The sequence below is a fragment of the Cupressus sempervirens genome, chromosome 10, assembly GCF_028749045.1.
Source record: "Cupressus sempervirens isolate cs-2001-9-10 chromosome 10, ASM2874904v1, whole genome shotgun sequence".
Taxonomy (NCBI): Eukaryota; Viridiplantae; Streptophyta; class Pinopsida; order Cupressales; family Cupressaceae; genus Cupressus; species Cupressus sempervirens.
The window spans coordinates 820,330,633-820,474,811 of NC_143127.1; positions in this window are offsets into that span (position 1 = coordinate 820,330,633).

Sequence of the window (144,179 nt, forward strand, 5' to 3'; positions counted from 1 at the left end):
CTTTGGATTCTCTCATCTATAAGACATCTTGATCTTTAGCTTAGGTCCTTGAAACCTTCTTTGTAAGAAACAAAAGCTCTGATACCAATTGTTAGAGGATTTACAAATAGTTGTCAAGCCAGCTCTGTTAGGAGATTTAATTCACTACTACAGTGCTTAGAGAGTAATTATGACTTGACCTGATTGTTGATACAAACTTGTCTTTTTTGATTTCATATCTCAATTCTAGCTTGAATACTTGATCCTTCCTAATTGAATGTATCTTTGCATCCTAATAAGGATATTCTTCTATCCTTCCAATTTTTTTCCTCTAAACATATTCTTATCTTTCATGCATTCTCATTAGATATTTAATCCACAACTTGAACTTATACTTATATCATATGCATTGTCTAGTCGACTTGAATACACCTTAATACAATTAATATTCATCTTCTCAATCGGCTAGAACCAACAAACAAATCCATTATACTCAATATGCTAAAACAAGAAAATCCTTTGTTAGCCAACCCTACTCAGTAGACACTAACCAAAATAGATTTTCCTATGTTAACCAAGTAAACTTAGTTAATACTACATCTTCACAAACTTCTTTTGGTAATCGAGTGAGCTTAGTTAACACTGGATCCATGCCAACTTTCCTTTGTCTCCTGAGTGAACTTGGTAGACACTATCTTCTGAACTTGGATTATAGTGGAATGCTCGATAAACATAGATAACTGTCTTCATTGCTCGAGTGAGCTTAGTAGACATTGACTGATAAAGATATGAAATTTTTTACAACATCAAAGACAATACAAAATTGATCAATTATTTTCAACATCAACCAAATTCCATTGAACATCTATCGATTTGATGTAGGTTGTCACACTTTAAGTGTGAAATGCAAAGCATATTTCATATGATTCAGTATAAAAGGTACATAGTAACTTCAAAATTTTGTATCCTTTGACATTTGATGTTAAAGAGGGAGAGTTTGGTAGTATCAACAAGGGAGAGCTACAAGGGAGAGTTGAAAGGAAGAGTGAGGGAAAGTTTTTGTATCTCATTAGATGGAATCTATAGAAAAGAGGAAGAATTCAAGAATAATCTCATAGGGAGTTGGTATGGATGAGAATTAGAATTAATCTAAGGATATTATTTAATTGCTTATACTTTTATCAGTTTATGTTGACATGTGTTTCCATCAATGCCAAAGAGGGATTTTGTTGGAAATAATTCTCCAATTGTATGTTGTCATTGATGTTACACAAATGTCAATATTAACTAACTAAAGAAGAGTTTGCAATATTAACCTTGCATATCTTTGTATTTTCCAAGTATTTGGTTAAAGAAGAACTTTTAGTATTAATCGAGCAGTTGGTTAATGAAGGATATCCTACTTGCAGTATTAATCAAGTGGTCGAGCATCAAAAGACTTGTAGTATTAATCAAGTGTTCAATCTCAGTATTATCCGAGTGACAACAAAATGCAATAGTCTAATATTTAATTATTTGAGGTCTACTATTTGGATGATTATTGATTATTTTGAAGGGTATTCAAGTTGACTTGTCCTAGCTTAAGATATATAAGAAAGGTCAATTTCTGAAGATAGAATGTAGAAGTGGAATGTGAAGAAAAGATGGATATGTGAGTGAAGACAAAGTAGGAATGTGTGCAACTCATATAACTCAGAGGCAAAAGGGAATTTATAGTAGCATGCCAAGGCAATACCAGAGAAAAAAAAAAGATTTGACCCTAAGAACGAGTACAACATTTTCTTTTATATTGCTAGATAACTTCCATTGTAAGACAAAATTCAACCACTACAATCAAATCTATAAAGAATAATCACTACAAAACTATGAAGATCTTATCATAGCAAGAATCCATACACAAGAAGATCACTTCTTCACCAAACAAGGCTTTGAGAGGTCAGGAATGGTGGTCATTAACTTCTAACTAAATGGATGGATCAACAGGTGGTAGTAGAGTGTCTCTTTGTATTTATCAGACCGAGGGAACAATGAAAGTGGTTGCAAGAGATCAAAAAGATCGGGTTCATCATCAAGGAGCTATTTCCACTATCATTATTCTTGCCAAATTTAGCCATGTTATTTTTTCAACTGGATTTAACCATCAAGTCTTGCCATGTGGACCAAAAAATTCTTACCATTCTACCACTCTGTCAGCAATTCAACCTTATGCCTTGTGTTTGACCATTTGCAATTGCAACCTCGCCACCACCTTTCTTCAATAATAGTTATTTCTTACAAAAGTGCAACCATTAGGTTATCACTGGCTCGCAACCTACTCTTAACATTCTTCTTTAACCATTGTGACCTTTCAAAGGCTAAAATCTAACCATATCTACACCATCACCACCTTAACCTGAGTTTTCTTTCTAACCTTTGCAACAGAGTGAAACAAGGGGAATCACTCAACTGCAACTCAAACCGTAACCATTTCTTGACCTACTATGATCATGTGCTGGTTGTAGATTTAAAAGATCTAATGGTGCAAAATATATATTTGAAGCATTGAAGATCCACTCTTTCTACACCATCACAAATTAAACCATAGTGCGTTAACATAATTGTGCAATTAGGAGAAAATAAAGTAATCATGTGCCATCTTGACCCTAGTTAGCACTCAACAAACTATCACTATGCAAATCACATGGTCATGACTTAAAACATTCTAAGGCATAATATGAGATAGAGCCAATGCTAAATTTAAACCTTAGGTGACCATTAAGCAGATTATTATTTGAATTTGATTTTTGGTGGGAGGGCATTTTGGCTAACAACTCCTAATTTGGAAAGAGATATTAGGATGGATATTTTATTAAATCATTAGTAGATATAACACTTGTAGATGGATTGGCTTAAGTAGTAAAGATGAAATGAAAGAAAGGAAATTGAGTAATGTTATTCAATCATGACATTAGGGAACCTATTAGGACTTTAAATTTGTGATTAAATGAACTTGGAAAGAAAAATATGTAAAAAAAATTGTTCACCAAACGTCATATCAATTTTTTTTATCCTCTCAGGTTTCCCTGTTGAGGTATTAAAGGATATGTATTTACTATTGGTGGGATAGCAACGAGTTGCATTTCTTGGTTATAGAAGGTAAATGATTTACCTACTATAGAGGAAGAGCATGTTTCTACTACAGAGGTAGCTTAGGAGATGATACAACTTCAATTCTTCATGGAAGAGTTTGGGCACCCACAAATGGACAATGCTTTGTTTATAGAGAGCTAGAGTTCCATTCCTCTTGCAAATAATTATGCTTTACATTTAAAAATAAAGCACATATAGTTGTGGTATCATACCATTTAATCAATTTTGGATGACGGATAGTTAAAGATGGAAAAGATACATCTAAATAATAATCCAATAGATATGCTTACAAAGGTAGTGAAGAGGGAGAAGCTTAACTCCTCTTCAACTTTGATTAGTCTTCTAGACTAAACTAAATAAAAGAACCATAAAGTCTAGGATGGTTTTACATTCTAGTGGGAGCTACAAGTTTAGTGATACTATGATCAGTCTCAAAGGGGGAGGTTATTGTTATGGATTCTAATTAGTCTCCAAGTCGGAGATTTTTGTTATGTGGAGCCTAATCAGGCATAAAGGTTAAATTTTCCCCACTTTATTTGATGTGATTTCCCTACAAATTGTATTATGGGGGTTTCGGGGCAGTGCCCCTTCCAGGGTCCTAGAGAAGAGCCTCAAGTGCACTCTCTGTCACAGTACAGGGTGGGGTCAAGGGGCAATGCCCCCGCAAGGTTTTTCAAGGGTAACTCCCCTAAAAACTTAATTGAATTTATTATTGTAAAAGGTGTCGACAGCTATTTTTCTATTGGACGAATTATACTAGCCCTAATCTTGTAAGTGGTAAAAAGGCTTGTATAAAATGGATTAGGTTAGGGATTTCATAATGTATGATGAGATTGTAGCTTCTTGAGGTGGTATTAAGTTGTAAGAGATTACATATTTTAATCATGTTGTAATCATTAGATAATAAGAATATCGAATTTGTTGTTATTGGAAGTAGCTCAATGATTGGGTGAACCATGTTAAATCTTTGTGTCTTGTGTTCTCTTCTGTGTGGTTTTATATTTTCTAACATTAGTTATATTTACATGTAATTTTTATTTATTTTTCTTTAATCCTAACACTTTGTGTATTATTTCATAATATTAAGACAATTTTCATAATTTTACATCTTGTTATGTCTCACATTGGCCTATTTAACCAAAGGGTCTCTCATATTATACTATTCAATTCAATCAATTTGTTTAGTTGTATACATCATACTTCATTTCTAATGAGGGTACAATCCATTCATGTGATATTGATTTTCTCTTGTTATATTATTTTTCATTAGGCATATCTTGTGTGGCTATTTCCATAGCCATTGTTAGATTGTTTAGAATAACTAAGAGGGGGTGGGTGGTGAATCAATTACTCAATTTCCATAAGTACCACTTGAACAATCAAAAAATAAACATTATTTTTTCTACTTATCCTTCTGTAGCTTGGTCTATATTGTATACTGATAAACAAAATTGCTAGTAGTTCATTGTGCTAATATAACATACTTGTTGAATGTAAATAGGTAAATTTAAAACACCACAAAACATTCAACACAAGTTTGACACTAGGATTTAACGTGAAAACACAGTTTGGAAAAAATCACCAACAACATGTCACCACTTTTTCATCTTTTGAAGTGAGCTATGATAGGAGCAAACCCTATTAAAGGTTACAATACACATTTTTAAGTGTAACTTGGTTAGAGGATTTAATCGCCCTATTAGGAGTAGCTTTGTCAAAGGACTTTGATCATTCCATTAGAATGCCAACTTGTTAAAGGATTTACATAGAATATTAAGTCCTTCAATGACTGTTATGTCAATCTTTGATTAAAATTATTCCAATACAGATTTTTTACAATGATTAGAAAGGAAACAGTAGGGTTTGATCTATGTGATTACAACTCACTTTGTAGTTTCAGATCTTTGTTCAATTCATGTGTTGGTTCTCTCGTAAGAATTCCTTGTCACCTATGTCCTCAATTCACTTGGCAACCCTTAAAATAATCATCCTTCACTTCACATCAAACTCAAGCCTTCTTCTTAGATTCTCTTATCAACTTTGACATCTTTGTTTTCTCTTACTAGAAACATGCACAAATTCTTTGTTCTATCTCTTTGTGTCTCACACTTTACACTCTTGTGCATTCACCCTTGTACACCTCTTCTCCACCTATTAACACTTGTATTTTTCTTCTATACCTCCTAATATAAGTAATTTTGATCCTTTGTCATTTTAATGATCACCGTAGATCTTAGGGTTTGTGATTCAGTTTATCAGGTTCATTGCATTTGTTCATCTTCCTTCTTTTCTAGAAAATTCTCATCAAATTTTTTCATCAGGTATGATACCTAATCCTCTCCTTGAATTAAATGATCCAAATCATGAATCTTATCTTCAACACTATTTCCATATAGCAAGAAATCAACTGAGTTGGTTGGAAATCACGATTCCTCATATGCATTCAAAATACTATCATTTAGCCATTTCTAAATTCTGACACTCAGTCATCACTGAATTGCTCAGTTGTTGTAGAACTTCTAGCTTGGCATCAATTTGTTTTCTCAATCTATATTGATGTTCAACACTTAATTTTCTTGGCTCTCACTATGGCTTAGTTAACACTAGCATCACCCAGCATGAACTTCAAAGTTCCTTGATCTTTTACTCTCTTGCTCAGTCAAGTTTTACATAAGTGATATATCTGGACTTGTACTGTAAAGACATGAACATCAACATGATATAAACAATCACTTTATCTTGTCAAATTCTAACTAATCAAATGTCCATTTTAGCTTCCCTTTCATAACTCAACCTTTCCTCTAGGTGCTTTTGTTATGAGCAATCTCTCAAATTGTCTTCATCAATCAAATAGATATGATGTTTAGATCAAATAGAAACGTGTCTTGTCAATAGATTTGACATCAATGACAATACAACAATTGTTCTAATTGTAGTTTCCAACAAGCCACATCTTCTTACATGATCCTAAAGCTTTTGGAGTGTCATTACTTAGTCTTTCCTAAGAGGCTTTTGGCATAGTTTGGGGGATTTTTTTTTTTGTGAATTTCTATTGGAGCTCATAATTTGAGTATTCTTATTGATTGAACTCGATTATAGATTGATTCTAAAAATTGTAATTATTGAAATGGAAAACCCTTTTAAAAAAATAATTAGTGAAGTTTAAAGAAACTAAATTAATAAGTTTTAAATAATAAATTCATTTTAATAAGAAAATTTGTGAACACAATTGTTTGATTACCCACTGAGCCGGTGTTAGCCAACCATTTGATCTTCTATGTGGAATCCATTAGGGACCAATTATTCCTATTTTTCTGTAACACCTCAATTGGAGACACCTTTAGTTATCAACTACTTCAAGACAATCTTTCAATGTGGCTTATTTTTCATGTTTCTGAATTTGCATCAATGTAATATTTGTAATCACTTGTATGAGTTATGTTGTGAATGCTTTATTATAAAGTGATACAATATTCATATTAATTTTTCATTGCATGCTTCTTTGGATATAATAATTCTATGTTTGGTTGGCTAAGCTCTATATTGTAAGGCTTGGTAAATGTCTCTACTTGATATGAGAATGTATCTATTTTTAATTTTTTAACATCCAATTGACGCTTATCTGGGAATCCCCTTGATTTTAAAATTTATTATTGTTGAAATGTGAGATTCCTTAACATTTCTTTATTGATAATTTCTATGATAATGTTTTGACATTCTTGGTGTAGCATTGACTCTATTTCTTCCAAAAGGGAGGAATATTGTTTGACACCATTGGATCATCTCAAATAATTTGGAAATTATACATTGGGATGGGGGGTCACTTGACTTTCTTTGTTCTCTCTTATGGCGAGACCTTTTTCTCACATGGTGTTTTTTCTATCCCATTCTTCTTTGAGTAAATTTTGTATTTTCATAGATCTCTTTTTAATAGGAGTGTCCCATAGGTTTTTTTCCTTTTCTCTATTTGTGAATAATTCCATTACATTTGCATATGGGCATCTAAAGTCATTGGGGCCTATCTTGAATTGTTTACATGCATTCTCTCGAGTTTTAAACACACATGTACTATTAAGTTTACTTAGACACTACATAGGAATGTTCCTACTTTCGGTGGTATGATCACATTATCCCTTTTCCACCTTAAGTGAGACTTACACCTTTGGTGGACTTATCACATTATCACTTTTCCACCTTTAGTGGACATGTGACACTTTCACCATTTTACATATTAAGTGTGATCCACCTTTGGTGGATGTGTTACTATCACTTTTCTACCTTCAAAGGGTGACCCATCTTCAATGTACTTGTTAAAATATTATTTTTTCATTTAGATGGTTGATAAGTTATCACTTTATGTATCGTGTCATAAGATTAAGATACTTGGTATAATTTTATGCCTCCATATGTCTCACCTTGGCCTATACATAATGCAATGAAGATATTCTGCATTGATTTTTCAAGAAATTAGAAGAGCATTTCTAAAATACATGGAATTATGTTCTTCATATGTTTCATATGATTTGTATGATTAATGTGTAATGAATTTATCATATCCCCTTATTAGTTGAATTAAAAAAAAATTAAGCACTCCTATTGCTAAAGTTGTGTATATTAGTTCTATAAAAGAACTTTGTGTCTCCATTAAGTGTTACACATTATCTCTTATTCATTTCCCATACTTTGTCTGAGGACTCTTCTATAATATCTTATAGAAGACATTTTTTCGTCTTTTTTATTTTCTCTTTTTCATGTTCTTTTTACATAAACACCTAAGACTTCTTGACAGAAGAGAGTTGTCCTATGCAAAGATGGAAAAAAAATTTCAATCTAATGATACTTTTTAAAACTATTTAAATATTTATCATTGTCTATTGAATAAAAACCTATTGACTTTAACAAGATATCGAATACATCTATTCACTATTTAAAAATAATACAACACAAATAATTTATCTTATTAATTTTATTGAAAAAACATTTAAATATTTTCCACCCAAACTTCATAGACAATCACCACAACACCACTCTTAGCCAACCCTAATCCTAACCCTTCGCACGTTACTAATTATAATATGAATTTGAACCAACTCTCGCAAAAAGTCTCCTAACAATCGTCGAGGGAAAGAAGACCAGTCGCTTCCAACTTATTATCTCTTCCCAACCTGAGGCCCTTAAATTTGTTATAGAAAAATCCAATCATAAATAATGAATATATAATGAAGATATTTTATTTTTGTTCTATTCAGTCAATGAATAAGTAAATGGGAGCTTAAGGTTATTCTTTACGAAGAGATGCCCGGAATTTATTCTTGTTAAAGTCACTTTAATCATAGAAGGTGCATGCAAACCAAAATTCTCCATTAATTTTACTTTATAGAGATCTATAGAGTAATGCCTATCTTTCCAAATATGTCAACTCCAAACATTTCTTTATTAGTTCCTGCGAATGCAGGAAACTATCGGAATCGTTGAGGCCCCTTTTCTTGCATTTGACTTGGTCAACTGACCAATCATGATACATAATTAAATTTTCTTCAACATCCTTGTTATAGTTATTCATTATTATTTATTTTTTATAATTTAAAAAAATGCCTTCTCTGATTTTTCATTGGTTACAGTAGGCTCAAAAATTCAATTTCGTTATAAATATTGAGAATTTTCCAACGTTATATCAACCCGAAATTTTTTATCCGAACATTATACTTCATCGCCAATATTCTGGAAGCTTCACTTCATCTCTAATGCTTTGGAAGCTTCACAGATGAGGATGTCTAAAAATATCTGTTGCCCTGGATTGCATTTGGGCCTATATTCACCAGGCTCTGATGCCCTAAATTTGTTCCCATGTTGCTTTCCTCTACAAAGGCCCTGCCATTTTCGGGCATATTCAGCTTCAATCTGCTGGCTTCCAAGTAAGATGTAAAGTCAATTAGCTTTGAATTTATTTGTGTGCTAAATTTAGTGCATTCTCTAGCAATGAGTGAGAAAATACCTGCTGAAATCCTGTTTGGACTTCTTGTTAATGTATTTGCAAGACTTTATGCAGGGTATAACTCTTTGTATGTTTCTTAACACAGTTACCCCAATTGATTTCATTTGTAGATTTTTTTTTCAACTTGTAAAGCACAACAATGTGTGGTGTGCTATAGTTAGTTCAAAGATCCCATTTCATTGTTTTCCTCATATACTTCACCTAATTTTTTAGAGTAAACTGCAAAAGTCTTAAAGATGTTTTAATAATCTGTCTTTTCCTAATGTTTTGAACTTTGTGAAATGGTAAGAGATTTGTGGCTCCTAAAAAATTTGCTTGGTTTTTTCGAGGCTTGGCTTTCACCGCCTTAGTGTCACTATTTCTAATTTCCAATACTCCCTTTTATGCCATCTTGTTGGAAATCCATGGTTCTTGTCAAAAACCCTCAATGCCTTCTTGAACCCCTTGGCAGAGTTCATATCCTTCATTTTAAGGGCCACGAGGTTGAAAAATTTAGGAAAATCGGCTATCAAGGATTTATCTCAGGCATTTTATATTGTGTGTGAGCTTTTGATATGTGATCAAGCTCTATATGGTAATGTTCCATTGTATTTTGTGTGGCTAGTTGTTCTCTAGTGTTTGCAACTTTAAACTTCTCCTTTTGTTGGTGTTTAAATAACACTCTGATCTTTGGACCAGGGTTTCTGTTGTAATCCATCTTTTTGTTGTATTCAGTAATGCTTGATTTACAGATTGTGATTGTTGTCAGCTATGTCATTTCTTGCTTATATGTTGGTGACTTTCTTATTCATTCATTTCCTAACCTGCAATCTAGATCAGATGAATTCTATTATTTCCTAATATCTTTATTTCATTGCAATAGTAGTTTGTGTTCATTTTAATTGGTGGTGCCAGTGCTAGATTTAATTTTTCATTTGGTAGTTGCTATTTCTTTGCAAACTAGCTGGCATCAGTGAAGTGATGCATCTTATTAATTATTAATTGGTTTAGTGTGATGTCTCACATGCCCTATTTACTTGATTAACTTAATGAGACCAAGTCTCCTTGGCATTGTATTTGTTTTGGACAACATCTGGCATTTACCAAAATCAGAAACACTGAGAAGCTTAAAGAACAAGTTACATGATTTTTGTGGTCAAGGACTGATATTTTTAGTGTTGCACTGTAAATTTATTTTAGAATCAGCTACTTGAAAGTTTGTTATTCTACTATTTACTAGTTGTGTTTGATCTGTAACATGTATGAATATGAAATTGATCCTTTTAATTTTTGAAGGGTTAATGATGCAATGGAGTCTACAGAGATGACTGTTGTGCAATAAGATTTTAATCATTGCTTTTAGTAGTTTGGTTTCATTCTTTTGTTCAATCATTTATTTCACATTGGACTCCTTTCTGCCTACGTTCAATAGTTTGTAATCATCATTCAGGTGCATTACCCATCACTCAGAACTGACTGTGTATGTTTGCAAAACTACGTTTTGATATTGTACTACTAAAGTTTTGTAATTTGATGTAGGAATGGTTCCTATGTGCGTTTACATGGGCATTTGAGGACCTTCCAAAACAAGAAACATGTTAATGCTTTCTCTGTGAGGTGTGTAGTGAAAACTGATAAGTTTAATTCCTAAATGTATTTGGTTCAGAATGAATGCATTGACTAAAAAGAAATAGTCTTCATTAAATCCAGTTTTACAAGTGAGTTGTATGTGACAACTGTGCTCCACCTCTTCAAATAATATGCCCAAATTAAAAAGTACATCTTCTCTATACGGCCATAATGGCAGTCATGGTCAAATTTGAAATTCTTTTGAATTTTTAACAAATCCAAAAAATTCCTTTCAGTTTGCCCTAAAATTTGCAGCACAAGTTTTCAATTAGGAAACTATTTTTCGGAAAACATTTTCAACCTGATTATTTGGAGTGAAAAATTCAAGTTTCATTTGTAGCTGCTATCTGTTTCACAGGGTTCCACAGATTTGATTTATGCAATGTCAAATCTATTGAAGTTTTTGAGAAACCATAAATTCCTATTTTCGCTCTCTGCAACAAGATATTCATTCTGCCATTACAGGGGCTGGATAGTCATTTCCAGTGGTGCTGGTATATAATCTGCTTGACAAATTTTTTATTCAATCAATATTGTTAGAATTTATCGGTCTAGGTGTGCTAGTAAGTAGGCTAATTTCCTAGGAAAAAAGGTACAGGAACTTCTCAAATTCACGCTCTTGTTCTAGAGTGTAGATCGCATCAAACCATAATCATTTAGAAATACTCTAGTTTTCTGCACTATACACATTGACCTATGCCTGAATTTTTATTATGTCTATTTTTTAAGCTACTATTCAATATCTACATGTGTTTGCCTAAAGGTATGAACAAAAACAACTACTTGATTTCACTAGTCATGTCCTCAAGCTTCGCTTCCATAGGTTGTGCTCCACCAACCTCATCACAGTTCCCAACTACTAAAACAATATTTCTCCAAAACTGGAATCCACCCCTAAACTAAAAAGCCACAGACTGGGGTTAGTAAGTGTTTAAAAATAATAATAAAATGAGGGAAACAATACACAAAAATTACAAGGTATAACCGACATATGTACTTTTTGGAATTGGTGTCTCAGATCACAATCATTTCAAAAATCTTTTGAATATAAATTTCATAACAAATGTCACTATTCACAAAAGCCACCATAACAATAAGGAGCAAATATTAAATTGAAAAATTAAGATTTGTTTGGTATTTTAAGCATAAATCTTTAATTGGTCATCATAAATTAAATCTTTATTTGGTCATCATAAATTAGACAAAAAGAAGCCAAAATCTATCTATATCATATTTTTAATTAATTTTAAAATAAAATTAATAAAAATGAAATAAAAAAAATTTTAAAAAATATTAATAGAGTTTGTGGGCTTAGCTAGTAGTTGTGAGAAATTGATTAGATGTTTATATGTCCTTTTAACACTTGAGTTTTGAAAAATAATATATATATTAGAATTAACTTTTTAAAATTTGCATCATGATATACAAAATAAATTAGTTATAGATCTAATGTTCCAATCACTGTTACTAATATAGGTAATCGTAAGTATAAGTTGTTTAGATATTAATTTCACATAATTTATTGCAAGATATTTAATTGATTTAAGCATGATCTATTATTTTCATCTCTTCCTCCTATCTCTTAACCAACTCTCTCTCTCTCTCTCTCTCTCTCTCTCTCTCTCTCCTCTCATTCACACAACGTCTATATGATTTTATTCTTCTTCCCCCACCCTTCCAAGTTCACCTCTATTCTTACTCACTTCAAACTATCCAAACTTAACGTAGGTTTGGAGTCACAAGCTCAATAATGAAAAGGCAAAGCAAGGCCTTAGAAGGTAATCCCTTCTTATCCTCTAACTCTCTCTACTCCTCTTTCAACTCTCTCTCTATCTCTAACCCCTTTCATTTTTTACTTTTTGTAGGAACTATGACGCATTGTGTCTCTTGTTTAACAAGTAAATGGAAATTTAATCGTTACAAGTTGATGTGATAAAAATTAGAGTAGATATTCTAATATTATATATATAAATTATGATATTTAAAAGTTGTGATACAATGTCAATTAATTTTAGTCTGTTGACTTAGTCTATTGAGAATTAAATATTATTAATGAAAATGTTCCCATCAATTTTAGAAAATTAGACAATCTAAAAAATTAGATATAATATATTATAAATAAATAGTTATGCATTTGATTTTAGTCTAAGTCTTGTTCTTTCTTTAGTTCATTTTCTTTGGGTTTTTTTATTCCACTAGTTTGTTCTAAAATGAATTTAACCTTGTTATAAGTAAGGTCTTCATGATGAACTTGATGTTGACTTAAGTTGGTAAATACATTATTCTACTATATAATTTTAAAATAGACATATGCAAATGGATAAACTTATAGATAAAAATATAACTTTTTTGTAACATGTTTGATCAATATTAAATATTTTTTGAATAAAATATTTAGTCATCACAACATTTGCATTTAGGTCAAGTATAACCTAGTTTTTAAAACAAAAAATATTGAATCCTTTCAACTATGATAGCTTGAGGATGCAAATAAAGGCTTAAATATTTTTTAATCTATTGTTAGAACTTGCATATCATGAAGAGTCAGGTTCACTTATCCTAACCTTAGAGTTCTAAGCATGACTTGTCATGAGGAACTCTTTCATTCTATTAAACATGATGAAGTTATTATTTTGAAATTTGTTATTATTAATTCAAAATTTATTATATTTAAAAGATGCAAAAACTATTTTAAAAGAAGTTAATTTGATCTATTGCATTCAATTGACTTATATGATTGCATGGAGTAATGACAATTTAATAAAGGTCCTTAGGTTATTTAATTTAATCTCAATGTGTATTTACATTTAGAAGTTTAATTTGGCATTTTTTGTGCATTTATTATTTGCATTGACCTAAATGCTAACCATAGTTTATCAAGAGAAATTGATTATAAATCAAGGGTTTCATTAGGTTTGAACTCTCATACTAACATGTTATATAATTGTAATATATGAAAAAAAATATGGGGATAATTGTTGGGTGTAAAGGTTAATTAGTTGCATTGTTAATGGTGCAACCATGGTTTGAATATCCACTTAGCCCAAAGAAATGATATTAATGCTAGTTTGAGTCCACCTTTGTTGGGTTGGTGTTCTTGTCAACTACACACCCTTATGATGTTATAATGCTCGTAGGTTGAGTTTACCAAAAAATAGTTGTATGAGAAATATGTATAATAGACACAATATTTTTTTGAAGCCTAATTAGTTCAATTTCAATTGTTTAGGAAATGGTTAGTTGGTTCTTACGTTATTTTACTACAGTTTATCATTACGATTTAATTTCTACCATTCTTTAATCCTTTATTTAGGCCTATCATATTCACACATCATAAATATATATAAATGAAATTCAATATGAAAATGGATTCAAAAACAAATTACAACTAAGAAAGTTTCAACATTTTATGCAGTGCACACCATGACACTAACTAATGATAAGTGTGCATGAGAGGATGAATCAAAATTGCTTAGATCTATTGGATCTAACACACTTCATTTATGCTTGTAGGAAACAAACTAATAAACTTGGATGCATGCTTGAGGCAACTGTCAAGATGTCAAGACCAGGAGGATGAGATGATTAGTCATTCATAACAGGCAATGACTAGTAACTTATGAACCTCTTTCATACCTATTTCATTTTGTTCTACTATGTTCTTTATATTTACATAGAATAGGCAACCTTTAGTAGTAGAGGTTACTCTCACAACCTTGTGCGGGAGAATATTTGCATTTAGCATGTTCATTTCATTTCATCAATTATAAATATTAGTTATACATATCATTAATGATTAATACAAAGGACATTTTGGCTTTCCACTTTTGTGCATAATGAAACATGATTTGTAATAAATATGACTTGAATGTAGATATGTATAAAATATGTACCTTTATGAAAACTTTGCAATGTTTAGGACTAAATCTTCACATAAGTAAAAACTTAGTAACAATGGTCTTGTAAAAATCCTAGAAGATTTGAATTCCTAGGGCCTCCCTGTCAAATCAATATAATAGGTAATAGATATAATACCAAAATAAATGTATCAATATCCCAATATCTAATTTTTCCTTTGAATAGCTCACATCTTATTCTAACCACACATCAAAATCTTGCATCTTATCATAGCATCATTCACAAAGTTTGCATCTCATGTCTATATCTTGCATCTAAAAATTGCTCTCACTTTATATCCTTTCAAAATACTTATTCAAACGAGTATCTTCACAATCTTATCAAGTTCAATATTATATAGATTTGATTTCTCAAGGTTTTCTAGAGTCCTTTTTCCTTATCAACATTTCCTACATACTTATAGAATTTAAACAAATAAAATACAATTTATTTCCTTTCTCAACACATTCCTTGACATTTTGATACACACGTCAATAACCTTTACATCATTAGTTATATTTGCAGATACCTTGAGGAATTTCTCTATAATATACTCATGGTCTCCTTTTTTTTAGAAGAATCCTCTAGCAAAGTAAAATGAGCATCAAAATCATTAAGTACTATGTCCAAATTTTCTACAAGATCATTACCTTCAAAAAATTTGTATATGGGTAATGCCTTATGCAATCTACCTAGTGCTTTGTTTAAAATCCTTGTATATTTTTATGACTTTTTTAAAATACTCCTTCACTTGTTAAAAAAATTAATTGAATCTCCATTAAATCATCTTCATCATATGACTCTAGAGTACTATCCTTGTCTATAGTGGTTGTGGATATTCTCAAGTCACTTTCCAACAATGTCTCCATGCTTGATGAAGTTAGGTTATCAATTAAGCTTTCCTTCTTATTTACTACCACTACTTTACTAGATGCAATTTTATCATTGAGGTTAAGATCAATTCTAGTCTAGTCTAATGGTGTAATAGATATAATATCACCTTCATAAATTTTATCAACTATGATTAATGTATTTTTACCTTCATTTATCATATGCCTTACCTATGCTTTCGTAATTGCATCTTCCATCTCTTTTATCTCCTTCTCCTTCTCTTACTCTTCTTCATTACTAATTTAATTTTACTCATTTTTTTCTTCCATCATTATATCTCATCATTAGATACAAAATTATTCATGAACCTTTCCTTTTCTTGTCCATTTTCTTCTTGCAAATATCAAGAGTTATAGGTGCACCAGATACAAAGAAATATAATTTTTGAATACTACTAAAGAATTGGTTTACATCCTTTGATTCATTAGGAGGATTTATTGTTTATACCCTAGTTATCATTCCAACTATTATAGATGTAGACTTAGATGTTCCTTGGTAATCAATCTCTTTCAAGACTTATGTTATGGCTTTCTAGATGGGTTCTATAATTTCTTTATATTGTCCAACCATTATCTTTACAATTATCATTTTATTCCTCATTTTAGGTTTGGATATACCTAATATATCCTTCATTTCATCTACAATAACTAAAGTGCATAAGTCACAAAGATTTCTCTCTCTTATCCTTTGGTATTATTTTAAAGCTAACTATCTTGTAACATCTAACTTGTCACATACCACATTTTGTATACTACCCTTGATCTCTAACAAATTTCTTCTAAAGTCCAAAATGTATCTAACAAAAAATCCTCAAGTAACACTTGGTCATTTTCCTCATACCTTGCAAAATATTTTTCAAGCTAATTAATTTTCCCTTTATTTTCTATCCATGTTATGATCTTTCTGAAGTCTAGTTTCCATTTATTCCCCTCATCTTCTTGGCTAACCTTTGCAACCTTTATCTTATATTTTTCTTCTATCCCTACTTCACCCTTGGTTTTCTCTATTTTCTTTGATTAACTAAAATATTTAACTTTGTGACCTTAGCCTTCTTAGGACTAGATTCTTATGCTTTGGTCTTCTATCTACTTGCTCTTGCAGGTGTAGGTTTTACTATTTTGTTAGTCTTAACCAGAGGATGTTTCCTTATATACTTTCATGGAGCTTGGTGAGGTTTTGGTGCTACCTCTATCTCAATGATCTCAACAATCTATGTATCTTGCACCTCATGACCTTTCATACCTTTTGCAACATTTCTCTTTATATAGAATCCATACTTATACTACCAATTTGTGCCTTGGAAATAATGTTTATGCCCTTCATAATTATTGTCCACTATTGTTTGGAGATTATGTCCTTCTATGTGATCTCTTTTACAAACTTTTATACCTTTCATTTCCTTTAACCTTTGTAAATTTCTTCTATTATTTGGATAAATTTATTTTTATATGTGTCTCATCTCTCTACATTAGTATCTTTAGGTGATGCTAGCATAACTCAAGCACATTTCTTAGGCATTTCATGACTGACCTCATAACCTAATGGGTGTATCCAGATTTCTCTTGGTTCAATTGCTTTCATGCATGTGAAGTTTTTTTCAACCATAAAGCATATTGTCTCCACATAATTATCAACAAATTGCTTTAGAATTGTAACTATCTATTTTATTTCCTTTTTAAATCCATTTAATAGGGAAAATAAATTATTGGTTATGTTTCTTTTGTATTGCACATGATAATGTTATGTAATCAATGCAACTATTGGCACATTATCTGTCCATTAAAAAGGATGCATGTTGGGAAATTTGGGAATTATATGAAAGAATGTGTAAAGAACTAGTTATCCAAATATAAATGGTTGTGTCCTATCATGTTTTATCATTTTCAAATTCTCCAATAACTATTGCCTACGAATCTCACAAACAACAAAGTGCTCCTTTGCAACCACCATCGTATATGTTGTTTGTATGAGTCCAACTAAAACTAAATTGTACCTACTACTATAATACATCTTGTATCATAATATCTTTGAAATAATTCTTAAATTAGCTCTTCTTATGTCTAAAAGTCTCATGACACATTTTATCCCATATTTTCCTAGTATTTTCTCAACTTCTTTCTTTACCATCTTGGTCACAATTGGTATAATGCTAGAATTGTCCAATCTTATTACTAAGTGATTTAGCTCCTTTGTAATCATCACAAACTCTCCTCCAATCCAAAATAATTTTCATGAAACCTATTAAGGACTATCCTTATCCACTCTGGTTCATCAAACTCTTCATAATTCATGTATTGTGAAATGTTTAATTTTGTAGGTGTTTGAATTCATTGTTATGGGTTTTTTCATCATTATATATCTTTCTCAAATCTTCCCAAATGTCATCACTTCCAATTTATTCAAACTTTCAATTTATATAATTCATAGTTATTTCCAAATGTAATACCTATCAGGAGTTTTGTTAGGATTAACCATGGACATAAATAACAATTACATGCAAGTATGACCAATATTAGAAAATAGTAAATCGCACAAGAGGATACAAGACACCAAGATTTAATATGGTTCACCCAATTCCTAAGCTACATCCACCAAATAGTGAGGCCAATATTATTATTATCCAATGATTACAACCTAATTACAATCTATAATCCGTTACAGCTCAATACGGCCACAAGAAGCAATTATCGCATGACACCTTATGAAATCACTAACCCTAAGCCATTTTATACAATTATTTTTGTCACTTTAGGGTTAAAATTAGTTACAACATTTCATCCCAAAATTGCTGATAAAATAGCCCCATTTCTCATCAAGGAATTATTGAGTATGTATAATACTTCCCTGATCAATCACTACAAACTAACAAGTTTGTGAGAATTCACCCTCAAGATCATATTTTGTGGACTAAAATAGATATTTCTTAAATTGGTACTTGTGTCTTTCCTTTACATCATAAATCTATAGCTTCTCCATGTTTTCCAAGCTCAAAATTAGCTTCTAAATAGTTCAAATAAAAACCCATAGTTCATGTAAATACCTTTTAATATCATCTTGAAACCCTTTTTCACACTTCTCTACCTCCTTTTTCATGCTCTTTGTAGACTCTAGGATCTCAAGTAGTGAAGAATAAACTAATTTTTCACATTAAATCCTTTATAATCTCTCCTTTTATAATTATGTTAGGCTACAAATTATGAAGCATGATATCTTTTGTTACATAATTGAGAGGGAGGGTGAATCAGTTATCCTCGGGACCTTTTGAATAATTTACCAACTTATACCAACTTAAACTTATCAATAACTCAATTTGGTAAACACAATAAATTTAATCAACCAAATGTAGTAAATAATTTGTACTTTATATATGGAGTATTAACTTAATTAATTGAATTGTAGAATTAATGACAATTTTAACATGTAAAACCAAATGACATGTAAAACATTCATGCACACAATAACATTAGTATTTTTAATCTGGAAACTTGGTTAGGTTAAAAACCACTTTTGAATTGTCACCCAAAAATAATTCACTCTTCTAAAGTGAGATTGGTTAAGAGCCAACCCTGTCAAAGGTTACTATATGCAAAATTATGTGACAAAGCAAAAAAAAATTAAGAAACAACTAATATTAATCTAATTATACATACCAAGTGAAGGATTGCTAATAATGTAAGCTAAAAACATAACCTTTACCTCAAACTTACCAACTACAACATGCCTCCATTGTCCTCCTTTATTTGAGTTCGTATATTTGTGAGCTCTCATATTTGAATCAACTCCTTCCTTCAAGATGCTTTAAGGTGTTGGAGAATATGAAATCCAATGCAATTCTATGCCAAATGACCCTAAAATGCTCTATAAATTAAATAGAATGATGAATGTACATGGATGATCTAAGAATCTAATGAAGCTATGATACTTATAATTGTTAGAATTATTTTATAATAATTGGTGGGATGAATCAATTATCCTCAGGTCCAAATATACCAATTCAACTTTTAAACACTTCAAACAACTTAGATCTATTTATTAGTCCACTCAATCTTTATAGAAAATAATCAATAACATAAAATTATGGTCCACTATCCCAATAGTAATTGACTTGTAGAATATAAATAGTTAACAAAAAAACTCATTCACACAAGAAGGACACCATGATTTTATGTGGAAACCCAATTTGGGAAAAACCACTAGTAACATGCTACCAAATTTTCACTCTTTTGAAGTAAGCTCTATGAGGAGCCAACCCTATTAAAGGTTACAATACACACCATTAGGTGTGACCTTGTTAAAGGATTTAATCACCCTATTAGAGGTGGCCTAGTTAGAGGGCTTAAGAACATTCCATTAGAATGTCACCTTAATCACAAGATTTACAAATGACTTTTAGGTTGACCTTGATTAAAGGATTTCAACTGGTACAATAATTAGAAAGTAACAGTAGGTTGATCTAATAAACACAACTCACTTTGCAAATATAGATGATAATGTAACTCATATTTTGATCAACTAATTGGCCTTCATTACCATCTATGTTTCTGATCTTCTCAGAAACCTTTCAAGCAATCACACTTTACTTATTCATAACTCTTCACATCCTTTTGCTCAAATTCACCAATAAATAAACTCAAAAACCCACATCACCCTATTAGGTTACCCTTATGCCTCCTTAAATAGGTAGCTTTGATCTTTTTCTACTAAATCATCATCATAGATCTTAGGGTTAGGTTAGATTTATCAAATCCTTCCATCATTTTGTTCTCCTTCTCCCCTTCTAGATACTTCTCAAAACTTCTCTTTGAATCCATGCCTAGGAGAGTATAAACATTGTTTATCATGCATTAAATGCTCCAAATCATTCATTATTATCTTCAACACACTTTCATATTCCAACAATTCAATTATGACAGTTGGAAATCAAGATTTCCTCACAAACTATCAAATGTTGACACTCAATAATCATTGTATTTCTCGGCTCGATCATTATTGGATAACTCAGTCAATACTGACTGTTCTTCTCAGCACTCACTATTTTTGCTCAATCAAAATTTTTGATACTTAGTCATTATTGATGCTCAATTGACATTGTATTTTGCCCAACCTATACTATTACTAGGTCAACACTACCATCACTCAACTTCTACTTTAAGTTCTTTAATCTTTTACACTTTTTCTTGATTAAGCCTATGCATTTAGCCTTTTCTCTGACCATTTCTTTTAGGCTTCAATACAACTATCTTGCTCACTTAGTGTAATGATTAAATAACTCATTATCTTATCAATCTCTAACTGATCAAGTGTCCATTGTATTTCTACATAACTCAACCTTTCCACTACTTCTTCTAGTTATCTCTACTATTCAAATCATCTCCATCAATCATCTAGATATGGAACTCTACTCAGGTAGCAACTATCTCACCAATAAGGTTTGACATCAATGAAAACATAGCAATTCTTTCAACTATAGCTTCTAACAATCTCCATCTTTGGCATTGATGGAAACATTATCTTAAGTTACCATGCAACCCAAAAAGTAAATTGTATCAACTCCCTTTGTGTTTAGTATTAGTTCTTTATTAATATCCTTAGTTTCATTTTGATTCTCATTATGTTCCAACAATCTACTTGATTTCATCTTTTCAATTTCATTCTGATTCTCATCTCAAGTAGCTTTGATATGCAACAACATCTAGTGGCAACACCTCTAGATACTAATTGTAAAAGCAATTATAACTTCCTCTTACATATTAGAACATGAACTTCATATGCTCTCCTTCTTGAATAGATATCTTCTTGTAGATATCCATCATGATTACTACTCTCTATATGGTAATTATTTCTCTGATGCAGGAGAATCATGGGTGCAAGAGCAATCTTCACCCAAAAGAATTTCCTTTTATTTCTTAAAAAGGGTTGTCTCAATGAAGAGTTGCTGTCTATGAAATCTTTCTACTTAGCAAGTCAGTTATTCGAGCTCAAAATATCCTAATTTTAGAGGTGGATGTTCATCATGTATATATCATCCTACCAATTGAGGCTTAGTGTTATACCATGAGTATTTGTGGATTTATTGCATATTTTTGGTGTGGAAATTTTGGTGTGAATTCTTCAATCTCATTGTTGAATACCTTAGAGGCCCTGAATGGGCTCCAAAATGGGGTCGACTGGAGCTTGTGTAAGTTGTGCCTTGTAGATCACAAGTTGAGGATTCTAAAAAGTTATTATAATAGCAACTTAGAGAAATGACTAGAAAGTTATGGCCTTCTAAAGTTGAGCCAACCAAAATTTCCAAAATAAGTGTCAAAGGTGTATTGGGCTGACTCTATGTGTGATTTTAGAGTTAGTCGATCTCAAGGGTCAGATTTGATGTCTAGAAATTGTTGGCATTGAGGAAAGCCAACTCTGAAGATGCCCAAGATCACCTGCATGCGAGAACCTCTCAAAGAGAAGCCAAGGAGAGGAAGAGCATGGAGCAAGGGAAAAACCCTAAATGGACATGAGAGAGAAAATATGAAAACACAAGAAGAAATGTATTTACAATGAAAATGTGGTGTTGTGAAAATACAATGATAGAGCTAAAATATAAAGAGCTCATGGAAGCTTGTAGAACAAGCTGGAAGGTGGTAGAAGATAAGGATGACAACTCAGCACTCATCCACAAAAGGTGGAACATGCTAGAAGGGAACAAACTCCCGTGTTGTCAAATACTAACCACTACATGCATTAAATACAAAATATTAAATAAATGTATTAACCTAAATAAGCTTAAGTAAATAGAATAAATAATTAATAATTAATTATTTACCCTAACACCCCCCATTAAGTGCAACTTAGGGGAATGCCTTAAGCTCACAAAACATGCAAAATGGGTCCCGGCAATGAGGCCATTTTAGGTACCTGAGTACAATGCAACTAAATGCAACCTCTATAAAATGGGGAAAGAGAGAAAACCCTATGGGAAAAACTCTCCCCAAAAGGAGGTAACCTAGTGAAGAACTGAAGAAGCCTCCAACTAGGGAAATGTCCCTTAAAACAGGAATAAGGAGTGATCGTGAAGAAGCATCACTAAAGCATGAAGAAGCTACAAATCTATCAAACTATTGATCTGAAGAACCTCCATGGAAGAAGAAGGCACGAACTGAGCATGTCTATATGGTAGATGATCCATCTCACCAAAATGCATAGGTAGCCAGCCACTGCAATCGCCTTGTACATAGGATCGACCACTGAATACATATTTCATACTATCAAACCATTGAACCACATATGCATTAGAACAACAGCATAACCCCCCCTTAATGGAACAACATCATAACCCCCCCTTAATGCAGACAGGGTGAGATGACAGGCAACTGAGAAGGCGGGCCAAAGTCTCCTGCAAACGAACCAAGAACAACGAAAGAGGGAAAGAGGTACAGACACCTATAAAGACACGGTCACACTGAGTCTGCATGGGCTAATGTCATGGAAGGGACACTCGCTTTACAAAGGGAGAATGCCTAAATAGAAAACAACTATCCCCCCCATGGTGCTTTATGAAAATAGTGCATGTACAACTGACTCAAAACAACGTTCATGACCTCCGAAATACAAGAGTGCCACTGTATCTCAGTGTGATACATAAAAGTGCTTCAAAATGATAGCTACAATGATCAAAATTGAAAACAAGCTACAACAAAATAAAGTACAGCTAAAGTAAGAGAAACCATGCCAAGAAAATGATCCTCGGGCTTAAAACACTCAAGATATCCACTATATAGCAAAAATGCCAAAACTATGATAGAAAGAGCATGGGCCAAAAAACTCAAAAAAAGGACTATATTTCTAAAAAGTACACAAAACCAGCTTTCTAAAAATATAAAGTTTTCAAAAAATAAACATGGGACACAAAAGATATGTTTGTTGGAGTCAAAAATAGAACTTTAGAATTTGACTAAAAAAATAGGCAATAAAAAAGCATCAAAACCTAAAAATACCTACACCAAAGTCTTTGTCTTGGAACCAGCTTTCCAATACTTCTTTTGGATCAGAAAAATAACTCTGTATGCTCAAGTTATGGCCAAAAAATTGAAGGTAGGTCAAAAAGGACCTAGAAGGAGAGTGCAAGCAAGGATGATGACATCATGCTGACATCAAAAAATCACTGCAAAAAATTTGACGGCCACGTGGTTGTTGCTGCAAAAAAAGAGGCCACATTGGATGCCACATGGCAGTACAAAAGACATGGAAGTTTCCATGTGGCACCCGTGCCATGTGTCAGTTGGTGAGATGCTGGTTGTGCTGCAACTATTGACAGGGTGGCTGATGGACTTGACAGGTGGAGGACGAGCAGACAGGAGGAGCAGCATTGAGCAGATAAACATTGATGGAGCAGAGGACTTGGGAGGCATGGCTAGTTGAGTTTTGTGGGAGGGCGGCGCCAGGGTGGCCCGCGGGCGGCGGCCAGGCCACAGCAGCTCTACAGCGGTGCTACCAATGGCAGCAACTGGTGGGCTGCGCAGTGGTGGTCGCTAGGTGGCACGGCAGTGGCTGCCCGGTGGCCCTGTTGAAAAGATATTATTAAAATAAAAAAAAATTGCCGAGATCATCCGTATGACCATACGGAAGGGCCTGTGGGCAAAATTTTTTGCCTGCCGGAGCTCTGTCTCCAAAAATGAAAAGTTTTATATAAATCCTGGCTACAAATAGCCTTCTGGATCCAATGGTGATGTCTATTTGGCTCCAATGTGCTCCGAAAAATCATTGTTCCCATGATTTGAAGAAAAAATGCACAAACAAACTAGGGTTTGTGACTTCAAATCATGGCTTCAAAATTCTTTAACCAAGTAGTAGCAAGAAGGCTCTGATACCATGTTGGAGTTGAGGAAAGCCAACTTTGAAGACACCCAAGATTACTTGCATGTGAGAACCTATCAAAGAGAAGCCAAGGAGAGGAAGAGCATGGAGCAAGGGAAAAACCCTAAATGGACATGAGAGAGAAAATATGCAAACACAAGAAAAAATGTATTTACAATGAAAATGTGATGTTGTGAAAATACAATGAGGTAGCCCAAATATAAAGAGCTCATGGAAGCTTGTAGAACAAGTTGGAAGGTGGTAGAAGATAAGGATGACAACTCAGCACTCATCCACAAAAGGTGTAAAATGCTAGAAGGGAACAAACTCTCGTGTTGTCAACAACTAACCACTACATGCATTAAATACAAAATATTAAATAAATGCATTAACCTAAGTAATCTTAAGTAAATAGAATAAATAATTAATAGTTAATTATTTACTCTAACAGAAACTTCCTGGGTGGTGTAAAAATGCTTATTTAAGGAATTTATATGCATTATCTAGGACAACTCTGGGTGATGTTTCATAGCTCTGTGTTGCAAATTATTATAAGGAAGGCATCCATGTGTGTTTTTATATTGTATTTTGAAATTCTATATTTTGTTCTCTCAAATTGTTGTTATTTCTCTATTTATGTTATGTGTTTGTGGTATTAAGAGGAGAACCATTCATCATTCTCCCTCTTTGTTTCTTTACTCATGGTAATTAACCATAGATTCTCTCCCCCCTTTGTGTTTATGAATGGTAACTTACATTCTCTTCCTCTTTGACAACAATTCCAAAGACACTTCATCATTTGCATAATCTTTACCATGTACATATCTTCATGTAAGTATTCTAAATTAGATTCTCTACTCTATCATCTTAGTTATGATTAATTCAACTTCGTGTGCTTGTCCCTCCACTAATTTAGGTAGCTCCTAATCAATCAAGGAATCTTGTTGAGTGGTGAGGATGAACTTGATCAAAGGAAGAGTTTATTTCATAGAAGGTGCAAATGTGAAGATAAGTGTTGTGATTTGATCATTGATGGTAGAAGCACTGACAACCTAGTGTCAGAAAAAATGGTCACAAAGTTAAATCTCAAGAGGCAGAAACACCCACATCCATACCATATTTCCTGGGTATACGATGACCACATTAGGTGTAGGATGATGACAAGGTCATGGTCAATGAACAGTGCCTAGTGAAGTTCAAAATTGGAAGCTACTAGGATTAGGTTCTTTGTGATATCATACCTATGGACATATGTCATATGTTTTTGGTTAGGCGATGTTAGTTTAAAAAGCATGTTGTACATTATGGATGAGAAAATGCCTACACTCTGACAAGGGATGGAGTGAAACATAAGTTGAAACTGTTGAAGAAGAAAGAAGAAATGGCATGTATGTGTTCCCAAAATATATTTTGTTAATAGAAAGGATTTTCTCAAAGGTATGAAGTGTGAACATATGTATTTTTTGTATTCCCAAAAGATGGTAAAGAAGAAGTAGAGGAGGTACCTGAAGTAGTTGTAGATTTGTTGGAAGAGTTTCCTAGTATTATGTCAGATAATGTACCTAATGGATTGCCCCTAGTGAGGGAGATCAGTCACCAAATGGACTTGATCCCTGGAGCTAGTTTTCCAAATAAGGCAACACATAGAATGACACCATCAAAAAGTGAGGAGTTGAATAAACAAGTGCATGAGTTATTGCAAAAGGGGTTGATTTGAGAGAGCCTAAGTCCATGTGTTGTACCAAAAATATTAGCACCAAAGAAGAGTGGAGAAAGGAGGATGTGCATAGATTCATAGGCTATCAATAATATCACAATCAAGTATAGATTTGCATTGCCATAGATGGATGATATTATGGACTGCTTGAGCAAAGCTTTATATTTCACAAAGATAAATCCGAAGAGTGGGTACCATCAAATTTGCATAAGAGAAGGAGATGAGTACATGGAAGATTTCCTTCAAGACAAGGGAAGGATTGTATGAGTGGTTAGTCATGTCTTTTGGGCTAACCAATGCAACAAACACTTTCATGAGGCTCATGAATGAGGTACTAAAGGAGTTTCTAGTTAAATTTTTCATTTTTTACCTAGATGATATATTGATCTTTAGTAAGACATTGGAGGAGCATTTGATGCACATTCATTGGTGTTTGATAAGTTGAGGGAAGAAAATTTGTTGATAAATCTAAAGAAGTGTAGTTTTGAGAAGAAGAATTTGGTGTACTTGGGATTTATAGTTTTAGTAGAAGGTCTAAAAATGGACCTTGAGAAAGTGAAGGCTATCCTTGAATAGCCTACTCCAAGAAATGCAATAGAGGTAAGATCTTTCTATGGATTGGATAGTTTTAACAAAAAGTTTATCAAGGGTTTTAGCAACATTTGTGGATTCTTGATTCAAACAATGAGAGGGGATAAGAAATTATTAAGTGGAGACTATAGGAGCAAATAATAGTTTTAATTTGTTGAAACTAAAAGTTACAGAGCATCCTATTTTAGCACTTCCTAATTTTCACAAGGTATTTCAAGTAGATTGTTATGCTAGTGGTACTGTAGTAGGAGATGTTTTGAGCCAAGAAGGTAGACCTATTACTTATTTTAGTGAGAAGTTGAATGATGCCAAAATAAAATATTATGTTTATGACCAAGAATTTTATGCTATAGTTCAGGAATTAAAGAAGTGGAGACAATATCTTCTTCCTAAGGAGTTTTTTATATATACTGATCGTCAAGCTTTGCAATATTTGAATAGTCAAGGAAAAGTGAACCAAAGGCATTTAAAATGGATTGATTTTTTGCAAAGTTATACATTTTTTTTGAAATACAGGAGTGGGAAGTCTAACAGAGTTGTAGATGATCTTAGTAGAAGACAACTTTTGTTGATAGAGATGTAGATTGAGGTGGTTGGGTTTAAAGAACTCAAGAATTTTATCTAGAGGATCCCAATTTTGGTGAATCTTAAAAGGCTTGTACATAAACTATTACACTTGATAGGAAAAAGTGGTTTGATTTCATAATCCAAGATGGTATGTTGTTTAAAAGAAGTCAATTGTGCATTCCTAGAAGTTCCATGAGTGAACCTCATCAAGGAGAAGCATAGTGGAGGGTTGGCTAGACATTTTCATAGAGATAAGACCATTGCTTTGGAGGTTGAGAATTATTACTGGCCACAATTGTCGCAAGATGTGAAGAAGTTTGTACAAATTTGTAGAGTATGTCAAATGGAAAAAGGATTGAAGTAGAATATTGGGTTGTATCAGCCATTGCCTATACTAAAGAATTCATGGGAGGATGTTAGCATGGATTTTTGTCTTGGTTTACCAAAGACATAATGAGGGAATGATTCTATATTTGTGGTGGTTGACATATTTCTTAAAATGGCACATTGTATTCCCTACAAGAAGACTAGTGATGTTGTTCATGTGGCAGAGTTGTTTTTCAGAGAAGTGGTGAGACTACATGATCTTCCAAAGAGTATAGAATTTGATCAAGATACTAAGTTTGTTGGGCATTTTTGGTGAATGTTATGGAAGATATTGAAGATATATTTGAATCTTATTTCATCACATCATCCATAGATTGATGGACAAACTAAAGTTGTGAATTGGAGTTTGGGGAATTTGCTAAGATGCTTGGTTGGAGATAAACTAAAGGGTTGGCATCTAATTTTACCATAGGGAGAATTTGTATACAATAATTGTATCAATAGGAATACTTTTCACCATTCCATATTGTAGATGGGAGTATTCCTAGAAATGCTTCTCAATTGAGATAGTTGGATAAAGGAGAAATAAGTAGTGCTAAAGTGGAAGATTTTGCTAAACATTTGAAGAATATCCATGAAGAGGTGAAGAAGCGCATTACAAAGATGACTATGTAGTACAAATATAAAGAAAATGTGAAAAGGAGGTATAAGGAATTTGAGATCGAAGAAGAAGTCATGTTTCATTTGAGAAAGGAGTGTTTTCCAATGGGAACATGTAATAAGCTAAAAATGAAGAAGTTTGGACCATGCAGGATAATGAAAAGACATAGTTCTGGAAATACCTATGAAGTGGAGTTTCCAGATGAACCAAATATTCCACTAGTACTTAACATTTCAAATTTGATAGAGTATTATAAAGGAGGTGATGGAGATGAAGTTACAAAGGGTAGTGGAGTATTCTAGCAACTAGGTTGGCTACAAAGGAGACCGGGGAGATACTAGACAGTCATATTGGAAAAAGTACAAGGGGAAAAACTTATGAAGAGTACCTAGTTAAATAGAAATGGAGGCTAGTAGAAGATTCATCATAGCTAGAAAGGGAGGAGGTTAACCACATTGGTTTTCATTTGAACACCTAAGATGTAATAGGGTCACTTCTCAAATTATCCCAAGCATATGATGCAAGTGTATCCTGGGTGAAAGAGAAATCTTGCATCACCCAAAAATATTTCCTTTTCTTTGTCAAATAAGGGTTATCTTAGTGTAGAGTTTTTGTCTATGAAATCTCTCTACTTATTAATTCAATCATACGAGCTCAAAATGTCCTAATTTTAGAGGTGGATGTTCATCTTGGATATATTAGCCTACTAGTTGAGGCTCAGTGTCATATCATGAGTATTCATGGATTTATTTCTAATTTTGGTATAAAAACCTCTAGCTCATTATTGAAGATATTAGAGGCCTTGGATGGGCTCCAAAATGGGATCGACTCGAGCTTTTGCATGTTGGGCCCTATAGATCACAAACTAAGGATTCTAAAAAGTGGCTATGACAGCCAATCAAAGAAATAGTTGGAAAGCTATGGCCTTCCAAAGTTGGGCCTACCAAAATTTTCAAAATAAGTGTTAAAGGTATATCAGGTTGACTCTATATTTAATTTTAGAGTTAATCATTCTCAAGAGTTAGGGTTTGATGTCTAGAAACTTTTTGGGATGTGTAAAAAATGTCTATTTAAGGAATGCATGTCCATACATTGTATAGGACAACTCTAGATGATAATTCATACCTCTATGTTACAAATTATTGTAAGAAAGGAAAACAAGTGTATTTGCATATTGTATTTCAAAATTCTATAATTTTGTATTTGCAGAGATAATAAGAAGCCCATATTTTGTTCTTGCAAATTATTTTTATTTCTTTATTTTTGTTATGTATTTGTGGTATTAAAGGAAGCACCCTTCATCATTCTCCCTATTTGTTTCTTTAGTCATGGTAATTGAACATAGTTTCTCTTCCTCTTTGTGTCTATGAATGATAACTTACATTCTCTCCCTCTTTGACAACAATGTCAAAGACACTTCATCATTCTCATAAATCTTCACCATGTAGATATCTTCATATCAGTGTTCTAAATTAGATTCCCCTTCTATCATCTTGGTTATGACTGATTCAATTTCTTGCGCTTATATCTCCACTCCTTTAGATAGCTCATGCAATGTGACCTTCTACATCAACTGGTAAGTTATTTTGATCAACACATTTGATACAAAGATCCATCTGAGCTTAGGTAGCCTTAGCTAGGGGAATCACCCCTAATTTATCTCTTAGATACTCATGAGGATCCTTAAGTTATTTTGATCAACACATTTGATGCAGAGGTCCATCTAAATGTAGGCAGTATCGGTTAGGGGAATCACCCCTAATTTATCTCTTAGAGACTCATGAGAATCCTTAGGTAAAGCCTTAGTGAAAATATTAGCTATCTTCTCATTAGTGTTCATATGCTCCAATCTTACTTCTTTGTCTTGAAGTAGCTCCCTAAATTAATGATACTTGTTAGCAATATTCTTAGTCTTTGTGTGGATCACATGATTCTTTGATATGTTTATAACACTTGTGTTATCATAGTGGATAACAACTAGTTCAAAAATCTCTTCCTTCATCCCTTTCAACAATTTCTTGATCCACACAATATTTGAATAATTAACTATTGCTACAACATATTGAACTTCTTCTATAGATTGAGAAATATAGTTCTACTTCTTGCTTGTCCATGACACCAATATCTTTCCTAGAAAGAAAGTTCTGCTACTTGTACTCTTTTTTTCATCAATATTTCCTTCCCAATTGACATTTGTGTGCACTTTCAGTTCAAACTTGTCATTCTTCTTGTAATATCATCCATGATCCTTTATTCCTTTCAAATATCTCAATATCCTTTTCACTTCCATCATGTGATTCTCCTTAGGATTTGCAAAATATTTTGCAAAACAATCCCAACTGCTATTGCAATATTTGGATCCTCTGAACAACATATTGTAGATTCCCAATCATTGATTTGTACAATGTCTATTTCATATTATCATAATCATCATTCTTTAAGAGTCTATATTTAGTTCTAGTGCCTCTCGTGTTTGTAAAATTGTACCTTGTTATATTTTGATTCGAGAGATACTTGTACTCATGTTATTATTTTGCATTTGAGATGACCTGAGGTTAGATGTTATACTTTGATTTTTAGTATCACAGATGATATACTACTATGTTGTTCAGTTTATCATATTTGCATGATGCCATTTTGACATGATAGTAGGTTTGGTGATGATATCTGGTTATCTAGTATTTGGACATAGCTCTAATTATGTTATGTGGTGGGTTTAATGCTATGGTTATTTACTTCATTCTTTTTTCATTATGCTTTATGTGAACATGAGTGATGTAAATGGATAATTTTAGTATAATTGAATAAATGGTTAAATTAGGTATTTAGTGCATTTATTGCTTCAGCTATGTTATTATATGCAATTGCACTTGATCATGTGTTTTAGTGTGCAGGATTTATATCCCTGGGAGTAGCACATGGAGTTAGTGATTCAATTGTTTATATTTTACCAATGTCATCCCTGTATAGTTTATGTATCCTTATTTTATTATTTAAATTAAACCTTTCAGTGATTATTAAATCTAAACTCATTTACATTATGTGACCAGACCTATGAACGTGTCTATGCATTTAGAGGTTTGTATTGTTATAAAGGTTGTTTAGAAAATTCTATGATTTTGGATTTTCAAGCTTTATTTTAATTGATTTTTAATTTTTGACAACTTTTCCATAGATGAATTCCTATTACTAGGAATAGCCTATTTTCATTTGGGTTGATTTAGGATCTTACTAGTCCTTCTGGTTATTTGTCCTAATTGATTTATTATTCACTCGAAAAGTGAATAAGTATTGAAAAAGGAAATTAATTCCTCACTTCTCACTTTTGCAAATCACAAATTGGAGAGATTTTTCCAAAATCCTCTTCTGAAGGATCAGTTTTCTATTCATTGTGAGAGTTGTGGGTGTGGGATCCTTGTGAGCACAGTCTCATTGGATCCAGCTTGGGGATACCTTTCTTTGTTGTGATTTCTGGCAACTTCTATGGGTTATTTATTTTATTGGGTTGTTTCTTAATTCTGCCCCTTTTGTTGTTAGGTAGGGCACTCTTGTTTTCATTTTTCAACTCAGTTTCTACTTTTGTTTCTAGTAGTTGTTTATTAGGAGGCTGAGAACTAGTGTTCCCCTCCGTTTCTAATTTTTGGTTTTCCTTGGTTGGTCGGGTATGAACATTTTTGGTTTTGGATTTTGCACCGTTATGCTAGTCATTTTTGCATATAGTATCTAAACCCAATTTTTATTGAATTTTCATGGCTTTTGTGCCCTAAGACCAAATTAGTTTTATTTTTAAAGTTTTTTGGTTTTGGGGTTTTTACCTCAGTTTGAGTGCCACCCTATTTTATTGAGTTTTATTGGCATGATGTTGGGCGTGGACCTAGATCATCTGTTGGGATGCCAATTAGATCATTGTTGCATTGGGATGTGTGCCACATCCATCCTCCTGAGCTTGTATTCGATCAACTGATATTTTTCTTGTGTTCTCATCCATTCCTTGTATTATGATCTTTGTGATGGTGGTGTGCCACACACAAGCACGTTTTTGTACATTTGTTGGGTGACTTGTGAGGCCCAATCTTGTGTGGTACTTATGGGAGTTATGATCATTTGAGGTTGGGTTGGGAATATGCATGCCTATGGGCACTCATTGTTGGATGAGCATGGATAGGGTAGAGTAGCATATGGAGGGGGCTTCTATCTCATAGCATGGTGATCATTGTGTCCAGAGGGTTGGCAGAGGAAGTTTTAATCAAGTGATAACTAAACAAGACATTGGGTGGTAATGAAACTTAAGATAATGAAGAAAATTTATGCTAGAGCCTTCCATTGAGGATTTGAATCTACATGATCTAAGCTTGGGCTTTATGATTCCAAGAAACTCTCTATGATGTTAGCCCCTACATGGTAATCCATTGAGTGTCTGACTAGGACTTGCAGTACATGCATTGTCTCATGATCTTGGTTTCAGTCATCATTATTGTCTATCGTGAGTGTTAGCCATGGATTTTGTGTATTTGTGGTTGGATCATTATCTCCATCAGCATGGTAGGAGTGGACCTATTGGTTTTACGTGGTTGAGAGGTGTGACTACCTTCACTACTATTGGGGATAGGTGTACAAAGACGGTCTATTGTTCCAGTACAACCCTTTCTTGACATTTTCAATTGATATTTCAGGTTCTGGAGTATGTTTTATTGTGATTTATGCTTTCATTGGAATTCTTGGATATCATATTTAGATTATTTTAGTGTATTTATTGCATTCCCTTATTATGATGTTTAGCATATGATTAGATGATGTAATGTTCTTAGTTGGAGTATCTATTGCTTATTGGATTAGCATGTTAGATTTCTTGTTCTTATGATGTTATTACATTTTAGTAGTGACATCCTTATAAGACGGCTCCGACTATCTACTTGGCAGTTTGGGATGTTTTGCATGGAGGATGGCTAGGGCCTTCGAGGTTTCATGATACTATTATGGTCGGGATGAACCACGCATTTAGTTGTTGTTTCAGCTTATTGTGATGTTGCTTTTGTACACTATGATGTTGCTTTCAATACATTCTTTTACTTCTATGTTTTAGATAGTTAGATGTAGTTACCATCTTGTAGTTATAGTGTTTGAGTGTCTATGCCTTGATTTGTGGATCTAGTTCTCCCCGATGTGGAGGAAATTCATTTCCTAGCTTTTTACCTTAATATTTTCTAGCTTGTTGATTTGTATCCTCATGCAAAATTGTACTTTTTTGTGTGAGCATGAAAAATTTTGCATGGTGTGCTAAATTTCCTCATGTAGCTCAGTGTTTCCTCACATGAAACTCCACACTAGTTATGGGTGTTTTGGCTATTGGGCCAAGCATTTCCTCACGTGAAAGGTAGATCCTCACATTGTGTGTTGTACTTCCTCACATGAAGGAGTAATTCTTCACATGAAATTATATCATTTTTGTTTCCTTGAATGAAAAATAGAGGTATCTCCACTAGTTTTCAAGGAGTGCAATTTGGTATTTTAAGTACCCTTTTGGTTTTCTTAATTTTCCATGCTCTAATAGATATGTGATTCTTGGTTCTGTTGTCATCTTTGGTTTTCATTTCTTTGTTTAAGTGTGTCAATTTGGTAGTGGCATTTGGAGATTCATTGGTTGTTGGGATTGTGGTTAAGTCTTCCATTGTGATCTTTGTGATCCTTGTATGTTGAGTGTCATGTACATCGATACTTGTTTTAAAAAAAAATTATCTTGACTTGTATTGAATCCTTGTTCCAAGTATCTCTAAGTGGGATATTACATGAGTAGCCATAGGTGTGCTAATTAGTCTTGGGTCTTCCATCCCAAAGGTATTCAATATCTCTTTGATATACTTGGATTGAGTAATGTCAATACCTTTCTTCATTTAATATACTTGTAATCCAACAAAGAATTTGATCTCTCCAAACATAAACATCTCAAATTCCTTCTACATCTCATTAGAAAATGATTTTCATAATGTATCTTGTCCTCCAAATATGATATCATCAACAAATACTTCATCTAACAATATCCCTTTATCTCTTGCAGTCTTCAAGTATAGATTGTTGTTGTCATTAGCTCTTGTAAAACCAATCTTTACCAAATAATTGTGAAACCTTTCATACCATTCTCTAGGGGTTTTATTCAATATATATATTTATTTTTGTAGTTTACATACCAAGTTTCTTTTGCTTGGATCAACAAATCCTTCAGGTTATTCAATGTATACCTCTCCTTCCAATATTCCATTTAGAAATGTAGATTTGGCATCCATTTCATACACTTTAATCTTTTATAAGTAGAATATTCATGTAGAGTTCTAACTCCTTCCAATCTTTCAACTAGGGAAAATGTTTCTCCATACTCAATACCTTCTTCTTGTGAATATCCCTTGCATACCAATCTAGCTTTGTTCCTTGTGACTTCTCCTTTCTCATTTAGCTTATTCTTGAATTCCCACTTTGTTCCAATCACATTCTTGTCCTTTGGTCTAGGTATTAATGACCAGGTTTTGTTCTTCTCAATTTTCTCAATCTCTTCATTTATTGCTTGAATTGAGTCTTGATTACCCAAAGCATCTTTTACTTATTTTGGCTCAAACTCACATAATAAGCATGTTTAGATTTTCAACTTGTTTCTTATCATGAGTCATGAATCCTTATTCACAATTATTTGATCTGGTTTATGATGTCTTCTCACATATTTTGCTAGCATAGACTCTACTCTTCTTTTCTCTTATTGTTCTTCTTCAGGTTCATCTAGGAAATTGATCTCAGATTAGTTTTGTATCACTACTTCTTCCTCTAGCTGATCAAAAATAGCTTCTTGATGCTTGAAATCCTCTTTGTATATCTCGAAATCGTCCTACTAATACTCAACTTCTTTAGTCTATTGCTTGGCAGCCTATTATTGTAACTTGGGATTCATAGGTCATTTCTACTCAATAGCTGTGTTCTTTGGTTTAGGTAAAGTGAAGGGCTCTCCTTCATTGACATAAATAGATGTGTTGTAATCTTTAGGTTCCTTCTTACATTCAATTTCATTCTTTTCTACATATTCATCAACTCTCACATTTTCACTTTCCACAACTTTTTTAGTGTTAGAATTTAAACACTTATAAGCTTTACTTTTAGTGAAATATTTTAGGAATATCCCTTCATCACTTTTAGCATCAAGTTTTCCATTCCTATTTTCTTTTAGTATATAGCATTTTTTTCCAAAGACTTTAAAGTATTTCACATTAGGTGCATACTCATACCATAACACAAAAGGTGTAACATTTGTACCTTTCTTAACTTGTACTTGGTTCAAAGTATGAATTTATGTACTTACAAATTCTCTCAAGTACTTATGTGATACATTCTTCTTCTTCTTCAATGTTGTAGCACAATCCATGATTGTTCTATATCTCCTTTTAGGTATTCCATTCTGTGGAGGGGTATTGGGTGCTAATATCTACCTTTTGATTCCTCTATTATTACAGAATATATCAAATTCATTGGATATAAACTCACCTCCTTTGTCAAATCTTAGTCACTTTAGACTTTGACCTATCTCCTTTTCAACTCTTGTCAAATACAACTTAAACAATTGAAAAGCATAATATTTTTCTTTTAGAAATATCATAGTCATCATTCTAGAGTAGCCATCAACAAATAGAATGAAAAATTTATCACCACAATAGCTTTGCACTCAAATAGGACATAAAGGTCAATATGAACCAATTCTAAAATATCATTACATGAATAGGTCTTTCTCTTGAAGCTATACTTTGTCATTTTACCCAACTAACATTATTTACACATATCATTATCACTATTCACACACTTTCCTTTTCCTTTCTTATGAAGAATCAATTGAGATTTGAAAGAAGATTCAATAGTGGAGGAGTGAATTTATCAAAATTTAACAATTCAAAAATAGCAAATCTGCCTACTAGACCTTCCAAAGTTAGATTTTTACCAAGACTACATCTTAGTTCTTGTATTGTAGAAACTCTAATAGCATAAATAGGAAGTAGGATTCTCAGTAGCTTTCTAATCATAGTTTCATCATCAATCTTTCCATTGGATTCTCTTATATAATTCACCACCTCTTTTACTTGGCCATAGTATTGAGAAATAGTTTCACCTTCTATCATTCTCATTTCATCAAAATTACCTCTCGAGATTTTTTATTTGGCTCTCAAAACATTCTTATCTCAACCATAGATAGTTTTTAGTGTATCCAAAATCTACTTTGTAGTAGTGCATTCCTTTATGTTGAAAGTACAAATATAAGAGTTGATGAGAAATTTAGGATACAAGAAAGAATAGTTGCCTAAAATTTTGATGATGAGAATGTTGTTGTTACTAAACCAAGGAATGATGAAGTATTCTTTGAGACTAACAATAATTTGCAAAATGAAGGATAGCTAAGGTAGGAACAAAGTTTGGAACCTAGAATAGAGCTAAGAGTTGAGATAACAACTCCTACTTCTGGTAAGAATATGACAAGCAATCATCCACAAAAGTAGATCATCAGTAGCAAAGATAAAGATGTGATGATGAGAAGTAGAATCAATGAAGAACTGTGTCTAATATCTCAAGTAGAACCAAAGAAGGCAGATGAGGCATATAAAGATGACTATTGGAAGTAAGCTATGAAAGAAGAATTGGATCAGATAGTGAAGAATGAGATATGGGAATTGGTCCCCAGAGTAGCAGACAAGAATGTGATAGGAACAAAATGGGTATTCATGAACAAGATGAATGAACAAGGTGAAGTTGTAAGGAACAAAGCAAGATTAGTATCTAAAGGTTACTCACAGCAAGAAGGAATAGACTATGAAAAAACCTATGCTCCTATGGAAATAATAGAAACAGTAAGGTTATTCCTAGCCTATGTCACACATAAGAAATTCAAAGTGTATTAGATGGATGTCAAGTCAGCATTTCTGAATGGAGAAACTTGAGGAAGAGGTATACATAGAACATCCTAAAGGTTTTCTTTTAATAGATGACAAGGACATGGTATGTAGATTGAAGAAAGCATTGTATGGCTTAAAACAAGCACCCAAACATTGGTATGCAAGGTTGGACAAGCATTTGACAAAACTTAGATTTAATAAAGGTATGGTAGATAGTAATCTATACTAGAAAGAAAGAGATAATGGATTAATGATTTGGTAATATTTGTTGATCATATCATATTTGGAGGAGATGATGATGAAAGTGAAAAGTTTACAAAAGAAATAAAGAAGGAATTTGAAATGAGTATGATAGGAGAGATGAAATACTTCTTAGGATTATAGATTGTGCAGGATAAAGAAGGAATCTTTATTTATTAGACTAAGTATTTGAAAGATCTATTGAAAAGGTTTGGTTTGGAACATGTAAACTAGTTGGAACACCTATGATAATTGGACACAAGTTATCTACAAAGGATGAGACACCTACTATTGAGCAGAAGAAGTACAGATCTATGATTGGAGGATTACAATATCTAACTCACACAAGGTTAGACATAGCAAATGCAATTGGAATTGTTACAAGATTTCAAGTTGATCTCAGATAAGCACATTAAGTAGTAGTTAAAAAGATATTTAGATAGATAAAGGGAACACCAAAGTTCAAATTGTGGTATGACAAATCTAATGATTTCACTTTATATACTTATATTGATGTTGATTGGGCAGGTAGTATGGATGACATAAAGAGCATCAGTGGTGGAGCTTTCTTTCTTGGAGAAAGATTGGTTTCTTGGTTAAGCAACAGGTAGGATTGTACCTCATAGCATACAGTAGAAGTAGAAAGTTGTTTGGATGAAGCAGATATTGAAGGATATAAGGATAGAATTCAATGAACCTGTTGTCATACATTGTGATAACACAAGTACAGTGAATATGTCTAAGAATCTAGTGTTGCATTCTAAGACTAAGCACATTTCTATCAAATATCACATGTTGAGAGAGAAAGTTGTTAAAAAGGAAATCAAATTAGAGTATGTAAGAACCAAAGAGTAGATTGTATATATTTTCACCAAGCCTCTTCCCAAAGAGACTTTTGATTATTTGTGAGTTATGCTAGGGGTTATGCCCCTACCTACATCAAAGTAGATGATGCAAGAGTGCATCAGTCCAATGATACAAAGCACTATTATTTGTGTAGATTGAATGTTGATGCTTCCTATATGGGGGAGTATCTGTGATGGATAGATTCATCTAGGACTCTTGATAGATTTTGTTTTGAATAGCGTCTTTGGACACTTGAGCAAGTTAGAGATAGTTATTGCAGAGATAGATAGTTGTTGAAACCTTTGACATTGATGTCAATAGGGTAGAGATTATAGTATGAAAAATAGTTTGATATAAAGTACATTGAGGTATATCAATGGGGGAGAATAATTAATGAAGAGGATTTGAAAAGAAAGGTTGATTTGAAAAGAAAGAATAATAGTCTTTAATAGTTGGTATTCTTGGAACTAGATGTTTTTCATCTATGTTGTCATCAATTCCAAAGGGGGATATTGTTAGAAGCATGAATGCTAATGATACTTTTGTGGGTGAGTATTGAAGAAACATGATTGGATCATTATCATAATGATATGTTACATTCATGATTGTGTTTGTCATTGATGTCAAATTAGCATTTTTCTATGGTATGTGACACAAGAACAGCAGTAAAGGTCAAGTTGGTATGAATAGATTGTTGAGCATTTTCACTAAGAGAGGTTAAAGGGAGATACCACTAAGTGTCTAGTGTGTGTAGCTAACCTCAAAAGAATAAGATATTATGTCTAGAAGAAGTTATGTAAGTTTTGGTGAAGACTATTCTAAGATAGAGCTTACAGAAGCATTTTCTGGTAAACTTGTTATATCTCTTAGCAGAGTTGCTATTATCAAAAGAAAATTTAAAGGCATCTAGAAGACATGTTGGAGATGATGTGGTTAAACTCACTCATCATAATATTACATGTACAGAAAGTTATTCAAGTTACAAGGTGATAGATTAATGTTATCACTAAGTATAATTTGTTCCTAATGAGGTCTTATAATAATTAATTGAGAAGGTGTAATAGCCAACTCAAGGAATTATTTTATAGATTAAATATAAAGGAAGGACATTTTCCTTTTTATGTATGAATGGATGAATGATTGCAAGAAACAAAAAGAGTAGAATAGAAGAGAAACAAGTTGATATGCAAGGATAAGCAAAGTAGAGTGAAGTTGGAGAGAACTTTGTTGCTAAAGTTTCATTATGAGATCTGAGGTTTGATATATGGATCTAAGGTTCATGAACTAGTATATAAAGTCTGATAATGATTGGTCTGATTGATAGGATAGAGGAAAGAGGTTAAATCATAGTATGAACAAGTATTCTACAAGGAATAGTTGAGAGATCAGTTGGATAGTGATGTTTAGTGGTCTTGCTCCAGAAGTTGTTTAGACAGTGGGTCCTTCTGCCTTCTACAACTCCTAACAAGGTTGGCACAACTCCTAACAAGATTGGAATCTCCTAACAGGGATTTAAAGTCTCCTAATAGGGACTCTTATGTATTAAATGTGTTTATAGACTCCTAACAATGTACACCCTCTAAAAAGGAATATATATATTAGTATATCTTTGTGGGCATTATTACCACCGAGGTTTTCCCTCTAATCAAGGATTTCCCTAGCTAACAAATCTGGTGTAATTGTGTATGTGCATCTTGTTATGGTTGTTGTTTAGTTTGATTGGATGGTTAAGATTAATTAAGGTTGATATTTTTTTAATTGGATAACTGATTCAACAACACCCCCCCCCCCCCAAGTTATCTTGGTGGACTATTAATTCTAACAAGGCCTCCAAGATACGGCCTCAAAAATCCACTTCCAATGATAGCATTGATATTCATGTCACCTCCTACAGAAGGCATCAGTGACAACATTCTCCTTCCCTTTAATATAGTGAACATCAAAGTCCTATTCACACAAGAATTACATCCAGGGATATTGTTGTGCATTCAATTTTGGCTGAGTAAAGATATCTTGCAAGCTCCTATGATCACTATGAAACTTAAACCTATGTCCCAAAAGGAAATGTGTCCAATGAACTAGAGCATGCACTATAGCCATAAGTTCCAAATCATGAGTGGGGTATTTTATCTCATGGTCTTTGAGTTTTCTAGACTCATAAGAAATCACATGACCATCCTGCATCAACATCGCACCCACACCTTCCAACAAAGCATCTATGCAAACCATGAAAGTACCTATAAGATTAGGCACTTCAAGGATTGGTACACTAGTCAAACACTCCTTAAGAGTATTAAATGCTACCTCACACTAGTCTCACCAAACTTACTTCTTCCCTTTCCACTGAAGAGAAGTGATGGGATGGCCCACTCCTGAGAAATCCTTCATGAAGCGACAGTAATAACCTACCAATCCCATGAAACTATGCACTTCAAAGACATTAGTAGGTATTGACCAATCCATGATAGCTCAAATTTTCTCTGAATCCACCACAATACCATCACCATTGATGATATGCCCCAAATAATTTATGGTTTAGAGCCCCAAGATATCCAAACTTCCAGCACCTATCGATTGCTTAGAATAGGCCAAACATCCACTCATTTTTCTACAAGACAATTTGGGAATCTACTTGGTAGACCATTCCCACTACTTCCTAATCTATTTGGTTGCATGGACCAAAATAGGAACAAGAGTTTCAAAACTATGCTGAGACATTATGAGGATGTAATTCACTTCTTCTACTCCATTAACAACCCAGTGTTGCAACTCCACATGTGCACTTACCCACTTTCACTTGTTAAGCCATTTCACACCTACAAGAGGGCTACAAGGCTAAAAATCAATAAATGGTTTCCAAAGGCATAAACCAACTCCTCCAAGCCCACTAGTTCTATATGACCTTGGACACCTACCAAATGATATTCCAAAACATGAAAATCAAAACCTTTGGTTAAGCCCACTAACTTTTATTATAGCCACTTTAGGGACTAGGCCTAATTTGGCATTTTTATAAAGGAAGTGATCCTTTTACAAGATCCTAATAAAATACAGCACTTGTAACATGTCTAATATCATAAATGAACACCAAATCTCAGGTTTCGTGAGTATATTCCACCCCTAACTCTTTCCATGCACTTATTAGCACATTGAAGGACAGTCACATCTTAATGCCTATCCCAAGGGTTTAGCATTTTCTAACATGGCCTGCATTTCCACTGTATGAAACCAAAATATTATTAAATTAAATCCTCATACCTTTAAAATCACTAATTTTCAGATTTTTTCCACGGTGGAGTTGCAAGATATGAGCAATTTTGTAATGAAGCCCTAGGTACAGGCAGCAATGTTGCAACCTACACAAAAATATCAATAACTTGAGATTTATGATAGATAGAGACTTCAAACCACTTTCATTTGAAATATATCTCAGACCTCTATATAACCATAATACTCTTTCCTATAAATAATTCTACATAGTTCTATATAATGCCAAAAAAAAAAATCAATTTTATGTTGAAACGCAGTTTTTTATTGATCCCAAAACCCCTGCTAAACAACCACTTTGTCTCCTTGCCTATGGACATAATTACCTCATCCATATTATTTAAAACATCAGTTTTTCCAACCACAAATTGGTTCTTGAGTTTTTTTTGCACTTAGTGCAACAAACTTGTAATTTGACAAAAAGTTGCTAATTAAGCAAGTTGACAACTTTATGCAAAATGTTGTAAACTCCAAAAATGCCAACCAAGAATTGATTAGAGGAGTTTAGAAAAATGTTTAAAAAATAAAATAGAACCTCCTAAATCCTAGGATCCTATTCTTATTATGTAAATGCAAATAAATTTCCAATTTGACCCAAGTTAGAAGACAAGGCTTATAATGCACCTTGTGTCCCTTGGACTTACAAACTTGGACTTATTACAAATATGAAATGAAGAGTTAAAATATCTTATCCCTTGGATGAATTTCAATGTTCTCCTACACCATACTCTTGGGGTTGATTGATCTCAAGTCCCTTTGAGATGAGTTCTTGTAGACTTGTTCTGTGCTTCCTCATGTTTATCTCGTCCATCCAAACAACCTCTTCTTTGGGATATCCTACCCACCTCACCAAGTACTTTTTGTAGAGTTGTAGAAATTCTTCCTAATCTTCTTAATGATCTTTGCATCCAAGATCATCTCTAGTTCCTTCTTTGCATGTGAAGGAATAGCTACGATATCCTCATCAAACTCTTCCTTGTGTGTTTCCCTGTCTTCCTCTTCACCACCTTTGTAATGTGTGAGATCTACAATATTGAAGATTGGTGAGATGCTAAGGTGGGTTAGAAGTTCTACTTCATATGCATTTGTGCCCAACTTTCTCAACACCTTGCATGGACCAACCTTCTTCATGAACAATTTGGTGTGTTTCCCCTCTAGCAACCTTTCCTTCTTCAAGTAAACCCACACCAAATCATCAACCTTCAACTTTACATCTCTTTTACCCTTTTCTTTGGCCTCTTTGTACTTCACAGCACTCTTCTTTAATGTCATCTTTACCTAGTCATGAACATCCTTCATGTGATTAGCAAAGTGTTCTTCATGAGCACTAAATGGTACTTCTGGTAGAATGTCTTTGAGTTCCAATATGGCTTTAGGGCTATAACCATAAACAACTTGAAATGGACTTTCCCCATACTCCTATTTACTGAATCATTAAAAGAAAACTCAACTTGAGGTAGTATTTGATCCCATTTTTCACCATATTTCTTGGTAAGACACCTAAGCAAGTTTCCAAGTTATCTATTGACCACTTTAGCCTACCCATCCATTTTTGGATGGTAGGTAGAAAAAAAATTAAGATTTGTGCCTAATCTCCTCTACAATGTCCTCGAAAAGTGCCCAAGAAATTTCACATACCTATCAAAGATTATGGACTATGGTTATCCATGAAGCCTTACAATTTATTTAAAGAAAAGGTTAGCAATATAGGTAGCATCACTAATACTTTTACATGGAATTAAATGTGACATTTTGCTAAATCTATCAACTACCACATATATGCTATCAAAAGATTTTTGATTCTTGGGTAAGCCCATGACAAAATCCATGTTGTAACTAATCCATGGTCTACTAGGTATAGGAAGAGGTTGGTACAAACTGGCATTTGTTGAAGTTCCCTTGGCCTTCTATCATATGGTGCATGTTGCCACATACTTTCTTACATTAATTTGAACCTTAGGCCAATACTAGTACCTTCTTACCTATTCCAAAGTCTTTTCCAAGCCAAAATGTCCACTCATGTTGCTTGCATGTTTCTCCTTTATGATATTTTCCCTCATTGAACACTTAGGAATGCACAATTGGTGCCCCTTGAACAATAGACCATCTTGTATCAAAAAATTACATATTTGAGATGATAATACTCTGAAAAAATAGAACATACCTGATATATCTCATGGAAGTCTTCATCCTTCTCATACGTTCCTCTCAAGGAATCAATTCCTACACTTTGCAACTTGATTTCTTGCATTGCAAGGTTTCTTCTACTCAAAGTATCTGCTACTTTATTTGCTACTCCCTTCTTGTGTTTTATGGTTAAGGTGAATGCTTGAATAGACTCAACCCACTTCATGTTTTTATGACTTAACTTCTCTTGACTATTAAGAAAGCTAAGTTCCTAGTTATCAGTAAAAACCACAAATTCTCTAGGCAACAAGTAATGCCTCATTTTTTCAATGACTGAACCAATGTATACATTTCTAAATCATAGGAAGAATACCTTTTCTTGGATTCATTCAGTTTCTCACTGAAAAATGCAATAGGTCTGCCCTCTCGGCTTAGCACTGCTCCCACAACAACATTAGATGCATCACACTCTAAGGTAAATACCTTTTGAAAATCAGGGACTACAAGTACTAGTTTCTCTTCCACCTTCTTCTTTAGCATTTGACATGGTTCTTTAGGCTCTTTGGTCCATACAAACTTACACTTTTGACCACCCTTTATTATGTCTAGCATAGGAGTACAATATAGAGTGAAATTCTTTATGAACTTTCTATAAAAAGAAGCAAGTCCATGAAAAATTCTTACCCCAAACATATTTCTTAGAGAAGGCCAACTGAGTATGGCTACTACCTTATTAGGATCCATCTTTATTATCCCTCTTGAGATGATGAAATTGAGATACACAAGTTCCTCCTGCATGAAAACACTCTTCTCCAAGTTGATGAATAATCTCTCTTCTTGCAGCCTTCTGAACACCAAGTCAAGATGTTCTAAGTGTTCCTCATTTGTATTACTAAATACTAGTATATCATCAAGATAAACTATGACAGATTTCCCAAGATATTGTCCTAAGACCTCATTCATAAGTCTCATGAATGTACTTGGGGCATTTGACAGAAAAAATGGCATCACCCTCCACTCATACAAGCCTTCATTTGTTTTAAAGGCAGTCTTCCATTCATCCCCTACCCTTATCCTTATCTAGTGATACCCACTCTTCAAGTCTACCTTGGAAAAATACCTTGCTCCACTCAAGTGATCAAGCAAATCCTCTATCCTTAGCATAGGCAATCTATACCTTATAGTGATCATGTTTATGGCTCTAGATTTTATACACAATCTTCATGTCCCATCTTTCTTTGGAGCTAAGAGGGCTAGGACTACACATGGGCTTAAGCTCTTGGCCATTAACCCCTTTTCCAACAACTCTTCTATTGCAAAGCCATCTCCTTATTTTGTTGTGGAGTAAGCTTATAGGCAGCCTTGTTTGGCAAGGTTGCTCTAGGAATCAAATCTATGTTATGATTCACTTCTTTGACCAGTGAGATTATGCTTGGAATATCCAATGCCAAAATGTCTTCATATTGATTTAGCAGGTTTGCTACCTCCTTAGGACACACTCTCCTCTTTGGCTCTTCCTTCGTAGGTGCTTCCACCTCCTTCCTCTTGCTCTATGGCTTAGTCACCAACACAAAGGAAGGGGACATGTCCTTCTTAATATTCCTTAGGAACTCCTTCTCACCTAAAAACAAAAACTTTGAATCCTTTTGATCATCTACAACATCATAAATGGGTAAGAAAGTTACCTTCTCTCCATTATGGTTAATGGTGTAGGTGTTCAACCTTCCATCATGGTGAGCCTCCACATCATATTGCCACAATCTTCCAACCAGCAAATGATAGGCATACATTGGATATATGTCACATAGTACCTTACCTTTATACTTTCCAAGTTACAGCTCTATCCAAGCTTGTTCTTCAATGATATCATGTTGAATCTTTGTGAGCCATGACACCTTGTAAGGGAAGGGATGAGGTATACTTCTTATTTTTAACTTCTCTACTACCTTTTTTGACACCATGTTATCAGTAGATCCACTATCTATCACCATCTTGTAGACTTTACCGCCCACTTTACAATTTGTCCTAAATAATGACTTTCTTTGTGGTGGCTCTTGGCTGGTTGGTGTCCTCAACAAGGTTCTCCTCATCATAAAATTCTCTCCTTCCTTAGGTGGTGCAAATGAATTTGCAAACTATCCTCCTTGATTATCATCATCCCTTGTTAGAGTAGTCCTTCTTTCACCTTGATTACTTGGCTTATCAAGACATCTTGAGGCAATATGTCCCACTTGGTTGCATCTATAACACCTTAAGGTCCTGCACTCCTTCCTCCATACCTTCCTCTAGAGTCTCCTCTTCTTCCCCTTGAGGATCCCCTAGAACTCCCTTCAATCTAATTTCCTTCTTGACTACTACTATCAAATTATTTGTTGCTACTATAAAACTGTCTACTGCTACTATCATATTGTTTGTTGCTGTGTCCTCTCCCATTATTGTTTCCTCTACCCCTATTATTGAAGTCCTTTTGACCTCTACCTCTTCCACTTTTCTCAACTCTTCTCTTGATTTTTCCTTCTACTTTCAATGCTAACTAAAAGCACTTTTGGATACAATTTGAAGAGCATCGACTTAATTCATCTTGAATATTTAGTCTTAGCCTTTGCATGTATCTTGCAAGTTTGACATTTTCAGGCTCTACCATGTTTGATTTCATGGCAAGCTTATGAAATTCTTCTCTATAACTGGAGACATCCATCTCCTTTTTTCTCAAGTTTTGTCTTTTTGTATGAAGTTCTACTTCATAATCTTCAAGTACATAAACCTCTTCACCAAGGCTTGCATTCTCTTCCATGTACCTATGGGATTCTTTTCTAATTTCACTCTTTCTGATTGAATGAAATTCCACCAAGTTAAGGCTAATCCTTTCAACTTGGATTTTGTTATCTTCACCTTTTGGTGTTCAGGTATCTTCTCATAGTCAAAGAAACTATTAAGAGCATCAAGCCAATTCATGACTTCTTTAGAGTCCATTTTCCCACTGAATATAGGTAGTTCAAGCTTCCCATCCATGGTTCTTCTCTCCATGGACTTCAAAGTCCTCACAATTAGTCTCCAATCCATAGGAATCTCTTCTTCTTCTTGTTCAAGGGGTTCTTCCTCACTCCCCTATCCAACTTCCTTAAAGTGTTCACTACTTCTATTCTTGAGTTGTTCCTTTAGCTTTTCAATTTTTCTTCTCATCAGCTTTCTCTCTGCATCATGCTCTTTTGCAATCTTCAACAATTTTGCATTTGTAATTCTGCTAGGCAATTCCATTTGTTCATTCTCTGCCATGCTAGAAACTAGTCTCCTTCCAAAGATCTTACGTTGCTCTGATACCACTTGGTGTAGAGCCCCAAGATATCCAAACTTCCAACACCTATCTATTTCTTATAATAGGCCAGACATCCACTTATTTTTCTATAAGACAAATTGGGACTCTACTTGGTAGACCATTCCCACTACTTCCTAATCTATTTGGTTACATGGAGCAAAATAGGAACAAGAGTTTCAATACTATGCAAGGACATTATGAGGATGGAATTAATTTTTCCTACTTCATGAACAACCCAAACAAACCCAATACTACAACTTGACATGTGCACTTACCCACTTTGACTTGTTAAGCCATTTCACACCTACAAGAGGGCTACAAGGCTAAAAATCAACAAATGGTTTCCAAAGGCATAAACTGACTCCTCCAAGCCCACCACTAGCTCTAGATAACCTTGTACACCTACCAAATTATATTCCAAAACATGGAAATCATAACCTTTAGTTAAGCCCACTAACTTTTATTACAACCACTTTAGGGACTAGGCCTAATTTGGCACCTTCACAAAGGAAGTGGTCCTTTTACAACCTCCTAATCAAATGTAGCACTTGGAACATGCCCAATATCATGAATGAACACCAAATCTCAACTTTCATGAGTAGATTCCATCCCTAACTCTTTCCATGCACTTATTAGCACATTGAAGGACAGTCACATCTTAATGTCTGTCTTAAGGGTTTAGCATTTTCTCCCATGGATTACATTTCCACTGTATGAAACAAAAATATTATTAAATTAAATCCTCATACATTTAAAATCACCAATTTTCAGAATTTTTCTATGGTGGAGTTGCAAGATATGAGCAATTTGCTAATGAAACCATAGGTACGGGCAGCAATGCTGCAACCTACACAAAAATATCAATAACTTGAGATTTATGATAGATAGAGACTTCAAACCAATTGCATTTGGAATATATCTTAGACCTATATCTAATCATAACATGCTTTACTAGAAATAAGTCCATACAGATCCATACAATGCCAAAAAAAGTCAATTTTCTGTACAAACACAATTTTTTCATTGATTCCAAAACCCCTGTTGTACAACCACTTCGTCTCCTTGCCTATGGACATCATTACCTCCTCCATATTACTTGAAAGATTATTCTTTCCAACCACAAAGTGGTTCTTGAGTAGTTTTTTCACTTAGTGCAACAAACTTGTAATTTGACAAAAAGTTGCTAATTAAGCAAGTTGACAACTTTATGCAAAAAGTTGTAAACTCCAAAAATGCCAACCAAGAACTGATTAGAGCAGTTTAGAAACATGCTTAAAAAATCAAATAGAACCTCCTAAATCCTAGGATCCTATTCTTATTATGAAAATTCAAATAAATATCCAATTTGACCCAAGTTAGAAGACAAGGCTTATAATGCACCTTGTGTCCCTTGGCCTTACAAACTTGGACTTATTACAAATATGAAATGAAGAGTTAAAATATATTATCCCTTAGATTAATTTAAGTGTACTCCTACACCACTTTACCTTTGACTAGAAGAACCCACATTTACTTAGGTCACCATATAGTTGATGGTCTCTTAAGCACTATAATACCTACCATAAATGGACTCCATGCTCCTCAATAGTATTTGAGTAGATCAATATGTCATCCAAGAATATAATGACACACTGATCAAGGTACATGTGAAATACTCCACTCATCAAGCTCATAAACATCAATGGTGCACTGGTTAACCCAAAGGTTACAACCGTGAACTCATAATCCCCATACCATGTATGAAAAGTTGTTCGATGAATGTCAGCCTCCTGGATATGAAGCTAATAATATCCTAACTTAAGATCAATCTTTGAAAACACTCATGCTCCCTTCATCTAATTGAATAAATCATCTATCATTGGCAAAGGATATCAGTTCTTCACCATCACCTTATTCAACTGTTGGTAGTCAATGCACAAATGCAATGATCTATCCTTCTTTTTCACAAAGATGACCAGTGCACCCCATGGGGATACACTAGGATGAATATGGCCCTTGGCTGACAATTCCTCCAACTGCAATGTGAGCTTACTCAACTCCTGATTAGCCATGCAATAAGGAGCTCATGAAATTAGTTCTTCTCCTAGTACAAGATCAATCTAAAAATCAATGTCATGTTGCAGTGGCATATTGGGTATCTCATTAGGAAACACATATACATACTCACAAAGGAGTTGGTGATCATCAAGTATCACCATATGGTTCTTGGCTTCCTCAAGATGACTGAAAAAAACAAGAAACATCTAACAACCTTTCCACACACTCTGCTTCAATTGATTAATTGAGATCATCCAAAGTGAGACTCATCTTTGGACTCCCAAAAGCTCCACCTACCCACCTGTATCATCAACACACTATACCGACTTATGGCAGTAATCTATATTCACCTAATGGGTGGCTAACCAACCCATGCCCAAAAAATTGTTGTATGATCCTAGAGGTAGGATACAGAGATCCACTATTGTGGTGAAGGTTCCCAAGTTCAAAATACAACCTCTGATCAAGGAGTCTACACCTACCTTGGAACCCATGGCCAACTCAACTTGCCACCTATTGACCTAAGATACTACCACTAGCCCACATTGCTAAATAAGAGATGGTGATATAAAAGAATCTAAAGCACCTAAGTCAAACAAAATTAAAGCTAAAATACCATGCAATGTACCTATAGCCTCAACTATTGTACCTTTTTGCTCAGCTTGATGGTTATCAACCACTGCAAATACTCAATGATTCCTTCTAGCATCTCCCACTATAGGCTTAGATCTATCTATACCCTTACCAGGTCTTGTAGATGGTTTAATAGGACACCCAAAATAGTTATGACTAGGCTGGCCACAAGAATAATAGTTTCCTGCAAAGCTAGAACCTATTCCATGACTACCCTGCATCACTACCCTTGCTAGAGTACTCTGAGGAGGGTGATCCTGCTAAAATTTCTAACCATGACTCTGGTCATCTCCCTTCTTTCCTAAATCACATGCAATTTTCCCAGCCTTAAACCATATGCCCCTATGTCAAAAACCATGACAACCAATACCACCTTGAAAGGGTGTTGATCAAGCTTGGTCCTTCCCTAAGGACTAAGTGAATTGTACATCCTTCCCTAAGTTTCATGCACTTTGGTTCTAAGAACTAGATTTTTTATTGAACCTTCTGGTCATATTACTTTACAGATTTCTTGCCTTTTCCATGGTATGTGCAAGTTTCCTTGACTGGTGAACATAGACATCCTCAATGATATAGTCCTGAAGGCCCCTAACAAAATGTTGCATGAGGAGTGCTTCATCATGCTGGTAGGTTGAGTACTATCTTAACCCAAGGAAGCACTTCTCATACTAATATATCATCATGTTCCCCTACTTGAGTTCATGAAACTCATTAGTATAGGCTTTACGGTACTATAGACAAAGGAATTTGTCCCTAAATCTCTCCTCAAAGATCTCCCAAGTGAGATCTGCCAAATTGATATGAAGCTTCTCACACTTCATATCCCACTAGATGGAACCATGTTCCCTCAACTATGTAATAGTGCAACAAACCTTTACATTTCTCGTATAAGGTAGTATTGTGAAGCATTGCCCCATATCCAAGAACCAGGTCTCAACCTTGAGTCCTATCCCTTGGCCATAAAATAATGGTGGTTTGGATCTCTAAAGTTCCCATATCATTTCAACCTCAATAAAATCATCATTATCCTGACCATAGCCCCTCCATTAGTTCCTTCTTTCACTAAGTGGTGTACGAGAACATTCACACTCATGTTCACGTTCCTCAAGTCCCTATTCTCTAGCCTATGGGAATCTCCATGATGAGATTCCTCTTCTCAATCATCATCGAGTTGGTTTTCCTCAACACGAGATCCCAACCGAGCTAGGATATAGCACTAACATCAATGATCCAATGTCACCCTATTCATTATTACCTTTTTATCCCTATCCACCTTGATGTTCCTCTTTTTGGTGTTCTTCTTCATAGTTATTCCTCTAGTTACCACCCCGACCCTAGGTCTATGTGTAAGAGGCATCACTATGGAGTCACAAGATAAAGGTCAGAAAAAATGTCACAAGCATAGAGTCATAAGCATGAACCACAAGGAAATATCAAGATAAGAAAACATAAGATAGCAATATACAAATAGAAAATGGAATCATAGTGGAAAAATAACACAAAGATCCCAATGTTGCAACATGGGCTCTGATACTAGATGTAATGCCCTACCTAGAGATCCTTGGAACAAGGATTCAATACAAGCCAAGATAATAAAAAAATTAAAACAAGTATTGATGTACATGACACTCAACATATGAGGATCACAAAGATCACAATGGAAGTCTTAACCACAATCCTAGTAACCAACGAATCTCCAAATGCCACTATTGAACTAACACACACAAATAGAGAAATGAAGATCAAAGATGCCAATAGAATAAAGAATCTAAGATCTGTCAAAGCATGGAAAATTAAGCAAACCCAAAGGGTACTTAAAACACAAAAAAGAGATCCTTGAAAACCAGTGGAGATACCCCATGTTTTTTGCACGAGGACCATAGTAGATAGAAATCTCATGCAAGGTAGTATAATACACCACATGAGAAACTATCTTTCATGCAAGGAAATGCACCAAATGACACGAGGAAATACTTGGCCCAGCCCTAACAACCAAAACACCTAAACTAGTGTGGGGTTTTGCATGAGGAAGTGCCAAGAGTTGTGCAAGAAAGTATAATTTTGTGCGAGGATCCAAAATAGAAATCTAGAAAATATATAGTTAAAAAGTTGAGAAATGAAGTTCCTCCACATCGAGGAGTATTGGATCCACATATTGAGGCATAGACACTTAAATGTCAAACTTCCTTTATAGTGCAGGCATAACTGAGATCTTTTAGCTGAAGTTACTCTACAACCATCGTCATTAAGTCCTACAGAGAATGATCATGGAACAAATTTGAGGAAAATCTGATCATTGCATGTCTTTAGGTACCATGAGATCTGATTTTTTTTTGTGTTAAATAATACCTTGAGAAGATAGAAATAGCGTAATAACTGCACTTTGATCAGGTAGACGGACCACTGGAGGTGGTGGAGTGTCTTCCCATGTTCAGCATTCACTTTTGGTGGTTAGAATTGATCACATGATCAAATCGTGCAACCAAATATGATTTCCATCGTTCCTTGAGAATGAAATAGCAGAGTCAGCAAGTCAACCAAATTTTGCATCTAGAACGGGCCACGTGGACCAATAACCTTCCTTTATTTTGCCACCTTGCAAGTCTTCAAGCGGTTGACTAATCCCTCCTTCATTTAACTACGCTAACTTGCCAACTTTGACTGTGATGGGTACAGTAACATAATCGTCAGCTGCTGACTGCTACTGTCTCATCTGGGCCCACAAGGACACGTGTCCTCGAATTGCCAACTCGCTATGCCTAACCAACGTGCATCTTCCTATAGAGAGCAAATGAGAGCCACAGATCTATACTGATATGATGATTCTAAAAGCTATGCTTAAGATTCTAGCCCACAATCCATATTTTCGTCACCCTGGCCAATGAAAACTCAACCAACTGCCAACGTGTCAACCTTTCACTCACTAAGTGGCCTCTCTTTGTCTTCTTTCGACCCTACGACAAGGAAAACCTGTAACATTGGGCTTCTTCATTTTGGAGCCTTCGATCACACAACTCAACTTATCCCTTTCCATCTTCACGGGCTTCTTCTACCTCGCATGCTCGGAGAGCCTTCTCATATGACATCTCGCTCTTATGTTTGCTCCTTCTCACAAGAGCGTAAAACCTTCTCCTTTCTCTTTATTTACCTTTTACGCTCACACATTGAGACTGAACCCGTAACCACAGAGAGAAAAAAACACAACCCTTTGTCCATACGCTTACCTTGCAAATGTAAGATCATAATGACACACTACCCAAAGTTACATACCATGCAGGTTGAGTCTGTCTATCCTGGGTGACGTGCCTTCATCCAATTTGCTACAACTGGGCCCATCTGACACTTTTTCTACTAGAAAAAGGCTTTACGGTTGTCTGTGAACTTGAGAACATATGCCCATGATCGCCATTGAACCTTACTTTCACTCTTTCATGAACCTTTTATCCATAAAGCCGTAAAACCCTTCACGCACCCTTCAGATTAGCTTTACGCCATGACAGGTATTACGCTTTTACGAGCTTCTTTGAAATGTATCTACGTAGATCCCATGCAATACCTCTTCTTCCTCTCACTCACAATACTCACTTATAGCCCCGAGAAGCCTCTTGCCAAACCATTACAGAAAGCAAAGTGTATCCCTGTAGAATAGGAAATCTTTACGCTTCCTCACTGAAATCCACCATGTGGCCTATGGAACAAACCTAGCCCCACAAGATACGTGGTAGACAATCGCCAACTTTCTATGCATATCCTCTGAGCAACTTTCCATGGCAAGTAAATGAGAACCATTGATTTCAAGGAGATCCAACGGTGGAGAAACTGCATTTGGCATTTTGATCATTTGCTGGGACCACACTCACTAACTCGCTATAGCTAAATAGCCTGCAACTTTTCTTGGCGAGTCAACGATGGCCATTGATTTGTTTTAATCTGTTGGTCAGGATCCTTTTCGAACATATGTTACATCGCATGAGGCTCAGATCATTCATGAAGTACAAAAACTCTACACAGCTGGCACCCTATATGACCTACTTTAATCTCAGTCATCATCCTGTGTTATTAGAAGTCCTGTCGACTATTGTTTCATGGTGACTCGCTAAGTCGCTAACGGCGAAATGCTTGAATTTTCTAGTAGCGAGTACCGGTGATCGTAACTAAACTCGGTGCCAGAGAAAGAAAACAAAATGTCGCTGCCAAACTGGGCCCACCCTCCATGTGGCAATCATTTTCTAAGTCACTATGAATATCCATCGGGCAACTTTCTTTAGCAACATAACGAAAGTTGTCGGTCTGAGGAGATCTGAGGGCGAGGAAGGTGCAAGTTCACCGAAATATGAAACAAGAAATATCATAGGGTTTTTGTATTTATTTTTTTGATATTCCATAGCATTAAAATAATACACTCTGGGAACTAGCCGTTAGCAGGAAAGTCATTTGAAATTTGAAATTTGGCGGGACGAGAAAATGATAACATTTCTGGCAACTCACAGGGGGCACAAGCTAGCTATGCATCAGACTAGTAGCTTGAAGCATCCATTGGGCTAGAGAGTCATGAGATGGGTATATTCTAAGCACTGTAAAACCATAACCCTACTTCTGAGGTAGCAAAACACTGAAAACCCTATCTCTGCAATTGGAATCAAAGACCAAAACCTTCACCTGCAACCTTCAAAATTTTGAAAACTCGCTATCTAACAGAGAGACAACCTGTGCCCGTGCACTTCTTGGAAAAGCAGGAAACCAACAAGAAAACAAAACTAAACTAACTATATACATGGAATCTCAAACCCTATCAGAAACATGGCTTGAGATAGATCCCATTGACTGGGATGGGCAGGATTTCACCACTAGGCCTACTTAACTGGAAAGCATTGGTCTGTTTACAACTTTCAATTAGGTAGGGGCCACTCCATAGTGTATCAAATTTTGAGTGTCTTCTTGGTTTTTCTCTATCTGTATCCCATCTCAGAACCAAATCTCCCTCCCTGAAGATTCTGATCCTAGCCTTTTTCTCAAAGCTCCTCTTCATCTGTTGCTGATGTGTCTCTAGGGTCTACATGGCATGATTTCTCTTTTCTTCTAGCTCCATCAGTTCTGCCATTCTCACTGTCATGGCATCATTTTCAATCAATTCCAACTGATGAGCTAACTCCAGGGCTAGGAACTCCAATGAGATTGGAAGCCTTACTTATCTACCATATACCAACATGAATGGAGAATTCCCTACTAATATTTTAGGTATTATCCTGTCAGCCCACAGAGCTGTCCTTAATTTTTTGTGCCAACAGCTCTGATTATCCTCTATTGTTATTTTAATAATTTTGATCAGGTTCTTGTTAGATGATTCAGCCAGGCCATTACCTTGAGGCTAATAATTTGAGGATGTGCTCAAATATATATTATGGTCCACTGCCCATGCACAAATCTGAGTTCCAACAAAAGATTTTGCATTATCTAAAATGATGGTTGAAGGGGCACCAAACCTAGTCACAATTTCGTCAAGGAACTCAACAACTGAAGATTTAGTGGTGTCTTTCAATGCAATTGCCTCTGTCCATCTGGTGAAGTAATCCGTAGCAGCTAAAATCCATTTGTGGCCAGGACTGGAAGGAGGGTTGATAGGACCTATAAAATCAATCCCCACTGAGCAAAAGGTTGATCCACCTGAATAGGATGAAGAGGAAGAGCTGCAAGTCTTTGTTTACCAGAGAAAAAGGCACATTTTTCACACTTCCTTACATACCTATGACAATCATGGAACAAAGATGGCCAAAAGTAACCAGCCCTCATGATCTTCATTGCAGTTGTCCTTGCTAAGAAATGACCACCATCAGGACCATCATGAAGTTCTTTGATCATTCCTTCGGCCTGGTCTGTATCAAGGCATCTTAATAGGGCTCCATTGAAATCTCTTCTGAAAAGAATACCATCAATTATGACATAAGGAATTGATTTTAATTTATACTGTCTCCTTTTAGTTCTATCTAATACCTAAGGGTATCCATTCCCTAATAAGAAACTCTTCATGTCGTCCATCCAACTCCTTGGGTGACCATTTCTCACCTCTTGTTGCTCTGTTAATACCATGGCAAACTCCTCATCAGGCTCCTAAGGTGATAGCATCTATTTACACAACCCCCTCCCTCTTACCAGCTTGGTAATCTGAATGTCGAAATCATATTCCATTACCTTAGTAACCCAGCCAGCTCTTTTCTCACTAATATCTTTGTTCAAAAGAAAATCCTTCACATTGGCATGGGGTACTAACAAATGAATCTTATTATGGGATAGGAGGTGTCTCAATTTCTTTAAAGCTCTGATGACTACAAGGGCTTGCTTCTCTACATAGTTGTACTTGTCTTCATATTCCTTAAGTCCTTCACTAAAGAAAGATATGGGTTGCTCTTCATTCTTGTCATTCGTTTGGGTCAAGACAGTAGAGATACTTGACTCACCACCTAGAGCATAAAGGATGAAATCCTTCTCAAAATTTAGGTTCATGAGGGTAGGGGCTGAGGCTATGGCTTCCTTGATATCTTCAAAACTTTCCTTCCCTTCCTTGGTCCATGCAAAGACCATACCTTTCTTGAGCATAGCTGTAAGAGGTTTCACCATGGTAGCGAGATTAGGGATAAATCTTCTCACAAAATTTATCCTACCCAAGAAACTTTGCAACCCTTTCTTATGTTTAGGAAGAGGGAGGACAAGTATTTCTTTTGTTCTCTCTGGATCAATCGTCAAGCCATCCTTAGATACAATGTGTCCTAATAATTTTCCTTGATTAGTAGCAAAGACACACTTACTTGGGTTAAGGGAGACCCCGAACTCTCGACATCTTAAGAATACATGTCTTAGATGATCAAAATGATCATCTACATTCTTTGAATATACAGTGATATCATCAAGGTAAACCAAGACAAACTTGTCAATCAGTCAGGACTTTGAAGGCCATCTCCATTGCTTTTTGAAATGTAGCACCTACATTGGTTAGCCCAAATCGCATCTTACAATAAGCATAGGTACCCCATTTAGTGGTAAATGCAGTTTTGTATCTATCATACTCTTTAACCAGCACTTGATTGTAGCCAAAAAATCCATCAAGAAAGGAAAACCTCTTCGAACCACTAACCTTGGACAAAATATGCTCCATAGAAGGGAGAGGATGGTGATCCTTAAGGGAAGCTTGGTTAAGATCCCTAAAGTCTACACACAATCTAATTTCTTCATTCTTCTTCCTAACAAGGACAAGGTTTGCTACCCATGATGAGTGCTTGATAGGGAAAATTATGTCGGCCTCAATCAATTTGGATAGCTCCTTTCTCATTAAGGGTTCAATTTTAGGATTCACTAGCCTCTGCTTTTGTCTTACTGGTTTTACATTATCAACTAGATCTATGGTATGCTGAAATAACCTTGGGTCAAAACCCTTTAAGTCATCATATGTCCAAGCAAATACATCATTAAATTCTTGACATAGAGGAACAAAATTTTCTTGCTCAATTTCAAAGCATACCTTACCCATGTTTAAGGACTTTCCATCAACAACCATGATTGGAATATGATTACCTTCATTAGCAACTAGGTTCCTACCTCTGTCTCTTGCTTGATCATTAGGATTGAAAACACTTTCTAAGGTAATGAGACCCTTAGGCAACTTGTTAGAGCTGAGATGAATGATCTGATCACCATACTGATCTTGCAGTCTTGACTAATTTGTGCCTAAAAATTTTGCCTCATTCTGCAAGAAGCTCACAATTTTCTCATCAGATTCAAACACTTGCCAATGGGTGTTATTATCAGGGATGACAGGCCTTACTACCATTCTTATTTGTTGCTTCTTCTCCTCCTCAAGATTCCCTAGCACATCATAAGATGCACCTATTGCTGCAAGTCTATCAGCATGTCTATTTTCTTTTCTAGGGATGCTTTGAATATTAAATGTGTTAAAACCTTCAAGAAAATCCCATACCCTATTTTTATAAGACTTGAGCAAACCATTCTTGGTGATGTTCTGATTTCTCACTTGATTAACCACCAACTCACTATCTCCATAAACTCTTAAGGCTTGGATCCCCCTTTTTTGAGCAAGTAGGAGACCCTAAATTAAGGATTCATACTAGGACACGTTATTAGTGCAACTAAATTGGAGCCTAAATGAGAAGTAGTACCTTACTTGTGCAGGAGAAATCAACATCACACCAGCCCCTGATCCATTTTTATTTCTTGAGCCATCAAAGTACATACTCCATATCCCACTCATATCTTTTTTAGTTTCCACAAGATTGGGAACTATAGCATCTTTTTCTACGATACAATATGTACTGAGGCCTATCTCAAGGGTTTTTGACATAGGGTCAAATTGATATGTATTAGCTCACTCATCCAAGAAAAAATCAGGTATCTCTGCTAGGGAAGTAGCGGGCTCATTCACTATGTCACTCTCATCCATCTCTAGGATAGGGCAATTTATGTTGATGGGGTTGGGGGTGTAGGATTTAGTATGATGGAGGGCTTGAGGCTCAGATTTAATTGAAGCATTGGCTCCATATCTCATTTTAAAAGACATATATGACCAATCAGAAGATATGAAACCACCTATTTGGGCAGTGAAGTCTCTTAACAAACAGATGGCAAAATATGGCTTGACCTCAGCAACAGAGATATCTTGGGTTACAGTACAACCAGGGCATGCATGTAAGGCCATCTCCACATTCCTAAGGATCCCTACATTTTTGACAGTACTACCATCCAACTATAATACATCCCTAACAATGGGCTCATATTTCATTCCTAGAGCATCAGCAACACACCTAGGCATCACTGAACTGCTAGCCCCTGAATCGATCATGCAATTATGGACTAGTTTGCCTCCTATAATTAGAGAAACATAGAATTGAGGAGGTCTAACCTTTTTACTTGTTTCTACCTCTCTTGATGGTTGTACTAGGCTTGTGGCACTTTCCATGCTGGGTGTCTGATCCTTTGGTTCAATTCTTTTCAATTCTTGCTGTAGCAACCTCTTTTGCATGGGTATGGTAGCAACAACATCCCACATAGAGATATTCACATTTTTCTTCTTCATCTTCTCTACCACACTGAATGGCATAGCAGGTGATTTAGTAGGAACTTTGGCAGCTGCAATTGTATGAGGTTGAGGTAGGATCACCTGAGGATCACTTGCATCTTTTCTGCCATGATTTTGCCTTTGCTACTGAAGGGTACTTGATTTATTATTTGTTGCTTGCTCGTGAGATACTACATTTGAAGTTGAGGCCTGGTTGGTAGGAGGAGGGATAGCATCTTCCATAGCTCTTCCCTTGCTTCTAGTGTTATGAGAAATGGAATCCTAGTTTACATTACAATGCTTCTCCACTTGATGATTCATAAAAGAGCAATGACCTTGTCTTTGCATACCTGAAGAATTTTACATTGGTCCTCTTTGGATGACTGTCTTACTACAAGTTCTTGGTCTATCAAGGCCATAAAAGATTAAGCCTTCTGACACATGCAATAGGCATAGGAGTAGTTGCAGGATGGACAAAAATCCTGATCTTGAGCCATATTGTTTTGAGGGACTATGGCCCTACTTTGGTTTACATTTGAGGTTGAAGCATAATCACCCTGCCTACTCTGATGAAAATAATTGTTCCAATGGTTAGGATTTGGAGGCCTAGCACTGCTTGGAGTCTGATATTGCAGTTGAGGAGGTTCGCTACCTTGAGCTTGTTGTCTTTCTAAAGTCACCACCTTGTTACTCATTTTCTGCACCATAGAGCAATTATCCTCCAGCCTCCTTCCTTGATCTTTTAACTCCTTCCCATGATCTTGCAATTTTTTCTCTAGGTTCTTTTCTTTTCTATCCATGTTCTACATTAGAGATTGCATCATCTCTTTGATTTCATCTATCCCATTTGAGGATGTGGAAGCTTGAGGGACTGGGACAAGAGATTGATATGTAGAAGTTGTTGGAAGGGGAGCCATTGTTGGTTGATGATTTGGTACATCAGGAAAGAAAGGCATAGGAGGCCTTGGAGCTAAGTTACCTCCTTGTATTAGGATGTTCTCTGATTTTATTGCTATTTCATAAGCATCAAGTAAGGTATCTCCTCCCATAGTCTAGATTGTGGTGGCAATATCACTGTTAAAAGCTCTAAGATAATGCAAGAAGGCATTACTAGGGGTAGGCTTTACTGAAGCAGGTATTCTATCCCATGTCTTTTGAAATCTATAATTAAAATCAGTCATACATTCATGGGGGGCTCTTTTTATAGTAGTCAATTGTTCTAAAAGCGACAAGTAGTCACTTTTATCCTCAAAATGTTTTCACAATCTTGCTCCTAATCCATCCCAATCTGTTATAGAACCATGAGCTAAACCTCTATACCATTGTAGTGTTTTTCCTTTCAAGGATGAGGCTAAGAGCCTAACTGCAACATCATCCTCTGTAACACCATTAATATTGCAGACATTTGCAACCTCTTGAATATGTTCTGAGGGAGAGATAGAAGTTTCACCAGTAAACTCTGGTATATTTTTGAGAGCAGCTACTGGTATGTCATGTCTTTGGGCTAATAGAAGGGGGCTCCCACCATTAAAGGTGGCAAAAGTATAAGCTCTAGGCAATGCCATATAGACAAGTGATCTATTGATATGTATTGATGGCAATCTATGTTGAGATCTAACAATAGGAGGAGTAGAGATAGATCTTGTAGGGGTATTTGTTACTACTGCACTCCTAACTGGTGATAGAGATATTCTAGTTCTCTTTGCTCTAGAATTTGAAAGTGAAAGTTCTTGATAATGAAACTTACCTCTAGAAGATGCCCTTTTTTCAGCTCTGGGCATAAATCACTACAACTTTGGTCTAGAACCATATATGTATTGAAGCTCAGAGTTGCCAAGTACTTTGAAGGATGAGCCTCTTGAAGGCTTGAACACTGAAGCAAGTACTACCTCCTTGGTATTGATCTTGAAATATTCCCTTTTGACACCAGTAGGTTTGAAGTCTTCTGAGATAATAAGTCCCATCGGGCATGCCAAAAACTGTTGTCACTTAGGTTTGCACCCTTGTCTAAAGCCTATGCGTGAGGACAACCTAGTGAAACATGGAAACAACCTCCAAGCTGTGGGACTTGAACTGTGAGGTTGATTCTCTGGAGAAGACTGGCTTCCTCTTATTATCAAGATGCACCTAACTACTCTTGGAGAGGAAAAGGGAGAAGGAGAGCATGAAAGCAAAATCTACCTAGTCTAATTTAAAGAGGTGATGCACCAAAATAGAGTGTTCAGACCAATCTCTGCCCATATATGCACTATTAAATCATAATGAAACTAAGGATATTACACATTCAGACTTATTTCAATCAGATAATCACATGCAGATCAAAAGAGCTAAATGAATGACACAAGGAAGAGAAGATTCACTTATATTTCATTCACAGGCTAAAGAAGATACAATCATGCAGATTACAAATTTCCATAAAACAATGGTGAAGGCAAAGAGTTCTACACTTTCACACCAATGGCTAAAGGAGAAACAGTAGAATATCATATGGTTTAGAGGCATAGGGGAATTTTACACTGGGATTGCAAAGCAATCAGCAAAGAAAAATCATAGAATGATCGACCCTAACAAAATGTACAAAAATTGCCTTTATAGTGCAGGCATAACTGAGATTTTTTAGCTGAAGTTACTCTACAACCACCATCATTAAGTCCTATAGAGAATGATCATGGAACAAATCTGAGGAAAATCCAATAGATCATTCCTTCAACAATCCCATTTTGCTCAAGAATCTTAGGTGTTGATAGTTGTCTCTCGATGCCATTTACTTCACAAAAAGTGTTAAACTCATTTGAGGTAAACTCTCCACCTCTATATGATCTTAAACATTTTATCTTTACCTTAGATTTATTCTCAACTCTATCTTAAACAAATTAAACTTTTCAAAAGCCTCAAAGTTTTCTTTAAGAAATGCTACCCACATCAACCTAGTGAAATCATCCACCAAAATCATGAAATACCTTTCACTATAGAATCCTCTTGTTCTGGTAGGACCACTCAAATCTATATGAATAATCCCTAATTTTGTTGTGGTATTGAACTTCTTGCTAGGAAAGGAAACTTTATTTTTTTTAGCCATAACACATTCTTTGCACACAACATTAGTGTTGAGATAATGGGTGTTGCACACATTGCATAATATTGTTATTTTATTATTTTATTTTTATTATGTAATGTTGTACCTAGATGGACGTGCAACATGTAAAGATTCCCATGAAATATTCTTGATGAGTTGTATTGTAACATTGTGAAAATATTTCATGTAATTATTTAATATTGGGGAAAAGAATTAAATGCCCAATATTAAATGTGGGGTCAGTGGGTTAGGTAGCACATGGTTTTAGCACATGGTTTATGTAATACCACTTAGTGGTTTTGTGGGACTTGCTACTATATAAGCAGCCACAAGGGTAGTTGTTGTAAAGAGAGAGAGTGACAAGGAGAAGAAAAAAGGCAAGAGTCGAGCGGGACAAGGCTTGACAGGTTAGCCAAGGGAGCATTTGTGAAGGTTGAAAGCATGGCATGGGATGTGTGGATTCATGCTTGTTCACATAGTTTGCTCGGTTGTGGCTATGGCCATGAAGGCTTCCATGGTTGTATGGAAATGGTATTTTTGCTGAATAATACATGGTGATGGATGCTTTTGGAGGCTGGGTTTTTCCCTCAATGAGGGTTTCCCAGGGTATATCTTGTGTCACAATCTTGTGGGTATGTCATCTATTCTCTTGCATGTGGATTTTAATTTCGTGTTTATTTCAAATCTATTATGGGTTATGTGGAAATGGTTATATTATTTTTTGTCAAGTTTCCTTACAAGTGGTATCAGAGCTATGGTTTTATTATTGTAACCCTGGATTGAATCTTTGGGAATGCATGAGAGGATAAAAGAAAGGGCAAGATATATGAATGATTTATTGCAGATCTAAGGGTTTTAGATTTGTTGTTATGATGGGATGTTAAAATATTTGGGCATGGGAAATTGTTGGACAAAAAAGATTTTTTCGAATGTTTCATTTAAATGAGGGTTTTGGGGGGTAGCTTGCAAAAATGACCTCTTGGATAAAAACAGACCTCACCATTGGATTCGGGTCGATATTTCCATAAATTTTGATATATAATATGCCCTAATTTGGCCATGTTCAGAGGAAATGAAAGAGTTTTTTAGTTTCAGCCCATGATGGCCATCAAATTTAATCCTGTCGGAATTTTCGTCACTGAAAAAAAATAAAAAATGAAAAATCATACTGAAAATGGTAAAAAGACTGTCATAGTAAAATGGCCATAACTTTCTCTCAGAATATCAGATTTTAGAGTTCTTATAGGCGTTGGAAAGCTAATTCAGAGCACTACAACTTGGCATAGGTTTGGTTTTGTGATTTTGAAATTTTTTCAGGTTTTAAGAGCCCTAAAGGCAGATTTTTTTTATTTTGAGCATGGATTAGGGCATAACTTGGGCATACGGAGTCGGATTTTGGACTTCGAGTAGTCAACGAAAAGCTCTTGGAGAGCTCTACACAATGGTTCAGATTTGGTGTAGGTTTGGCATGATTTATTTGGTGATATATTTATCTGAATAGTTTATAGATATATTTTGACTATGGTAACTTGTGAGTTTATGGCATTGGAGATTTAAGATTTGATGTCATTGTATACTTAGTTCATATTTCAATTTGATCTCATGATGATATGGTTATCAGTGTTTGGTTTGGATATGCATGATGAATTGTTGGGTCTACAAGTTGTGCAGTGTTGTAAGCAGTCTATACTTACAGGTTGCATTTATAGCTTGGTTATGGGTTGTCTTTGCCCATTGATCCTTCATTATTGATGTATATTCAGATTGGTGACTTGGATTTGGGTTTTCTACGCCCTAAGTCACATGATTTGCTATTTTCTTCATGTAGAAGGGATGAGATGTTGTTACCAGGTACAGTCATGGCAGAGGATTGTGCTTGAATATGCTGACAGGTTGGACACTTTGAGAGCCAGATGCTCAGTTCATGGATGTGATCATGGTGTCATGGATTTTGGCATGACATGATTGGCTATACAGGTACATCCTTGATGTTCTTTAGCTTAGATTTCTGATTCAGTTATGGTGGTATATCTTCTTGGTTGAGGATCATAGTTATTTGGTTTCTTTTGAGGAGCTCATGATGTGCACTTTGAGTTCTTTAATGGTTTGATGCCTTAGTTGATTCTCATGGTTAGAGGATGGGTTTTTCATCATGATGTCATGGATAGTTTGGATACACGGTTTAGTGGGAGCTTGTGACAGTGATGGGGTGACAGTGCAGGATTAGTTCCTGGTTTGGTTTGGATCTTCATATAGAAGATGGATTTTATGATGCCATAGGTGACTTGGTACCATGGTTGAGTGGGAGTTGTTGGCATTGATATATTTATTGAGTGTTTGCAGATGTTGGAGGTTTGTCTTAGATTCTGTTGCTGCAGAAGCGTCTTTGACATTTGCATGGTGCACTTGTTATCTTCATGGTGTTTGAAGATGGTTAGATCTTGAGGACTCATGGAGTTCTTGGTTATCTTCATGGTATGTGGAGATGGTTCTTCCTGGTATGTGAAGATGGTTTTCTTCATGGTGTGTGGAGATGGTTGCATCTTGAGGACTCATAGGGTTCTTGGCAAAGGTGTGGTTTATGCTTTTATTTGGCATGTTATCCTTGGTGTGAGGATGGTTTCATTATTATGTCATGGTATACTCTTGATACGCGTTTAGAGTTGTGACATGTTATGGTGTGTTCATGTGGAGCATGTTATCTCTTTAGTTGAGATGGTAAGATCATGTTGTCATGTTTATGTTCCTGAGGCCATGGTTAGAACTTTGACATTGATCTTGGTTTAGTTTCTTGGTATTGAGTACACTGATCATAAGCTAGATACTTCATAATATTGCTATGTTGCATTTGGAGTTGGCATGGATTGATTGGTTATAGGTGCTCATGGATACTTAGAGACGGTGGTGATGCTGATTTCTCTTGGATTAGAGAAGTATTTGTTGGGATGGTTGATGGTTTCAACAGGAAGTCTGAGGGGCAGTCACCCGATATGGACTTGAGAGGAGATTGTTCTTAGATGAGTCTTGGTTGGAGACTTGGGTATCTTGATGAGCATTCTCATTCCCCACTCTTGGTCTACTCGGCGGTTTGCTACTTGAGAGGTATAGCCCATGATTTTCTCTCAGTTGCATTATATTTATGCTTATCTTTCATGGATATGGATCTTGAGCTATGGTACATGAGTTAGTTCTGGAGGGTTCATTTGAGAGATGGTTTAGCATTGGTTATCTCCATGTGCATATGTTGTTATGTTGGTTGAGTTTGGGAGATGGTTTTATTGGGCATATTCCTTGGATTAGGAATGGTTATTCCTTGGTTTAGGAATGGGTTTATTGAGTTTGATCTTCTTGTGAGAGGCTTACATCCATGATGAGTTATATGGTATGGTTTGGGTGTTGTTGAGGCTTCTTGTTGGGGTTTTATGGAGGAGATCATACTTGCACAGTTTACATCTAGAGGTGTTTGTAGAAGGACATGATACAGGTTATGATTTGCATGGTTTCTCTGGTCTTGGTTATCTTCCTAGATGTTCAGTTTTCCCTATATTGGATTTGAGATTGGTTAGAGATTGTGATCACCGGTTTGTGCTCATGTATGTCATGTGAGAGATGACATGGTTATTCCTTTATCTCTTTCCTCTATTGGTTGTGGAGAATTTGGGAGACTATTGGAGACTTGTTATGAGAGTTATTCTTGCAGGATATTGGATTATGTATTGTGGATGTCCTTGATACTACATGGATTCACTTCTTTGAGATGTTGTGAGTGGATTGGTTATAGATTTGACATTATCTTTTGCAGTGGGAGCTTCTTGGTATATATGTGGCAGGTATTGCTCTTGAGGCTTGTGATTGCAGGTTATAGATTGGATATGTCGGTGATATGAGATTCACTTGTTATATTTTTGAGGTATGGATAGTTGGATGGGTTTGGCACTTTGTTGTGGGTGTTATTTCAGCTATGGATATTTTGACAACTACGGATACATGTTATTACCTTTGGATCAGGTTTTTTAGTGCTTGGAATTTTAGTTGGTACAGGATTTTATGATCTTCTAATGCGACAGGTTGGGTGGTTTTCTCTTTGGATGGCTTCTATGTATGTCCAGTGGGAGTGGCATAATAGGAGGTGAGATCATTCATGTTCGAGATGCTAGATACTTTGATTTTGTTGTAGGTACCAGGATGGAGCACTTGGTGTATTTTGATCCATGATGGTGGATGTGCTGGGAGGGATTGTTCCCTTGTTCATTTGTGTGGCTACGGATTGACCCTATGCAATGTATAAAACAAGTGGGAGATTGTTGAGATAATGGGTGTTGCACACATTGCATAATATTGTTATTTTATTATTTTACTTTTATTATGTAATGTTTTACCGAGATGGACGTGCAACATGTAAAGATTCTCATGAAATATTCTTGATGAGTTGTATTGTAACATTGTGAAAATATTTCATGTAATTATTTAATATTGGGGAAAAGAATTAAATGCCCAATATTAAATGTGGGGTCAGTGGGTTAGGTAGCACATGGTTTTAGCACATGGTTTATGTAATACCACTTAGTGGTTTTGTGGGACTTGCTACTATATAAGCAGCCACAAGGGTAGTTGTTGTAAAGAGAGAGAGTTACAAGGAGAAGAAAAAAGGCAAGAGTCGAGCGGGACAAGGCTTGACAGGTTAGCCAAGGGAGCATTTGTGAAGGTTGAAAGCATGGCATGGGATGTGTAGATTCATGCTTGTTCACATAGTTTGCTCGGTTGTGGCTATGGCCATGAAGGCTTCCATGGTTGTATGGAAATGGTATTTTTGCTGAATAATACATGGTGATGGATGCTTTTGGAGGCTGGGTTTTTCCCTCAATGAGGGTTTCCCAGGGTATATCTTGTGTCACAATCTTGTGGGTATGTCATCTATTCTCTTGCATGTGGATTTTAATTTCGTGTTTATTTCAGATCTATTATGGGTTATGTGGAAACGGTTATATTATTTGTTGTCAAGTTTCCTTACAATTAGTAGGCTTCACAATTTTAGGTAAATCTATGATAGAAAGTGTACTACTAGCCTTAGAATATTATCAAATTTTATATGAAAAAATATTATATGCCATAGTTAAATATTATCTGCCTTTTCTTCCAAATATGTCATCCCTATAGGGTTCAATTGAAAATCATTTCCTTTCGATCTTGTACTAGTGTCAATAAATTTACCATCTTTATTCTTGATAATACATGTATTTTCTATGAATTGCAATGGATAACCTTTATCAATCAATTGACCAACACTCAATAGATTATGCTTTAATCCATCAAAAAAATAGACATCATTAGTGTTAGTTTGCATCAAGACTAATATATCCTATTCCTTTGATATGAAAAGCTACATAATTACCCACTCTAACAATACCTCCATCATGATTACTAAACTTAACAAACTTATTCATGTCTCTAGTCATATAATGTGAATAACCACTATCTATAATACAATCATATTCCTTTTCAACTTGTGAAACTAGGGCTTTCTCTTCTATGATTTGTTTTTCAGGGTTTTTGTCTTGTATAGCTACAAATCCTAATTCATCATCACTTTCACTGTGAACTCTTTCCTCAAATTCATCATCTTCATTTTCATACAAAAAATCTCTAGGACTTTTAGAATTGAAATTCTTCTTATACTTTTTCTCTCTTTTTGGATACTTAGAAGCATCATGACCAAATTCATTACAAGTCCAACATTTAAAGATTCTCTTACCATCTAGTTTTCTTCTTACAAATAGGGAAATTCCTTCTTCAATTCTTCTATCCTCTATAGATATGGATCTGTTGCTGCTATCATAATCTCAACTAGTTCTTGCACTTGTTGATAAAGAAGGTTTAACACTTAGTGCACTAAAAGTTGTTTCCACTCTAGGAAAATATCCAAATTGCTTCAAGCTCACTTCTATTTCTTCCAATCTTCTAAGTAGAGTCTCTTTGGTAGACTTCTCAGTATAGGGTATCACTAACTCAATCATCTATGTTGTTTGCTTGAATGGTGGAGTCAAAGTTTTCAAGATCTTCCTAATAATCTCATCTTTAGTTTTGGATCCATTGCAATGCTTAATTCCTACCAATATAGCTTCTTAAATTTCATCTTCCATCATCTTAGCATCTTGAAAAAAACATATCCAGTTCTATAATATAATTCTTTTAGCATGCACATCACCTTGAAATGTAGCTTCTAAGGCTTTCCAAATTCCATGAAATGTTTTAAGGATTTTACCTTACTTTATTCATTCTCGGGAAGAGCTAACAATAATTCTTCTTTGGCAATCATATTGCACTTAAACATATCTCTTTCAACTTCACTGCAATCATCAAGTTTGTTTTCTTCTACAATCTTCTTTCCATTCTTTGTCATTAGCCAATACCTTGGAGCGATACATAGTAAATGAGTCATCATCTTCTCCTTCCATTTGTCATAGTTAACTCCATCTAATTTAGGACTTTAGTTAATGAAATATCCTATCATTGATCTCCTTAAGTTGTTAAGATTTTCCTTCAAGGACCTGATTCTCTGATACCAATTGTTAGAAAGTAAAGTCCAACAAGATAACTGGGGGGGGCGAGGGGGTGCATTAGTTATTGAATCATTAAAAAATTTATCAACTTTATTAATCCTTAACCATGTGAACAATATAACTAGCAACTATAAGAAGTTACACATACATAATAACACCAAATATGTTAACTAGGGAAACCCTTGGGCATAGGGAAAACCCCGATGGGTATGGCACCCATAAATGACTTATTGATATAAATGTTCCTCATAAGAGGATGGACTATATTATGAGCCAATGAGATACATTCAATACATATTAGTCCTTGTTAGGAGACTTTGAATCTTCACTGAAGATTCCAACTCTGTTAAGAGTTGTAGAAGGTAGGTGGACCCACTATCCAAAAAGCTTCAGAGCAAGACACCAAAATAAATGTGAAACTAATCTCTGTATTATTCCTTTTAGAATAATGGAAATGAATAACTCAAACTCCTCTATCCTCTTGACTATATAACACCTCTTTCAGATCTCAATACTAGATCACCAACTTTGCATCTAATAATCTGTTGGATTGCTTACTTGCATTTACCAAGTACTTCAAATCTCACATAATTTTTACATTCAAATCCACACTTCATCACAAGGTAAATAACTTTACTTTATACCACATCCTCAAAATAATTCATTAAGTTAACCTTGATGGTTTTCCAATTAATTATAATAAGACCTCATTAAGATATTATAATTACACAACATTGTTGACTCACAATCTTTACAACTTCTCACATGTGTGACTTCTGACCTTGCACACTTGCTGACATCATCATCAAGTTTTTAAATATCACTCATCATGATTATATCCCTATTAGAAGATACAAATCAAACATCAAAAAACACTTCTCAAGTACTTTGTCTACACACTTCCTCTATAATTCTTGAATAACTCCCACATATCTTTGACTCTCTGTACATGCATGTGTCCACTTCATCAGGACACAATTTAGAACATATCCTTAACTATGTGTGACCTCATCATCAATGCATAGTCCATGAGACCTCATTCTATGTATGTTGCTCTATCAATCTTCACAGAAACAATACTATGTTGACATCAATGAAAAACACAATCATGAATGTAACATGTCAATCATGCTGACTATCTCTCCAATGCTTAGGATACTCCCCTAATGGAATACCATTAGCATTCATGCTAATAGGAATAAGGTACAATAAGAAGAACTATGTTTGATTCCCGAAGTAGAACCTAAAAGTGTTGATGAAGCTAGTAAAGATGACTTGTGGATTAAAGCTATGAGAGAAGAACTAGATCAAATTAAAAAGAATGATAAATGGGAATTGGTTCCTATACCTAAGGATAATAATGTTTTTGGGACTAAGTGGGTTTTCAAAAATAAGATGAATGAACAAGGTGGGTTCGTGTGATACAAATCAAGACTAGTAAGTAAAGGTTATTCATAGAAAGAAAGTATTGATTATAAGGAAATAGTTGTACCTAGTTCTGGAATAGAGGCAATTAGAATTTTTTGGCATATGTGGCTAAAAAAAATTCAAAGTGTATTAGATGGATGACAAATCAACATTTCTAAATGGAGAACTTGAAGAAGAAGTTTACATTGAGCAGTCTAAAGTATTTTCTTTGATAGAAGAAGGAGATATGGTTTGTAAGTTGAAGAAAGCATTGCATGGATTGAAAAAAAAGCACCTAGAGCCCGGTATGCAAGATTCAATAAGTATTTGGAAAAATTGGGATTTGTTAAAGGTAATGCAGATAGTAGTTTGTATTTGAAGGAGATTGAAAATGGTTTACTAATTGTTGAAGTATTTGTGGATGATATAATCTTTGGAGGTGATGATGATGAAAGTGAAGCATTTTATGGTGAGATGAAGAATGAATTTGAGATGAGCAAGTAGGGAATAATCACTTGCTTCTTCTACTATTGTTCAATCAAGCCTTTAGAATATTAGGGCAACAACTACTCTACTAGCTCAAAATCTTAATGAATAGACATCACCCTTACTTATGGTCTATTAATTGTTGGGTCCCTAAGTTTTCTGGATAACGACTAGTGGTGGCTTGTACTAGCATAAAAAGAGCAAGCTGACATGGTGAGCATTGAGGTCCCTTTAGAATATTGGAGGTAGTTGGGGGTGGCCTTTTAATGAACTAATTAATGTCATAGGCTGATGTCATTATAGGGCATTAGCTATTTTCTTATTCACCCCTACAGGGCTAGCAGGTTGGAAGAAAATGAAAGCATGCTCTTCAGTGAGAAATCCCCTACTATTCTAAGGCCCTATTATTCTAAGGGTAGGCTCTCCAAGAACCTACTAATTGAACCTAATTAGGGTAGGGGCCTCCCTTCAATCTCTCTATCCATCCAAATTTATCCTCCTCAATCTTGGGCCTTCCGATTGGAAGGTGTAAGTTAACAAATTGATTTCTATTCAGTGGAGGGCTAAAGGGCCCCTAGCCCATATAATTTTAGGACATCACCAGATTCATCACCAAGCTATGAGTCAAGTCACATCACGTATAGAAGAATCTAATCCCACTAATGAATCTAACTAGTTGTAGAATAAGGTTTCTATTCTAGGGAGGTTGCTAGGAGTGGTGGGGGTGGGTAAACTAAAGGGTTGAATAAGATGACTACTTTATAGAAATTGAACCTTTGATTGGTGAGATTAAGTTTTTCTTGGGATTGGAGTTTGTATAGAAGAATGATGGTATTTTCTTATCAAAAACTAAGTATTTGATGAGGGCACAACCCAAGACAAAATGAACACAATAGGAAAAGATACTTTTATTATCATAAAGTGATATGAAAAATAGACTCAACTATATGACCTATGGGATACAATATTATCAGATTCTAGAGAAAAACCCTTCTCATAGTACCTTCTCCCAATCTCCACCAAAAACACCTTTACATAGCTAGAATTAACCTTAAGTAACTTGAATTAGGTTTATGATTAGGAATAAATTTAAGATTATGTCATTTGGCATCCACCACCAAAATAGAAGGTTTGATAAGTTGCATTAAAAGTCGATGCAAGATTAGAAGATTCTAGAAATGGTAGTCCAACTTTCGAGAGGCACAACTTTTAATCCTAGACTTTGATTAGACAAACCATTAACATTTTTGAAAATCTCTTAGAGTGATCTATATGCCTATGGACTAGTTTCATTTATCTCCCCTTTTTTGGGCTCATACGAGATCATTTAGTGCCTCAAACCTAACTTCAAGCATTCTTAAGAGGTCTCTAGGAAACTTAAAACCGTAATAATTTTCAAATTGTGAAACATTTTGACCAAATTCTCTTTCTCAAGTGCTTGAAATTACAATTAAAACCTTTCCTCCAGCTTACACCCTCTAAATCCTACTATTTATGGATTTGTTACAAATTAACCCATTTTCTACAATGACATGTATCTTGAGGTACACAAATACACTAACCCATAAAAGTAAAAGTGGAACTATGAGAGTTGTAATCTCTATTCAGCCCAAATGGGTATCTAGATATACAAACACATTAAAAAAAAACTAACACTAAGAATATTTTTGGATGATATAGGATTTCCCTTACACCATTGGATACTTTTTCATTGTCATTTGAAAGACATTTTAAAAATATGTGGTTTGGAATGTTGTAAACCTATTACTAAACCTATGGTAACTAGTCACAAGTTGTCTAGAAAAGATGGACACCTTTTGTTGAACAAAAGACTATAGATATATGATTGGTGGTTTGAAATTCTAACACACAAAAGACCTGATATAGATAGTGCAATTTGTATTATTATGAGATTTCAAGTTGATCCTAAATAATCACATTATGCAGCAGTCAAAATAATTTTTAGATATGTGAAGGGTACACCTAATTTTTGGTTATGATATGATAGATAAAATGACTTTACCTTATGTGCTTACATTGATGCGGATTGGACAAGAAATATGGATAATAGAAAGAGTATAAGTGGTGGATCATTTTTTAGGAGGAAGGTTGCCTTCTTAGCTAAGAAAGAAATAGGACTATATTCCATAAATCATGATAGAAGCAGAGTATGTAGTAGAAATAAATTATTGTAATCAAATCATATAGATGAAACAAATGTTGAAGGACATTGGGATAGAGTTTACAGAGCCTCTTATCATACATTATGACAACTTAGGTATAATGAGTATGTGAAAGAATCTTGTTTTACATTCAAAGACAAAGCATATATCCATTAAATATCACTTTTTGAGAGAGAAAGTTGCAGAGAAGAAAATTAGATTGGAGTATGTAAGTACAAAAGAGTAGATAGCAAACATATTTACAAAACATTTTCTAAAGGATACATTTGAGTACTTGAGAGGTATCCTTGGGGTCATGCTCCAACCTACTTTTGAGTAATTGATGCAGAAATTGCATAAGTCTAGTGGTAACAAAGCACTATTCTTTATCTAGACTAGATGTTTGACACATCCTCTATGGGGGAATATTTGTGTTTTATTTGAGTCTTGAAGGACTCTTGGTAACTGGTATTTAGCAATGTCTTTGGAAACTTGAACTTATTGAAGACCTTATGCAACATAATTGACAAAATGATGCCTTTATCATTGATGTCACTGGGGGAGAGAAGCACATGAAAAAAAATCTTCCAATATGAACATTTGTAGGTATTTTATGAGGGAGAGAAGCACATATTTTGTTATGTATTTTTGAGGGAAAGTAATACATGAAACATCCTTCTACATATTGATGTCAATAGGGAAGAATATCGATGAGGGAGTGATGTTCCTAAGAGGAAGATTTGATTGATAAAGAGAATTCAAAAATGATTGATGAAAAGGATTTTCATATTGGATTGATGAAGAAGATTTGAAAAAAATTGATATATGGGGGATATTGACACCTTCCTTATCCATGTTAGTTACAATACATTGAATGAGTTACAATAGAGTATTTGGTATTATGGATCTTAGATGTTTTTCATCTATGTTGTCATTAATGTCAAAGGAGGAGATTGTTAGCATGAATGTTGATGGTATTCCTATGGGGGAGTATCCTAGAATTACTAGAGGCATGATACATTGGTCATACATTGCATTCATGATTATGTTTTTCATTGATGTCAACATATTGGTTATTCTATGAAATATTGACAGAAAAGCAGATAGAGATTAAGGTCATGCAATTTGAGGATTGAAGCTAAGGCTATGCATTGTTTAGGATGTGCATTATAGAGTGTCTTGATGTTATGGTTAAGAGCACATACAGAAAGCTAAAGGCAGTTGATATTTATTCGAGATGTATTGAAGAAAAGAATTTAGATAGAGTTACTAATTATGCAGTTGCTGATGTTTTCATTAGATCTTCTAACAGAAATAAAATCTAGTTAAGCAAGGTTGTACAAAGGTAGAAGACAATATAAACATGATGTAATTAAGGGAGAAAAGTTAGAGGTGAGACATTTGAAGAGCATGAAGACACAAAGCTAACATTTTAGTTGTAATTGTGGAAAGTTATAATATTGAAATGAAACACATATTGTAATGTCTTAAGATGGTCCTATATTATAAATGTAAATTGGGAAAGCCTCAAGGACAACTAAATAATTAGTATTAGGACTTGGTATAAAGAAAATATGATTTCTTTTATTGAAATTATCCAATGCAGATATTTTTTACGATGCAAGTATTGCAAACTTGTATGTGAGATCTAGTGAACCTAATATTGAATATTGTTTGATCAAAGAAGTGTTTGATGTAGCTAAGGCATGGTGAACTGAAAGAGAGACTATATTTGGAAAATAAGTTGTTGTAGAAATTTTTTTTATTTATATTATTCTAAGAAAGATAGTACTAAGTCTAGTTGGACAGTGAGCTTGGTGGTCTTGCCCCTCAAGCTATTTGGATAGTGGGTCCTTCTACCTTGAACAACTCCTAATAGGGTTGGAATCTCCTAAAAGGGACTAATGTGCACTAAATGTATTTCATTAACTCCTAACATAGTCCATCCTCTTACAAGGAACTTACATATTAATACATCATTTTGTGGGTACCATCCCCACTAAGGCTTTCTCTCTGATCAAGGTTTCCTTGGTTAATAAATATAGTGTTATTATGTATGGTTATCTTTATGTGGTTGTTACATCTACTATTTACATATTTTGTATTTAATAAGGATATTGAGAGTTGTTTTAATTTCATAATGGATTCGACCCCCCCCCCCCCCCCCCCCTTTTCTTTCTAACACAATTGAATTCCCTTGAATAACATATCTTCTTGAATGAAATGGTCAACCCATTTGTTCTTTTCATATGTTACATAATTCTTACAATGATTACAAGGTTACAAAAAATTAAGATTAGTTTCATACAAGTTCTTTAAATCATCAAATCCAAGTACTTCAACCCTCATTTCCATCACCAAATTTCTCCTTCTACTTAAAGCTTATGCTACCTTATTAGATTTTCCACTTCTATAATTCAACACAAAAGAAAAGTTTTACATGTAGTCTACCAATTTCATGTGTCTCTAATTAAAATTAATTTGACTTCCCAAGTATTGTGAGGCTTTATAATCAGTGTACAGCACAAATTCCTTAGGCATCAAGTAATGTCTCTATTTCTTCAAATCTTGAAGAATCACATAAAGCACTTGATCATAGATTAATATTTTCTCTTAGCATCATTCAAATGTTAACTTTATAAATCTATAGGCTTACCTTCTTGACTTAAAACAACTATAATTTAATTCCCACTTACATCATAATCAACTTGAAAAACTTTAGTAAAATTAGGTAAAACAAGCATGGGCAATTCTGCTACCTTTTGTTTCAATGTTTCAAAACTTTTGTTTGCTCCTTGTGTCCATATGATTCCTTTCTATCACCCCTCAATGTCTTTGCTATAGCATTACATATTAAACTAAAATTTCTGACCAATCTATGAAATGATCTAACATCTCCAAAACATTCACAATTGTAGGAAAATCAAGTATGACTTTTACCTTTCTAGGATACATCTTAAGTCCATCAACAAAGATTACAAAAGCAAGGTATAAAATCTCCTCCTTTATGAAAGAACATTTCTTCAAATTTATCAACAACTTTTCTTTTTTCATTCTTTGTAAAAATTATCTAATATGCATTATGTGTTCTTCTTCAAAGTCTTAATATATATTTGTATGTCATCAAGATACATAATTACAGACTTATTCAAGAATTTCTTCAAAACTTCATCCATCAACCTCATGAAAGTGCTAGGTGCATTGGTTAAACCAAAAGGCATAACCAACCACTTATACAAACCTTGATTAGTTTTAAAAGAAATCTTCTATTCATCTCCTACTTTGATTCTAATCTTATGACACTTTTTAAACTAATTTTTGTAGAATACCTTGACCCACTCAAACAATCCATAATGTCATTCATCTTAAGCAAAGGAAACCTATACTTACAGTGTTGGTATCTCTAACCATTGTTGTCTATTAGTGTTAATCACTTAGTCAATTACAAGGCAAAGTTAGATGGTCATCACTATGATTGAGCTACTCTACATAGGTCGAGTCATGTACATAAGCTAGTATGTACCAAGTAGTTCTATAGAAGTTGAGTAAGTGTATGGTCACAAAGTAATTCTCTATATGTACTAAGCTCATCAGTGACCAAGCAAGTCATCAGCGACCAAGTGGATTCCTAGTATATAAGTACAGAGTGATATAGTATGTGCTAAGTATAATATATGTTGAGCATTAGAAGGTTAATAAAGGTTGAGAAACAGCAATGTTGAGCATCAAAAATAATAAAGATAGAGCAATGTAGAGTTTACATAAAATTCAAGAATAGTACAAATTTTTAGGAAAAATGATTAACAGGCCAACATGGAAGGTTTATTTAAGTTTGGAAAAGGTTATTATAGAGAATTTAATACTAGAAGAGGTTGTTACAAAAAATTTATGTGATGTGCATCACATATCTCTATGTGTATGTTCAACAATCAAGATGAAGAGACAAAACATGGAACCATATAGAAATCTCTTTACGAAAATTTTTTAATAGTGATGATCTTAACCTAGATCATATGGTCAGAGAAGAGAAGAGTACATGTGTGAACATGGATCATTATACAATGAAGGATTGAGAATATTAGAAGATATACAAGAGGTATTTTATCATCTAACAAAGCTAGTGACCTATTCATAAGCAGTGAAGTAATAGGGAAAGACAAGTGTTATCAGATCAGAGAGGAGAGGACCAATTAGTAAGAAGAAGACTCAAAATCATCTTGTAGAACAAACCAAGAGTCATGTACTAAATCAATTTTAACATACTTGAATTAGGTTAAATTTCATAACAGAGTGGTCTTAACAGATCTTTGTAAATCTCTTAACAGAGTCCTTACTTAGTTGTAAGTGTCAAATCCTTTGACAAGGTGAAATCCAATAGTTTCTTAAGTCTTTAATAGGATAGACACCTCATGGGGTAGATCATATTTTATGGTCAAAAATTGTAACCTTATCTAATTAACTTTATTACCATAGTAGTGAAGTTTTGTGAGTGTCATCCCTACCATATTTTTACCTTCACCTTGGAGGGTTTCTAGGTAACAAATATTTTGTTGTTGTTTTTTACTTTTATGCATATGATTGAACTAATTTACATGTTGCAACACATTTACATTAATAGTTTTGTATGCACAAGCTATTAATAGATGTAGATGAATTTGTAAAAAGTATAAAGTGTTATAGATTTTGATTCAACCCCCCTCGGCCCCCTCTCAGTATCTAGTTTCCACCTCCATAAATCAACACATAGTTGTTTAGTTTATAGCTCTAGAATAGGTGCACATTCTCCATTATCTATTCTTCTTAGGTGTCAAAATTTTAGTTACTTTACAAGGACTCAAACTCTCTTTGATAAAACCTTTCTCAAGCAATTCTTGAACTTTTCTATTCAATTCTTCATTCTCTATAGGTGCTAATCTATTTAGTGCTTTGTTAGGAAAACTATCTCTTGGTATTAGGTCCATGTAATGACTAACACTTCTTATAGGGGGTAATCCATTAGGTACATTTCCTAAAACGATGTCAATAAAGATATGATTTAAGGTGCTTGCTCAAGTTCATCTTGTTTCTCTATCTTCCTAGGGACCAAAGCAAACATTTTATTTCTCTTTATTCTTTAAAAATTGATTTCCTTCAACCAAATAGACTCTAACTATTGTGCAATTATTTTATTTAGGCTTTTCTATCAAGGGTAATGATATTTTTCTCTTCTCATTAACCAAAGTAGTATACTAATTCAATCTACCATCATGCAAAACTTGTCTATCATACTGCCAAGCTCTTCCAAAAGAATATGACAACAATCCATAGGCATAATATCACACAATACTTCATTAAATTAATTCATATTCTTGAATTTCACAAGGCATTTTTCACTTACTAGTAACTTGTACTCATCCTTGATTCAAGTAATGCAATAAGTATTTGGATGTTTCAACCTTCAAAATATAATTTATAAACCATTTCTTCTAATGTCAAATTATTTGAACTACCACTGTCAATGATTACCTTGCAAAATTTCCTTTCAATCTTACATTTGGTCTCGAAAAGACATTTCCTTAAAACAAGTTCTTCATTTAGTTATTCATTCCACAAAGATATTTTGATTATTGGGTTCTCTCCATTTTTAGGCTCATTGGGTGGATCAATAGCTTCTTCTTGAATTAAAGCATTTCTACTTCCTATAATTTACCAAAAAAATTACATTCAAAGGATCCATATCCCTCTTATCCACATTTAAAACAAGTTCCCTTAAACCAATAACTATTTTCCCTCTTGCCATTATTGTTATTCCTAGAAAAACTAGAATAATTACTTATTATGTAGTTACCTCTTCCTCTACTAGCATTATCTTCTTTTAGTTCTGACTTGCCCTTGTCATGGTATGTATTATCGTTTCTTCTACATTCTCTATAAGTTCCTTTTATACATTGTTGAAATCTTCCACCTCTTGTCTTTTGTTTATGTTCTTGTTTCTTTTCCAATATCTCTTCATTCCTCAAGGCATACAAGCATGCTTCTTCCACACTTTCCATCTTCACAAAACTAATCTCATCTTGAATTGATGTGCTCATTCCATTAAGATATCTAGTAACCTTTTCAACCTCATCATCAACATGTCTAGATCTAATGTCCAACTTATAAAATTCCTTAGTGTAATCCTTCACAATCATGTCTTTCTGTCTCAAATTTTACATTTTCCTTAATAAATTAACTTGATAATCAATAAGAAGAAAATTATTTTTTAAATTACCGACCATTTTCACCCAATTCTTGATTTATTCCTTTCCTCTTCTTTGTCTATCGGTTTGCAAGTGTTCCTACCAAAGAGAAGCATGTCCTCTCAATTTAGTGGTTGTTATCCTTACTTTGTTGTCATCAAGGGTACTGTCATAATCAAAGTACAAACTAAAAAAGCATGTGTACCAAATTTACCAAAAAAATTTGAAGGATCAAAGGTAGGTCTACAATTTTCTCTAGTCAAAGCTCTCAACAGTCTTTCTTTATCTTGTTCCAATTTAGGTTTAGGATTAGATGCAACTTCTTCCACCTCATTAACATCATCAAGATATTCTCATCTTCTCAAGGTTGTCTCAACAACTTCAAGCCTTTCTAAAATCTATCTTAACATGTCCATAATAACATTATTTTCATTTCCTCTATCCTAGACCATTTTGACAATAGCTCCTATAAGAATTGTAACCCTCTACAAATTATAGGTCAAAAATTAGGTATGTCACCCTACAAACACTTAAAGCATGATTCTCCATGATTCAAGACTCCACAAGAAAGGAAACCTTCACTCTGATACCTCCTCGCACAAGGTAGGAAAGGGAAAATGAACCAAGGGAGCATTCACCAACCACCCTTCTAGAGAATACACATAGAAGCCAACACAAATATGGAAGAAACAATGGTTTATATTGATTCAAGTATAGATATGGTGAGACAATCTTCTTACATCATGTTAGGCATAAGGTCTACCTAGTTGCAGCCATATACAACAGAATTTAATCAATGAGATTAGAAACTCACATTTATAAAGCCAAAAGTTACTATTTCTCTTCTTCTTCTTACTATCCTAATTGTTAATCAAGCTCTTCCTAGATCTTAAATATATAGCCATCAAGACCACAAGGAAAATAACTTATGTAGGGATAAAGATAGGTCCACACGGGATCCAAGAAGATACTCCCAAGGTTGTGGAAAGCCTTGAAATCACAAAAACCTCACCAAAGTCAATTACCACACTATACTTGCCTTGAGGAACGAGAAGGATAACTCTTTAGCAAGAAAAGATTAAATTCCACAAACATAGGAGATGGTTCCATGATAGGTCCACATTAAAAAGCCAATTATGTAGAAGAAGAGAACTCAAACAACAAGGGTTGTCCCTAGAACATCAAACTAGTACAGAAAAACATGAAATATTTCTTTTTGATGTAAAATTTTCCAAGAACCCAAGATGTTGCTACATCATTATGGGACTTTCCATCAGAGGTAGGATGAGGTAGGTGTCTAGATCACCAAATGTTGAAACAACTTAGCACTTTTGGTATTTTTTAGTTTTAAATATTTTTTAGTATATTTAACATGTTTCTTAAGTGTTTTAATGTATATAAATGTGTATATACACGTGTATTCTTTATTTTTGATGTCATCATAAAATGGAAGCACTTTCATATTAAGAGTGTTTAACCCTCTGAGTAAGTGGTTTAGGGTCATGTAAAGTGCCTTGAATGGGTCTTTGCATGTGGATCTAGTTATTTTCCCCATGTTCTACTTCTCTCTCTATTTTCACCCTATTTCTAATAAACTTTTTTATGAAACTAAGGACTTTGGCCTTTAGGTCAAGGAAAACCTCCTGGGCCAAGGTTGACCTCGACCCTAACCTAGGTCAAGGATGACCTTGGCCCCAACCTAGGTCAAGGACGACCTCGACCCTAACCTAGGGCAGGGTCAACCTCGTCCTTGACCCCAAGTCCCATTTTTAATCTCTAAAAGTTTTGGGATCTTGGGCTTCAAAAAGTTTATTTTCTCACTTTCAGGTTAGCTATTTCAGGATTCAAAATGGTAGACTTTTAAATTACATTTAATTTAGGTCTATTTCTAGGGGTTAAGGTTAAATTGGATTTAATTCTCCTATGTTAGCCTTCTCTTGGAGTTTGTGCCCTAGATCTCTATATAATGAAGCCTTCTTCCCTCATTTTGACATCTATGATTCATAAGCACATTCACAATCTATGAGTGACTACCCACTATTCATAAGGAGATATTATCAAGCATTCAAGTTTACCATTAGAGATCAAGGATTGAAGCATTCAATCCTTTGAATGGATTTAGTTCAAGCATTCAAGATTCATCATTCAAAACCATAGATCTAGCCATCATGGTGGTGTGATCTTCCTTCAAGATCCTTTGTTCATCTTCAAGATCTATTCATTCTTCTATAAAGGTGGATCCTAAGCATACAATCATGAAGGTTTTGATTTACATTTGTTAATGTTATTTTCAAGCTTTCATATTAATATATTTGTTTACATTTCAAATACAAATTGCATTATCTATTGAATATCATAGCTCTGTTGTTAGATTTACTTCTACTACTTGCTAGCATTCTCTATTTCAATTCAATTATTAAGGTTGATTCCAAATCGAGATTTGATCATGGAACACCCCTTATCCAAATAGTAAAACCATTTTTCTTGCAGATATAGGTGTCAATAGTAGAATTTTAGCAAATAAATGACTATGTTACAAAAAAAATGTAGTCACAAGACTAAAAACTTTAGTCATGTGACTAAAAGTGATCAAATTCTTGTAATATTTTATAATTTATAAGTGACTAAATAAATGACTAATTTAATCACAACGTATAATCACAAGTTTAGAGAAAGATAAGTAACTAAATAAATGATCAAATAAATGACTGAATAATTGGCCACTAATAATCAATCACCCCAATCTTCACTAAAATTCCTCAAAATCTATCTATAAATCCCTAAAGAAAATAAAAACCTTTCATAAACTCAAAATAAATCTCCAAGTCTATCTTCACATATCAAATGGATTACTTATCAATTAAATATTTAACAACCTCAACATATAATTGATATTAATCACATTAATGTCATGTAATAACTGACTTTACAATGTATATAACATTATAGTATTATTATATATCAGTAATTAGTACATAGTGAGAACCACTATTTAATGAATCCTAAACCTTGAAATAAAATTGTTTAATATTAAAAATAATAAATTGTTATGACTAAATTTTTAAGTCCATAGACTTTATTATTATTTGAACCATGACCATTAACAAAGTTTGTCATGTGGGAAAAATGTTTTATACCATGAAAAAATCTTACTTTTTTCTGTTTTTATTTTTTTCCAAAAAAAAGGTGTCACTTGTTCTAATTAATCCTATATGATTTTTGTAAGTGTGAACATGAACCACTTCTTAAAAAACCAATTAATGAGTTCGATCTCAAATAATTCATTAATATATATGTGATCTAAAGTTAGAACATAAAAATGAGGGCAATAAAGATTAAGCCATTTTATTTTATTTTAAGTTTAAAATATTTTCATTCATAACTTACATTTTTTTTAATTTTAGTTATAATTCTCACATAATTTTTTATTTGTATACTCTTATTTTCAAAACTATTAAAATGTTCTTCATATTGTGAGAGACTCATATTCATATACATTTTTAGTGCCAAAGGCAACTTATAGTCATACTTCATTAATGTTAAAGTTATATCTTCTACTATCCTTTGTCCTTTTATTAATTTAAGTAATGACTTTATAAAGGGTGTCATATCTATAATTACTTTTTTGATAATACAAAGAGTTTTTCATGTTCATAGCATTATGGGTTTTTTGTATTTGCCAATGGGCTATATATTATTAGAATGAGTTATGTTAACTTTTTATTAAACTAAAATATATCAACAAATTATAACTATTTATTTTCTAATTCTATATAGTATTATCAAAATAACATTTTTCATGTTGATTGGCTAAAAATTTAAGATCTTGTATACTGATTTCAAATTTCAAGGCACTGTATCAATTGTAAATTCCTAAACAACTTTTAGAAAATGGTACCACATTTATGAATTTGAATCTTTAGTTTACATTCATGATCTAAAAAACTTATTATGTGGATAATATTTTACTAAATATATTATGTATAAAATGAAACATAAAAAAATATTTAAAATTAAAATCAATTTTCTTTGAACTAGATAAAATTATATTTAATAAAATTATCCTTATCATCTCATTCAATATATCAAGATAAACGTTGATTGTAAATCGAAGTAATTATTATATTGTAATAATAATAATAATATATTTTTCTTTCATAATTGTACATTATACAAATTTTATATTAAATAATTATATTTGGAGAAAATATAATAAATTTACTATTATTATTATATAAATAACTATTCTAATAACTATGCTTAGTTTTTTCTCATGAAATATTTTTACTTTAATATTTATTTTTTTGGCAAAACTTTGTATTTAATATAATTATTATAATTATACTTTAATGTTATCTATATTTTATAATAAAAAGATTTCTAATATAATTTTAGAATCTTTCAATTTTTTAATAAAATGAAACAAAATCATTTTGAATATAAGAAAAATATTTAAAATTAAAATTAATTTTATTTGAACTATTTTAATGAAATTCTCCTTGTCATCTCATTCAATATATCAAGATAAATGTTAATTGTGAAATTGAAGTAATTATTATATTATAATTATAATGATATATTGTTCTTTCATAATTATATATTATACAAATTTTATATTAAATAATTATAGTTGGAGAAAATATAGAAAATTTATTATTATTATATAAATAACTATTCTAATAAATATGTTTAGTTTTTTCTCATGAAATATTTTTACTTTAATATTATCTATATTTTTATATATCTTAATGAAAAAAAAGTCTAATATAATTTTAGAATCTTCCAATATTTTTTAAAAATCCATTGGATATTTTTATCTCAATGGAAATGGTGGATCTTTGTAAAATAATTTTGGAAGTTTTTAGTTTTTCCTTCTATTAAGATTTTTTATTTTTGTGTATAGAAACTTTGAAAAATAAAAGAAATAATTGTGGAAATTTTCATAAAATATTTTTATAAATTTTCCTTTTTCTAGATGTGATTATGGAAGTTTTTAATTTTTCCTTTTCTTGAGATTTTTTATTTCTGTGTATATAAACTTTGAAAAATAAAAGAAGTACCTGAGGAAAAATTCATTTCTAAGTTACAACTTCTATAATTCAAAGCAAGTTTTATATTTTACCATTTTATGTGCAGGGATGGTGAGAACATCATGGCTACTTGAAAAGATCATTACTTTTGTTATGGTTTGGAATTACCATTGTTATGAAAAGTTATGGAGAAATTTTATAATGTATTATTTTAGTTTTGAGATACTTAGTATAATTTTAGGAGAATGACTCATAAATATTCTAACAGTTAAAGAGGGTTTTGTCTTCATTAGAACCAAAAAAAAATTGGTTAAGAGAGTAAGTTATTTGTATTATTTTGTGATAAGGAAAGTTACAATAGAATGAGAATGATTCACAAGCTATTAATATCCATGAAATAACTTGATATTATTTTAAATAGTCAAAAAAAATTAGTCTCTTTAATTTTTTACATTAGATGTATAAATATGAACTTTTATAGATTATGAGTTCAATATGCATTTTTTTTTAATTCATTAAAGATTCTATATTTAACACAAATAAGTTATAACATTTAAGTTCATAGTACATAACTAATATACAAGTTGGAATGGTACATATAGAACCATTATAATTATTCATGCAAACATCAACTCTACTACTTTTTTATGTATTATCATAATTAATAAGATTAGTTTCTTTTAATTTTGTTTAAAATTAAATGTTTGTTGTAGATATTCTAATCAAATCTATTTTTTGAATTTTTAACTATCGCATTTATTTCACATGACAATACCATTTTTAACAATAATTAAACATAGAAATTTCTTCTAAATATATATGAAATTATTTTTATTTCTTATAAATAATAATTAAGATAACCGTTGCAAATAAATTCATTTTTGATGAGAGATTTAGTGAAAAATGATAAAAGAAATTATCCTAGCATAAATCTAGCTTAGAAAAAAGGACATTATCAATTCATACTGAAGCAAGTAATGGTTCTCCCAATTGCATCCCATCATTATCCAAAAAAAATTGTTCAAAATAGTAGGGCAACATATTAAGGATTTGAGTTAAGCAAATTGTTCAAAATAGTAGGGCAACATATTGAGGATTTGTGTTGAGCAAATAGTGCAATAGGTACACATAATTTTCTCTGGCAGTTGATCTTCATTGCATAATCTTCCTTATTTTTTCTTAAATTCATGAATCCATTCATAGAAAAAAAAATTGCAGCTCACAATAATGGAAAAGCCCTAATTTTATCCTCTAAAATTTGTAAACATGTAATGTCCTTAAGCTCCTCATTTTGGATAAATGTTTGTATCTGTAGGCATGTTGTAATTTCTAATGTTAGGGTTATGTAATGTTTTTTCCCAAACTCTTTCTTTTTAACAATCATTTTCTATTAGGATTATTAATATTTTTCATGCAAATGAATTCTCAGTGCCATTGTTTGAATTATGCATTTTGTGTAGAATCTTGAGGTAATTATCTTGATCTGAAATTATTGTAACATCTAGCAATGAAATAACTTACGTGTTGACTTCATTTTAATGTCTTTCTATCTTGCCCAACTTTTTAGTTAGTTTTGGAAATGATTTGTCAATTTCCTCATATGTAATTGTTCTTAATTACTAAATGAAGGCTTGGAACACCATGGGTTATGCTAGATGTAGGCAAACTTTAATGGGATAAATATTTTGGTAGTTTTGTATTGCTGATCTTTCTTTTTCTCAGTCAGGTAAACTATGTGTCTCTATTATATACCTGACTATTATAGCCTCTTGATTAACTATATACCATTTTGAAGTAGCCCTGCCACTTTGGTAAATTTGTGAGTTGTGTGTCAGGGTATGGATTTACATCAAAACATCATTTAGCTAGGTGAGTGCATGAGATTCTCATTTTGCATTCATGACTACTAGTTGAAGCTGTAACATATGAAAGACTCACTTTCGTTTATCCTTTGATATATGTTCATATCCTATTTTAATGTCTAGAGATCTCATTTTCCTAAAGAAATGAAAAATGGGTCAAAAAAGTTGTGGAAAAAAAACTATTTTTTTGTGGTAGACTATTAGACCATAGAAAATAGTTGTATATGTGAAAATGTGGGCTATGCTAACACACACACACTTCAACATGGTCCTTATTTGTGGATTCATCTCGGAATGAACATTGGATTGTTCATCCGAAAATCAGCTGGCAAAGTGACCTGTTGCCTTCTATCTAAAGGGACTTTTCTTGTTAGATATCCTCAGATTTGAGGTGTTAAGCAACCAGACCCTCTAAGAATGAAGGATTTAAAAGAAAATGCGACTAATCTATATGATATGCAAGTGATCTAGATGAAGTGCAAGCAATTAATCTAAGAAATAGAAGGCATTAATCTAAATGTATGCATTGTTATTTTAAATGAGAATTTAAATGCAATAACAATATGAAAGCTAGAAAGTTGAGTACTCAATTCGAAAGCAATTCAATACTATTCAAATTCCAACCCCTGTAATGAGGAAATGAGGGTCTCTTAAATAGACTTTCCTAGAATCCATCAACGGTTGAGATCGATTTCAATCAACGGTCAAGATTGAAAATGAAGTTCATTCATAAAGGAAGATTCCCAAATCAAAGGGAGTTAACTGGCTTAGATCTAAGTGTAAGAGTCAGTCAACTCAGATAGACTTTAGTGTAAAAGCAAGTGATCTGAGTCATTTCTAATTTGATCAGCAGTGAACTGGAAATTTCCCTTTTTTGAACTGAAGAGAGATTATGGAGAGATATTTAATTTAATAAAATGAGATATGCTCTCATAATAACCTTTTCTTATTAATTAAATAATTATATTTAATTAATTAGAGACACTTTTCTTATTTAATTAAATAACTTCATTTAATTAATTAGGAATGGCTTCCCATTTAATTAAATAATTTTGCTTAGTTAATTATAAGTAGCTTCTCCATTTAATTAAATAATTTTGTTTAATTAATTAAAATAGGCATATTTATTAAATTAAATAAATTTAATTCCATAGTTTATTAGCCTTGGGACATAATTTAATTTAATTAAAGTGTAAATACTTTAAATCAAATTAAATCGTAATCAGTAGGTTTAATGTGACTAATATGAGTCAATACTTTAGGAATTAAATAAAGAGTTTGATGAATGCAGATTTAGGTTTTCTGCATTTGACAATTAAGTCAAGTAGCGAGTAGTAGAATAAGAATTGCCTAGTGACATAGGACTTAGAAATTGATCAGAAATAGACCAGAATTGGTTGAGATGGCAATGAGCCAATTTTGGGGTATTACATTTTGCCCCTCTTTGAATGAATGTGAGAATAGCATGTTCAATTCAAAGAAAATTAGAAAGATTGATGCGAAGATGAGATTGGTTCCGAAGTTGATGATACGAAGACCAATTGATAAGCTTTTAAGGACTATCTCTAGAACAAAGCTTAATCCCAAGGAATCCAAGCAAAATACCTAGACACCTAAAATTGATAAGCATTTAGAAGATTATCTCCAGAACGGAGCGTAACCTTCAAGGATCCAGATAGAACACCTAGATACCTAAAATTGATAGCATTTAGAAGATCATCTCCAGAATGGAGCTTAACCTTCAAGGATCCAGATAGAACACCTAGATACTTGAAATTGATAGCATTTAGAAGATCATCTCCAGAACGGAGCTTAACCTTCAAGGATCTAGATAGAACACCTAAATACCTGAAATTGGTAGCATTTAGAAGATCGTCTCCAGAATAGAGCATAACCTTCAAGGATTCAGATAGAACACCTAGATACCTAAAATTGACAGCATTTAGAAGATCATCTCCAGAACAGAGCGTAACCTTCAAGGATCTAGATAGAATACCTAGATACCTGAAATTGATAGCATTTAGAAGATCATCTCCAGAATAGAGCTTAACCTTCAAGGATCTAGATAGAACACCTAGATACCTAAAATTGATAGCATTTAGAAGATCATCTCCAGAATGGAGCTTAACCTTCAAGGATCCAGATAGAACACCTAGATACTTGAAATTGATAGCATTTAGAAGATCATCTCCAGAATGGAGCTTAACCTTCAAGGATCCAAATAGAACACCTAGACACCTAAAATTGATAAAAGATAACAAGGTCCAATCATGAGTCGTAGAATCATCCCCAGAACAAGGCTTGATCCTTAGGAGCTAGGGTTTAGACTGTCCCAATATCTGTCCATCAAACTTCGAGAAGAGTTGTTATAAGGTTGATCCATTTGATGAAAAGATAAGATAGATGGCAAAGATGCCAGATAAAGGATTGGGATGATGCCCCCAGAGAGCTACCATGGATGTTTAGTTCTCGACCTCTGGCAAGCAGGACCACATCAATGATAGAGAGATTTGTGATCTCATGAGTGTGGTGGTAGTATGGCTGACCACAGGACATTTTTGCTGAGTACTGTGCCTATGCCAAGTTGCAGAAGGATATTGAGTGGGGATGGCCAGCACAGATGGACCCAAGGTGGTCCATCATAGATATTCGCAGCCTAGCTGCAGTTCAGTGGGACTACCTGCCAGAGGTAGTAGATGCAGGGATGACACCTGCATATCAGGCATTTTTGATCAGCCATCTGTTCCCACATTTTATAGATCCACTGAGGATGGAAGGGCAGGGATAGAGGCAGGTGCCCTAGTAGCAGCAAGCATAGCCACAGCTGACAGGTCAACCATAGCAGCAGCCACAGGTACAGCAGATGTTGATTCCCCCACGTCATATGCGATCAGACCCAGGAGCCAAGGGTAGTGAGACTGGATAGAGTCGGCACTGCAGGCAGAGGACAAAGGAGGAGGCCCCTCAGCAGGAGGCTTCACAGCAACACGAGGCACCACCATAGCGGTAGGCACCAGAGATGCTAGATGAGGATATCTCAGATTAGTCGGTAGGTGGGGTGCAGGACATTGTATGATGGTATCGAGAGAAAATTCGTCAAGCCTCTCGGTAGTTGGGGGACTTGCAAATTTCAGTGGCAATCTGGGATGCGCAGCTGGTGGAGAGACAGCGAGAGATAGACCAATTGAGAGAGCGTGCAGAGACTGCAGAGCAGAGATTAGAGCTGGCACAGGATAAGGTCCGCTTCCAGTCAACTCAGGAAATGTACTATTATGCTGCATATACAAGTGCAGTACCTGATGAGACACTTCAGGTTTAGCACTTTTCTCAGTATGCCCAAGAGTCTGGAGGCGCATGACCTCTTGTCAAACCAGATATGTCACCGTTGCTGCCACCTGCTGCTCCTGCTCCTCCTGGAGGCAATGGTATAGGATAGAGTTAGACGCTCTGTGCCTGATCTCTGATTTTGATCCCTGGCTATGTATTGATTGGTGTGCCAGCACCACATGTATCATATTTGATCGATTGCACCCGAGTAGCACCCATTTTTTTGTACTGATCCATTCTTTTGATATATTTATACGAGATATTGAGCCAAGTATCCCTGTGTACATGTCATTGTCTGTGTTTTCTTTACTTTGATGTACATTATATATCAATATGATGATGATGAGATACATGTTGTACTTTGATATGAATGCATATGTATTCTGATGTGATGTGATGTGATAATGAGCATGTAGAGTAGATGTTATGAGTATATGGATGCAATGCACATGGAAATGGACTAACATCTCATATAGTGTTGCATATTTTTTTTGTTTAACAGTGATAGGGATTTTATTGAGGAGCATGAATCGATGAACCAAATGCTTGTGCAGTAAGAAACTTGACATATTTGAAGATGCCCCCAATCCTTCATCACACAGGGGAGAAATAGAATCACAACTGAATTGCTTGCTTATGCAAGTGAAGTATGTAATGCAAGACTATGTTAAAATGCAACCCTAGGTCTAGTTACCAAGCCTCAACATTTTAATCATCACCAGATATAGAACAAAGCGCGTATGTTATACAATTCTCACTGACATTGCAATCGTGGGAATATGAATAGAACATACATTATAGGTTGTCAGGATTAAATGTAAGCATTCAAGGCACAAGCAGCCAGAATGACCAGAACATTTGTCCCTTTTAATGTAGCAAGTTAACATAAGCATCAAAGCATAAACGCTAGGATGACCTGAATGTTGCTTGCATAACAAACACACCAAACACACGGGAGATCCATCTTATGCTAAGTATTCAGTATTTATTCTATCCGCAACGACCCTTACATTCGTAACCTAAGACAAAAGTGTGCTAGGTATACTCGCAGTGACCCATACGTTCACTTAGTAGGATGAGTATCAATATTTACTGTAGCATGAAAAGTTCACTTCAACAAACAAGGAGAAGAACCAACATTATTGGCGTATACATATAAAAGGAGTCGAGGTACACACGGCCATCCAATACAAGATGGAGGCTCTTATAGTGGACACCCCTTTTATAGGAATAAATCAACTTACTAGAACTAAACAGCAAACAGAAAGCAAAGAAAAATAGCATGCCCCTAGTCATTGCTTCTCTAGTCAAAGATGACATCATCGAGTTGCTCGAGGAGATATGATAAAGAAAAACAAAGCAAATAAAGAAAGAGCTTAGTATATCCAAACAAGTATGTCATTTTTGAGTTCAATGTTTTGGGATTGATGTCAAGTGTCAGTGTCCAGAATACGTTTGAAAGAAATCTCTTCAATAGGGTGACAACAGTAGGCAGACACAATTAGAACAACTGGTGACTAAGGTCAAAGAGGAATCTTCACGATGAAGATCTTAAGAAGGACTGAGCGATAGTAGACAGACACAGCCAGGACAACTGGTGACTGATGCAAGAGAGATCTTCCATAAAGGAATCTAGAGACATAACCCAAGCAATAGTAGGCAGACACAGCTGAAACAACTGGTGACTATTCCAAAAGAGATTGTATGAGGAGAATCTCAAAAGAGTGACACTAGCGATAGTAGGCAGACATAGTGAAGACCACTGGTGACTATCTCAAAGGAAATTCTATGAGGAGAATCTCAAAAAGAGTGACACTCATGACAATAGGCAGATGTAGTGAGGACCATTGGTGACTGTCGCAAAGGAGATTCTATGAGGAGAATCTTGAAAAGAGTGACACTAGCGACAATAGGCAGACGCAGTGAGGACCACTGGTGACTGTCACAAAGGAGATTCTATGAGGAGAATCTCAAAAAGAGTGGCACTAAAGGGGAATGCCCCTGAGATGTGACAAGACTCAATCCAAGGATACATGAGCAGAAAGCAAGAAAAGCAAGAAAGTGAAAGCATGAAAGTGACTATACAAAATAGCCAAAAGATGCACTGCAAGATGGAGCATTGGAAACAAGAGGCGCCTATTTACCAAGTTCTCACCTTCTTGGCAGAAATTTCTCTATTTTTTTTTGCTACCATGATGCCTCTTTCTAGGTTTTCACCAATGGCACTTTTCTTGGTTTTCAATTTTTTTTTATTTTTCTCTTTTTGATTTTTTTTAATTTTTTGTATTTTTGAGATTTTTCACTTTTTTTGGTGTTATCAAGGTGCCTATTGCTAGGTTTTCACCAGGGTAACAATTTTTTCAAGACTTTTTCTAATTTTTAGATTTTATTTTTTTTTCAGGACATATAGATATGTACAAAGAGCTTGCTGAGATTAAATCAACTGTAAAACCGCTTCAGGTGGAGAGTGTTGACAAGCTCTTTAAGCACTTCTCCTTCAGTTGTGGAAAGCTGATAGGGGCCAGATCCATATACTGTAGTAATGATGTATGGACCAAGCCAGTTTGGTTCAAACTTTCCTTTTTGTACTCACTATTGTTGATTCTTGGGGTTCTCTCTGAGGATGAGATCACCCAGCTGGAAGTCATGTGGCCTGACCCTCCAATTGTAGCTTCTGGCCATTCTTTGTTGATATGCTCGTAGATGATCACTTGCCACTTGTCATTGTTCATCCAGTAGTACAAGCTCTTGAAGCCAAGCTATCCTATAGTCATCATCAATGATAAGGCCTTTCATAGAGATTCTCAAAGTAGGAATCTCAATCTCTATTGGAAGCATAGCATCCGCCCCATACACCAATGCAAAGGGAGTCATGCCCGTTGGAGTTTTGATGCTTGTCCTATATGCCCACAGGGCTGGATTGATCTAGAGATGCCAGTCTCTCCCTGACTTACTGACTATGCGATGAAGAATTTTTAGGATTGTCTTATTGGATGCCTCAACTTGGCCATTACCTTGGGGGTAATAAATGGAAGACCAATGTTGTGTAATCTTGAATTTCTTATATAGTTCCTTGAGGTCTTTATTCTTGAATTGTCCTCCATTATTAGTAATGATTGAAGATGGTACACCATATCTACAGATGATGTAGTTTGTGATAAAAAGTGCTACAGTTTTTCCATCAACAACTATGAGAGGTACTGTCTCTACCCACTTCATGAAATAATCTATAGCCATGATAATGAACTTATGTCCATTAGAGTAGGTTGGGTGGATCTATCCCACCAAGTCAAAGGCCCATTGTTGAAATTGCCATGTTGTAGTAGAGGGAATCAACTCTCTGGCTGGAGTGTGGATGAGATTCCCATGTAACTGACACTGCTTGCAAGACCTAGCATACTTGATAGCTTCTTGCTCCATTTTGGGCCAGTAGTAACCAACACGAAGGAGTTTGTGAGCTAGTGTCAGGCCATTAGAATGAGATTCACAAATGCCCTCATGAATGTCAATTAGTGTGCGTTTGGACTCTTCGGGTTCTGAACACCTAAGGAGTGTTCTATAGAGACCTCTCCTATATAGATCATCAGCAAAAGTAACATAATGTGAAGCATTACGGATTAGGTAACATTTCTCATTCTGGATCAGACCTTCCAGAATGGTTTGATTACGAAGGTAGGAATAGATGTGATGGTAGCGAGATGATTTGTGTCCAACAATAGAACAGATCATCCTGGAATCAGGGGTGTCATAGGCTGGGTAGTGTAACACTTCTACCAAGAACTCATGTCGGAGATCATTTTCAAGCATTTGTAGCAGAGAGGCCAGAGTGGCCATGGCATCAGCTGCTTTATTATCTGCTCATGGAACTTGCTAGAAGGTGATGTGTGCAAAATACTTCTTCAAGTCATCGACCATGCACTTGTAAGGAATTAGTTTCTAATCCTTTGTTTGATACACATCATTTACTTGGTTGATAACAAGCTAAGAGTCACCAAAGATGTCTAACTGATCCACTCTTCATTCAGCTACAATTTTCATGTCATTGATCAAAGCCTCATATTCAGCAATGTTATTTGTACAAGGAAACAAAATTAGTACACTTTGGGCAATGATTATCTCTGTGGTGTAATAAAGAGTAATCCAGCACCTGATCCCTGTTGCGTGAAGGACCCATCGAAGAACATAACCCATGTATGGTGTGTGAGTGTCAGAATTGACTCATCCAGGAAATCAATTTTCATTGGTAGAAGACTCTGTATAGGTGCCTCGGCCAACTAGTCTACAATTGCTTGTCCCTTTATAGCCTTATGTTCAACATATTGGATGTCAAACTCATTGAGTATCATGACCCATTTAGCCAATCTTCCTATGAGAGCTGCCTTACTGAGCAAGTCGTGTAGTGTGGGCAAGCATGTAGTGTCTCAACTTCTGGGAAGCAAAGACAACTACCAAGAAAAATTTCTCAATAATGCTATAGTTCTTCTCATAAGAAACCAGTGTTCGGCTCAAGTAGTAAATAGCTCTTTCTTTATTCTCCTTATCTTCCTGAGCCAATAGGATGCCCAAAGATGTTTTAGTGGCTGAAATGTATAAAAGAAAAGGCTTCCCATGAATAGGAGGCATCAGGATGGGTGGATTGACAAGATATTGTTTGATCTGTGTTAAGCTTTGCTCACAATCTTGGCTCCAATTGAATTTCACGCCCTTATGGTCTTTGTGAAGGGTTGTGCTCTATCTGCCAATTGTGAAATAAACCTGTGAATAGATTGAAGCTTTCCCTATAGCCCTCTCATCTTACTGATGTTCCAAGGTGGTGGCATGTCCATTATTGCTTGTACTTTCTCCAGATCTACTTCAATTCCTTTTGTAGAAACAATGTATCCCAGCAACTTCCCTGATGTGACACCAAATGTGCATTTCTTAGGATTGAGCCGAAGACTGAATTTTTCCATACGACCTAGGATGGGTCCCAAATCTTGCAGATGAGTATTGCATTTAGCTCTTTTGACCAAGGTATCATCAATGTAGTCCTCCATGGTTCTATGCATCATGTCATGGAAAATTGTAGTAACAGCCCGCTGATATGTAGCACCAGCATTCTTCAAACCAAATGGCATCACATTCCAACAAAAGGTTCCCCATGCACATGTGAAAGCCATTTTCTCTTGATCTTCTAGTGTAATTTTTATCTGATTGTATCCAGAAAAACCATCCATAAGTGAGTACATCTCATAGCCAGCCGTCATGTCCATGATCATATCAATATTAGGGAGCGGAAAGTCATCTTTAGGACATGCTAAGTTAAGATCACGGATGTCTGTACAAACCCTGATAGATTTATCGTGCTTGGAAACAGGAACAATATTGGATATCCATTCAGCATAATCAATTGCACAGATGAAATGGGCCTTTAGAAGTTTCTCCAATTCTGCTTTGACGAGCAATGCAATGTGAGGGTGCATTTTTTGAAGTTTTTGTTTAACCGATTTGATGCCTAGTGCTATGGACAAATGATGCATGATAAGATTAGGATCCAATCCTGGCATGTCAGAGTATGTCCAAGCAAAATTTATTTTCTTTTCTTTGAAAAAAGAAATGAATTGTTTCTCCTCTTCAGGTGACAGTGACTGCACCAAATGTATCATATGAGGATGTTCTTCTGTGCCCAGGTTAATTGGCTATGTCAGCTCTATTAACATTGATGATCTCTCTTGAAAGTGACTCGGAAGGACATAAAATATCTCATCCATGGGCACCTCAGAGAGGTTTTCACCCTTGGATACGTCTTTTGTTTTTACTTTTTTGGGATTCGACACTGCCACAACGTGGTTTTCACCATCGGACCTCTTGCATTTTTTCTTTTTAATTGTATGACTGAGATATTTGATGTCAACTGCAGTCATGTTGATACTCTACTCATTGGTGGAAGATGTGACAGGTTCCATAGTGTTTAGGTAATAGGCGAGAGCATAGTCATTCTGGAATGTGGGGACTTTGTTAGATGCATTGGGGTTCCAGTCTATAAGCTCGGGATGTGTGAGTGAGAGAGTAGTGGCTAGTTCAATTGCATTCATAGTATAGTCATTAAGTGTTTGGACTAGCAATTCAAGAACTACAGTGACTTCATCCACAGGTGTGTTCAAACACCTCAGAGTACAAATGTTAGTAATTGACGATTCTAGGACACTAGTTGGATCTGACCCATGTGACCTAACCCTAGATGTTTCACCCACTTTGATTTGGTTTTCATAGACATGCACTTGGTCAATGTCTTTATCAATAGTCGCTTCTGAAAGAGATTCAAACTCATATTCCTTTGAATCAGTGCTACATGGCGAGAGATTATAGAACTCCCCAATAGTGATAGGGACATAGTCACCTTCATCCTCTTGGTTCTTACACAAATACTCAACACGGCATGACTGATTAGATTCTCCCTTTTCTGAATGATATTTGAGTTGCTCAGTATTGTCCTCAGAAGAATCATTAGTATCATCCATAGTGCTAACACATGGTACAAAGTCATTTGGTTCAGCAAAGAATTTAGCGAGATCATAAGGGATAGGATGAGGATAGGAATCCTCATCATCAGATTCTTCCTCTTGAGTATTTGACTCAGCTTATGACTCATTTTCAGATGAACTCTCAGGTTTGGGGATGAATTTATTTGATCCAAAATGGAAAGGGACCTTCTTAAACCCTAGGTCAGTTGTATCATTGTTGCTTCGAGCTTTTACTTTGATAGGATCAATTAGGCCATTGTTATTGCACCCAATAGGGCCAATTCCCTTGTAACCAAAATGCTTCATAAGCCTAAGACCAGGTCCATATTTCTTAGGAGTGATTTCTCGAGCTTGTTATGTTAGGTCCATTGGAGCCTCTTCTCTGTAAAGCCATGTAGCAATGGCTCTATTTCCACTTTCATATTCTAAGGGAACCATAGCCTTGAAAAAAGTATCATTATACTTGGTCTAAGGTGTCAACACGAATATCTTCTTTGCTTTTGAGGGTCTCCCATAATGTCGAGGAGACTCTAGGAGAGATGTTAATGACAGCACTAGTTCAATGTGGTACTCTCCCATACCAGTTTCTTTCAGTTTGAATGACTGCTCAATTTGTTTCAGCTTATTGTCATGATAATTAGTAGACTCACGGTTAGCAAGGACAAAAGTTTTAGCAGCTTTGAGCATATTACAGGTGTAGCTAGTAGTGGCAGGAATAGTAACTTCGGAGCCATGAAATGGGAACTTGATGCATTGGTGGTAAGTGGATGGCACAGCGCGCATCTCATGTATCCATGGCCGTCCCAACAAAATGTTGTAAGCCAAGGGAATGTCAAGCACCTGATAGGTGACATCCCTCTCTACAGGACCGACACGAATGGATAAAACCACAAGGCCAAGAGACTTTCATTCCACTTTGTCATACGCTTTGATAGTGATCTTTCCTTGAGGATCAATAGAGTCCTCAGAATAATTCAATTGTCTAAGAAGAGTAGTAAAGACAATAGTTAGGCCAACACCATTGTCAATGAGTACCCGACGAACATGTGTCTGGTGGATCATAACCTCAATGTGTAGAGGTTGATTGTGTGGGTGATTCAGCGAGTTGTCATCCTCCTCGGAGAAGGTCATAAGATAAGGTGAGGTCAAGTGACCTACCATGGATTAGAATCACTCAAGATCAAGATCTTGAGGAACATTTGCCTCAGTGAGGGCTTTGTTTAGAATTTGCATGTAAGCAAGCAAGATTTTAAGCAGCTCAAAGATGAAAATATGAGCATTAGTTCATTTTAGCTAATCGAGAACACTATAACTAGTTGTGGTCAAGTTCGTTGTGGGTTTTGCACCTTTACCAGATGGACCAGCAAGGGCTTTTTCTTTGTGTTGTTCAACATTTGAAATAGGAGGCGCAGGGCCTTTGAGCACCAACTTGGTGTGAGAGCGAGTAACAGCATTAGCACAGTGTTGTGAAGGCATATTATTCATTTTATCGGAAGTAGGGCCCCTCAAGGCAAATGGTATCTTGGGTTTGTCATTATCTTGCTTACCCTTAATGGTAATAACATTGCAATATTCAGAATCCATAGGTTCAACCATGTGAATGACATTGTCATCATTGGAATATGTATAGTTGACCTTGTTGTAGGGTTGTGGTTTCGAAGTCTCTCCTTTTTCATAAGCTGGGAAAGGTTCTTTGAACGCCTTGTGATCTAAGTTTTTGTTATGTCCATCCACCACAAGATCACCAGCATCAATCATGTCTTGGAATTTATGGCACAAGTTTATACAGTTGCTAGTTTTGTGTCCCTTATTTTGGTGATACTCACAAAATGAGGTCTCATTCCACCATGGTGGATGTGGTTGTGGATCATAGGGCCGAGGGTTATCCATTGTTGAAATAAGCTTATGTTGTAGAAATGTCTTGTAAACCACATCCAAAGGTTCTCCCAAAGGCGTATACTCTCGTTTGGGGCATGTTGTCCAAGATTTTCTTGGTTTGTTCCCATACGTCTTATTGTCAAGAGGAGGTTTGTCAACGTTTTTGGCCATCTGTGAGATTAAATGCAACTTTTTTTTTTGCAAAAAGAGGGGTAAAAATTTATTAAGATAGAAAGGAATATAACAAGGAGAGCTCAACAAGGAGCTCGATCCTGAGCAACAAGATCATCAAATTCTTGCACCATCTCAAAGGACAGTTGCCTCCTATCCCTAATATTCCAACCCGGATCATGACTAGAAGCCCATTTGGCTAAACAATCAGCAGTTCTATTCCATTCACGAGGAATATACGTGAACCTAATGAACTGAAAAGAGGAAGAGAAGAAAAGAATCTGCTTAACAATAGTGGCCAGCTGCCAACTAACATCCTCAAGCTCTTGCAAAGAAAGCATGTTCACCACCACCTGGGAATCAGACTCACAGATAATCTTACTACATCCCCGCAAGCAACACTATTCCATAGCATATAAAATAGCCTAAGCTTCCATGAGATTGTTAGTATAATCACCCTTATGAGCTGAGAAGAAAATTTTAACATCCCCAGAACTACAACGAGCCACTCCGCCAATACCAGTCGGACCAGGATTCCCACAGGAAGAACCATCAGTGTTAATTTTCAGAACTCCACAGGGAGGAGGAGTCCAGTGCCCATCCCGGTTAACCTGACCCTTCCTTTGATGGTGAAGCTGCCTGGACATAGAAGGAAACCTATGAGCTGCAGCCCCATCTTGAAGATGAAAATTGAGGCGATTATAGATAGCAAGATCAACCGGATCCATACCCCCATCAAGCTCACACTTCACAAGAATAGTTTCCTGAAGAGAATGTGATATTTTCCACCAAAGATGCAAAACACCAAGCCGAACATCTTGGAATATGCAATGATTCCTCTCCAACCGCATATGCCAAAGAATGAAAGATGGGCCAGCAATCCAAGCAGCATGGAGAGAAGAAGACTTGGAGGGAGCACTACCCAAGCGGGCCCAGAACTAAGGCAAAGAGGAAGCATGCCGACAAGAGCAACCCCAAGTGCTCCACCAAAAGTGCCATATCTGAGTAGAATAGGAGCAATGGAAGAATAGATGGGAGACAGACTCCTCTCCATTACCACACAAAACACAATAAGAGGGGCCTTGAAATCCACGTTTACAAAGATTATCCTAGGTAAGACAATCGTTGTGAGCCACTAGCCACATGAAAAAATTGCACTTGGACCAAGAAACTTTATTCCAAACTTGCTTCCACCAAGGGACCTCAGCATCCCTAAATAATTGTCTAGTTATCTCCTGATACCCAGCAAAGACATGATATTTACCAGACAAGGTACCACCCCAAGCCAAAACATTTGGACCAAGCAAAGAAGAACACTCTCTAGAGGCTAGAATTTGAGAAAGCTCCTGACGATCCATGTCTGTACCTCCAGGAGGCCAATCAGAAGAATGCTTCCATCTGTAACCAACAACAGGTCCCAATTGATAAGGAGTCTTGTAATGAGCCACTTTATCCCATCCAGCAGCAAGAAAAGAGTCACAAAGAGGCTGAAGATGAGGGTATATGGATAAAATGGAAGGGAATCCATCCCAAGAATCAAATCAAAACAAAGCCTGAGAACCTTCTTTACATATCCAGAACAGACCCCTCTTCACCAACATCGCACCTGTCTTCAAAGTATGCCAAACCATTGAGCCACGACCTTCAAGAGGAAGTGCAAAAATAGAGCAAGGATCAGCACCATGAAAATATTTATGAGTGATAATACGAGCCCAAAGTTGATGTTGTCTAGAGCACCATCGCCAATAAAGTTTAGTAGCCAAAGCTTGACTACTCAATAGAGCAGATTGAAGACCAAGACCACCCTCCTTTTTAGGCCTACAAATAGTTGCCCAATTAACCAAACTCCATTTAGTACTACGCAAATTACCACTCTAAAGGAATTGTCGAGAAAGAGCATCAAACTCCTTGAGAAAGTAGATAGGTGCAGCGTGAACCATGCTTCTATAAGTAGGAAGAGCTTGGATAACAGCTTGAAGAAGAGTAACCCAGGCAGCAGTAGAAAGCCATCTATGAGTCCAATGATTTACCTTATCCTAAAGCTTGGTAATCAAATTTTACCAAAAGAGACGTGGCTGCCTGGAAACAGCAATAGGAATGCCAAGATAAGTCAAAGGAAGTGATCCTATCTGAAACCGTAGGATACCAACAATCCTGTGCTGAATAGAATCAGGAGTGTTAAAAAAGTAAATGGAAGATTTGTGCTCATTAACTTTTTGGCATGAAGCTACCAAATAAATGTCCAAAGCATGTCGAAAGGCTTCAGCTTCCTTGATCTAGCAAGACCGGCAAGAGCAGAATCATCAACAAATTGAAGATGGGAAAGAGAAGGTAAGCCATTACCCCACTGCCAGCCTTGAATAGAATTCTGGGACACTTGATGCTTAATAACTCTGCCCAAGCCTTCAGCCATGATGATGAATAGATATGGGGAGAGAGGGTCACCCTGGCGGAGGCCTCTAGAAGCACCAAATAGTTGAGAAGGTTGACCATTAATAAGAACAAAAAAAGAGGTAGAAGTAACACAACTCATAATCCAACTCACCCAGTCAAAGCTAAATCCAAAAGAAAGAAGAATACTCCTTAGGAAGCTCCATTTAACTCTATCATAGGCCTTAGCCATATCCAGCTTAACAAACATGGCTCTCTCCCTTGAAGTAGCCATAGACTGAATAGCCTTAGTAGCAATAACCACCCCATCCAAAATTTGTCTGCCAGCAACAAAACCACCTTGTTCTTCTAAGATAATAATGGGAAGCCACCTTTTTAGTCTCTTAGCAATCAACTTAGTAATAACTTTGTAAACCACATTACATAAGGCAATTGGTCTAAAAAACTCCAATTGATTAGCACCCTCTCTCTTAGGAATAAGAGTCAAGAATGTAGAGTTCAAAGCTTGAAGCATCTGCTTGCTAGCATAGGATTCTTTAACCACCTCCAACAAATCATGATTAATGATGTCCCAAAATTCCTGAAAGAATTCAACTAGAAAGCCATCAGGACCAGGAGCCTTCCCCTTAGGCATGCCAAAGACCACCTCCTCCAGCTCTTCCAAAGAGATAGGACGCATGAGATAATCATTCATTTCTTGAGTGATAAGGGAAGGAATACAGGACAAAATAATATTTTCTTCATTATCAGCAGGAGGAGAGTCCTCAGAGAAGAGGGTAGAGAAGTACCAAATAGCCTCCTAGAACAAAGCTAGCAAGGAATTCAGTTGGATACCTTGAGAATTAACCAAAGAAGAGATAGTGCTCTGATTCCAGGGAGATTGCATTGTTTTATGGAAAAAGGCAGTGTTTCGATCACCTTCCTGGAGCCAATCAACTCTAGCCTTTTGCTTCCAAAAAATTTCCTCTCAAAGTTCCCATTCTTCTAGAGCTCTAGAAGCAAGGGATTCAGCCTTGCCAAGATCCTCTGAGAAACCTCGATCTCTAATCTCCCTTGTGATGACATCAAGATCTTCTTGAGCAAGCCTCTTCATAAAGTGAAGGTTCCCAAAGCATTACCTATTCCATATCTTGAGCTACCTTTTAACATATTGAAGCCTTTTAGAAAATGAGAACATTGCAGTACCATATGCAGGAGCACCATCTTTCCACCAATAAAAAACAAAATCATGAAGAGAGGAGTCACGAAGCCACATCAACTGGAACTTAAAAGGAGGATGCTTCGGAACATAAGCCCCTATAGCAAAAAATTTGATTGGCCAATGATCTGAACCCCTCCAATCAAGGATTTCTGAAGAGATAGTAAGGGTGCCACTAACCCAGAAGCAAGAAACAAGAAATCTATCCAGACGTTCTGAGATAGCAGCAACACTAATCCTGTGATTATTCCAGGTATAGAGACCATTAGAAGGCTTAACATCAGAGAGATGCAAAAGAGATATGTGTTGCCGAAGAAGAGCAAAAGAAGGCCCCAATCTAGCCAAACCACCATGCTTCTCCTCCAGACTTAAAACTGAATTGAAGTCCCCTGCTAACACCGAAGGATGATAAGGATGACAATTTCTAACATATTGAATATGTTCCCAAAGTTCCTCCTTTCCCACAAGATCAACAGGTGCATACACATTAGTAACCATGATTACCTCTCCTGAGTCTAGAGCAAAAGCTACCATAGAGAGAGCTGAGTGAGAAGACATCCAGGAAAGAGGAGAAATTTTTTGAGCATCCCAAAATATAGCTAAACCACCAGCACTGCATGTTTCCCCAACACACTGGCATTAGCCACGAGACCAAATACTAGAGGCATGTTGGACCATAGACTCCACAGAGAGCTTAGTCTCTTGGATACAAAAAACATCAGGACTATGATCAACCACCAAGTTATGAATAGCCTTTTGTTTAGGGATGCTATTCAACCCCCTTACATTCCAAGAGAGAATAATCATCATTGGGTAGAATTGGGAAAATGAGAATCCAAAGGTTTCATTGAACCAGACTCAATCAATATATATCCTGTGAGTTTAATCTTCTCTTGGTCTATTTTGCGCCCACTCCTTAGAGGGGGAGTAGAAGAAGCCTGCTTAAAGGGTTGAGGCAACAACCCCAAGGGGAGAGGAGATCCCTTTCCCTTACCTGATGGTAGCACATCCTTAACGAAGTCAGCCAAAACAATATCATTATCCTCCAACACTGCAGAAGTCACCAGAGCCTCTGTCACAGGAGCTACAGGGACCTCACAGTTCTGATATACTACAACTTGGGATGCCCCACAAGCATCATTAGGAACAGATCTCTCATCTGGGAAAACTGGATCAGAAGAGATAGGAGGAGGAATACCCTCCTCTAGAACCATACTATCCAGCACCTCAAAGCGGTTAAAACCTGAATCAGATAATATTTCTTTCAAAGGCCTCTTTTGACCACGTCCCTTAGCTCGAGGGTGAACAGGGGTAAATCCATCCTTATCCTACATTTGAGCCTTACCCTTACCTGTAGCATCTTGCGGATTCATCCCCTTGGTAGTATTAGCCATTTGAGATTGTCCTTTCCCTGTAGTATCTGCCAAACCACCAGCATTGCCAGCTGTAGAACCATCCACTCCTTTGAAACTCGAGTTACAGGGGCACTGACGTTGTAAATGACCATACTCATGACAAATCCAGCAACGGAAAGGGAGGGATTCATAATCTAACTGCTGCACCCAAGAAGAATCCCCCAGACAAATTTCCAAAGAATCTAGTAATGGGTTATTCAAATTAATTTCAACACAAATTCTAGCATAAGAAATAACCTTTTTATCAAGGGATTGATGTGCGATCGTAGCCAGCTTCCCCAACAAAGCAGCAATTTTTCGAAGGATGTCTTCACGTCAAAATTCCAAGGGAAGACGAGGTAAGCAAACCCAAACTGGCACTGTTGAAGGGAGATCCTTAGCAGAATTAAAACCTGAATGCCAAGGTTTGACAAATAACCCCACGTGGTTGTAGAAATAAGGGCCTCCTTCAAAAACATGATCATGAGACATGCAAGAGAATACAATAAAAAAATAACTATTCCCTGCCAACATAATCTCCATATCGCCTTCCACCTGCCATGAGCGGCGGATCCATGCCTCAAGAGCGGATAGGGAAATTCGGATTCCAAGAAATTTGCATATCAAAGCATGCTTGGTCCAATAATCAATGTCCTCCATTACAGCCGTTGGAGGAATAACCAAAACAGGGCAATCATGGCTACACGAAAAACAACCATTAACTTTTTTCAACTTGGAGCTCTCCCCTGAATAAAATGATTCAGAGCGCATTGCATGCATAGTTGGAGAAGAACCATCTGTTCTCACCAACGGAGAAGAAATCCCAGGCCCTGCCATGCAAACAATAAAACCCCAATCCAATATTGACTGCAGAAGATTTCCAAAAACACCGATGCAAATTATGTCCAATAGCTAGCAATCCAAACAAAACAGAAAAAATAGTAAAGATCAAACACCAAGAACAGGCTAGGGGAAAAACCCTAGCCCAGCCGGCAGCCAACACTTCTCCACATTCTCCACCAGATATCTCATAGAAGTAGTATAGTTAGTATAATGATCAAGATAAGAAAATGATTAAATGCAACTTTAGCAGGTTTAGGTGTGACATTGTCAACAACTCCATCATGTACAACTTCTTGGTTCTTGTTGACATGTTTGGCTTTATCCCTATTGGAAGTGGAACCTTGTTTTGTGTCTCTCTGAAGAGTAAGTTCCCCTTTCTTGACCATAAATTCTTCGATATGGATAGCATGTGTAATCATGTCTTCAAAGGTACGTGGACCTTGTAGTTGGACTTTATACCCGAAATCAGGTAAGAGGTTATCAGTGAAAATGTCAAGCTTCTCTATTTCTAGGGTTTTATAGGAATACTTAGTGTATAGTTGTCTCCACCTTTGGAGGAAAGTGAGAAAAGGCTCCCCAACCTTCTGTTTAAGGTTGCATAGATCTCGAATATTGACAGGGTGTTGTATGTTATGAGAATATTGTTGAACAAAGAGATTGGCAATTTCGTCAAACGTCTTGATACTAGGAGGTAAATGTGAGAACCACTCCAAAGCCTAACCACCTAGGCTTCTAGGGAATAAATGCATGAGGTAGGTTTCATCGTGTATAAACTCCATAGACAAAGCACCAAATTCTCACAAGTGATCTTGGGGATCAATAGTACCAAAGTACTTGTCGTATTTGGGTAGTTCTACGCCTTGTGGAAAAAGTGACATGTTTATGCTTTTGTCAAATGGAAATGGACAAAGAGCATCCAATGTGTATGTCTTTGTGGGTTTCTCTTTCTCATACATCATCTGAGCCAATTAGTCTTACATAATTTTTAGTTATTTTTGGAGTTTAGAAGTTTTAGTTTCTTCTTCAGGCGTGATAATGGTTTCCACATTAAAATAAGAAGGCAGTTTAGCTCCCTCTTGGGCAAGTTTGAGAAAGTACTTTTCTTTCTCTTTGTTGAGTAGGATTCCCATGACCTTTTGGAAATTTTTGTCTCTTTGACATTTTGCTATGTGTTCAGGGAGTATTTCCACCTCTTCCTGTTCCTTGTCGTTGTCATAGTCTTTCTCTTTCTCTTTGTCATTTTTAGGTGTGTCTTGATGTCGACTATGACTACCATGTTCAGGTTCACAATTAGCCATTATAGGAACGTGTTCAGTTTTAGTGTGTTGTGTTTCAAAAGGTCCTCTAGAAAAAGGATCAAGCATCATCTTTGGTAATATAAGATCTCTACCTGCCTCAGTATCCTCTTGGTACAAAGGAATCCTAATTTGTTGCAGGTTTATGGAAAATGTTTGTTGAGTTCGAGGTCACCTGGCAGGTGAGAGGGATCGTAAAGATGCCTCACTAGCCAAACTAGATATAGATTGTGTAACGAAAGGTAAGTGACCTCTGCCATGATTACGACCCCTGGCATGACCATGTCTAAGTCTAAGAGGATAAAACACATTGTTGCTTCTGGTTGCGACAGTCATAGACAAGGACAAGAAGCTAGAACCTAGACAAGGACTACACTAAGAATGAGTCTCAAAAAGGACAAGATAATAGCAATAATGTTGTACACTAAGGCACAAATGGTCTGATTTAAAGGCTAGAACAGCCAGAGATTATAACCAATGCACCACAAGGTGTGACAAGCATTAAGAAATGAAGACAAAAGGTAACTTAAGAGACGAGACTAGTCAAAGTACAAGACACAAGTCTTTGGCTAAGTTTTCTGGACCGCACGAAAGTCAATGATAGAGTTTTAATTTTGCGCAAGAAAGTTCACAAGGTCACGCAAAGACTCATGACAGAATTTTAATTTCACGCGAGGACAAAATGATTTCGTGCGAGGACAAAATGATTTCGCACGAGACTTAAAAAGTTTTTGCATGAGAAAGTAGACTAGTTTTACAACAACGATTGAATTTGACAAGGTTTCTAGATTTTTTGGACAGATTGGGTAGATTTATCAAGCATATTTGATTGGACGGACAGTAGGGTTGACCTAGTAAGATGTTTGGACAATGTTTTGAGTTTGTAATTTCAGGAAAAGTGTTCAAAGAAGACAGTGGGAAGAAAGCAGTAGTCGAAAACAATCTTGCTGAGGACAAGGCAACTCGATAGGATAGGGGAGTCTTGACTTTTGTTTGTTGTAAAAAATTTTGGACTTTGTTGATGACTCGATAACAAACACACTTTATCCCTACAAAGAAAAATTGGTAGAGAAGGCAAAACCTTTATCCCACATCTTATGCGCATGCATGTACCTCACATAGTCGTGTCACCCCCTAGAGCGCACCTGTGTTTTTGGTATATTCAAAGGACTCAATAGTATACGCTGAACGAGCACCCTTGTGGTAGGGGATGAGCACATATACCACCTTCAAATGTCCAGTAGCATGCCTATGGTGATTTCTACATGAGAGATGCTTCCCCCTCCTTGCACAAAGATTATGTCTCCTTTTGGAGGTGAACCGGGTAGCTTCTAACTAAGAGGTTTTTACTTGGCTTCCGTTCGTATTAATTTTCGGTGGCTCCGCAAGCGAAGTTGAGACCAGCAACCCATACTAGCATCTAAAAGTGCACACTACTTGCTTAACAAGCCAGGGGCCAGTGCTGACCAATGCACAGATAGAGCCTCCCCTTGATATGCAATATCAAGAATCAAGGGGAAGAAATTAATCCAACTTTGGAGTCATTCGCTCTACAAAGCATCTTGATTATAGTGAGTTGGAATCTTCAGCAAAAGGAGTGTGCTCACTTGGGTCATTCCCGGAGGTTGGATCACTTCGGCAAGCCCTCTAAAGGATTGACACAAACTAGTGGTTTAGATCTAAGGGTTTGAGTTTCTAATTTCCCTCAAGGGGAAAGAGCATAATCCTCTACCTTATTTCCTCGCCCAAACATGCAAGACAAGTTAATTACCGACTTGGCATAATCAATCCAAAATCATTCTTCCTTAAAGATTTTGATTCCCTAAAAGGAAATCATTGTCTTATCATAGAAGAGAATAAGCATTGGAGAACCACCAAGCTGCTTGCCTCCCTTGGAATGTCATCTTTCAGAAGCATCTAAGTTTCTGATTCACTCTCGGTCATGACCTCCAAGAAGTGAAGAGCATATTCCCCTATTCTTTCATCTTGCATCCCTATTTTGAAGTAGCCCTGCCACTTTGGTAAATTTGTGAGTTGTGTGTCAGGGTATGGATTTTCATGAAAACATCATTTAGCTAGGTGAGTGCATGAGATTCTCATTTTGCATTCATGACTACTAGTTGAAGCTGTAATATATGAAAGACTCACTTTCTTTTATCCTTTGATATATGTTCATGTATCCTATTTTAATGTCTAGAGATCTCATTTTCCTAAAGAAATGAAAAATGGGTCAAAAAAGTTGTGGAAAAAAACTATGTTTTTGTGGTAGACTATTAGACCACAGAAAATAGTTGTATATGTGAAAATGTGGGCTATGCTAACACACACACTTCAACATGGTCCTTATTTACAGATTCATCCCGGAATGAACATTGGATTGTTCATCCAAAAATCAGCCAGCAAAGCGACCTGTTGTCTTCTATCTAAAGGAATTTTGCTTGTTAGATATCCTCAAATTTGAGGTGTTAAGCAACCAGACCCTCTAAGAATGAAGGATTTAAAAGAAAATGCGACTAATCTATATGATATGCAAGTGATCTAGATGAAGTACAAGCAATTAATCTAAGAAATAGAAGGCATTAATCTAAATGTATGCATTGTTATTTTAAATGAGAATTTAAATGCAATAACAATATGAAAGCTAGAAAGTTGAGTACTCAATTCGACAACAATTCAATACTATTCAAATTTCAACCCTTGTAATGAGGAAATGAGGGTCTCTTAAATAGACTTTCCTGGAATCCATCAACGGTTGAGATCGATTTCAATCAACTGTCGGGATTGAAAATGAAGTTTAGTCATAAAGAAAGATTCCCAAATCAAAGGGAGTTAACTGGCTTAGATCTGAGTGTAAGAGTCAGTCAACTCAGATAGACTTTAGTGTAAAAGCAAGTGATCTGAGTCATTTCTAATTTGATCAGCAGTGAACTGGAAATTTCCCTTTTTTGAACTGAAGAGAGATTATGGAGAGATATTTAATTTAATAAAATGAGATATGCTCTCATAATAACCTTTTCTTATTAATTAAATAATCATATTTAATTAATTAGAGACACTTTTCTTATTTAATTAAATAACTTCATTTAATTAATTAGGAATGGCTTCCCATTTAATTAAATAATTTTGCTTAATTAATTATAACTAGCTTCTCCATTTAATTAAATAAATTTGTTTAATTAATTAAAATAGGCATATTTATTAAATTAAATAAATTTAATTCCATAGTTTATTAGCCTTGGGACATAATTTAATTTAATTAAAGTGTAAATACTTTAAATCAAATTAAATCGTAATCAGTAGGTTTAATGTGACTAATATGAGTCAATACTTTAGGAATTAAATAAAGAGTATGATGAATGCAGATTTAGGTTTTCTGCATTTGACAATTAAGTCAAGTAGTGAGTAGTAGAATAAGAATTGCCTAGTGACATAAGACTTAGAAATCGATCAGAAATAGACCAGAATTGGTTGAGATGGCAATGAACCAATTTTGGGGTATTACAATATGCATAGGAGAGGCAAGTAGCTCAATAAAATGCTTCAACACTGAACATTGTCAACCATAGCAAGATTCCCAAGGCTCAATTAATAAGCAATTTGTTCTTATGAAAACATTATCTTATAGTTTGGATAATTTATGGCCTCTTTTTCATTATGAAAATTAGAGATTTGGAATTTTATTTATCAAGGATATAACCCAAGTCACAAAGAGATTTGGAGTTTTATTTATCAAGGATATAACCCAAGTCACAAAGTAGAAATATGACATCCTTAAAATATATTTGGGTAGTCCTCAGCAATAAACCAGAGAATCAATATATTCATTTCTATATCGTTTTATTTAGGCTCACAACAATCATGATTTCTGATAGCAAGGATCTTAAGAAACATATTGTTCAAATCTCCCATTTTTTTGTTTATTTCATTTTTAAAAATTGTGCATGTAACATGCATATATTTTTAAATGATTATCAATAAACAATGCTTTCCAATTCTAAATTTTAATTTTATGGTGGCTTGTGCATGTGCCATTGTGCACATATAAGAAAAAATATGCTTTAAAAAAATATAAGTTATTTATAGATATCTTGACTAAGAACATGGTCCATTGCTAGTTAATCTTCCTTAAAGCTACAAAAAGGAGCATCCTCTTCTACATCATTCTAATTCTTACATTCGTCAATGTTGTAAGACCTCTCTTCAAACATTCATAATAAACTCCATTTCAAATGCTCAAATTTCAAAAGTTCTAATTAACATCATAGTTACCAAATAAGGTTCTTTTTTAGCATAGTGACATTTTCTAAAAATGATCATAGAGAACACTTTGTATGATAGAGATGACATTAGTTTGTAAAATTTAGTAAGTTCTCATTTTCTAGTGCAAGACCCTATTGGATGGATCACGTCTAGATAATATATAGGAATGCTTTCTTAATGTATTAAATTTGAATCCCTTTCTATATTGAATTTTTTGAAATTCTCCCATCAAACTGTTCTATAACAATCACCTACACTTTCATAAATTTTAATTTATTAAAAAATATAAAGAAATTGGTTATGGAGGTGCATTTTGGCCCCTCCATAGCCAAAACTGTGAACTAGTGCCCATCAGGAAAAATAATTTCTTAAAAGACTGCACTATATAGTTTTCATCTTCTATATTTGTATCTATTATTATAATAATTATATTTCCTCAACTTTTATGGTAGTAAACAATGCATATGATAGATAGTGCTTACTACCATAGCATGACTAAATAACAGGAAAACAATGTTGAATGCCCAAAGCATTTCAAGTTCAATTTCAAGATTATTTGTAGTATTCCCTCACTAAATCACTATATGCCCTTCCATTGATTGGTAGTATGTCCATTTCTTATGAATCGAGACTCATCGCAGTGTAGATTACTGTCAACTTCAATATCTATGTTCTCATGTTTTTGGAATGTCTTCTACAATAAGGCATGGGAGGAAAAAACAATGTGAATTGAAAATGTCATCTTAAAATACTCTCTTTGATGTTATTTTTAGATTCATCTGCAGCTTAGTCATGCTAGAGTTGAACCCCCTAATTCCTTGGATGTCAGTAAGTATTCCAATGGGGTCCCCTAGACAGGTCACCAACCATCCATGTGGCCATCTTTCTCACTCAAACTTTTTTCTTCAATAGGAGTCTACCTCATCACAACCTATTGTAGCTCATATCACTCTTGGTTCTTGAAGTTCAAAGCATGTGGGTGTTCTTGCTGGTCCATCTCATATTGCTTTGGCTCCACTCAAGTTTCTCACAATTGTTATCCCAATGCCCTCTTTCTATAGATGGATGGCCAAGGAGTCAGCTATGTAGCCAACAAATTCTCCCAGCATCCATATGCATAGACCATGGCATACCATGTTGTTTAGAACTATCAGAGAACTGAAATACTCATTACAAATAGATTAACTGATTGACTAATATTTTTTGATAGAAACAATACAGCTAAGATATATTTTCTTTCTATATTGTTTAAAACAATACCATTGTTATACTCATTATATTTTTAAAATAAGTTTAAGATTCTAGATTTTATTGAGAAATCAATATTTTTACTATTCTAGTTTGAAATACAAAATAGTTATTATATTTTAATTAATAAAAAATATATAATCATTTTTACTAAAAACTATCTTTATTTAGTTAATTTTTTTTTAAAAAAATCATTAGTTTTATTTTAAAAATTAAATTAACTTTATAATTTTAATAAGGTTATGACCATTTAGTTTATTTTTTATTTTTTATTTTTTATTTTTTGTTGTTTAAATAATTTTTTAATAATAATGAAGATAAAATAAAGGAGAAATATGTATAGATTTGTAATATTTATTTTTAAGCAGTTCCATCTCTATGAAAAGTTGAGGCAAAAAATGCAAAGATACAATGATATATAGGAGGCTTTGGGGGCTTAATGATTATAATAATTGAATGAAATTTTAAATAAGATGATTTTATTAAAAACTATTTAATTCATGAGTGATATAGAGTAATTAGGTTAGAGGGCTTGAGTGAATAAGATAGAGAGTTGGGAAGTCTAATCATAATCATAATCATAAAAATAGCATAACTCTGTAAATACAATTCAAACTTTAGCAATAATATAATATTTTATTTTATTCTAACCCTAATAAAACTCTAACTTTAACCATAAACCTAATCATAATTCTATACTCAATCCTAAGCTTAAGCTAACCCTACATCATACTAACTATAATGCAACCCTTACTCATAATCATAATTGCAATTATAAAATGTAAACCTTGTTCACAACCCTAACCTATACATTAAAATTTTATTTTTTAAATATAAGAACTATAAAATTTGGATGAAAATTATCATTCTATAAGTAAGGATAGTGTCATAGATTAGTAATCTAATTTTCCATACCAAATAGCTCTTATATATATATATATAAAATTAAAACCTCAAGAACTCTTTGCTTCCCTATAGAATACATATAAGCTAGTAGGACGAGCATTGCCAATTTTTTCATGTCAAATAATTTATTTCTTAATCATTTTTATTTATTTTTATTGATAAATGGCCGAAGCCTTCTAATATATTATATTAATAAAATTGAAATGGTTACAATAATTTCTTTATTCTGACGGGCACTGGTAGGAAAGAACGGAGCAAGAAAACCCCCAGTCTTGTCCGAGACTGAATTCCTATATTATTACATAAATAAAAGGGGCATACCCAAGTGTACAAAGTTCAAACAGGATGATGTGATAAAAGGATATTCTTGAGAAATTTGATCTTTTTAATCCATCTAAACTCCAGATGCTGCATATTATGAGATAATCTATACGTCCTAATATCTATAAGACATCACAGTTTAAACATCAAAAAACATTAAAGGTTAGTAAAAACATGATTACGAATATATCATAAAGTGTTTGTGCATTAATGAATCCGAAGGGAGCATAACCCATCAAAATAGCAAACGAAGATTAGAGCTCAAAAAACTTTCAATAGATCAAAGATTAGAGTAGTAGCTATATCATAAAAGTAAAGTTGTCAATGAATACGCAGCATATTCAAAAAAACTTGGGTAAAACAATCAATTGAAAATGAAATGAGTTTAATTGTATGAAAGGTATCAAATACCATACGTGGCAAATGTCGAGCAAAAAATTGCAAGAGTGACATGCATAATAATGAGAGCCGAATTGGAATAACATATTAGAAAGAGATTCTCATGCTAAAACCACAAAGACCATCAAAATCAACTCACAAATATGAGAGAGATGATAAAAGGAAATAGTTATAATATATTCCAGAAAGTGATATTTATAGAGCAAGACTATATGAAAGTTTAGTAACAAACCATCAGGAAGACTACTTTTAAAATGCAAACATATAACAACCTAATACAAGATTTAATGTCTATAAAGGGAAATAGCTAACTTAGATTATAATAACTAAACCTAGATACATATTCTATACCTTATACTTAACTGGGACAGATTTATACTACAAAATTGGCCCAGAACTACAACTATAGTTATCAATACTATTTTTTAAACACCATTATAATCTTAGAAGCTCCATACAGGTTTTTGGCCTTCGAACTTGGTGGAAACTCGTAGGCAGACCTCCCTCCACTAGATTTGTCATAGTTTGGGAGACAGAATTCCACATCTTCCAAGTTGGAGAGGTCCGCATCTGGGTGGATGTATGCATCATAGGCCCACAAATAATTCAGGAGCCAGTCTCTACCTGGGTCCTCAATAATTCGTCTCCATCTCAACAAGAAATTGATGCTTGCTTCCATCCTCGACCACTCTTTAAATAATTGAATGTTATCTCTAATGACCAAACAAGGATGCCTAGGACTACTGGCAAGTTTTGGGCTTCCCAGTTCATGTTCCATGTATGCTTCTGGAAGGGGAATTCATAGCCTTTCATCAATGTTAGCTACCACTATTTCTAACCCTAGCAGCCAACAGGGGTCGAAAAGATTGTAGCTAAATCTAAAAATATCCCACTTCTCAACCCCTGCCCTAGCAAAGAAGCCTATCCATAGCCCCAAAATGTCTCTATTTGTTCTCCACATATACTCATAATTGAAAACCCCCTCACCCAATGCTCTACTCACTAAAATTTGAATCATGTCATCTATTGGTCGAAAGATCCTATTCCATCTTTCTTGCTTAAAAGGACCATAGAAGGCCATAGTGCGATTTTCAAAAGCATGATATAAACATATATTGGTGTCCATGGAGAACCAATATTTCAGACCAGAGAGCTACAGTGAAGATTAAAACTTCAGAGCAAAATCCGCTAGTTATAGATTTTAGGAGGAAAAATCTAGAACCCACAATGATGACATGGTCACCCAAATGAGTTTGTAAATGTCACTTGATTTCATAATTAGGTGGATTTTTATGCACGGATGAAAGATATGTATCAAAATCTAGTATGAGGCCCAATTAAATGATAAATAAATCATGATAACATAAGGTTGGGATAGAGAACTAATTTAGCAAGTTATCCTAGTTCACTTTGGTTGAAAATTAACTGATTTTCTCCATTAGTACCTTTATTTGCTAGACTATCAGCTTCCATGTTTCCTTCTTTGAAGATATGCGAGAATCTTACCTCTTCAAATTTTTCTAATAGTTCAAGGGTTGTCTCTAGTCTGGAGTTTAAGATCCAGTTTGGAGTTCCCCCTTTCCTGAGAGTGTTTAATATAATCTGCGAGTCTCCTTCAATTATAATCTTTTTGATACTAAGACCACTACATATTTTTTGATTTCTTAATCATTATTGAAACTAGTTTTAAAGAAAGATTTATTATATAGTGTGGTGGTAAAATGGTGGTTGTATTTTTGTGTAAACATTACCGTTAGACTGTAATTAAATTTGGTTTAGCCAGAATTTAGGTTCAATATAGTTTCTTTTACCCCCCTCCCTCCAAACACACAATTTCAATTTCTTTGTGCTCATTTAAGCTCTTTCTCTACATCTATCTCTTACCCTATATTTAACGCCCTCCCCCCTACACCACCATGTCCATCTATTTAATATCATTATAATTCTCTCTTTCTTATACATGTTTAATATTCCCATTTCCATTCTCTCTCTTAGATCTCATTTCTCTTAGACTTACCCCATTCTATGATTCTCTCTAACATGTCTCTTTTCCTCTAATATATATAGATAGATAGATAGATAGATAGAGTGCTCATTCATACTTTGTATATTTATATTTAAAGAAGTATGGGGACATTGTATGTTTGTTGAATATTATAATATAAATTAATTATGGTTTGATATTTTTATTTTAAAAAAATATAATTTTTGTTAAATTTTAATTTAGTGTATATGATATATTATAATATATCTTCAAAATTTATAATATTGTTATTAAATTTTATATTTATTAATAATATTTTATTTATTTATTTTACTAATTAGTACTATTTTATATTTTATATTCATTTTCTACATCATTTAACTTTAAAATATATTATTCACAATTGTACTCGTATTTTAAATTAAAATAATATTTTCTTAAATAACTATTCCTACATTTGAAATATCATTAAAATAATAATTTTAACTTATTAAAAGAAATCTAAAAATCTAAAATTATTTTAAAATATAATATAATTATTTAAAAAAATTAAACTATTATATTTTTTGGTCAAAAATATATATAATTTAACAAATATTTGTGTAATGTTCATGTTAGTCATGGATACTTAGAATTTATAATATGTGCTTGTATAACACAATAATGATTTTCTTACAAATATTACAAACCTATAAATATTTTCCTTTATTTTATCTTCATTATTATTCAAATTTTTATTTAAATAACAAAAAATTAAAATTAAAAATTAAAAAAGTAAATGGTTGTAACCTTATTAAAATTATAAATATAATATAATTTTTTTAATAATACTAATGAAATTTTATTTAAATAAATTTAACCAAATAAAGATAGTTTTTAGTAAAAATGATTATATATTTTTCATTAATAAAAACATAATAACTATTTTGTATTTCAAATTAGAATAGTAAAAATATTGATTTCTCAATCTTAAACTTATTTTTAAAAAATAATGAGTATAAAAGTCATATTGTTTTAAACAATATAGAAAGAAAATATATTGAAGTTCTATTGTTTCTATTAAAAAACATTAGTCAATTAGTCAATCTATTTGTAATGAGTATTTCAATTCTCTGATAGTTTTGAACGACATGGTATGCCATGGTATATGCATATGGATGTCGGGAGAATCTTTTTTAGTGATAGTGGGACTCCCACTAGAAGCCTTTGCCTTTGTTTGTGATGCCTATACCAGACTGCCCATGAGTTTTCTTCAGAGTCAATAAAAAGAATTGTTTAACCAAAATAAATTGTTCATGGACTATTTATCCAAAAGAAATTGTTGATGGTATTATCATTGAATCTATTGACATCCCTTAATATCCATAACAACTTATACACATTTTGTATGCCATAATTTATTTTTAAAAATTAATGGAATTGTAGATGATTTATATTCTAGCTTATAGTCAGATGTCAACATATAGCCATGCTGCTTAGAGCTATGTATGTTTTACAATCAATTTCCAAAAAAAAAAAAATTTAATTCGAGCATTCTATAAACCACAAAAATATTGTCAATATCCATAATCTATTTTCTTGTTTTGCATGCTTCACTTGATGGTTTTACTATTATGCTCTCTAACATTTTGTTAAAATTATGAGAAGCATCCTTTCACTAACATCTTGCTTGCATTCTATTATTTCAGGTAAGATATGCAAAAAATTTCCCTTTGAACCTTTACTGAGCATTGGTGACCTCGCTACACATATCACAAAAATTAAGGTATTAAAATTACTTAACCTTATTACTTTGTATTTTAGGTTGAATCTTTCTTGTATATTTCAAGTCAAATATATGTCAAGCATCTTACTATTAGTCATTATTATTTCATTGTCTTAATCTAAAGTTTTCAAACTGAATGTCCAACTCAAGTATGAAAGGAGATAACCTCAAAGAAATTTCCACATCACAACTTATCTATAATTGAATGATAGTAGAACAACTGGTCTTGATTGTTATACTTCACTATGATAATCTATTCAACTTCTTTTTACAACAGCTCTTTATAGTTTATCTTGAATGTATCTCCTCTTAAAACTCTTATAGTTGATCTCTTTTACATCATCCTTAAATTCTTAATAGTTTCACTGGGAATCATAAAGTATGATAATCTAATACAAATTTAAGATAGAAGAAATACATTTCTACATATACTAGGCTACCTAAGAGCATATATTTTCTTGGAAGCAACACATGTCACTATCTATAATGCTTAAAGGTGATAGTTTCTAATTATAAATTTGATAATATAATTTCTTGTATATTGTGTGAAATGTTGCAAACAACCTTCATTACAATTGTTGCAGCTCAATAACAATTATTTAAAAGAAAATATTAATAGCTACTCTAGGGATAATATGCATTCAATAAATATATTTCATAATCAAACTTTTAAGATGATATGCAACCATATTTTACTCACATGTTTTTGTACTTCACATTTTGTTCATGCTTCTAGCATTCGTGCAACCTGCCCATGTTTCATTTTTAAGTAAATTTACAAGTAATGGTAAGCTCCCAACTCGACAAGCATATGCTAAGTTCTCAAACTTGATGGGTTGGTGAATCTGAGTAGTGCTCCAATAGAATTTTCCTTTGTGTTAGGAGATATATTATTTAACACTTGGATAATATCAAATCATGTATAAAAAGGATTTATAGTTGTTAATTTTTTTAGTTTGGTTTAATTAGTATTATCCTCCATCTAGTAAGAACCAATTGAACTGAATATCATTTTCTAAGATGGATAATGGAAAGTTTAATGTATGTTATATGACATGGGATATATAAATAAACTATTGTTCTATTTCAATAGTAATTGAAATGAGAGAAATTAAGATCAGTTATCTTGTATGTTACTGGAGTGTTTCTCACTACATAAGTTGTTTTGTTGCCCAACTAGATATAGAAATGTTAGTGGAAAAAGTGCACTTATAGTATAAAACCAAAAGCTTTTGCATCTTAGGACTAGAGAATGTAAACTTTATACAAACTACTGATCCATAATTGTTGGCACATGTATCTCTCCTCCAACATTTAACTTTTTCTCAATCGTTGTTATTTTTCATTTATGTGTATTTATATTTGAAATGCATTTAACATTTATGTATATCTATATTTGAAATACATATAATTCTTTTGAATTGTTGTCACATTACACTACCAGAAGATATAGCCTTGTATTTTAGGGTTTCCATTTGCCCTAGAAATGTTTATAGAAGACTACCACAATTGTATTGTCAAAGCCTTATGCAGGCCATCATATTTGATTCAAATATAAAGAGGCCATCTGGTTTATTCAAATCAAAAGTTATATCCAATCTAGAGACATATAGTAGCCAGCATGAGTTTTCAATTTGGACACATTTTTTGAATCCTCCACTGTCAATAGTTATCATAAATAAACAAATTATAGTTCTTCTCCCCCTCATCTATCTCCTACATTATTTCAAGAACTATTGAAGACACCTATAGATACTAGTAGATACTTTCTCCTACCATTATCAATTGTTGAAAACACTTGTAGAAACTTTATTCGCCTAGCCCACACCTAAGGTTCCTACTATTATCAGTTGTTGTAGACACTTGTAGACACTTTCTTTTCCTAGCCTGCACTTAAGGCAGGGATTGGAGCTACATGGAGCCCTTGTTTTTTGCATATCCTTCTGATCTTGGTCAACTCTTCTATATATATCCCTCTGAAGAGTCTAGACTAAGTACATGTAGCTTTATCATATTTGATGTTTGTTATTATTTTATTTTTAATGATATATTATATTTATTTTTTATTATTTATTTTATTATCATATCTATAATACTAAAATATTAACTTGGGATAAGATTATAATCATAATTTTATATCTTGTTTTAATTATATTCATCATCTTGAATAGATGATTTATAATATTATGTTATATGTTTCTTCTTAATCATATTTGTAATAATAAATTATATTATGTAATATTATTAATAATATTTTCTTTCTTTAATATAATAATTTGAATAATAATATTCCATACTGTATTATTATTTATTTGATTAACATGATTATTATTATGATTATGATTATATTTAATTTTTTTTTTTTGTTTAACTTTGTATTTAGGCTCTATTATCATTCAAATCTAGCTCTGAAAATGGGACATTACATTATGGTCAAGGATATGAAGTTTATGGTTATGATCAACCATATCAAGATCCATCAATGTATGGTTTTGGGGCTTATCCTATAATTGGGATTATCAATAGGTGAAGCATAGCCATTGCCTACCAGACTTTACTAGTCCATTATTTCCTTTTGTTATAGGTTTTTTAAAGTAATTTATCATAAACATATTATTTAGTTGTTTGTTACATTTATTAATTGGAATCACTTTCCCTGTTACTAGGAATAACTTAATTATAGATCACTGCTAAAAACTTTTTTTCCATGTGCCTTATTTTTATCAAATTCCTATTTTTATCTTATTTGTAGACTAAGGTTCAATAAATGTCAACATCAAGTGTAGTGAACACTTTTTGCACCCACCTAAGCATAAGGAAGAGGAAATATTTGATCCATTGGCACCTCCATATGTTAAAAAGTGAGTGTTTCAATTGATTTTGTTTCATAGTTTTTAATAGATGTGATTTTTTAATGGGGTTTTATGTTTTTATTTAATGCAAAGGTCTATTTGTTTGACATAAATTGTATAATCATTTGTATCTTTTTCTGAGAAGTTACCACAAGAAATAATACTTGTGTGTGGCCAAAGTGCTCCAAATTATATTTTATAAGAGTCTATCAGTACAAGATTTTAGAGAAGTGTAATTGACATGAAATATAATGTTAAAATGTTTGAATAGAAGAATTTTAAATTTTACAATTGTCATTGATAAAGATTTAGATTGTTGTTTTTCATAATAACTAAAATTTTTGTTCTTTGAGAAGAGTATATCATGTTACAGTGACCATGATTATGGTAGATCTAAATGTTGTGAAGACAACTTATTCAATTTTTTGCATTATTCTTTAAAGGGCACTAGCTCAATGGAAGAGCACCTGCTTTATAGGTAGGAGGATAGTGGTTCAATTCCATCATGCCCTAATATGATTAAATTAATGATTAAATAAACTACCAAATAAACTACCAAATATATTACCAAATATATTACCAAATCAACTACCAAATATACTACCGTATATACTATGCAAAAAATTACTAAATATACTACCAAATATACTACCCAAAAAACTACCAGATATATTACCAAATAAACTACTAAAATTACCAAATAAACTACCATATAAACTACCAAATAACAACAATAAATGACTAAATCAATGACCTAATAACGGATTAAAATAGTTTGGTCTTAAATTTGGTTGGGAGATAAATGTCTGATAATAAACTACCATTGGTCATGTGATCAAAATTAGTCACATATCTACAATTTTTAGTAGTTTATTTAGTAAGATATTGTTGTTTTTGTACTACTGTGTAGAACATCGAATTGAAGAGTAGATTCATATACCCTTTTCGTTGAACTTGTGAGATCCACAAACAGAAATTGCATCAATGTAGTGCAGGTCAAGGTCGACTTTTCAGGGTATAATTGTGCCCCGGGATAAGATTGTACCCCGCCAACAAGGTCAAGGTCAACCTCCCTTCAAAAGGACAAAAGATTTTTGAGTTTTCTCCATCTCAATATTTCCAATCTAGAACATGTTGCAGATTTTCTAGAAACTGCATACAGACATTAGAAAATAACACTTTCCATATTCAAGGTTAATATTTGTCTTTTATCTATTTTAGGATTTAAGCACATACTTCCCCCATAATAGAAAGACCATTAAACCTCCTTCCTCCCTATTTTCCATCACATGATCCATTTATTCATTGATCACTCTCTTGTGCTTAATCAATTTGGATCATCACATTGAAAATTAGGGTTAAGAAAGGGAAAACTTATTTTCTTTCCATTCATTTGGTGAACCTGTGATAGACAACTCTTTCTTTTTGGTGTTAGATTTAAACCTTGCATTATATTTCCTTTCATATTATCTTGTGTGTTCACCATCACTATTCATTTTGGTGAACCCGCACACTTACCCTCTTTTCTTTTGTGGAATTAGATGCCCTATTGTGTTTTGTGGTGTTATATTTCATTTCATATTTGTTAGGTCTTTTCTTGCATTAAGATTAAATTTAGTTTATGCTTTTGCATTTTAGAATTCAAAAATACAAAAAAAAATCTATATATTCAATAAAAAATACAAAAACATTTCTTGCATTTCATTTGCTATGAAGATGATAAAGATGCTTTGGTGTGTGGTTATGTTTCTTATTACCCTTCTTTTAGCATCTCTTTACCATAATTATGAGGTTTATGAGAGTATCATTCATTTTATTAGGTTTATGATCTTTCATTTTATTCTCGCTTATGCTTTTGTGAATTTAACTGATACTAGTCTTCTTACATTCAAAACTTTTCTTAAAGATTCATTTGGTAGACTTATTATTCTTTTGGATTATGTGAAGGATTTGTTAGATGATACACCATCTCCTAGTCTTTCTAATTTTAATCTTATTATTCCTAATCGGATACCTCATTCTCCATCTAATGTCTCTAGTTCTTCTCATACTTTTGAGGAGGTTCGAGCTATAGTTCAGGATAAAGATGTGCAAGACTTTTTTGATTTACCTTCTCCTTTAATTAATGATGATATTAAAGGAAAGGGTAAAGACACTTCTTCACAACCTATTATTCTATCTTATACAACTTTTTCTCATGAACATTGTATACAATCACCTCCTGTAGAATATTTACATGATATCTACACTATAGGATATACAATGATCACTAAACAAGGTTATAAAGGTTTAGGTCTTGGAGTTAATGAGCATGGTGTTAAGTATCTTGTTCATATACCCTCTAAACTAGATTTCCATGGTGTTGGTTTTTCAAAATCTCAAGTTAAGGAAGGTGATGTCAATCATCATGCTCCTCTTCATAAACTTCTCCCTACACCTACTTTAGATAACTTTCATATTCATCAAGAGGCGGCTAAATAGGTGTATATTGAATTAATAAATTCCAAAAAATAAATCTTTAAACCTATACTAAAAGATGCATTATCCAAGTACATATGTCCTTTTCATTATTGTAATACACACTTACTTGTTGATTACAGACATTTCAAATTGTATGTTCGTGAATGAGCTGCTTTAGGAATTATATCTAACTCTCGTGTAGTTTTACAATTCCTTCATAATTTTGATATAGGGGATTCTCCTCCTATTGATATAATATAAATCTCTTCTCCTCTTGTCTCTAGACTAGGGGACAAGAGGTGTATTTTCATCCAATCTCTTAGGATCCATTAGGTCTTTTTAAAGGCTTAATTGGTACTCTTTCTTCCTCATTTTCTATTATTTTGTATTCTATTTATGCTCATTCATAGAATCTATTGAAGATATCTTTTCTATGACATTTTTTTTTACAAAGGATGTCCCTTGTCTTCCTCCCTGGGGGGAAAAGTTCTTTCTTTTTTATCTTTGACTAGGGAGCTACTTTACTTAGCTTAGTGACATTTGTTTATATTGCAATATTATTTCATTATACTAACAAATGTTTTGATTATGAATAATCCTTTTATATGAGAGGTTTTTTTCCTAGGTCATCACCTCTTCTTTATGTTGCAAATTATGTTCTTTATAAACTCTTACCCTTGCTTTGGTGTTAGATTTATTTTCCTCATTCCAAAGATTCCTTTTCCTCTTCTTTATAAGGGGCTTGATTATTGAATATTTTTCTCATTTGATTTGAAAGCTAATATTTTATCTAAAAGAACTCCTCTATGGTGGGGGTCTTGTTGATAAGATCTCTTTCTTTGAGGATCCTTTTGTTCCATAAGTGACATATCCTTTTCATGATTATTTATGCTCTTTGATGTAGGGGTCAATACCCTTCGTTAAGACGATAGTGTACATTGTTGTTAATAGGATATCTCCTTACATTGTGAAATAGGGATCCTCTTTCTCTTCCTTATCATGTCTAGTAGACAACCATGATAAGGGGGGGGCATATATAGGGTCTCCCTTGTCCTATAATTTTTATTTTATATGCTAAATATTGGAAAGTAATGCAAATAAGTTGCTAAAACTCAAAGAGATACACATTTTTCTAATTATATATATATGTGCTAAATCTTTTGAAGGTAACACACATAAGTTACTAAATCCTAAAGGGACACACATTGCTAAATCCTCTAAGGGTAATGCACATAAGTGTCTAAATCCTTAAGAGATACGCACCTTTTCAAATTTTGAATATGTTAAATCTTTTGAAGGTAACGCACATAAGTTGTCAAATCCTAAGAAGACGTGCATTTCATATTCATAGTGATACAAGAAGGTGGATCTATGAATATTCCATAAGTCTTCAAAAGATGATTTTACAATTGCAAGCATAGTTTATGGATGAACTATTAGGTTTGGCCACCTGTTTGGCTCTCCCTCTCCCTTGGTGATTCGTGGTAAGGTGGGCATCTTATTGGGTGAGGTAATCACTTTTTACTTTCTTTCTTTCTCGTTTACTTTCATGCTAGTAGTACTAGATAATGAATCTATGTTATTTATAGTATTGCTCTTTTCTTTCTTATGTAATCACTAATGTTTTTATGATAGGTTTCCAAATATGATATTAGTGTGAGAAACATTTCTTAGCAAGGTTTCCTATGCTAGTTGATTTGGGTTTGTTTATATAACCCTTTTATGTTGTTGTTTTGGTTTTCTTTTTGCACTCTCGTGCGTGTATGTTGAGTTAGAATCCTTATCCTGGGGGCTTATGTTCTTATTTAAGTGTTATTTTATCTCATCATGAATCCATTTGGATCTCTTCTTTCTTTTCTTCCTTTACCAAGAGTTTGTATTGAGTCCATATTCTTGCTAAAGTGGGGGCTTAATGTATTGTCTTAAAATGGAAGAACTTTCATATTCAGAGTGTTTAGCCCTTCAAGTAAGTGGTTTGGGGTCATTTCAAGTGCCTTGAATGGGTCTTTGCATGGATCTAGCTATTTTCCCCCTTTTCTACTTCTCTCTATATTCCCAGCCTATTTCTAATAAACTGCTATGTGAAAATAAGGACTTTGGCCTCTGGGTCAAGGATGACCTTCTAGGTTATAGATGACCTCGACCCTAACCTAGGGTAGGTTGAGCTCATCCCTGACCCTAGGTCCCATTTTCAATTTCCAGAAGTTTTGGGATCTCAGGCTTTGGAAAGTTTTTTTTCCTACTTTTGGGTCTGTTGTTTTGGGTTCTATAATGGTAGACTCTTAAATTACATTTAATTTAGGTCCATTTCTAGGGGATTAAGGTTAAATGGGATTAATGCTCCTATTTTGGCCTTCTCTAAGAGTTTGTGCCCTAGATCTCTATATAAGGAAACCTTCTTCCCTCATTTTGACATCCATGATTCCTAAGCACATTCACGATCTATGAGTGACTACCCACTATTCATAAGGAGATAGTATCAAGCATTCTATTTTTCCATTGAAGATCAAGGATTGAAGCATTCAAGCCTTTGAAGTTATTTGGTTCAATCATTCAAGATTCATCATTCAAAACCCTAGATCTAGCCATCAATGTGGTGTGATCTGCCTTCAAGATCCTTTGTTCATCTTCAAGATCTATTCATTCTTCTATAAAGCTAGATTTTAAGCATACAATCATAGAGGTTTTGATTTATATTTGTTAATGTTATATTCAAGCTTTCATATCAATATATTTGTTTACATTTCAAATACAAATTGCATTATCTATTGAATAGCATAGCTTTGTTGTTAGAATTACTTCTACTACTTGCTAGCATTCTCTATTTCAATTCAATTATTAAGGTTGATTCCAAACCAAGGTTTGACCAAAGCAAACTCCTCATCCAAAAAACAAAACCATTTTTCTTGCATATAAAGGTGTAGAACAACAAATTGAATAGCAGATTTAGATACCCTTTTCGTCAAACTTGTGAGATCCGCAAACATAAATTTCATCAGTGCAGTGTAGGTCAAGGTCAACTTTTTGGGGTACAATTGCACCCCGAGGTAAGATTGTGCCCCACCAATAGGGTCAAGGTCGACCTCCCTTCAAAAGGACAAAATATTTTTGGGTTTTCTCTATCTTGAGATTTCCAGTTTGGAATGTGTTGTATACTTTCCAAAAATTGCATACAAGCATCAGAAAACAACAATTTCCAAATTCAAGGTTAATATTTGTCTTTTATCTAATTTGAGATTTAAGAACATACCCCTTCCCCCCCCCCCCCCCACATAATAGAAAGACCATTAAACCTTCTTTCTCCATATTTTCCATCACATGATCCATTTCTACATTTATCACTCTCTTGTGCTTAATCAATTTGGATCATCATGTTGAAAAATAGGGTTAAGAAAGGGAAACCTTATTTTCTTTCTATTCGTTTATATATATATATATATATATATATATATATATATATATATATATATGTATGTATGTATGTATGTATGTATGTATGTATGTATGTATGTATGTATGTATATGTATATGTATATGTATATGTATATGTATATGTATATGTATATGTATATGTATATGTATATGTATATGCATGTATATATGTATGTATGTATGTGCACACATATATGTATACACACATGTACATATCTATATTATATATATGCATGTACCAATCCAAAATGCAATAATCAAGTTCCTAATTGTTTCCACAATCCTATACATATATGTATATATGTATATATGTATGTATGTATGTGCACACATATATGTATATACACATGTACATATCTATATTATATATATGCATGTACCAATCCAAAATGCAATAATCAAGTTCCTAATTGTTTCCACAATCCTATCAGATCAAGGAGCTCAACACATTAGTGTCCAATCGCCTTCTAATGTACTATAATCCAAATTGTTTTCCCTTTTCAAAAAATGGGATATTGTCTTTCAACTATAGCTGATATGAGATGAAAGTGAAGATATTTGTATTTCTAGGTACACATTTTTAAAATTTAAAATGGATATCAGTATCGCTTTTTGGGAAATGGGTCTATTTAAAGATCTAATTATTTTCCCAATAGAATGTAATCCTTCCTTATCACTTTCAATGATATCTTTTTTAGGATAGAAGCCCTCATCTTTTTCAAACTTGTATCTATGCTCAATAATTTCAATAGCTCATTTAATTAATCTTTAAGAAGTGAAATTGATAATAGTTGAGTTTTCTATGTTGTATCAAAGTTGTGAAATTGTACAATTATTTCCGTAGAACTTTTATTCAATTCCCTCTTCATAGTATGTAGGTTGTTTAGCATAATATCTCAATTTTTTGACATCGATTTCAATTAAATAATCCATGTTTCTATGATTACTTTTTCTCTTCAATGTTTGAGCTAGATTACATCTCATATATTGCTTGATCTTGGGCTACAAGAAAAGTTTTTTAAAATTCTTAAGAAATTATTAAGGGGACATACAACACAAATAAAACTTTTAACTACATCACGAAGAAAAATTATTGAGTTAAAGAGAGATGCATACTTGTTTGACCTTGCAATGAACCTTCTTCAATATCCATTGCTTCAACTTTGGCTTCCCCTTGTCCAACATTTCCTTCATCATATGTTGCATAGAATAACAAAAAAAAATATTGAGAAAGTAAGGGGAGAGGCCTCTAAAATATGTTTTAACTATAAAGAACCTAAATAGAGAAAGACTACAAATAGAGCTCAATGTGCGTACCTGTTTGAGATTGGGATGACCCTTCTCCAAACTCCAAAATTTGTCCTTATTGAGTAAATACTACACATGAATACATAGAAAAAATAATATAATATAAGTGTGTGTGTGTAGAGAGAGAAAGTGAGAGAGAGTGGGGGATGTAATGAGAGATACTTTTAAATAGATCTACATACATTGTCTTAAGCGGATCTAGAGAGAGTACTCATAAAAGTATGTAAGAGAGATAGTCTTAAAAGGATCTAGGGACAATGTCTTAAGGGGATGTAGAGAGAGATAAGTTCTTAACTTAGGTATAGGAATAGACATCATCTTAAGGGGGCTTAGGGAGATCTAATCTTAAGTGAATCTAGAGACAATATCTCAAGGTTATCTAGAGAGATATAGTCTTATTAGAGATAATAACCTAAGGAGATGTAGACAGAGGCATCTAAGAGGTCATAAGTATATTAAAAAGAGTCTTTGAATGTATAGAGAGGGAGATTTTCATGGTTGTTCATAGAGAGAGAGAGAGTTATTTTTATTAACATGGTCTTTGTATTTCAACATTGGTTGAACGCAAGATGCAAAACTAAGAGTTATTATATATTAGATTGGATCATATTAGGTCATAGAAGATCCTATTATTTTGAACAATATAATATATTAAATTAATAATATAGACCCTATTGTACGCATAGCTCATTATGCATAATAGACCTTATATATTGATATAACATAAAACTAAGGGTTGTTACATAAATAGAGGTATAATGTTTGAGACTAAGGATACTTCATATAAAAATTAGACATATACCCTTTACACAATGATTTAGAAATCTTATATTGTCATGTAATATACAACTTACTAAAGGTTGTCCATACAAAAAGTGACATATTATGTCATTATAGACCCTAAATTATGTAAGGATAACTTTAAAGGGTTGTAAGTTGTAATAAGGGTCTTTGGATGCACCATTAAATAACTTATTCTAACTATATTATAAATTTGATACACAACATCTTTTACTTAATATCTAACTTAAAAAGTTGATCAACAAAGAGATAGAGAAGTAGAAAAAGACATATCTTGCCTCCTTAAATGATATCTTGCCAATGTATCTTGACAATTTTTCCTTCTTTTTCCTCTAATCTATTTTGTGCAACCTTACTTGATCTTAAAATTTGAAAAAAAAAAATCTAATCTCAAAATGTGTGAATTATCTAACAAATTTTAATTTAAAAAATGAAATAATTGATTTCTTATATATATATATATATATATATATATATATATAGAGAGAGAGAGAGAGAGAGAGAGAGAGAGAGAGTTTACACAGAAAATCCTAAAAGACTCTAATTTACTTAATCTTCAAATTTCTAACCGTCTAAAGATAATTTGCATTTGAAAGTGAAAAAATAAATTAAAAAATCATAGTTCAGTGTTTGTTTAGGCAAAAAGTGTAACCCATTGTTGTGGGTCCACCCTGCTAGAGTAGGAACCACTATGATGTGACAAAGATTAATGTGGTCTACCCTAGATCTTATATGTGATTGGTGCCCCACAAAGTACTCCTCATTCACATAGATCTCCTCTACCTCTCTATCTCCATGTGGCCTCACTAGAAGCCCTCTTATAGGAAAAGATAGCATCCTATGCACATCCTCTGTAGTCATTGTAATCTCTCCAGTCTAAAGATGGAACATACATGTGTCCTAGTTACACCTCTCTACTAAGGCCAAAATCATGTCTTAGTGGAATCTCATGTAAGGTAGCTAACCTACCCAATATATGCCCACATCTCTTACTATCTAGATATCCTCCTTGGTCATACCTTGCATTTTCTCAGAGACAAAATGCATCACCTATGACATGGGATGCTCCCATCTAGATACTCGCTCCTACAAATAAAACAAAGTCATATCTCAGTACCATATTCTACAATATGTAGGAGAGCCTAATCAGACTAGATAGGGTCAACTTTTATGGTCAAGGTCAACTTTCCTAATCAAGCTTGACTTTCCTAATCATGCTCAACTTTTATGACTAGGGTCAACTTCTTTGAGAAAGGTCAAATTTTTTGAGTATGGTCAATTTTTCTTATCAAGGTTGACATTTTCCTAAACTGGAAAGTCAAACTCCTAGGTAAAATTCAAACATCCATAAAAAAATCTCCAAAATATGATGTAGTAAAGGTCAAAAACACATAAATTAAGACAAAATACACTCAATATTAGCACTTACCTTAGGAAGTGGCTCACTGGTTGTCATGACATCTCTCAAGACCTCCATCAATGTTGGATCCAACATCTTCAAGACCTCTCTTCAACTTCTCCAACCTACAAAGGTAACAGATGAATGGTAAGTATTCCTATTTATAACTTTTGAAAGAAAATTAGTGTTTTCCTTTCTATGCATTTAGAATAGGCATTCACTCTTTCTATCATAACTTGAGCTATGCAACTCTAATTCTCTCATTGGTACAAGTGTTGTAATTGTGATTCTTTTCTCCTCTCTTTAAAGATGATTAAGTGAAGTTTTGTTAGCTTCCTTATTAGTTTTGAAGGTAGTTTTTATCATTCTACATATTCAGATTATAGGGATAACTATATCATCTTATTTTGCCTTCCCTAAAAGAGTAAGCTAAAATAGGGGACATATGGGCACCTATAAACTTCACAGAATCATTCGTATTAAGTCTTAAGTTATTTTGGATTTCTTTGTAAGCATATGGTTGTGAATAGTAAGTGATAAAAATAGGCCTTCAAAATACTATCAAATTATCTTTGAAAACTTCTAGAGGGTTCTAAGAATGTAAGTAATTGAATCATGATTCCAACACCTATAGCGGGGACAAAATTGAAGTTACACAACTCAAGATATCATAGAAAGAGTGAATACATGTAAATTAGGGTTTTTTAAAACATATTCAAAATGTAACCTAAAACAATATTATACAAGTGTAAGTTCCCATTTGAAAAGATCATTTTTATCTTGTGCTTGAAGGAGAGAAGAAGAAGGAAGAGAGATGTCAAATATGAAGCCACTACAACCCACATAGATGGAGGTTCTCTGATAAGATGTATTGGATGGTGTTGTGTTGAAGGAGGTAAGCATCAGACTCAACTTTTTGTTACCTTACACATTTTTTCTTTATGTAATTGTAGAATCTAGTTCTTTAGGTGATCTATAAAGCCCCTAGTAGGAGCTCGACCTAGTCTTGGGTCAGGTTAACCTAGTCTACAGGGCTACTAGTGTGTCTTAAGGGCATGTCGACCTTGCCCAGAGGTAGGTTGACCTAGTCCTGGGGAAGTTGACTAGTTCCCCAGGAGGTTGACCCAGTCCATAGGTAGACTAGGTGGTCACCAGATTGATATGATATATGGATAGGTCTCTTGTTTGATAATTCTACAAGATCCACCAGTCATGTAGGAGCAATATATGTCAGATGTGATAATCTATATTTGAGAGCACATCTAGGATCTCAAAGCAGCATAAATATTGATACTTAGGGATACAAGGCTACACTGGGTAGCACAACAACCGCATGTTGATAGAGGTATGTTGATAGCATTGATATACAGATGGGATAAGACCACATGCTCCCTCCACTTCCCAGTAGGAGAAATGACGTACACATTAGAGGATGTCTACTTGATATTATGCCTTCTAGTCTAGGGACTATAGCAAGACCCCAAGGACATTATGTAGAGAGATCATGACATATTTTGAGTATTTTATGGGTATACCATATAGAGAGAGACAAATACCAAACTAGGTGTGCTTGTAGACCATCATCCTTGGGTGAGTACCTCTTCTTAGGAAGGTTATGCTATGCATTACAAGCATGACTATCATACCTAATACAAAGGGCATAGTAGTCATGAATCCTCTAGCACATATAATTAGGCATACAGAGAGAGTTGACAATATATGCATGGGGATAGAGCATAATAGCACATTTGTACTATGAGTTAGGGAAGTTCGTGAGATATCGGTGAGCTAGTCTAATGACATGTACACTCTTATAGGTATGGGCCTTTGAGCACTTCACATGCACAAGGCCTTCAGGATTTCCAACTGAGATTTTGGTAGCATCATCGAGAGTTTATGCTTACTCACTGAGCCATCCTTGATAGTTTGGAGATATACTATACTAGAGAATCAGATTCAATCAGTTACAGTTTATTGATGTTACATGGAGACCCTATTGGAAATAATTCTTCAAATTGTATGTTGTCATTGGTGTTACACAAATGTTAGTATTAACCAAGCATAGTCAGTATTAATTGAGCACAACTAATATTAACCGAGCACAGGTAGTATTAACCAAGCATAATCAGTATTAAACAAGCATAATCAGTGTTAACCAAGTAGTCAAGAAATAAAGGAATCACAATGTTAACTAAGTGGTTAATCCTAGTATTAACTAAGTATCAATAGATTACACTTGTTAATTAATTGACCAATTAAGGCTGATTAGTTGGATGTTTAATGGTTATTTGAAAAGATATTCAAGCCAACTTAGCAAACCTTATGATATATAAGAGAGGTCAAGAAGTGTAATAAAATGTGTAAGTGTGAAACAAGATGGATATATGATCGATGAAAAAGGGAAGAGTAGGCAAGTGTAGAAGATAAGCAGTAAAGAATATTATGATCATCAAGGATCTAGAGGTCAAGCCAAAATAAAGATATGAATTTGCAAAAGAAGTTACTTCATAAAATAGGTCAAATTATTGATATCTTCTAACCATTATAGTTGTAAAGAAATCTCCTAACAAAGTTGACTTAAGAGTTAGATTGTAAATCCTTTAATGTGGTGATATTTCAAGATTGAAGTGTTTGAAGCCCTCTAACTAGGCCACTCCTAATAGGGTGAAATAAATACTCTAACAAGGTCATACTTAAAATTATGTATTATAACCTTTAAGAAGGTTGGCTCCTAATTGGGCTCACTTCAGAAGAGTGAAAAAATTGTAACTAGTTGCATGTCAGTTTTCCCAAATTGGGTTTCCATGTTGAATATTGGTGTCATCTATGTCCATGTTATTTTCTTTATGCTTTATGTTTTTGAAACTAAGTTACTAAAGGATAAAATAGATTAATAATCATAAAACTGCTTTGTAAACCGAGTTGGATAAAGAATTATATTATCATTGAAAAGTTTGATTTGACATTTAGGGACTAGGAATTATTTTATTGTAACTAATTCACCTCTCTCCTCTCGGTTACTCTCTTCATTTTCAATAGACACTACTACCTCATGGTAGCATTTCCAAACTTAGTAGTACAACTAAGGTGGATGCAGAGGCAAAGGGTGCTAAAGGGTAGGCATGGGTACATAGTGGTGCCCGACTATTATGATAAAGTGATGCAGAAGTTTGTTCTTCAACAACATGTCCCCACTTGTGCCCCAATATCCATACAGATCTAGGTATAGGGATATACCTAGGAACATACAATGATTGACTATAGATGATGTGACTGCGACATATACCGAGGGTCCAAATGACACAGAGGTGCCCCTACACTGGAGGATGCAGGAGTATCCAGATACTACCTATGGTATTTCAATTTTCATGGTGTGAGAACCATATTCCCATATGACTACCCTATAGGTGATTTGGGTCCATATCCCAGAGCACTACAAGGAGATGATAGAGATGCTAATGAGGAGGAGGAGGACTATGAGCCCCCACATGAGGGAGATCTGATAGAGGGTGAGGAGAATACACTAGTAGTTGATGGGAGACCACAAGAGAGGACACCATCTCCAATAACAACCAAACTACTATGGTCACACACACCATAAGATCATAATAAGATGCCTCCCCCTAGGACCAATCAAGCAGAGCATGGAGAGTCAATTCATCCATCACTAGGTAACCATCTCCAAGATATAGATCTTGGGATCCAGAAAGGAGATTTAACTATAAAATAGAGATATAGAATGAATGCAAAAACAATGATATCAAATATATAATTGATGAAATTATAATTTGTGTAGGTAGTATGGAGGAGTGGAGATCCTTTGTGCAAGATATCTTGATGAGCTTAGCCATGGAGAGAAGGATTCCATCCACTTTGTAGATCTAGTACGTAAGGAGATGAGATCCTGAATGTCATTCAAGCATCTTTACGCCTATAGTAGTAGAGCTTTAGTTAATGTGATAGCAGCTAGATTAGTAGGGATGCAAGCTACAAGAGCTATGTGAGTACCAGCGTAGATCACATAGTTGATTAGAGATGAATATGATGCATGAGCATCTTGGGTTGACGTTTTATCCTACTCATTTTTTTCTCATTCTGTTAATTGTTGCCAAGTTTCAGTCATTGTCAAGTTGCAACAATTGTCGAGTGCCAGTAATTTTACAGTTTACGACGAGTTGAGGTTATCCCACATCATGTTAACACTTGGGTTCGCATGTTATCCCATCCTTGCAATATGTGTCAAGTTCCATAGTGTGTGTGTCAAGTTACCTATTGTATGCTAGTGACTCTTCATGTGCAGAGTAACTCTTCATGTGCCGAGTTATCCTATTTATGCCAAGTGTTAGCATTTTAGACGTATTTTCTATGTGAGCTGACTTGCGGGATTTATTTCATTCATGACATTTATGTTAAGATCTTGTCTTGGGATTTGTCCAAACCATTATTGGGTTGGCCTTGCTATTATGTAATGTTCTAGAATGATCTATAAGCTATTTTGGCAAGTATAAGTAGAGTATTTAGCCTTAGAGTTAGGGTAGATTAGGGGGAGTTCAAAGCAAAATGTGAAAGTTCAAAAAGTTTGTTGCATGTGTGTCTGGAGCTGCGAATTTGATTTTGGATCTTTGATCTTGAATGTAAATTTGTATCTGGTCATAACCCAAAAGGCCTTACAGCTAGGTATGTATGCTAATTATTTCATGAATCAATAAAAGAATCTTGTCCTCTTTGTGTGTGTGTGGTGTTGTTTCTCTTTGTGTGTTTTTTCCATTGTGTTAACTTTGAAAGGTTGGTTTGGATTTTTGGGTGTGCCTTTGGCCCTAGTTATTTCTCTGTCTTCCTTGCATCAAGTGGTATCAGAGCTTAAGGTTTGTCCTTGTGGAGATTGGATCGTGTAGAACCTGATTCAGATTTGGTTTTAGGGTTATAGATCTGCAAATTTGACCTATAACTTGCAAAGGGCTATGATCTTGTAGGAACCAAATTTGTATAGATGGTTCATGGTAGAGAAAATGTTGATAATGCTATATTGGATCAATTGAGACAAATTGTAGCCAAATTAGATGTTGTGGAGACAACCCAGAGGAGAGGAGCACATCTTGAGGATGTGAGTGATGATGAAGCGGTAGCAACAAATCCTAATCCAAAACTAGAAGAAGATCAAGATGAGGAAAGATTGCCGAGAATATGTTTAGGGCACATTTGAAGCCTATTGTAGAAGTTGTTTTGTATGATGGAATGTTGGACACCAATGTCATGTTGGATTGGATCTCTGATATAGAGAAGTTCTTTGATTATGAAAACACTCCTGATAATAGAAAGGTGAAGATTGCAGTTACTAGGTTGAAAGGTCATGCTTCACTATGGTGGGAGCATTTTCAAACTGATAGACAAAGGAGAGGAAAGGAGAAGATCAAGACTTGGCCTAAAATGGTGAGCAAGGTAAAGAAAAAATTCCTTCATATTGATTACCAAGTTAGCTTTTGAGAAAGGACATGATGGTAAAAGAGTATACTGAGGAATTCTATAGATTGGACATCAAATCTGGACATGTGGATGATGATGTTGAGAAAATTGCAAGGTACATAAATGGATTGAGATCTAAAATTCAAGATGAAATAATTTTTGTTAAGTTGAAAAGTGTGGAAGAAGCATATCAATATGCCTTGAAAGTTGAGGAGATCTTGATGAAGAAGCATGAACAAAGAAAAAGAGGTAGAGATGGTAGATTCTAGAGAGGTAGAGGTAGAGGTAGATCTTATGGTAAAGATGGCAGATCTGAAATTTTTGTACAAGATAAAGGCAAATCTAAATGGAAGAATGATGACAAAGACAAGACTGAGTGGAAAGGTGGTAGTTCATACCAAGGAAGTATTAGTTCTTACCAAGGAAGAAGTGATTCTAATTCTAGAGGTGGTTTCCATGGTAATTGTTTCAGATGTGGTAAAGAAGGGAATCGATCCTTTGAATGTACATCTTCTGAAAGTGGGCAAAATAATAGAAATGTTGTGATTTAAGAGGACATTGAGAGTTCACCAAGTGGACCTGAGGCTAGAAAAATTTTGATGGTGAGAAGAACCTTATGTAATAAGGGAAGCGATGAGGAACCTATTCTTAGAAGAAGTCTTTTCAAGACCAGATGTAAGATGGCTGGAAAATGCTGCAAGGTGATCTTTGATAATGGAAGTCTACAAATTTGGCATTAGAAGAGCTAGTTACAAAGTTGCAGTTGTAGAGTCTGAAACATCCCAAACCCTATCATGTTTCATGGATCAAAGATGCGCATAAGATATCGGTAAGTGAACAATGTGTTGTGAAGTTCAAGATTGGACATTACTTTAATAAAGTGTCGTGTGATATTATGCCTATGGATTGTTGTCATATTTTGTTGGGTAGACCTTGGCAATATGATAGATATGTTGTACATAATGGAAGATTGAATCAATATAGTCTTTGGGTGAATAGGAAGAAGTACATATTGCTGGCTTTGATTGAAAGACCAGATGAGGTTAATTGTACTACTATAAAAATTTGCATGGTTAATGGGAAACATTTTGAAAAAGAAGTAAAGAAGAATCATGTTTGTTTTGTTGTAGTTCCTAGAGGACCAAGTGTTGATAGTAATGGTTGAGAAGTAGATAGTGGTAGTGAGTACTAGAGGAAATTTAAAAATTGTTGAATGAGTATAAGGATATTGTTGATGAAGATATTCCTGATGGTTTACTGCCAATAAGAAGTATAAGTCATTGTATGGATTTGATTCCTAGAGCTAGTTTTATAAACAAAGCACCATATAGATTGACACCTACAGAGAATGAAGAACTTAACATGCAAGTGCACGAGTTGTTGTACAAGGGTTTAATCAGAGAAAGTTTGAGTCCATGTGTTGTACATGTTGTATTAGCACCTAAAAAGAATGGAGAATGGAGGATATGTATTGATTCTAGAGTTGTTAACAAGATCACAATGAAATATAGGTTTCCTATGCCGAGGATGGATGATATAATGGATTGTTTGAGTGGAGCAAAGTATTTTACCAAGATTGATTTGAAGAGTGGCTATCATCATATCAGAATTAGAGAAGGTGATGATTGGAAGACTACTTTCAAGACAAAAGATGGTTTGTATGAATGGTTGGTTATGCCTTTTGGTTTGACTAATGCACCTAGTACTTTCATGAGGTTGATAAATGAAGTTTTGAAAAGATTTTTGGATAAGTTTGTGATTGTTTATTGGGTAAAAGCACAAACCTATGTCACCTTTTATAATAGATATCAGAATGCGACAGTTCAACATTAATGATAAAAAAAAATGGTATTTGTGTTTAGAATATGAAGATGATGTAAACTAATGAAATGTGTAGAATTGGATGAATTCTATGCTTATAATTTTTATAATTTTTTTGAGTATGAATTTATTCATTTAATTTTATTTTGAAGTCCCTTTTTTAACTATACAAAATATAAGGTATAGTTCCTGTCAAAAGAGTATATGAAAATCATCTTTTTTGCTTTGATTTGAAAATATCTTATAGATGACATGTATAGCTAGAGAACAAAAAAATAAATAAGTATTTTTGATATATATTTTCTTTGTTATAAGTACTCAAGTTTGACCTTGTTAGAATCCAACCATTTTTTCCTCCCGTCAAAACTTCCCTATCAAATCTATACCTTCTTGAAAAAAAATTACATATTCGTGAAGAGGATTCTCTCCTGTAGAGATAAATATGATTTTTTTTTTATATGATTTACTATTTTTTTCCCTTTTTTGAGGGAGCATCTTTTGAAATGTTGAAATATCGACTTATAATATTTTGAGATTATAACATATTATAACTAATCAAGACACTCAAAAATTTATATAATGATGATATTGAATCTGAGATCTATAAAAGTGTATTTTTAGTTTTTGAAAAAAAAATTGAGTTTTGATAGAGAAATGAGATTTGACCAAAACAAGTTTTGGTATTGTAAACGGTGACACAAATCTGTGTTTTTACCCTATTTGGATGACATTCTAATATTCAGTAAGACTAAGGAAGAACATCTTGAGCATGTTAGATAACTATTACGGAGATTGAAAGAGGAAAAGTTGCTTATTAATCTAAAAAAGTGTTCTTTCATGCAAGAGGAGATTGTGTATTTGGGATTTTTTATTTCCGCTGATGGTTTAAGGATGGACTTGGAAAAAGTTAAAGCAATTTTGGATTGGCCTACACCTAAGAATGTGGGTGAGGTAAGATCATTTCATGGTTTGGCTAGTTTTTATAGGAAGTTTATAAAGAATTTCAGTGCTATTTGTAATGTTATGACTGAGACAATGAGAGGGGATAAAAAGGAATTCAAGTGAACACATGGAGCTGATAAGAGTTTTGAAACTTTGAAAAAAAAAGGTTGCTAAATTACCTGTATTGGCTTTGCTTGATTTCAATAAGGTATTTCAAGTTGAATGTGATGCAAGTGGTAGTGCAATCAGAGTCATATTAAGTCAAGAAGGTAAGCTTGTTGCTTTCTTTAGTGAGAAGTTGAATGATGCTAAAAGGAAATATTATGTGTATGATCAAGATTTTTATGCTATTATTCAAGCCTTGAAGAAGTGGAGACATTATTTGATTCTTAAGGAGTTTGTGTTGTATACTGATCATCAAGCTTTATAGTACTTGGGAAGTCAACATAAATTGAATCAACGACATATGAAGTGGGTTGAGTATTTGCAAAATTTTATATTTGTGATTAAGCATAAAAGTGGAGTTACTAATAGAGTTGTTGATGCATTAAGTAGAAGACATTCTTTGTTGGCTGAAATGAAGGTTGAAGTTCTTAGTTTTGATGAAATGAAAGAATTATATGATGTTGTTCCTGATTTTTTTGAGGTGTGGAGAGAGTGCAAAGCACCAAATTTGATAGATCATATCAACAAGTATAATGAATATTTCATTCAAGAAGGTATGTTGTTCAAAGGTATTTAGTTGTGTATATCCCTAGGAGTTCTACGAGGCTGAATCTGATTAAAGAAAAGCATAGTGGTGGATTGGTTGGACATTTTGGAATTGATAAGACACTGAGTTTGCTAAAAGAGAAGTATTATTGGCCACAAATGTATAAGGATGTACAAAAATTTATGAAGAGTTGTGGAGTTTGTCAAGTTTGCAAAAGGAGTAAGTCTGAATATTGGATTGTATACACCTATTTCTATTCCTAAGAAACCTTGGAGTGACATTAGTATGGGTTTTGTTCTTGGATTGCCTAAAACAACAAAGGGATATGATTCTATACTTGTTGTTGTGGATAGAATTTCTAAAATGGTTCATTTTATACCATGTAAGAAGACATCATATGCTAAGCATGTTGCTAAACTTTTCTTCAAAGAGATTGTTAGATTTCATGGATTACCAAGAAGTATTATTTCTAACAGAGACAGTAAGTTCGTTGGTTATTTTTTGAGGACTTTGTGGAAGAAGATGGGTACTAAGCTGAAGTTTAGTTTCGCATCCCATCCATAGATTGATGGACAGACAAAAGTTGTGAATAGAAGCTTGGGTAATTTGTTGAGATGCTTAGTTGGAGATGAAACATATAATTGGGAGATGGTATTGGCACAAGCTGAGTTTGCATATAATAATTCTGTGAATAGAAGAACAAGAAAGACACCTTTTGAGATTGTTACTGGAATGAAGCCTAGAGTATCAAATTTAAGAGATATTGTTGGTGAAGAGAAGAGAAGTGTTGTAGGAGAAGAATTTGTTTATTTCATGGAGTTTATGCATAAGGAAGTGAAGCTAAAGTTGGAACAAAGTAATCAGAAGTACAAGGAGAACGATGATAAGTCTAGAAGACATCATATTTTTGAAGTTGATGATGAGGTGATGGTTCATTTGAAGAAAGGAATTTTTTTGGTTAGAACATACAATAAGTTGAAGATGAAGAAGTTTGGATCTTGTAAGTTCTTGAAGAAGTTTGATAGTGGAAATGCTTATGAAGTTGAGTCACCTAATGACATGGATATATCTCCTATATTCAATGTTGTTGATCTGTATAAGTATCACGAGTCAGATGATGAAGTTGTTGTACTTAATGATTATCCTAAGAAGAAGACTAAAGAGGTTGAACAAATATTGGATTAGAGAGTTGGTAAAAGCACAAGAGGAAATGACTACTATGAATATTTAGTGAAGTGGAAAAACAAACCAATTGAAGATGCTACATGGACTTATCAATCTAAGTTGGATTCAGCTCAGGTTGTGACATCTCAATGATTCTAGAGAATCATTTTTTTCTACCCTAGTTGTCTGATGTAGGAGCATCTTGGGTTGACATGTTATCCTACTAATTTTTTGCTTATTCTGTTGATTGTTGCCGAGTTTCAGTCATTGCCAAGTTGTAGTAATTGTTGAGTGCTAGTAATTTTGTAGTTTAAGCTGAGTTGAGGTTATCCCACATCATGTTAACACTCAGGTTCACATGTTATCCCATCTCTGTAGTATGTGTCAAGTTCCACAATGTGTGTGTTGAGCTACTCTTCATGTGCCAAGTTACCTAGTGTATGCCGAGTGACTCTTCATGTGTCGACTTATCCTATTTATGCCAAGTGTTAGTATTTTGGACGTGATTTTTGCATTTCCTATGCAAGCCCACTTGCGAGATTTATTTCATTCATGACATTTATGTTAAGATCTTGTCTTGGGATTTGTCTAGACCATTATTGGGTTGGCCTTGCTATTATGTAATGTTCTAGAATGATTTGTAAGTCATTTTGGCAAGTAGAGAATTTAGCTTAGAGTTAGGGCAGATTAGGGGGAGTTAAGAGCAGAATGCGAAAGTTTAGAAAGTTTGTTGCATATGTGTTTGGAGCTATGAATTTGATGTTGGATCTTTGATCTTGAATGTATATTTGTATATGGTCGTAACCTAGAAGGCCTTATAGCTGCGCATGTATGCTGATTATTTCATGAATTAATAAAAGAATCTTGTTCTCTCTCTCTATGGTGTTGTTTCTCTTTGTGTGTTTTCTTCCATTGTGTTAACTCTACAAGGTTGGTTTGGATTGGTGCTTGTGCCTTTGACCCTAGTTATTTCTTTGCCTTCCTTGTGTCAAAATACCTCTAGGAGTCATACATATGTATCCATGACTTAGAGAACTATCCCATCATCACATCATAAAGGAGAGAGATATGGATCTCATTGTCCTATGGATGAGAGTTGATTGTACCTATTTTGATATCAGGCACATTTTGTATCTAGTGCCTACTTATGTATACCAAAATAATTTGATGATAACATATATATGATGAACATGTTTTTCTATTTATTTCCTTGATTAATTGTTATAATTAATTGCAACAAAATAAAAGAAAACATGTGAAATGAATGAAAGATTAAACATAATATCGTCGTATATGCATAATATTAATAGGTTCCTTAAAAGGCACACCATTCACATCAGCAATCTTATATGCAATAGATCCATATACCTCTATGATAATATAAGGACCTAACCACTTAGGACTGAACTTCCCTTTTTCTCCTCATAAGGCATTCACATTCCTTTGATTCTTGTAAAGAACTAAATCTCCTATCAAAAAAGAGTGTTCAATCACTTTACCATTGCATTTTTGTTCACCATTTTATGATAAGTCGTGATGTGTTCTAGAGCATTGATTCCTTGTTCATCCAACATTTCAAGCTCTTGTAAATTTATTTTTCTCAAAAAGTATCTTTGATGATGATACGTTTGAAAGAAGCTCTTCAAGAAGGAATTTCTAATTCTAAAGGCATTACCGCATCTACCCCATAAACTAGGCTGTAAGAGATGTCCGAATTGCACTTTGAACAATATTTCTCCAAAAAGGCCTTAACTCCCCATTTTTAAATTGAGCTCCATTATCCAAGATCATAGCCATAGGGATACCAAATCTAGCAATAATGTTTTTAAGAACAAAGTCACAAATTACATCCACAGTGGTAGATCGAAGAGGTACAACTTCTACCCACTTAGTAAGTTGTCTATAGCAGTGAGGATATAAGCATGTCCTTGAGAAGAAGGGGGAGAGATCTTACCAATAAGATCAAAACCTCAAACACTAAAAAGCCATGGTGGCACTTGAGAGCACAAAGCATACATAGGAGCATGAATAAGGTTGTTATGGTGCTGACAATGCAGACACTTTTTGACAAAGGAGAATGAGTCTTGTTCCATAGTCTGCCAATAATATCCCATACAAAGAAGTTTGTTAACTAGAGACTTCCTAACAAAATGACCCCCACATGATCCATCATGAGATTCTTGCAAAGCTACATGGATTTCATCTTTAGTGAGGCATCTAAGGAGAAGGTCATCATAAGATCTTTTATAAAGAATAATATAACACGCTACTAACTTTTAGATTCTACATCTAGAATTTTGTGTTGCTAACTCGGGGAGAGAACCATCTTTAAGATATTGATAAATATGAGAATACCACTCATCCAAATATAATCTAAGACAAGTTACATCTAGTGAGGCATTGTGTGAAATAGCAAGTTCAGATAGTGTATGAATCTTGAACTAAAAATCCAACACACCTTCCTCTAAAGTAATTAAGGATGTTGCACTAGCCATAGCATCAACATGTCGATTATCTTTTTGAGGTAGATTTAGAATGGAGAAAGAAGAAAAACCTTCAAAGTATGTCCAAAGAAAGATCACAATACATGGTCAATTTATCATTCTCAGCTTAATATGTCCCATTTAATTTGTTACATGACAAGTTGTGAATCAACAAAGATCTTAATGTGTCTAATATTCAAAGATAAAGCTGATCTCTATCCAATGATAAAGGCTTCATACTCATCAATATTATTAGTACATGCAAAGGTAAGTGTGTACAACAAAGGGATAGGTTTCATAGATGGGGGTATTAATATAACACTTGCTCTAGACCCAGTTTGATATCTAGATCCATTAAAGTACAATTCCCATATCTCATCTATATCAATAGGAAAGACAAATTTGTCAAGAAACATATCAAGTGTTGAGGTAATAAAATGAGAGGGAGGCTTGGCTAAATAATCAATCAAGGCTTGCCCTTTAATAGATTTATGAGAAATAAAATTTAAATCAAAATATGTTAAGAGCATGACCCATTTAGCAAGTCACCCAGATAAATATGTTTTTAAAAATATATGCTTCAAAGGATCAAAATTCACATAAACATTAACTTCAACATTAAGGAGATAATGTCCAAGTTTTTTACAAGAAAAAACTAAAGCCAAAGATTTTTACTCAATCGTAGTGTAGCATGTTTCATAATAAATCAAGGTATGACTTATGTAATAGATAGGGCATTCGTTACCATCTTGATCATGTTGAGCCAAGACAACATTGAACACTTTAGAAGAGGCATAAGTATAAAGAAAGAATGATTTATTAGGTTGAGATGGTTGAAGAATAGGAGGATTAGCAAATTAATCCTTGAATTATTCAAATGAGAGATTACAATCTTCATTCCAAGAGAAAGTGGAATATTTCTTAACCAAGGAAGTGAAGGGAATAGTACAATCTGCTAGGTTTGAAATAAACCTACAAATAGCTTGTATATTTCCTTATAAGCTACAAAGTTGCGAGATATTACAAGAAGGAGGCATATTGAAAATAGCATCAATCTTCTCTCTATCTACCTCATACCTCTATTAGATATGATAAATCCCAAGGGCTTTCCAGTATCAACCCAAAGGCACATTTTTGTGGGTTCAAACACATATTATATTTTCTTATCCATTCAAAAATCTTTCTAAGAATAGGAACATGTCTATCACATCTTATAGACTTTTCTAAAATATCATCCATGTAGTCTTCAAGAATCTTATGCATATAATCATAACAAAGCAATGTCATAGCATTTTGATAAGTAGCACCCACATTTCTTAATCCAAAAATCACCATTACCCAACAAAAATTTCCCCAAGGAGTTATGAAAGTGGTATTGTATTGATCATTAGGAGGAATGAAAATCTAATTATATTCATAAAATCCATCCATAAAAGATAACAACGCATGTCAAACATTTGAATCTACTATCATATCAATGTTCGGTAAAGGGAAATCATCTTTTAAAGAAGCTTTGTTTAAATCTCAGAAGCTAGTACACATCCTTATCTTATTTTGACCCTTAGAGACAACCACGATGTTCAAAATCCAAGGGTAATAATTTATAGGACATATGAAGCCAACATTTAAAAGTTTTTCTATCTTACCCTTAACCAAGAGAGCGATTCTAGGATTCATTTTACAAATCTTTTATTTAACAAGTTTAGCATATTCTATCAAGACTATATTGTGAATGACAATTTTAGGATCAATGCCATGCATATAAGAATATTTCCAAGCAAAGATATTAGGAAATTCCAGAAGAAGTTTAGTAAGACATTTTTGTTCTATTTCATCTAAACATTTCCCAATCTTAATAACCTTTTCATAGTCATTAGGATCGACAGACACATGTATCATTTGAATTATCAACATATTATTCTTTTGTATATCTTTAAATAGAAGAGGAGGATCAATATATGACCCTAATTCCACTTCCTCTCCAAAATATCCAAATGGTAAGGATTTCTATTATTATGATGAAAAGAAGGTAAATCCTCATATGTGCTTAGAAAATCAGTCAAGGCATCATCAGGGAAGAAAACATCCAAATAAGTGGATTGATCAAATACAATAAGATGAGAGGATTCATTAGCTTTAAAGGATCACTACATATATGATTAACATTCAAAAAGAACTATGGTTTTTTATAAGGGTGAAATCTCAAACCATAAGTATGTTCATAATCATCATTAGATAAGGGAACTTGTATTCCTTTTTCATATTTTCCACATCCTTGACCATAAAACCTATGCTCAATGAGAAAATGGTATCCAGGACCATAGCGATCTTTCATATCAAAGATAGTCAAAGGAGCTTCATAAGAAACTATTTCCTAACCATCAGGTTTAATAGTTTCAATTATTTCTTTACATGACGCATTAATGAAATTGTTGCTTAATTCATCATAAAGAGGAGTTGAAACTGTTGGTGTAAATAAGTATTTACTTATTACACTTACTTAAGTTTTACTTAGGTTAATGCATTATTTAATTATTTTGCATTATTTTATTATTTTAGGTGAGACACTTAGGAGTTTGTGAACTCTTGTTGAGTTACGCAACTCTAATTAGGCACATGGTGTCTACAACACAGGAGTATGCATCATTCACTGAGTTGTTGTGATGACAACACAGTTTTTCACACTCCTTATTTAGCACATGTTGTCTACTCCATTGATTTGCGTGCTACACCATTGTAGTCTTATCCTCACATCATCGCACTTAATCTCATGCTTAATGGAGGATAATCCATATCTGGTGGACATGTGCTTGGTTGTATGACATGTCATGGTGCTGACTTTTATGCATTCTAGAAGCTCTCTTGAGGCCTTTATAATCAGGAACTCCTAGTGTACTCTTTGTATCCAATTATTGAATGAATATCATCATTCTGATCATACTCTGCCTATTTTGGTCTACTATGTGCTTGTGTTGAGTTCTTTTGTTCTTGGGTGAATTCTGGCCTAAGCCAAATTCTTATAGAAATAAATTTTTCTTCCTTAGGTTGTTCAGGAGTCTTCATAAAAGAGAGATCAAAGACCTTGTATTCTCCAATAAATGTAGGATTAAATTCCAAAGTACCTTAGTCATCATCAGATAATGAAGATGAGGGTTCTTGGCTTGATTGTTCTTTAACTTCAACTTTGTCCTTTTGTTTTTCTTCCCTAGGTCTTAGAACCTTAAAAGATTCAATACTATAGCAATTATTAGGTTTATCATCCAATGAAGGGTGTACATTACATTATCATAGATAAACTTAACTTTATGATGAAGAGTAGAGGGAACAACATGTATATTACGCAACCATGGTCTCTCTAAAAGAAGGTTGTAGTTGAGAGGTCCCGACATCACATGGATCAAAGTATATAATACCACAGAACCAACCTTGATAGGAAGACTTATAACTCCCAAAGTTTTCTTAGCAATTTTTTCAAAACCATGAATAGGTAGGTTATCCAACTTTATAGTAGACATATCAGTGTTTATAGCTTTCAACATATCTAGACTACAGACATTCAATCCCGATCCATTATCAATTAAGGTTCTACAAATGAGATTCCCATTGATAAGAACCACAACTGTAAGAACATCATGCTAATCTTGAACTTCCTTAGATGGCAAATCTTTGTTAGCAAACACAATCTGAAGAGGTGTAGGTGTAGTATACATACACTGTAAGAAAGAATTTGCATTATCTAGATTAGGCGCAAGTTCAGGAAGAGTAGATAAAGCTTTTTGCAAAGCTTCATGAGAGGTAGGTAAAGTTTGAAGAAGTTCCTATAAAGAGATTAGCAATAGTAGCACACAACTGCTCAACTAATTCAGACTCCTTTCGAAAGGAACTTGTTAGATGTGGTGCTTGAGGAAGCACTAGTTGAGAGGGAGGTAAAGATGTAGGAGCTACCTAATAGTCAGTTGAGAATTATTCCATGATCGATAAGTGTGAGAAGATGAAGTGCAATCATGTTTTCC